At 41.2% G+C, this 133,862-nt stretch overlaps 2 protein-coding genes across 4 annotated transcripts; both read right to left on the reverse strand.

Moving 5' to 3' along the window:
* Positions 1 to 38,872: 38,872 nt before the first annotated feature.
* On the reverse strand, positions 38,873 to 47,581 carry LOC308107077 (uncharacterized protein). Of its 3 annotated transcripts, none has more exons than XM_080459195.1 (9): positions 47,332 to 47,581; positions 46,658 to 46,898; positions 46,484 to 46,548; positions 44,721 to 44,856; positions 44,320 to 44,438; positions 44,060 to 44,240; positions 42,817 to 42,900; positions 42,644 to 42,739; positions 38,873 to 41,356 (listed from the first exon to the last, which is right to left on the reverse strand). In XM_080459195.1, exons 1-9 carry the CDS (start codon positions 47,436 to 47,438, stop codon positions 41,054 to 41,056), a joined length of 1,332 nt encoding a protein of 443 aa, XP_080315321.1. In that variant the 5' UTR covers positions 47,439 to 47,581; the 3' UTR covers positions 38,873 to 41,053. The 3 variants fall into 3 exon arrangements, with proteins under 3 accessions (XP_080315321.1, XP_080315320.1, XP_080315322.1); XM_080459194.1 differs by having other exon boundaries at positions 38,873 to 41,413; XM_080459196.1 differs by lacking the exon at positions 42,644 to 42,739 and having other exon boundaries at positions 38,873 to 41,413.
* Positions 47,582 to 63,736: 16,155 nt separating this feature from the next.
* plch1 (phospholipase C, eta 1) lies at positions 63,737 to 120,704 on the reverse strand. The gene is made up of 22 exons (XM_080458996.1): positions 120,098 to 120,704; positions 112,752 to 112,898; positions 108,837 to 109,080; positions 107,842 to 107,971; positions 100,708 to 100,878; positions 100,047 to 100,140; positions 97,209 to 97,412; positions 96,009 to 96,129; positions 91,895 to 92,066; positions 88,347 to 88,454; positions 84,049 to 84,204; positions 83,215 to 83,277; positions 78,019 to 78,113; positions 76,413 to 76,510; positions 76,137 to 76,316; positions 74,837 to 74,944; positions 71,929 to 72,053; positions 71,664 to 71,748; positions 70,699 to 70,845; positions 70,186 to 70,265; positions 69,072 to 69,486; positions 63,737 to 67,645 (listed from the first exon to the last, which is right to left on the reverse strand). Exons 1-22 carry the CDS (start codon positions 120,282 to 120,284, stop codon positions 64,956 to 64,958), a joined length of 5,820 nt encoding a protein of 1,939 aa, XP_080315122.1. The 5' UTR covers positions 120,285 to 120,704; the 3' UTR covers positions 63,737 to 64,955.
* Between the last annotated feature and the right edge of the window lie 13,158 nt (positions 120,705 to 133,862).

Genomic DNA, 133,862 nt, shown 5'->3' on the forward strand with positions numbered 1-133,862 from the left:
AAATACAGCTTTGTATTCTCCATTGAATTAACAACAAAACAATAAACCTTCACTTTTCATATATTTTTTTTGTGGAGGGGGGGGGGTTGGATGACACACAGCAAAAACAAAGCTGTGCTGGTATTTCTGGTACATGAACACTAAACAGAGAAAAAGTTGACTTTTATGTGTACCAAATGTGGTTAGTGTTTTGTTTGGTGCAGTAAGGATCCAATCTTCTGGCTTTGTGTGTGTTCTGGTCTTGTCGTATTATGTCTGTGATGTTGGCGGTTATGGTTGCAATTTAAAGTTTCTGGATCCCAGAATGAATAAAGCTGCAGCTAATGGGCATCTTAACAAACTATAAACTATGATTTGCAATTCCAAAATAGACAAGAACTGGAGGCTTGAGCTTTAAAATTCCCACTTGACCTGCATCAGAAAACGTAAAAAACAACCCCGGTCTCCTCTAACCACACCGTCCAGATCCCGGTTTAACTTCTGATGAACATGAGGCCCAAATAAGGGCTCCAACCGGTATTCCTCTTCAGTTCTTTTTCTTGTTTGCCTGTGTCAGTCCATCGTCACCAAGATGAGGAATTTCAACCTGCGATTTGACCATATATGTATGACTTGTTCCTCCCTTGACAACCTCCACCTCCACGCCCCCTCCTCCCCTCGTCACTCTTCATTAGAGGAGCCACGGCACATTTTCTCAGTCCCCAAAGCTTTTGGCGGCACGACACACTCTTTCCCTGTCCGATTAAGCACGCTAACAAGCTTAGCCAGTCTGTGAAAGCCAGATTTACCGCTATTCCTCTATGCTGGCAATTATTGGCAGAGTGCACTGTAACAATTCTGGTTATAAAAGCACTTACAGCTCTGTCACGGTCTACCTCTCCACTGACCTTCATCCTTTTCCCTTCACACCCTCTCCCTCTGTTCCTCTCTTCTTTTGGCCTCCTCACCTGATCTGCTTCTCCCTCGCTTCCAGTTTGACTCCGGTTCCAGGATCCTCGGCGGAGCCAAAGAGCTAAGAAGGCCCTCTCTTCGTGGAGGTGGGGGTGGAGGTAAGCGCTGAGAACAAGTCAGAATAAGAAAGGAGGCCATTGTAGGGGGCTGGCCTGGGGACAAGTCACCCATTCAGATGCGGCCAGCCGTGTACAATGGCTAAACTAACATCATTGACATTTGGAGTTGCCCAAGCTTTAGACGGAGAGGAAAAGGGAAGAGTGGAGAAGTGGAGAAGGGGGGGGTTGGTAGCCATCAGGGGCGGGGAAGAGCGACATCGGAAGAGGACCTTCAGAGGCACCAGCCATTGATCAAAAATTCATGTCAGTGACTGAGATCAGAGCAGTATGCCCCCTGATAGCTTTCATGTGCTGGAGGAGCTTGGGTGGGGGTGGGGGTGGGTGTGAGATAGCTACCTTTTTAAAAACCCGCTCACTCCCCACAGACCTGGCTGTGCCTGCAACACAAGGCCACCCTGCAGGGCCGCACGGTGCCGGCAGGGTGACGGAGAGCAGGCAGATGCTTAATCAAAGCACTCAGATAACCATGCTTGTCGCACTCTATCGGGAACCATCCAGAGACACGGTGCTTTGATTAATGATAAGGTCAGCAGCCGAGTGGTCTGATATGGATGTGGTCCGTATCAATGGCAGTGCTGTGCCATGAAGAGCTTTTCTGTGTGGATTCCTGAGTAAAAGCTTTGGTCGTCACTCTTTTACAGTGATGCCAGTAACGCGTTATATATTTTGTGTTTACACTGGTTATTCAAACATCAAATCAAAACATGGAAACTGACAACATGGGAAAGGATTTGTATAAAGTATGAAAACTCTCTCATAAAAGCAGTGATGTCTGTGACGAAAAAAAACCAACAACTGTAAAGAATTGTGATGACTCAGCAGGTTGGTTTTGAATTTTTTACAGTTTTGTCTTGTTTTAGGGTTTATGTTTATGTTTATGTTTATGTTTATGTTTATGTTTATGTTTATGCTCTTTTTATCTCACATTTTCATCAGATTTGAAGGACTTTGAATTGCTTGGTGTCTGAATAGCAACAATAAGTTGAGTCCATCACAAAGTGTAGCTGAGCATTAACGCACACCAAATCTTAGCAAATTCCTGCCACACAATTCAATTCATTTTGAAGGAAAAACAGTCGTTAATGTGTTCTTTTATTGATGAGGATACAAGAGTGGAATTAATCACACAGTTTCACAGATAATTACCTTAAGCAGAATACATGGAATAAAACGAGATCTCGGGCTCAAGCGCCAGTCTGTCCGGGAGAAGCAGGCTTCAAATGGTCAAGAGCGCAGAGTACAGGAAAACGTTGGTTTATAAGCATTTCTTTCACCCCTCCCTGCACATATGGTGTGGATATCACATGTCTTTATCGAAACTGACTATATCTCGTGTTCTGTCCCGAGAAGTTTTAGATATCACAATCGTACTTTCTTCAGACAATCTGGTTGTCAGCTCGACAAATGTTACAAACTGGTGTGTTTGTAGTTGCATCCTCCCATATATGGTCATGTTATTAACAGTTCTGAGCAGAAGTGAGACAAGCTGATTATACTGGTATGCAAGCTAGTGCGTTGATAACTCATAACACCTATTTCTTCCTTTAATTTCAATTTAATTTAACTTTATTTATATAGCACCAAATACAACACAGTCATTTCTAGGTGCTTTTAACAGAGAAAAACCCAAAGAATCCACACGAGCAAGCAGATTTATTTGCGACTGTGGAAAGGAAAGACTGCCTCTAACAGGAAGAAACCTGCAGAAGGGGGGGGGGGGGGGGGGGTTTGCATTGTTTTGAAACAGCCCTAACTGTAAGCTTTAGTAAATAAAAAAGTCTTGAGTCTGGCCTTAAAAGTAAAGACTGTTTCAGCCTCCCTAACTGAAACTGGATCTGGTTCCATATAAGAGGAGCCTGAAAGCTGAAAGCTCTGCCTCCATTCTACTTTTAGAAAACCTAGGAACCTCCAGTAAGCCAGCACTCTGAGAACCAAGTGTTCTTCTGGGTGATATGGGACTAAAGGCCCCTGCATACTCCCTTTTTGAACCCATAAGAACAAGAAGAAAATTTGGCAGTGACGTCAGCCAGCAGGACTGTTCATTAATCTTTTCAACTGCAGTTTATTTCTGGCCTCCAGTGGTTTCAGAAATACATTTCGCTGAACTGTTTCAGTGCTAAAAAAGAGAGTTTTTGTCGGAGCGCGATGTTGGTCCAGTTTTAACTACAGGAGCTGACAGCTTTTTGTGATGCGTTCAGGTGCATCACGTAAGCCTGTACTCCGATATTTTAACGAGCTGCGGGGTTCACACAGTCATGATGTTACAAGCTAAATCTGATTAAAATATGACTGATAGTTATTAGCGAGCTGGAACACGCATGAGCAGCACACAGCAGTGCAGAATTTTCGGCAGTGTGACACCTTCACAGTTCGGCCAGGATGGTTGGCACAGCCGAAACAAATTTCTTCAGCCAGAGGGAGCTGGACGAAGGAAATGATGTCATTTTGTTCTGCAGGACCCCACACTGCTGAACTTTCTTCTTCTTCTTAAGGAGTATGAGTTGACCTTAACATTTCTTTAAGATATGATGGAGCCTGGTTGTTAAGAGCTTTATAAGTTAGAAGATAAATTCTATTTTAGATTTAACAGGACGCCAATGAAGAGAGGTTAGTATTGGACTGATGCTGGTTCTTGTCAGGACTCTCGCTGCAGAATTCTGAATCAATTGAAGACTTTTTAATCTGTTATTTGGACACCCTGATGATAGGGAGTTACAAACAAACTATCTCTCCAGGCTGTTTGAAATACTTCTACCTGAGTTAAGTGGCATTTCTTCTCTAATTTTGTTAAGTGGCATTTCTTCTCTAATTTTCATGCTGATTTCTTCAAAGTTCACAAATTATCATTATAACATCATTATAACTCCTCTGATTTGTTGCTTCAAAACATCGTTGAATCCACTGGAAAGGTTTTGTCTCTCGGATAGTCTGGGAGGAGCTTAGGGACGTTTCAGAGGACATGATGGTTTTTATTTTTTATTCTTTCAACTCTTTATAGCCAGTGCATCAAATGTTTTTAAGAAATGGGAAGTAAATTCTTCTGTGCCTTCAGTATGAATAACTGTTACCATATGCTGCTTTCATCCTTGATTCAACTTTCAACTTTGATTTCCAAGGCTTCAAAACTGATTTCATGTGTCTGTTCCATCAGGTGTGCAGTGGGGGTCGCCTGTAACCAAGCAGGAAACAGTGTCTGAAGTGATCATAGACAGAGTTACTTGTACTGTACGGTGAAAGAAAGCTGAATCGTTGGCTGTGGGGTTCGATTTCAATTTCAAGACCCAAAAGGTTCCAGGCTGCCAACATGTCCGAATTTTGATACATTTCCACACTTTTTTGGCCCACAGTTATCTGGTCAAACGACGGCGAGTCGGGGTGCTGAGTTCAGCAGCTGGCAGCGTCTCCCCGTCTCCTTCTCGGCAGCGCACACCAGGGTGCTCCAGGGAGAGGCCACATCAACACTCGGCCATCTGATGACGTCCACGGGAATAGCGAAGGCACCCACTTTGTTTAAACAAGTTTGTGCATGCAGTTGAAGGGGTAAACAAGGCTGGACCACCTAGCCTGCACCGCTCGCCTGGCAGCCTGGAAACAGCCTGGAAAGGAACTGGTGTTACTGTATCCTCGACGTGGGCCAGACTGTAGTACGGTAGCGTCACTGTGACTGCTCTGCCTGCACGCTCGGGCGCATGAGGGCAAACACCCCCCCCCCCCCCCCCCCCACGTCTCCTCTGCTCATGCCTAAGATTCAACAGGAGCAGTTCAGAGCTCTGAATGCAATAACAGCTGCTAAAGGCAACAAACTGAGAACCTGATATATACTCAGAAGGACTGACCCCCAGCTCATGAATCAGACCCCAGACAGGAGGTACTTGAGTGTGGGTTATGAATAGAGTTCCCTGCTTTGCCCTATAGATCTTCTTGTCTAACCACCAGGCTATTTTTTGTCATCCTCCACGCATCAGAAGCCTCCAAACATTTCAGTGACACGAGAATGTTTCTGGGTTGATTTAAGGTGGACTATGTTTCGTGATTTGTTTGTCTTTTGTGTGTGTGTCAGTGTGTTTGTTTGTTTTTGGTACTGAAATGATATTGTTGTCTCACATTGTTGTATATATTTGAATCCACCACACATCACAGCCACGTCTGGCAGGAATGATGCGCCACCTTAGATGTTGGTGTGTTTGAAAAAGAAATGGGGCGTCCACTCTGTTTTTCTACCCGGGTGAAGATGAATAGATGTTTGCATGCTGTGTGCGAGCAGAGATTACCTCGAGGATCTGCACTTCCTTCGTCTTGTATTTCGAGGGTGCATCGCTTTCTGACAGCTGCCAGGGCCTGTTAACACCCCGATCAGCGACATCAGTATGACTCTCTTAAGATACCGAACCACACACAGCTCCCGTTGGACAAAGATGGGCCCTGTATCCACCGCCCTGGAGATTCTGACCCACTCCCAGCTGGAACAGACGTCACATTTACCCAGGCCGATGTCCAGCTCACCGTCTCAGTCTTGGGAGGCGCACTGGGAGCGGTGATCCCTTTGGCCAACACAGGAAGGGGTGTTACAATTGATACGCACACAGTCATAACATATCACCCCTTCAAATGAGGGCCACCCAACAAAATGTACATGTAAATACACAGATTTGTTTTTGTATCCAATTCTTCAATCTTTGTCCTTGCATTTTCAATATGTATTTTCAATCTGAAATCAGTGAGTCCACAGGGGTGACAGGAAATGACTAAAACATCCTCGTCCTTCAAGAAAGAGGAGTGTTCTGCCAACACCTCGCTTCATCTGGCATAGGCATCTCTGCAGCAGTGATTAAAATATGATTTAATGGGAAAAATGGATGATGTGGCCACAGAGCCTGAAGGAAGCTTCGTAATGAGCATCGCTTGTGGTTTTCGTCCCCACAAACATGACAGTCTAATCTTTAACAAATGGCAGAAAATGTGCAGTCCTTTCTTTAACTACCACGTTATGTTTCGCTGTGCTGAAGGAGAAGCGACGCTGACAACACGATGTCAGCGAGGAGGAGGAAGCAGAGCATCCGGGAAGCTATTAAACTTCTGGGCTTGTGACCCGTTGTGTTTGGAGATTCTGACCTTACTTACGACTACTACTACTACTTACTTGCTTTATTATAGCAACAGCAACTGTGTATATGTTGGAAAATGAAACAACATGTGACCTAAATGCATCATAATAGGAATCTTGTGTGCACTGAGAGACTTCAACAGATTGAAAAAAAACCAAAAACCTCCTCACTCACAGCTCCAGTTGCTCATGTACTGAAAAAGATTTCATTAGCACTGTTTACATGACATTGTTTTCAAATGAAAACAGGAAACTCTTTTGGTGTTTTCTTGTTTGTGGACAAAACAATGATGTTTTGAGTCCCTGAAAATGGTCTAATTTGAAAACAGATTCCAGGTTTTCAGCTCTTATCTCCACGGAGAAATCACAAGCTTTCTGAAATGTGTTGCACATTTGCACCACAGTTGCTGTCAGGTCTTTTTCGCAACTTGATCGAAAACAATAAGAACTTCTGGATTTAAACAGTACTGCTTGTGATGCTCACTCTGTTGAATGTAACAGCGAGTGTAAAGCTACTCCCTGTTACTCCCAACACTATTGAACATATAAATAGCCATCGTTATCTGAATGTTTCAGTCTGCAGATGTTGGGTTTCCCAAAATGAAAATGGGAAAACAATATTGCTTCCTGTAGACTGTTCTTGTGTAAACAGGGAATGACGCATTAGCCTTTTAATCCAAATTCCATTTGGATTTAATATGACTTCTGACAGTTCCCACCACAGTACTATAGGGAAACAACACATAAAGTGCACCAGGTATCGCTATCTCATTCTAAAATCAAATTTCAAAAAGTCTAAAATGTTTTGAAGTGCATATATTTTCCACAGTGGTTCATTTTGTGTGGCTCACATTGAGGCTACTTGGACCTAATTATTATAAAAGTTCTCAAAAAAACTTTTGGATGATGGTGTTGGAGGAGAAATGTTGCAGGGTTGTATGTCAGTGAGCAACCTGGACACCTCTCTGCACAACACAGCTTTCAAGAGGAATCCATGGACACTTTGCACACAAAAGTAAAGAAACCTCTGCAAAAGTTTGAAAGGGGTCATATTATGCAAAATTCACTTTTTAATGGTTTTCCAACAGTAATAATCATCCCCATACCTGGAATGACGCCCCAGAAGTGAAGAAAGTCTGTCCTCTCTCTCCCTGGCTTGTTTAATTTTTTAGAAAGTGTGTTGCTCCAACCAGCCAATCAGAAATCAAACCCTATATAGTGTCATCAGGGGTTTAGCCAATCCCAATTAAAGTAGGCCCTCCCTTTGACGCCTCCCACAAATAGGCAGCTCTGATGGCACCATGAGAGGAAGTACTTCCTCCTCCTTCCAAGATGGGAATGTGTGGGCGAAGCCAGTCCAGCTCACACAGACACAGCAGATTCTGAATGCAGCTCCTATGATCCAATATTCAAATGGAGGAAAATCAAGGAAAAGATGGATTTGGGGCGATAAACTTTGAATACAACGTTTTTTGACCAACATGACCATGTCAAAGTGATGAAAAGCTGGATAATATGGACCCCTTAAAAAATAAAAAGACACCAAAAAAATACACTTTAAATGAGGGTTGTCAAACACATTTTTGTTCAGTGTACAGCTCAGTTTCATCATGACTTGGCCGAACTGGTAGAATAGTTCCATAATAATTTTCAAATTTTAACTGAAATTTTTTTTCTTTGTTGTGGTGCAGAGTTAATATGATCAAAATGTCTATATTTCCACAAATGGAAACATTTATGACCGAAAATGACTGCATTCTCATCAAAAAGCCAGTTTTATTGAAACCTTCTGTTGCAAAATACAGTGAAATGTCCCACAAACGTCTCCAATAGCTGTAGCATTATGCATGTTGTTACAAACAGCATGGCTTAGAAGATAGTTTGATAGCAATGAGGTAGCCATCTTTCACGGCAGCATCACCTGTAGCTCAGCTCAGCTCAGGTCTCAGTGTTGTGTTGTCTGTTACTTTTATCAAATTTGATGAAAAAAAATTATGTTTTCCTTTGAATTTTTACAATTTGCTCGGTTTCTTCCTGGGCCCGGTTGGAGCCTTTTGCAGGCTGGTTTTTGACCCATGGGCCTTATGTTTGACACCTCTGCTTTAAACGACATTATTCACAACACAATACCAATACAATCTGAAACTACACAGTGTTCAGTTTTTCTACATCTCCATCATTAAGTATATTGCACATGAGCAATATACCTAATAAAAATACAAAAAATAAATATATGTGTTATCTAAAATACATTTTAAATAAGTACCCTTACCAGTACAGGGTTCAGTAATTTTTTAACCAAATATTTATCCACAGAAATGTGCATGAAATGGCATTTTATTCAAAAGTGTAATATGCACATCTAGTAATTTGTAATTGATGAATTGTTTATTCAAAGGGTTGGCATTTTAAAGATGACTACATACAATATACACTTGTGATGAAAAAACGCTCAGACCTCAGCATCGACCTTGAGCTTTGCCTTGACATTTGATGGAATATCAGCAGCTGTAACCACAAAAATTACTCCCGTCTCTGTTTTTCATCAAGACAAATAACCTGATCAGAGGAGTCTCAGTTCATCATCCATCTTAAGCCATTTTGGCCCGGTCTGTGCAGCATAATTCAATTGTCTTTTTATCCATAGGCGATGAATAACCTCTCAATAGTAAATCAGTGTTGTGGCGTCTCATCTCTGGACTGGAGTGCAGTTCTAATGGGTCCACAGGGGCTCGGGTGGAGGGGGACCGAGCAGGCTCCATTCCATCCCCTGCTGGTGCAAATCAAAGTGAAAACCCTTCTGAAAGACTCAGCATGTGCTGAAGTCATCTGAGGCCCCCGAGAGTAACCCCCGAGAAAATATATCCCGGAGTTTCATCCACATATTGACAGGCAGACAAACCACAAGTGTTTTCCTATCTCCAAAATGGCTTCTCGATCTATCTGTGTGTATATATATATATATATATATAAAAGTTATTGATGGGTGGATTGACTGATATATATATATATGCAAGCTGTGCATTTCAGACCTAGATCTTCACTAGTGCTGGTCTGAGTCAATCCACCCCTCAATAACTTTTTTATGGCTACAAAAACCATGTTATCATGCAGAAATGCAGTATAAAAAGCCTTTGCATCACAGACAGATATTCGTGTAGCCAGAATAAATACTTTTATGACCAGTGGCAAACCTGGCTGGTTATCCGACCCCGGGCGAAGGCTGGTTATGACGAAGACTGTTTATGACGAAGGCTGTTTATGACGAAGACTGTTTATGACAAAGACTGTTTATGATGAAGGCTGTTTATGACGAAGACTGTTTATGACGAAGACTGTTTATGACGAAGGCTGTTTATGACCAGTGTTGTTTTTGGCAGCCATCTTAGTTTTAGTCTAAGTCTTATGGATGAAAATGCTTATTAGTTTTAGTCATATTTTAGTCATTTCAAAATGTGATAGTTTTAGTCAAGTTTTAGTCGACAAAAACTCAAAACGGTTTTAGTCTAACTTCAGTCAGGTGTTTTTTTTAGCGTATTAGTCTTTTAACATTAATTTAGTTGAATAAATGTTCGAAATTGGAGTCAAGGTTTACAGGTTGCATCAGGTGTTGCAATTCATAAAACCAACAGTGAACCATAAAGCTTTCACATAACCAGATTCCTTTCTTTGGCAATTGTGGCTTTAATACTGAGAATTTTCAAAATTGCAATGAACATACACACTAGTGTTGTCACGCTACCAACATTTTGGTATCGATACTGATACCATGTATTTCGATACTTTTCCCAAAAAAAAGAGAACACAGTTGCGGCCTCTCTCTCTCTCTCTCTCTCTCTCTCTCTCTCTCTCTCTCTCTCTCTCTCTCTCTCTCTCTCTCTCTCTCTCTCTCTCTCTCTCTCTCTCTCTCTCTCTCCTCTCTTTCGCCAGACTCTTGCTCTTTGCTGCTCCATTAGTGCTGCACTCCATTTTTTAATACAGAGTTTCCACGGGTTGTTTGAGTCAGTTACGCATGCTCACTCTCACATGGATGCAAATGCCATGTCATTTACGCATGCGCATCCTGTATCCTTTTCAAAGTACAAGCTCGGTTGAGAGAAGATTGTTTTGAAAATATTTTGTTTTGACTTTTATTTTGAAGTTGTGTCCAGGAACGTTGTTGGTAAATAAGGTTGAGTATGAAGCGCAGTTGCGGATCTCGGGTCGGATCGCGGGAGCTCGCGCACCCCGTCTCGGTCGTTTTTTTCACACCTCAATATAAAAAAAAATTTAATAAAAATAATAATAATAATAAAAGAAACTGGAGCGCTGTTTCCCGCACTTTCGATTATCCAAAACAACCGGTGCAAATTACGACACAGTCACGCTCCGCAGCGACGTTTAAAAAAAATTAAAAATACCGGTACCAGCCGGGCCCAGTTTAGTATCGTTTTGAAGGTGTCAGTACTACGATACCAATACAGTACCGGTATACTGAACAACCCTAATACACACAAGCCCAAAATATCAACAATGGATGAGTAACTCGACCTGCCAATGCAATTAAGAGTGTATTATGTATGCTTTATAAAGAGGGCTAGTTGTAACTTACTTTCGAAAAAATATCAGCGTGGAAAGCCTTCAGGTGCTACTTCAGATTGGTGGTGTTCTTTCCACCAAGTTTGTAGCCACATTTACCACCGTCTCCCTCTACAATGCACTCGCTCTTTCTTTCCGATGGATGGTAATGGAAGTGTATCCAAAGTGTATCCTCCCACCACCAGGCCCCTTCGATGAGGCTGCGGCCATAGTCCATTGACAGGTTATCGCTAATCAACTCAATTCCCGCTCAGTGGTGTCGTGAAAATGTGAGCTGCCTTGCCCGGTGGGGTGCGTGACCCAACAAGGAAGTAGCCACCGGCTTTTAACAGACAGTTTTCACACACAATAGGAGGAAATGTCATGCATTTTGAACGTCTGACAGGCCACGCACTAAGGTTTTAGTCCTGTCTCGTCGTTTCAACGAAAACTCACACATGTATAACGTTATGTTTTAGTCATAAGACAGACGTGTTTAGCTTGTCATCGTCTCGTTATCGTCATGAAAAAAAGGAGCGTCAATGAAATAATTTTGTCATCGTCATCGTTGACGAAAACAACACTGTTTATGACGGTGAAAAAAATTCAGAGTTCACGTCTCTCCTTCTGCTGCAGCTGCATAAAAAAGCGTCTGCTATGACTGAAACTTCTGGGGGTTGAGGATGGTGACAAACGTCGGCTTTTCGTGGTCTTGAAAATTATATAACGGCAAAAAACATAATCCTGAACCATGCCATGGAAGTTGTAGTGAGTGCAAGTAAATTGCACCGGCCCTTCGTGGGCTTGGAGTGCTGCGGTGTGTTCAAAGACCTCTTGGAAAAGTCTTTCTTGAAAATGGTTTTTTGACAATAAATCTGCAACCAAATCTCTTTATCTTCTCCTTTAGCTATTGTAGGTTGACAAAACCGCTCTTAAATCAACACAACTATATTTTTGTCCCTGCAGCTCACTACAGATGCAGTCAGCTAGCGCTGGAGAGTGAACTCTCTGACGATCCAATCAGAGGGCTTGAATATGCTGACGTTACCCAAGGCCTTCTAGAAGGCGCTGGATACATCCGGAAAGTCCCTCCTATCTCCTTATCTATCGACTTTTCCTTAACCCCGGACGTGTTTGGCGGCATGATAAAGACTCTCTGAATTCTCAATGAGCAAAGGAAAGGAGGCTCGTTGCTTCCTTAGAGCCTCCTTTAGCTTAAGAACAACTGATGCATCCTTTAGCAAAGGAGGTGAGCTCATGCTGCCCCACAATTCCTTGCGGTGACAACATTTAAAGGGACCCGCTCATCCGAGCGTTCAGGGAAACTCACGATGTCGGAAAAAGGGAGCAGATCGTGTAAGTTACCAAAGCAATAATCTGCCTTGAACAACTTTAAATCATATAAAACCCAAATGCGCTTTTTGTAGTCAATTTTTGGAAACTTGTAGTTCTTTACCCACCATGGTGGACGTCATTAACTTGCACCGCTGTCGCATTAATATGATGTCATTAAGTGAAAGTGCGGTCCGACTGCCACACTAACATGATCGCCTTTCACTTATTCCTTCAGGAAGCCTCCTAAAACCTTTCCTTAACCCCGTGACGTCATCCACAGGGTTAAGGTAAAGTCCATAGATAAGAAGATAGGAGGGACTTTTCGGACCTGAGTCGCCAATATCAAAATCTGATTGGGTGAAGCGGCAGCGGCAGCGTCACCGACACTAATTTTACCCTGCAGAAGCCTGCAGAATTTAATCTGAAGGCCTCAGGCAGATTTCTTTACCCTGGCAACAGGTGATGGCTGAAAAGTCATTGGTTAAAAGCTTTTATATGGAAGTACGCGTCTGGAAGCAACGCAGACAGGGGAGACGCTATGAGAGGAAGCGGACAGACAGTTTGGGATTATTTAAGCAGCATTCATGCACAAAATATAATCAACATCAGTCTGTGATTCTGATATTTTTCTTGGTCCTGCAGAGAAGGCCTTGCAGGCCATTATTATTATTATTATAAATAATAATAATAATAATAATAATATTATTATTATTATTATTATTATTATTGTTGTTGTTGTTGTTGTTAGTACACCCAGTTTTTCTCAATCTCCACTGTCGCTGGAGTTTTCAGGAATTATCATTTGTAGTTGCTCGTTGCTGCGTTTATGTGAAAATGCACGGCCCGAACACAGAGAATTATCACAGTTTTTTTTAAAATACCAGGATACGTGTAAAGATGGTCTAAACATGAACTATGACAACAACAAAAATGTCAGAACTCTACACAACATCCAAAAACATGAGTCTTTCAATCCTCAAACAATACACAGTTCAGTTGCTTAATAGCTGCATTGATAGATTCTTTACTGTCATTGTGTCATACATTGAATTTGTTGTTATTTTGCTCATGATTCATAATTCAATTCAATAAGTGAATGTTGGGATGTTAAATCACAACCAAGTTGTAGAGTGAATGCTGCCTCTGAATCGGCTCGCCCTGTTCCTACTGGCATCACTCATGAACAAGATCTCTCTTTACCTGAGGAAGGTGTTGACTCCTGGTATATCTGTGTGCCTGTCTGGACCTCCTTCCTTGGAAAAACATATCTGTCCAAAGCAATATAATATATGTTGACCTCCTTAAAATAACCACGGTTGTGTGTGCATGAAAAACTGCAGAGCATATGAAGTAGAATTCAACATGGATGTTTTTAATTATATGTCATGGATCTCTCCTGATCACCACACAGAATTTAAGTTTATGTGCCAACAACATCGACCTTCTATATGTAAATGACTGTTTGCATGTGTGCGTAACGAACGGGGGAGTCTCCCAGCTGCAGATGTTGGTGTTTTGTCAGAATAATTTGGTGGAAATTTTCATGAGCTGCACGCGGCCACAGCTGGGTTACAGGTGGGGAGAAGCTGGGGGGGTTGTGAGAAGAGCAACCGCAAAGCCCTCAAGGACAAAATCTTGTTCAGCACTGATAACTACCTCGTTCAGACACTCAGGGACAGAAAGGTGTGGGTAAGTATTATGCTGCTCAGATATAATCTACATTGTGTTTAACTAATGATAATCCAGCTTCTACTCTGTGTTCACTGACCTTCTGTCTTTGCTATATTTTCAATTTCGAGCATGGATGCACCCGCCGTCGCATTAACGCATTTTTTTGTGCTCTGCTTCACTCTGTGTTAAAATGTATAAACCAGCAAAAAAAGAAAAGAAAATGTAAAAATAAAAGCAAGACATGCAGAGTGGCAATTACCTCAACTCTTGGCAGGGACTCTAATTAAAACCAAACTTGTTTCCTTCAGTGAACAAACATGACAGGCACTGAGCAGAGGAGCTTTTTTTTTCCACTCCTGCCAAAATATTAAGTGAGTGCAGGTGCTTCAGGAATGTCTAGAAGGGTGGGGGCAAGGCAGAGCTGACCTCTCTCTCTCTCTCTCTCTCTCTGTGTGCAAGTCTCCATATGAGTATGTCTATTTATGTATCTGGGCATGTGTTTTTTTGTTTTTTTCCCCAAACCCTGACTGTTTTCATGCATGCTTTGGTAGCACAGCAGAGAAGCACACCCAGCAGTTTGCCTTAGCACCCTTCTGGAGCTTTATTGTGGTAGAAAACTGGAGAAATGCAAATGATTATCAGGCTTTTTTTTTTTTGAGAGTGACTGAGAGAGAGAGAGAGAGAGAGAGAGAGAGAGAGAGAGAGAGAGAGAGCTGCCCTAAGCAGGACCAGATGCAAGGGGTCCTGGCAGCTCCTGGACCTGATTGAAGGAGGCGCAGTAGCCCTGTTGGAGCCTCTGACGGGATCCACAGGGACTTGGCAGACGGGACAATTTCCTTTCTACACCCCTCACTACACAGTGCAGTCAGTATTCTGCACCTGACCATTGTCTCACGAAATGGCTGTCTGGGATACTTTTTTTTTTTAAACATTTGAGAAACTTGATAATTCTCAGCAATGTTCTGGAATGAGCATGTTTTCTACATCACAGCCCCAAATCGTCCACACAATGCCACTCCATGGGGTTGTGCTGTCAAACAGGATTGAATTCAGAGCTTTCTGCGGGAGAGAATGGACCTCTAATCACTGCGACACCCCATTGCCCTAATAATTGTTCAGAATTCGTTATAAATGTCCATCCATGGCAATAACTCACGCTCATTAGCAAAGTTACACGTTGAAGCAGTTCCGTTCCTGGAAGTTTGCAAAGTGCTTATAGTGAAGTCTTTCAGCCGTCAGCAACTGAGGGGTTAGAGGTTGGAGGAATTGCAGGCCTCCGTTGCAGGTGGGGTGGGATATATTGACAACTTCCTGTAGGTCAGACATACCTCACCAGAGGGCTGATGGGTAAGAAAAGGACACCTGGTCTGGATCGACACCTTGGGGCCCGCCAGCCAGGTGAATCGCCTGAGGACAGCAGCCTAAAATATAGCAGCAGCAGGGAAAAAAAGAGTGAAGTGACTGAGCCGTTTCGTTGAGTAGACGAGGATAAAGTTTACCTGAAACCACAGGACCACACACACAAAACACAGTGCAAAAGTAAATACAACAAACCAGACATAACATGGTCATGGAACATTCACTACATCACCACCCATGAAGGTCAGACTGCATTAACACTTGTAGGGTGACTCTTTCGTCGAGACTCAATCCTTAAGTATTATATGTAAAAAAAAATTGTACGCAAAAATGCAAAAATCCTTATTATTGTCTTTCCAGTTTAAAACATTATGATTAAAAAAGGCAAAGAATTTGAAATATTGAATGAATTTCATACAGAGGCGTCTAACAGCTATTAAGCCACTGTTTAGTTCAATTATTTCAAATGTTGCCTGATGAGTCTTTCCCAAGGACATACTGAAACAGACTGATGGGATCGAGCTGCCAACCTTTGGTTTGAAAGACCACCTGCCCTCCAAACTGACCCACATCTACCCTGTGACGTTGTTTGAGATTTCCAAGACCAAGATTTCTGTAACCTGAGACCAAACCTTGAGATGTTCGGGGGTTCCTTGTCCATTAGTTTGGTTTGCAGTAGTAAAACGAACCAACTTAGTCACTCATAACCGGCTCAGTTGGTAGAGCTTCTCAATTGGTGCCATCCCAGATCTCATGTGTTGAAGTATCCTTATGCATGTGTGTGTGTCCAACAAAGAAAATCGCTATTGGGGCTGCTAAAGCGCCATATATGTCAAATCCATTCACCATCTACAGTTACTGCTTTCACGGTTGTGGAATTAGTAAAAATGAAAAAACTTGTTTTTATAAAGGGAAAGGCAGCTCTATTGGTATTGTGAAATCTGTCTCTGATGTGTCAGCATTGTGTGGTGAGCTGTGTACATGTTAGTGTTGCTATTACACATTAGCTGAGCTGCCAGCACTGAGTGGGTCCAACTAATGACTGATTCATTCATGACATTCATCCAGTCCATGAGCTGGATGAAGAAAACCCAGGTCTTGAAGAGCATAGATTCATGAATTAATTATATCAAGAAGCAACAACTCAACAGCTGACATTGATGTCCAACATCAAGGCAGCGGCGGCGGCGGCGGCAGGCAGCTTTCAGAATGGTAAGATCGTATTTATGGAATACTGCTAATGCGTCACAGGCATGGAGGTTACAGTCTCGTGTTACTTACAGTTGGGAATCTAATACATGGGACTTTAGTGAAATAGTTCAATCCCATTGGTCAGTTCAAATGCAAGAGTGAACAGTCAGTCTGAGAGCAGGACAAAAGCAACAGGTTTATGGAAAACTAAAGTACCAAGCTCAATCGAAATCATTTTTACTGCAAAAAAACTGTGGATTTACAGAATAGCCGAAATAGAGAAATAGAGAACATGATGTGCTGATCATCCATGTAGGACTACTAGACTGCGCTAATCCACTCTCAGTGCCATAAATGTTAAACTTTTGCTAGTTTCTCCTCGCGATCATTTTTATTAATTGACGGATGTCTTTATGGTATGTAATGGTGTGTTAAGTGCCAGAGCCGTGGGGTGACGTAGCAGTCATGTGATCAAAACGTGACAGACTCTCTTCCTAAATTATTCTATTTTATTAATTTTACTGGGCGGTTGCTTGATTTCAAATGATCACTTTTGATTGTGGGGAAAAAGAGAAACACAGGGAGACCATGCAAATGGCCCAGCCAAATTGGCAGCATTTTGTTTTTGTCCAAACAGTATTTTAAAAGTTAAAAGTTCGTCAATTTTGTCAGAAATAAACCCCTTTCATTTGTGATTTTAAGAAGAGCAAAGGCCCCATCGTAAGAAGCCAAGTGTCAATAAGCACCTATAAATGACTGTGTTGTATTTTGTCCTATCTAAATAAAGTTGAATTGAATTGAATTGAATTGAATTGAATTGAATTGAATTGAATTGAATTGAATTGAATTGAATTGAGCGCAACAACAGATAGATTACCAAAATGTTTGTTTAAATCGAAGCAAACCTGCCAAGAGTGAATGCACAAAAAAAGGCAAGATGTGAGAAATGTCTCTAATCTACAGAGTTTGTTTGGCTGATTCTGTTTTCAGACAAGAGAAATACACAAAGACTTGAATGGACAAGTTGTCTTCCCATCGGACCAACTGTGACTTAAAGTTCTTTCTGGCTGTAAAGCTCAATCCCAAATTTTTAGTCAGCCTTCAGTGGAGGATTGAAGGTATTTATACAGATTCTAGTCATTTTTATTTCACTGACCTCAATTTTGGTGAACTTTGCCTATTTACTCTGCATTTTGTCAGCCTTGACCTGTTTGCCAGTCTGGTGGCTGCAATGACAGCCAGTTTGTTTGGTGAGTAAAAATTAAATGAGTTCATCTTTCAGTTCATAAATAGTTATAAGTTTCTGTCATTGACATAAACCACCTGGAGCAAGTTGTGTTGTTGTTACTTGTACTGGGATTTTTCTTAAACGAGGCAGATGGGCGTCACAAAAGAAAACAACATTGTCGCTGTTTTGTCTTTGTAAAATTGGTAAATATGAGCTGACCACGTCAGGCCACACCCCCTCCAGCCTGTCCTGCCTCGGCTAAACGCTGGCACTCGCACCGCGGTCATGTCTGCCTCTCACATTCCTCTCGAGTCCCGGCTCATAGGGCCAGGCGTCTTGGCACGGCGCTGACAGGGAATTTTCCACAGGTCGTCAGTGGAAGAGGCACACAGGCCTACCTTTGTCTGCGGCGGTGTTCTGCCTCCTCCGCTGCAAACCTCGCTCCCTCACAAGCACATACACACTCATTGTATCTGCCATCATACGCCAGGAGAGACTCACAAATGCACTCGCACATAGAGCAAACAGTGACAATAAGCCCCGTCCAGATGGTTGCATTTTAGGTCTGCGCCATATTTTCTCATGCTGCTCTCAACCGTGGGACCTCGGGCTATACCTTTGAGTGTTTTACTGGTTCCACAAAAATAATGCATAAAGTGAAATGCATGAAATCAGTTATGTTTACAGCTGTGCTCGTACGGCTGTGACATCACGGTTGGCTGTGGAAATGAGAATCTTCTTTTATTTTCTGTGAAGTCTGTCGATCATTGGCAGGTGCAACAGGTCTGGTATTGACATTACAGGGCGGCCCTGAAAAAAAAAAAAGCTGCCCAGGAAAAAGAACAAGATGTACGTCTCTCGCTCTTTCATAGAGAGCACGGCCTTGATCTCAACACTCCAGTTGACAGAAAAGTTTTTTGTTTACTCTGCAACATTTTGAAATGGCGGGAAACACTGAAAACAATGGTTTCATGTTGGGCCACTAGTGGGTGCTGTTTCTTGTTTTTGTAATGAAACCACACACACAGGCATTAATATGGACAGACGACCAAGTTACAGTGACTCTCATCTGTAAAACTACAATGTTCAATGAGAATATAGACTGGGAGTCATGACACTCTGAAGGCAAACATTGTTGTTATTGTCCATCTACTGAGCAGGTGCAGAAGAACTATTTACTAAGGTCATAGTGAATATGAGCATTAGCAGTGATGGAGTCTGAGCATTCCTAGAGAGATGCGTTTTCCCTGTTTCCATGGAGACGGAGCATTTTCTAAAAGTGATTGAAAAAGTTATTTTCAGTGGCTCCGGGCACCGTTGTCATGTCAACTGAACCCCAAAATGCAACGAAAACATTTGTCGTGTAAATGGGGTCTAACAATGGGTAAAAGGTTGAGTACACTAAACAGGTCACCAGAGGACTTATAAAAGAAAAACACAATAAACCTACAAGCCTTTTGATTGTGGGGAAAAAGGGAAACACAGGGAGAACATGCAAATGCTATGGAAAAAACCTCTGAGTGGTTGAATGTGACAAAACTCCTGAGGTGGTCAGATCTTTTATTCTTCTTGAAAAAAGTTTGTAAACTAATAACAACATGCCCAACGGATTTTTGAACTTTTATTATGGCAAACTGTGTTCCTTTAAGTAAAATCACAAACAGGCTGAGATATTCCCGACAATAAAACACACCAGTCAAGGTTAAACATGGATGTCGTTGCTCAGTGCGAGCTGACCTGACCAGAGTAGCTCGTGGATTATTCCCATGTAAAGACAGCCCGTTTTCCCGCACTCCCCTGTTGTTACCCGCCAGGCCGCTCTGAGGCCCCCTGGTGGCAGGGTAATTAAAGTACCATAGACCAGCCAAGCTGCAGTAACACTCCCAAATCCACAGAGAATGACCGGAGCCATGGGTGCTCCTAATCCTGTTTGCGGCCATTGGGAACTACTCCAGTCCCAGCCGGAAGACGGCGAGGTCGGAGATCACGAACAATAAGCCAGAAGTGGGCGAGGGGAAGAAGGGAGGGTGGGAAGCACTGAGAGGGGTAGCAATCTGAATTCACCCTCACTCCATGTCTCCTTCTGTTTTACTGCCTTTTGAGGACGAAAAACAATCCGTGGTACCTCTTTCTTCTTATCACATTTGTCAGGGCACGGTAACAAGGTCAGCCGCCAGCTAGTTTTTTTTTTTCATTCAGTCCTTAACAGGAAGAGTTGTTGCTGTGGGTACATTATACCTGAAGAGATACAGGTGTTTCATATGAGGTTTTTTGGCCTAAAATTCAAATTTTAGAAATCTGCCATCAACCGAGCTTGTACCTGTGAGAACAGCTTTGCACAAGTTCATGGACACAGTAAATGTAGTTTGAATGGCGCTAGTTGATCTACACAAGATTATCCCTCTCACATTCGCCTTCAAAGCAGAGTGTGTATTGCCTCACACGGCCTGCCCTTTATCTTAACAGGCTGAGCTCACGGAACGCACTCGCCACAGCCTTTCTGCTCGTACAGACAATAATCCTCGACCTTGGGAAGAACAGAGCAGGAAAGAAAAGGGTGCAGTGGTAATCCAGCCCCCAGGTTTGCCTCACCTCAGGGGTTCAGACGGGCCCCACCCTCTCACCATCAACCCCCCCAAAAATCCAGTTAGGCTCCTTCATTAACAAACCCAGCAGGAGAGCTACAAATAGGGCCGCATGCTCCAACTAACACACACGAGGTGCGATCTGCACCTGTGCTTTCTCCCACACCACAGGGTGTCGACGGGATGGAGGACGCAAAAAAAATAAAATCCTATAAGAATTTTTTTTGGACTCATTTCCGACAAGCCCGCTGAAAACTTTCTGCAGCGTCCAGCTTTGCACAGGCTGAGCTCTGTTTCGGGTTTTTGCCATGATGCAATGTCCCCAGCGGACGGCCACAACACTGTGTCTCACTGTGACACCCCATTACAACAAGTGCACTACCTCAGAGCTCAGGAAGCCGCTGCTCAGACTCACCACCCTCTGAAAACACTGGACAGAGAGTAACCAGCAGAGGAGACCAAGCAGAGCTCAGACCGTCGTCAAAATCCTTCCATCCTAATTGTCTTCAGACTTCAACTAGGTCCATTGCTCAGTTGCCTGAGTTGTATTTTGAATACAATATTAAGTTGAAACTGAAAAACCCACATTCATAGTCTGTGCTTGGAGAACGAATGACAAATCAAATGGTGCATTATTTGGCATGTAGGAAAGCTTCCACCACCTAGGACCCGTTACATTTTACATGACAATGGTGGTTGGAGCGGCAGAAAATGTTTCCAAAATACTCAGACTCTGTCTCCATGGATATAGGGGGGATTTTGAAAACGCTGCTACTGCGCATGCGTGCCACAGCTATGGTAAATAGTTCTTCTGCACATGCTCAGTAGATAGACAGTAACAACAATGTTTGCCTTCAGAGTGTCATGACTCCCAGTTCATATTCTCCTGGGACTTGGTGGTTTTATTTTGATAGTCACTGTATCAACACTCCATCTTGGTTGTCTTTCCATGTGAATGCCCTACAACTATTACATTGTTTTCAGTCTTCCTGCCATTAAGCTGTGTAAACGGACATCGTTTTAAAAATGTTGCCGTGTAAACTTGAAATGTTCCTTAAACAAAAACACTAAAACGATGTGTTTTCTCTCGAAACATTGTTGTGTAAGCTAGACCTTAGTGGGAATATTGCATCTGAGCATCGCACTGGGAAAGGCTGAAGTTTTAAACAAACCTCCAAATTGCGTGTATGACGTTATTAACCATGGCAATGGTTTGGATTTCCTTGAAGAAATATATTTTGTTATTTTTGTGTATTTTAGTACAAGTGCGTGTCATCATTGCTGTGAAATAGACTTGTAGTTTGACTAAAAAGCTTGATTCATAACTCCAATTGGTTTTTGGATGTGCAAGTTTGATTGTCTTTTTCCTGCACACTAGTTTCATGTTGTTTTGGGGCATTTGTGGGTTTTGTCATGTTTCTTCGCACAATCCAAAAGCATGAGAATTGTGCAAACAGTGCATGTGTGTGTGATCTGTGTCCATGCATTAATCCTTTCATAGCAGACCTGTCGACAATAAATCCTGCTTTTCACCCAATGATAGCTGGGACCTGCTCCTTTATCTTAGTTGGATGAAGTGGGTTTATAAACTGCATGGATTATGTTTACTTCTCACAATGTAGCTGCCATGCCTCAGTGGATCAAATAAAAATGTTTTTTTGCCCACACAAGGGTTAAAAAAAATCTAAAATAAAGAATAAGTCATGGCTCTGTGTTTGAAATTGGGCTGATATAAAGAAAAAATTAAAGAATAATCAGTGTGAACAATGATCTTAAACAGATATGAGTACTATTCATGCTTGAGTTTAACATAACATTTCACAAAACCACATGAGAAAGTTGAAAGATTGTTGTCTAGTTTAACACAGTAGAAGAGCTTATGTACGTTGGGGACATGTTTCAAAAAGACTGCTGCTGTTTTTCTTGTTCAATGTCACTTTTTATTCCAACCATTCCACCAGCCCCCTGTTTTCTTGCTGGCCCAGTTGTTCGTCCACACCTGGAAAAGAGTTGCAGAAAAAAAAGCAGAGACAAGGAAAATCATGTTGGTACATTCAACCAAATTACTCTCACCCTTCACTTTCAATTCCTGCCTGGACGCTCTGCTTCTCCCGGTCAAGAAAAATAATTACAAGCGTCATTTATTCCAACACTGCAGTGGCAGCGTAATTAGCAATAAACGCTAAGAGTCTTGATTACTTTCGCTGAACCAGAATGAACTGCATCTCTCATTTTGGATTGTTTATTATGTTATGTGCTCTTGTCAAACCGAAAACCAATAATTGCTCATTTCGAGGGCTGTGATGCTTGTTTTCTAATGACAAGGACTCCACTGAGCACGCATCTCAGCTGTGTTCTCCAATGAGCCTTTGCAGAGTACAGTAACGTCCAACCTTGGCTGAGTAGTGTGTGTGTGTGTGTGTGTGCGTGTGTGTGTGTGTGTGTGTGTGTGTGTGTGTGTGGGGGGGGGTGGTGGGGGGGCTGCTGGCCAGAGCAAACTGCGGCTGGCAGCCCATGACCGTACAAAAATGCTGCTCTGGCTTGGTGTCACACATTTCACTGACTCTGCCATCAGATGTGGAAACATGCGCTGACATGAGGAGTCTGAAGTATGGACCGGACTCTGTTGTACCCATAGTGAGCGAAATACAACACTATCCAATAAGACACCTTTTTATTTAACATAAGGTTGCAGGATGCTGCCCTCACGCTCATTATTGCAAAAGAATGATATATGCATCACTCCTCCAAGCAATCTAATTACTAATTAACCTAAAAATCCTGTTTTGGGGGCAAAAGCTGGAGTACCTGGAGCATATTAACATATCTAAATATAAATTAAACACAGGATGTTCTCACCATGAGATAAAAATGCCATTGCACCAATGATGAATGATTTGAAAATGTAAAATGTGTGATTTTTATTATGGACAATATTGCAAAGCAATAACAGATAAAGACATCCATCTTCTATGCTGCATTATCCTGTGCAGGGTAGGAGGCAGTTTGATAAAATAATAATGAAGATTTTTTTTTGTCTTTAAACTAAAAGTGCTTTGTCCAACAAAACAATTAGTGGTATGCATGAAAAAATGGAAACAATGCAATGTTTAAGATCAGTGTTCAATGTTTAAGTTCACTAACAAAACTAATGAAACTCAAAAGTCCTGTACTGCACGAGGAAACATGACCCTCGTTATTTCTTTTCACCTCTCCTGTGACGTGTGCCCACAGAGTGAGGAAAGCTCCCTGCTTATATATCCTCACTGCCAGGCTGATTGCCACCACAGGAGGAACCAATAACCCCTGAAGAGCCGCTCTGAGTGAAACCAAAACCATTAACGTGAAAACATTCAGGTGCATATCGAACATTCTGACTCTCACTAGAGTGGTAAGAATTTAGTCAGTTTTCTTTCTTTCTTCATAAGTTACGAATGAAAGAGTTTCTAGTTTCCTTCTTTTTAAAATTTAATTCATGATAATTATGGTTTAGAAGCAAATCTGATCTTCTGAAAAAATTTTAATATTGTGACATACGGCATTTTGGAATTTTAATGACTTTATGGGGTTAAAATTACATATATACATTTTTTTCTAAAGAGGGTTTCTTTTCTATTTATTTATTTATTTATTTATTTATTTATTTATTTATTTATTTATTTATTTATTTATTTAATTTGTATTTATTTTTAATTCATCTTTACTCCACAATAGTTTTTTTTCGAGGTGAAAGAAGTTAGTTCTGTTCATGTTTTATCTTTCATGAGAAACTCAAAGTTCTTGGAGATGGAGAAACGAGTGAACAGGAGTGGCACGGTGATTAATGGTTCTCTGCAATAATATAATAATCACGTGAGAAAATGTTATCATTTATTGTACTGGTGTGTTTTTGATTTTTATAGTACAGTATATCAATGACAGGTGACAGGCAAGAGGGAGAGTGTAGTTGAATAAAAACAAAGGAAAATAACCAAACAATAAAAATATAGTTAAGTAAGTCAATAACTGACAAATGGCATTACTATAGACCCAGATATTTGTGTACAAATTCATCAACTTATTTTTTTTCCAGTGGTACATTTAAAAAGTTCACTTCAACTTCAGAAGTTGGACAAGATCTCAAAAGTAAGTGGACTAATTGGTTGAAGGTCACTGGTATCATTGAGATGAATCTGAGTGAAAGAAAGTGTAAAAATAAGTATTAACTGTGAAATGTTAATAAAGACATTAAGGAAGATATGAAACTGTGACTCTTTCCACTTTTCACGTGTTGTTGCTTAAATATTCAGTTTGTCATTTCTGTGCATCAGAGCGCAGTGAACATCAGTCTGCTGTCTAAGGACCCCCCCCCCCCACACACACACACACACACTCCAAACCCCCACATTCCTGGAGAAATCGCAGAATCAACAGGCATGAAATTCATTTCTCACATGGCCGCATCTGAGCCTCCTAATCATAACCTGGACTGACAATTCAATCCAGCGCTCCTCGGCCTACTTCCTCCTCCCACTCTGGCTTTCCCTCCGCCTCCCCCTCACCTTCCGCAGCCTCCTCCGGCTTCCCTAATTGCAATGCAGCCGTGCCCCCCCCCCCCCCCCCCCCTTCCCCCGCAACCCCACTGTCCCTCATTAGGACCAGCAAAAAACAATTAACAACGCCAAGAATCATTACAGTAATGGCCGTAAGGGAGTTAGTGGCCTGGTTCCATCCCGGTAGTCTTCCCACCTTTTGGCCTGCGAGACGAGGAGCGAGGTGGAGGTCGGCGAAGGAACCGGATGTGGTGTCAGGGTCCGTCTGAACCGACTGACTAATGGCTGGTCAGAGCTGGTGATTAAGACTGTAAAAGGCTGAAGGGGGAGTCCAGGTTGCTCCCCTGGTGAGACGTGTTTTCTGGAATTGTTGTACTTGGGGGCCCCGAACACTCAAATTCATCATCTGCCTGCCCACAATTATCCGAAAGTGATGGATGTGTAAAGTCAGCTAAATGACTGAATTAGAGTAATGGCTGATTACAGCAATTTACCTGTGGCTGTGCCAGAAATATACATTCCAGGCTGCAGCACACGATGCCGGCTAATCCCAGAGTCCCTCGGCCTGCCTGCGAGCCTGCATGCAAGGGCGGAGGAGGAGGGACGAGGCAGAGCGGCCCAGGCTCTGGTCAATGTGAGCCCTTCACAGGAGAGTGCACAGTCAACCTGAAAAGCCCCGGCCTGCTGAAAAATAGACCTGTGGGAATAGAAAAAGATGAGCCATGAAAGGGAACTGGTTAGGCCAAACTGTGAAACGCAGGGGGGTTTAGTGAACGATCAAGGAAATATGTAACATACGCATTTGAATCTGGAGCACATCTGCACAAGAAATGTCTGCAGCGATCTCTCACTGCACACGGCAAACTGTCACAGGCGGAAATACCCTCTCGGTGTGGGGGGGACAAATAACAGAACGCTTTCAGAAGAGCAATTTAAGTATTGGAGGGACATTTATCTATTGATGGGATTTATTCATCTCAATGCCTCAAACCACATTAAACCACAGTCATGATTAGTACTGGGCTGATGTTTTTTTTATATGCCTGCAACGTGAACAGCTCATGAATCAACATGGGCCCGTTCAACAGTGGATGGTTTCGTCCACTGCAGAAGTGCATTCATGTAGGTTTTTCAGGTATCTGCACTTACTTAAGTATGTCTTTTTCTAATATAAGAGTTATCTATACTGAAGATGCAGAAAACGATAGGTTATTTACGTCAGAGTCAATAATCATTCAATACCGAGTACTTCTAATTAAAACATTTTACATCTAATCAAATCTAATCCTTTCGATCATAGTAATTTAGATATTTAAATATATGTTCATCCAGGTCACTAACTGCTTTCTTCTAATGTTTCTCACTCAAAGCTATGACAGAGATTAAGTGATGATCATGCTACTATAAAGCTGGTATATATACACTAACAAAACCAAAGGTGGGTGTGTGTCTGTGTGTTCACCATGCTTCGTTGTGTATAAAACAAAGTTAAAGAGGAAATTTGACATTTAACTTTTGTATTTGAGAATATTTAGAACTAGCATGTTGTACTGCATAAACTATTGTGTGTTTGTTTCTGTTACACAAAATATGTTACATTTTTTGAACCGATCAAACCAATTCAACAAATCATGCATGGAGACAAGGGATTCAAATCACCGATGAGGGACCGATACACATTAGAACAAGGCCAGCTTAAACAGGAGACTTGACCATTGCTGTGGGGAAAATGATGATCAGACGAACACTGGAGGCAGAGGAGGAGTCTTTATAAAGAGCTTGATAGAATTGATTGACAGCAGGTGTGATGAGGAGGGAACCTAGGCAGGGAAGGTGGGGGGGAATGGCCACATCCTGCAGTAAAGAGGAAAACAAATACAGACAGACAAGAGACACAAAGGGCAGAGGAAAACACCAGAAACAAGAGGAAAGAGGGAGGAGATTTGCTGATACCCAAAAAACTATCCATCCATAATGGGAAAATTACAGTCATCAACTAACCTCACATGTATGTTTTTTTGGACCAGAGGAGGAATCCACAACAACCATATATGCACTGGGAAAACATGCAATCTCCATGTCTGACCCCTTTCGACCCTACAATATTCTCACTAAGAAGTCACACTGAAACATTAATCCACTAGAAGAATATGGGTCTCAATGCAAATGGATATCAACTGATGTCATTTTGACAGGGGAACAAATTATTTGTTTAACATCAAACTGAAGTGTTTATCACTCATTTCACAGTGGCAGACGAACCATTGTCTGTGTGGTGAACAGAGCAACTAACAATATTTGAAATGAATTTAAAGTGACATGAGAAAGATTTTAGACTTGTAGCTGCTCATATCTGACGTCAAGTAGCTTCTTGACTTATTGAAAAGATTAAAGGTTTTGCAGCACACTGGGTTTTGTTTTGTTTTTGGGGGGTTTTGCCATCACTTTTCCCATTTTCTAGATTTCACGCAATTTAAAAAAGTGATATATTACTGCAACCGCCACAGGCTGCCTTCCAAATGAACAAGATATTTGTTGTTGTTGTTGTTGTTTAAAGCTGCACAGAGAAACAGAGAGGAAAAGTTTTAGCCGCAACGTGTTGGATTTATTGCACACGTTATAACAGTGTGTAGCACACACACGGAAGTCATGCAGACTTCAGTTCCATTTTTTTTTATGTGATGCCAAATCAAAACACATCAGTCTCAAAGCACTTTGAAGTAAGACTTGACTGATTAAAAAAAATAGAGACCATAAAGAGCAGCTGGATCAAATCACTGGCTCTTTTACCAAAAAAGAACCCAACGTTTATCAAGCTGAACTGATAAATTGTAACTGTACATAAAGAAAAGGCTGTCAGAAAATAAGATATGATGGTCTTGGCTTCCTTTCTAGGCCAAGTTGTATGGAGCTTGCATGTTTTCCCTGAGCTCATGTGGGTTTTCTCCAAACATTCTTGATTCCTATCATTGCCCAAATACATGCATTTTAGGTTAAATCACGAGTTTTAGTGTGTACCAGACTTGTGACCGGTGCATGCACCTGTGCAGGTAACCCCTAGTACATGTAACTGCTTTCCTGAAAGAAAACATGCTGGAAGCAGGTCGATACACGTGTGCAGATTTTTCCATTCCAATAGCCTTGTTGGTTGTTTCAGTAGTCCGCAGCCTAATTTTGGTTTCATTGACGTTTTAAAATGAGCCATACAGAATGATGTTGTGGTCCTGGCCCTGGAATAAGCTGTGTATTCCAAGCCTGCACATGGAGCCAGAATATTCAGATTTAGAAGAGCGAGACAAATAAACAGCTTCTTTTTAATCCTCATTACCATCAAGTTTGACCACGTTTGGAAATTCAACAGATGTTTGTGATGGAGTGCTGCGTGTTTGTGAGTTTCTACTGCTGAGTCAAAGTCTGCTGCGATATATCATTTAAAATACGACTGATCAAAGGCTACATGAGTGTATTATGTGTGTCTTTGTATGTGAGTACAGTGTGAGTACAGTGTGTGTAGAGTGGGTGTAGTGTAGCATGCGTCACTACAGGGTGCTCTGGCAGTCTGGCAGCGCTGCGCTCCAGGCCCCTCGCTCCAGGCCCCTCGCTCCCTGGATTAATGCCGATTGTTTTGGAATGACTTGGAGCACCGGGCCACACAAGGAGAGCGGGTGGGGGTTGCGGGTTGGGGGGGTGGGATGCCGACCTGCATGGGGCTGCCAGGGGGGGGGGTCCGCTCAGGGTTTTTTAGTAAGTAGCTTCGTTTAATTTCTCAGTTTCCTCTCGTTCTCTATCTGTCTCCACCACAGCGTGCATGCACACATCGCCTCCTCGTTCATTCACCCCTTTTAAAACCAATGAGCTGCACTCATGCCTCTGCTTTCCAGGGGTCACAATGAATCAATGTTTCTCTACCTGAGAGTGTGTGTGTGTGTGCAGGTGTGTGTTCTGTGGGAGGTCTGAAGCAAAGCATGGTGGGACGCTCAGGGACGAACACGAAGAGGACAACAAAACACATAAAAAATAAAAAAAAAAACACAAACCTGGCTGTAATTAGCTGAACTCTCGCGATATGCCTACTTGGTTTTTAGGCATGAGTCAGCCAGTATTTGGCCTACCTGGTAAACACAGAGCAGCTTCTCAATTATCTTTCTACAGCACTAATCAGTTCCGTCAGCATTCGAGTGCCACTCTCCCACATCCTCAACGGAGGAGGGTGCTGACTGGAAAGCTGTCTGCCTGCTCAGCCCTAAAGCTCAAATTATGTGAAAGAGGAGAGAGTAAAACACGGGAGCTGGCAATGACAGGAGACACGAGACTGACAGCTGTGTTTATGAAGCAGGGTATGGGAGGCTGGAGCCCCGCCGACTCACCCATCCAGAAAATGGCTCCCATGACCAGCCCGCATGCTCACTGTGACTCGATAGTATTCATGTGGGAGCGCCTTATAAATCAAGCAGGAGTTTGATATCAAACACGTTTTATTCACTGTCTGGAAGACTTGAACTCACAGTCTGGGATGGTCGGTTTCGGGTTCCCAAAGGACGGTTCAAATACTGTGTGTGTGGGAGTGTGTGTGTCTGAGACCCGATACCGCCGGGAGGATGAAACCCGTGTTTTCACAGCTGAGCTCACATTAAGATTTTTGTCTGTAATACATTTACATGAGGCAGAGACCTTCCCTTTGCTATTTTGAGAGCGTAAATGGTTTGACACTGTGAAGGAAGCCAGCATTTGATACGGTCTGAGAACCCGGACATTTGGATGGATGGATGGACGGAAGAATGGAGGGACGGATGGATGGATGGATGGATGGATGGATGGATGGATGGATGGATGGATGGATGGATGGATGGATGGATGGATGGATGGATGGATGGATGGATGGATGGATGGATGGATCCATAATAGTAATCAGTTACTGCCAAAAGTAGAGTCCTTGTTGCCTTGTCATGTCTTATTTCTAACATATCAGCATTGATTTCAGCACAGAAATGCTTTGTTCATGTTTGGCTGACTGAGACGCTGCACTCACTTACTCTCTGTGATTGGACGAGGAAGCAGGAGGAGAACAGGCTCTCTTCACAACCACAGGAAAATTGTGGCAGGGCTGCAACACGCTTTCCCTCGGCTGCCGTTGTGATTTCGATCCCACAGCAGCCCAACAACAAACATCATCCCCCCCCTGTACGCGGCTCTCTCCGTCCACCAAAACTCACAGGCTCTCTCTCTCTCTCTCTCTCTCTCTCTCTCCACTGCAGCTGCCAAGAATAAGACAGGCTGATGTGGGGGCCCCATGGGGGAGGCCCTGCGCTGGTGAAATAGTGCTTCTCCAGCCTGAGCTCTCACTGCGCTGAATTCAGCCACTTGGCTCTGTTTATTTAATATTCAGTCAGCTGTGGGGAGTGGGGTTAGCCACAGCTTATAAAACTCAGTCAGCATGACCAAGATATAACCCCCCCACCATTCTTCGACAACCATACACACACATATACACTCACCCCCCCCCCAACACATTCAGTGCACACTTCTTCATACACACTGTTTTCCTCCATAAGTTTTACGACATGAAGTATGCGACATGCCACAACACTGTCTTGCGTTATATCATTTTCATGCAATAGTGAAAGCAATAATACTACTTAAATTTATAGTTCTATTAAAAATTAACGTGTTAGATGTACTTTCAGGCAAGTCTTTGAAACAGACATATTTCTCTATGTATTTTCAACGTTTTTAAGTGAAAATGCTAAACTTTCGTCACGTTTTTGGGGTACTGTCAGATTATTTTAACTTGAATTCTTCTATGGAGTCTGCCATTTTAGCTTCACTGTTACAGAGACAAAAGCTTTGCATTCGACCATGTATTTATCCCTCACATTACCATGTGATTTCACTGATACTCAGACAATAGCCTGTTGATGTGTAAACAAGGAAGCAACTGCAAACTGGAGCCCGCCTCAGAGAACAGAGTCCATTGTGATTGGCGGAGAGTGTAACACAGGAAGTAGTCACAGGAGGCGGTTCACAGAGACGGAAGGAGAACCGCCTCTCAGATTCAAAAGTCAATGTTGGTATAGAATCTCTCTGTTTCCCATCCTTAAACTGGGGGGAGCACGGCCGTGACCTGTGCAGCTGACCATGTGGTGAGAATGTCTTTGTTTAATAAATAATTCTGTTAATTCTTAACTCTCTCAGATCTGTTGCTTCCATAAGCCAGCCACAGTTTTAGGAACATGCAGAATCATGAGATTATAGATCAAATTAATCTAACAGTACGTAAGATTGCTTGCAGTCACTGAAAATGGCTTACAAGGGGAAACTTTATGAAAACAATCATGCACATTGTGCACTATGGCCTAGTAACTAGTTCTTCTGCACAGGCTCAAGTAGACAGACAATAACAACAATGGCGGCCTCCAAAGTATCACAACTCCCAGTCCATATTCTCCTGAGTTTTGGGAGTTTTATAGTTGACAGTGACTATATTTTTGATGTCTGTTTATACAAATGTCCATATGCTCACCATTGTTACTGTTACTGCGCTTATGTGAGTGTGTTGTCTTTGCAAACGATGACACCACTTTCGTGAAAAAGGACATCATCTTCAAAACGTTTCCGTATAAACGTAAAACTTTTCAGAAACGAAAACACAAAAACAATGCGTTTTCACTTGAAGCGTTATGTAACTATGTCTGAATCAACTATTCCTGCAGAATGAGAGTAAACTAAATCAATCACATCAATTGAGCACACAACGTGATAAATATTGAAAACGAACATCTTCCATGGTCAACTTGAATAGAAACAAGCACAGGCACAAAAAAGTACAGTAATTTAATTTCTTATGTAAACTCTAGCAGTTTTTTCCTCTTTGTACATCAAAGGTGAAATCAAGGATGTAATGAGCTTAACGGTTTGACTGGAATTAGTACGACTGAAACAAAGCTGGAGAGAGAGAGAGAGAGAGAGAGAGATCTTGCAGTGGATGATTAGGGATCCGTTTATGAAAAATGCAGGGTGAGTGAGTGAAGAGGGCGTGTTGGGGGAGAACCTTAATAATTCTCACAGCAGCCCATATTCACCCGGCCCCTGCCGGGAGCAATCCCAGCATGCTTCATCCATGCCACGACTGGAAGGCTCCATGGAAACCTCTGGGGTCAGAGGTCGGGGAGAAAGGTTGCTTTTATCTGCTAATGAGGTCAGTACCTGGGGCTCCGTGTCTCTCAGCCTCTGTCTTTCTGCGTCTCCCCCCATGTCGTGAAAGGCGGGGGGCTCAGCGGCGATGAATGCCCACCAAGTGACACCAATGCCATCTTCACTCATCTCTGCCCCGGCGTCTGAGTGGCACAGTTTGAGGTGACGGGAGGGGAGGGACCGCTCGTAATAGGCACCGCCCTGTGGGGAAGATAACCAAGTCTGGCTCCGCATTGTCAAAAAAGTGTTCACATGCAAATTGACAAAATGCAGCACAATGGCAGTGGATGGTGCGGCCCGTAGCTCCATCCGTGGTGTTTTGATTGATTGCCTCTGCAGCAACATGGGTTGTGTGGCGAGGTTCTAACTGTTAAAGTGGCCCCGGATTGATGCTGTGTTGTTTTTTTTCTTGCACACAAATCAGGTGCTTCAGAAGACTCGTGATGGAGCCGTCAAACAAGCCGTATGATAAACATCCGTCTCTCTCCGAAACAGTCCAGTGAAGTGAGTGTACTGCGTGAGTTATGGACCGCTTGAAACAAATAAGTGGTGAATGAGACACGGGGCTTTGCATTGGGGAAGCTGTTAATGCCCCTGGAAAACACACTTCCCCCGGCTCTCACTATATCACACAAGGCTCATTGGCCCATGGGGCAATGGGGCAAACAGGCACCCTCACCAGCCCCTGTCTCTGTTTCACACCCCCTTACTCTGGCTCACACGCCCCCTGTCATGTTCACAGGACTGAGAAAGGAGTCCATTAACTCTGATTTAGTGGCAGTGTCATGCGGTCCCCTTTGTGAGGTGGTGACATTCAGTGAATGGGAATCAAAATCCTCCCTGCCCGCCCATCACCCCCCCTCCCATCTTTCCTCCATGCTCAGGGTACAAGGCTGCAGTGTGAGGGCTTCAGAGTCGTGGCTGGTGGGGGGGTGGGAGTGGGTGGGGGGGTCGGTGAGGGTTGGAGGAACGTGGTTGGATTGGGAAGAGTTTAGCTGCCGCATGTCTCAGAGTGGCGGAGTCTTTGTGCCTGGGCCAGCCTGTTTGTTTAGCCTTTCCTCAGAGAGCTGCCTCACACATCGGCGCTTCGTCGACAAGAAGAGAGGAGAAGAGACAAGCTGGAGCGTTGAGACGACAGAAGAAGAAAGCCAATAAAGAGAGGCCGGGGTGGGATTATGCTGGACCTGTGTTCAATTCCAGCTTAGATTTCACGATTGGCACTGCCTCTGATTGTTTGAACCACCACTTTTTTTCAAACCACTGAGCTATTTTTGTCTGAAGGCTAGAATTTATTCGCACAGCGAATGTGTCTGTCAACACTGAATGAATCTCTTTTCTTCCAAGAGAATTGTTTTTGTCTTCTGTTTAATCAGTCAATCACTTGCTGTGAAAGGCGTTAATCTCTAAAGCATCTTTTAATAGTTTCACATCATCAAGTGTCACATTTGTCATAACACACTGTGAAATAAAAGACTGTCTGCTCTGGAACCTTTATTTACCTTTTAATTAGTTTGATGGGATGACAATAGGGGCACAACAAACATGCCTCATCACTCATTCATGTTACAAGCGGGGATGACTTTCTTGTTGTTCACTCTGCAGTGATGTATTATCATGTGAACGTCAACTGACAGGAAACCCAAAACTTTACACTCCAGATTTAAGAAAGAATGCAGCGTGGAAGAAATCAGAAGATAGAGTGTCAAACAGAAAACTCTCATGGGCTCTGCTGTGATCATAAGGTTTTAAGAGATTGTAACCACACTTGGTATTTCTATGTTTACCTACAGAGGCTGTTTCTTTAGATGAGATTGTATTATAGTAAAATCAGACTCAGTTGCAAAGCATGAGAGTCATTTTTGTCTAATATTTCCTGCAAAAAAAATTACCAAACTGAGGTGACAGAGGATTAGGTGACTATAATGTAAGCAGACAATGTAATTATTGTCATTTTAGCAGGAAGTACCACTAAGATTGACCAGGTAATCATCATTACCATCATAGGATCAAATGATGCATGTGTCCACAGTTAAAGACCTCCACATGTTTCTGGTGACATTAGATTCATCAATGGATGCTTGTATTTCTGGTTTAAGAGCTTTTGCAGATGATGATGATGATCTGGGAGCCCATCACGAAAAAGGCAGTTTTTCTCTCATAGAAAATAAAAAAAGTAATAGTTTGGTTTGCAACTCTGGTATGATTTCTGAGTTCACAACCCTGACATGTGACCAGATAGCAGACAAAAGTAACATAATTACAGTGATGTGCTCCTCTGTAATGTGTTACACCCAACACGAACTAAGAGGCACAAAAAGAAAAATACTTTTTTACTTTGTTGTTTATTCGTTGGAAAGTTGCCACTTTTTTGTGACAATCAGCAGGTCAATGTGAGAGGTTATAGCTGAAAACTACTGAATAATAGAGTTATCCTCCGACCAGAGAAACTGATTTATGTAACAACGGAAAGCAGAAGGATCCAGAGTTCAAAGCCACATCATCATCCGGTCTGTGCTTTGGAAACATTTCCACCTAAAAAAGTTTCATTTTGAGGGAGGAATGCTGAGAAATCAAACTGTCAGTGACTTTGGCAACGCAGATAAAGCATATAAGACAGGTGATGTAATGCCTGCTGAAATTACAACAGTATCGTCCCAAAAAGGCAAAGATTGATCATGTCATTTCTTTAAAGCTACATCTGGAGGCAGACCTATGAATTTATAAGAATCTAACTCCACAAATACATAACTCATACAGTCTGAAAAGTAATATAAGTTAGGCTATTATTATTTTAGATCTATTGTGCAGCCCTAACAAAATTATGTAAAATATGGAATTATTTATCAATCAAGGATGTTCCCCTGATGGTGCTGCAGTATAACATTTTAAAAGGTGTTTAAAATTGAACAAACCTGGGGAATACTGTTTCAGATTGATGTCATGATATCATTATACATACTATAATGTAATTTATTTGTAAATTTGACACTGTCAATGTTTGCAAGTAAAAAGGAAATAAGAAGCAGGAAATCTGTTATTTATGTCATTAAACATAAATATCATAGATCCATATTAACAACAAGTTCAAAGTATGGCAGAAACTACAAAACCATAATGGGTGTGACTGTGACAGGCTACATATCAAGACTCAACAAGTCTGTTCATACTGGAGCCTCTAGGACAGGATGCAGGACAAACATCTCTAAACACAATCCAGTGAAGACAAATTTCATGAAGACATCCATTCCAACAAAACTACAAATCGAGGAGCCTTGAAAGTGAAAGTAATGGCAAGTTTCCCCAAGTCCTCTTTCCACTCGCGAAAGCATTTTATTACAGGTTTCCATAACAAGCACTGGAACCATTTGTCTCTGGGCCACCCATTTTAATGGGAAAGTAAAAGTTCATCATTTAGCATGATACGAAGCACCCACAGTGTGGGAGTTTAGCCGTTTAGACGACAATGTCGTCAAGTGAAAACACAAAACTTTTGTTGGGTTTCGGGTATCGGTTTACACGACAGCAGTGCTTGGAGCCCAAAATCCAAACTTTCGAAAACACCCCAGCTCTGTTGCCGTGGAAACAGGAGAGAATGAAACCTTTTAAAAATGCTCAGACTCCGTCTCCATGTGAACGACGGAAACGCAGCTCCTGCGTATGCACACCATCTCTGCATTTAATGCTTCTTCCACACATGTGTAAGTAGATGGACAATATCAACAATGTTTTCCTCCAGAGTGTCATGACTCCCAACCCTTATTCTCCAGGGACTAGGTAGTTTTATGGTTAACAGTCACCGTAATAGCAACCTAACATGGTCATCTGTCCAGACGAATGTCTATGTACTCGCCATTGTTAATGTTTATTGCATATTGTTCTGTTTTCAGGCCAACTCTTGGCCTGGAATGCTAACTACATTGTTACTGCCATTTTCATGTAAACGCAAAACTTTCCTGAAACAAAAACACAAAAATGATCCCTTTCCACTTAAAACGTTGTAAAAGCTATTAAAAAAAGAAAATAGCTAGAGATAGACCATAAATGGTGCATTCTAATGCATTCTGGTTTACGATCAACATTGTGACATGTAGATTTTGCTTCCTAACCGTAATATATTTCCTTTTCTCAACATTTTTCCTGATGCATCCGATATACTTTCTTGTTTTGTTAAAAAAATTTCTTTTTTCTTTTAAGATAATAGCATATTTTTATTGGTGATGGATTTCACTTGTACCTGTACCTGTACCTGTACCTGTACCTGTACCTGTACCTGTACCTGACTCACCTCAGTCCAAACTTAAATACATGTACTTTTTTATTCTCCCGGTAGTTGACACATTGCTTCCATCTGCACCCCTAAACTGAGCACCTGTAGACTCGGAACTCTGAAATAGTTTCTATTCTCCTCTTAATAGTTTTTAATTCAATATTATTAGATGCTTATTTGTTATCAGCAAGCCTCCTATAGCTCAATCCCAAGGCCTTAGAATGTCACAGTCACACATAAACTGGTGATGGAACAAGCATGATTGTCAATACTTATATCAAAATCAGCATTTTCACCAGCACAGAATATTCTTTTTTTCAATGAAAAGCATGAACGATGTGCAGTTAACCAAATATTTTGGAAATAAAAAATTTGATCTATCATATGTCCATAGAATTAGTCCCACCTGTGTGGATTCTGCAAATATAATTCCTCAACATCTTGGAAAGAAAATTCTTCCAAATTCCTCCCCTCTGCTTCACCATTGGAACGCATTAGAATGAGTCAGAGAATTACGAACCAATCAGAGGCCGCGTTTCAAAACATATATACCACATGGTGTCAATTCACCAGTCACGGTGCTCGTTACTGGGCATAATACAAACTGAAAGTTAGTTGCGAGTTGTGTACTACAGTCGATAATTCGCTACATTTTGGCAAGAAAAGATTAATTCAAGCAACATTAGATGGTGACAAGTAGTGATGGCCATTATACACATATTTTGGAATGTTTTGAGAAATGCTATTTTTTTCGCCCTTCTTTTCCGTAAATTGACTGTCCAAATGACGGCTGGACGGCTCGATGCCTAAAACCATGGTCCAGCCTCAGGCCAGCACGTTTTCTCACTCAGCAGTGTCAACACAGAAAATGGGCCACGGTCAAATGATAAGAAAACAAGAGGGCGGAGAGGTCAGGGTTCATTATTCTATCCTGATCGCTTGGAAAACAAAATAAGAAAATATTTACATCAACAGGAAGCGGGGTGGCATTTCCTCCTGATTGGAAACACATTGAGCCTGGAGTTTTCTCTTCTCCCTGGATTTGTTCTGTCACTCAATATGCATACACATACAGACCTGTTCATACCTGCACCAAATGGGATCATATTAGATATTGGAGCAGGAAGAAGTGCTGTTGAAACTATGGGAATGGTTTCAGGAGCAGCTAAGCCTTCTTCCACTTCAAACTCTGAGCTGGTGGAACGCGTCAGCCCCGAACCCAAAGCTCATTAATGTTGAGTTGAGGCTTGCCTCCAGCCATCTTAGATCAACCATAATAAGTTGCGAGTTTATGGACATTTTGCTCCCCAAATGTCTACCATGTTGCTAATTGCATACATCTGTGGCGGGTGTTTTGATGTTTCGTCTCAATGTGCAGCTGTCCGTTCTGTTTCCAACAGCCTCCGGTGAAAAGCGGTCCTCCGTTATCTGTGTCCAGTCCTTTAATCGCAGCCATGCATGTGCTTGGCTTGGCTTTTTTTTTTTTTTTTTTTTTCACAGTCACATCTTGACAACCAAAAAGAAAAAAAAAGTGTGAATGACTTGATACAGACAACAATATCTAGCACAGAGATTTTCCTGGAGTATTGCTTGCTCAGAGTTGGCACGGAAAACAATGTCTCATTTAAAATACCTCGTAAACTTGATGATTCAGCTTATTACTTTTTACTGATATTGCAATACCACAGAATCAGTGGAAGAGAACACATCAGCCAATATTAGCATTATTTTTCTTTGTTTGGATTGCAGCAAACTTGGTCTTGAGATATTATTTGTTGTATTTTTTTCTGCCTTAAAGACTAATCGTGATTGTTGCTTTATCGGAGTTGTACACAGTTTGAGCGAATCCCAGCAGATCATCACATGATGACAACAAAAGACACCAACACTCAAATCCAGAAACACACAAAAAGCACAGAAAATCCCTGATAACAGAATTGAACTGTGAGACAAGAGTACAAACCACTAACACAATTCAAAGAAACTAACCTGCTCAGTGTGAACACTAACCAAAATTAGACATAGCATCACCCAAATTATCCCCCGGCTCGCTCAGTTGGTAGAGAATGAGACTTGCAATCTGTAGGTAGAGGGTTCGTGTCCCACGCCCGGCGCCACCTTCCTGTGGGCGCACCACCTTCAGGAAAGGTTTAATGTGATCTGGGTGACAGTGCTCAGACTGCCACCCCCGCAATACGGAAACAAATAAGTGTAACATTGTTGTGCAAACAGACTTTCAAAGCCCAATCAGAATTTTGCATTGTTATTCCTTCATTTCACTTTGCTTTAGTGACACATGCAAGAGTTAAACGTAACAGACATTGCATTAAGTTTTTCAACAAATTTATTGCAACAGATGTATACATTCGCCAGCACTCGCTGCTATGGCAGCATCACACAAACTATTCCAACAGTCAGCAGTCATAAAAAAGAACTAATCTCAGCTGTTTCCAGGATTTGTTTTGTATGAAAATGACTTCAGAGTGACTTCTTAGCAACTAAAGCTGCTGTGATGTATTGTGTGTGTGTGTGTGTGTGTGTGTGTGTGTGTGTGTGTGTGTGTGTGTGTGTGTGTGTGTGTGTGTGTGTGTGTGTGTGTGTGTGTGTGTGTGTGTGTGTGTGTGTGTGTGTGTGTGTGTGTGTGTGTGTGTGTGTGTGTGTTGGGGGGTATCACTGCTGCTCTCCTCAGATGAAGTCATACAACCTCGACCTCGGTTGTCACTGCCATCAATTTTAAAAGGTTAACAGGACCCCAGTTGTCCACACACATACCGTCACGATCATTCATCATAGTTAAAGTGTGCTCAGTGTTTTATTTTCATTTTTTTTTTGCCTTTATTTAGTGGCACTGCAGGATTTGTCTGAACACTGCAACAATTTAAGCAGAAACAGTTTTTGGGTGTATTTTTTTAATGTTAATGATGGGGGGGTTAAAGTTGATTTCAAAAAGTTTTTTTAACGGCTCTCTCAAGAAACTTTTCCATGAACGTTTCCAGTTTGTTTATATCAGATAGCTGTCGCTTATACTTGTGGCGTGGTGTCTCCCGGTGCCATCAGAGGAGGGATCAGGCTAAATGTGTGCTATGTGTATGTGCACTGAAACCTGATCTTGAGTAATTGTCAGGATAAAGCAAGGGATTGACCTCTGCCATGAACTATATTTTCTGAAACAACACACACTTGAGCTGGCTTTGAAATAGCCTCTCCTCCAGGACCGGAGTGGCCCGCGAGGAAGCTGCTCATCAACTTCTCAGTGTAACTAAACAAAGCCTGTGGTAATTTCATGTGCTCATTCTTGCGCTCTGCGAGAGCGGACGGCGTCCGCCGTCCCTCTGCTGGCTGTGACATCACAAACCAGCGACGAGTTCATCCAGACAGCACTGGGATGCCCCCGTTATGCTCACGAGCTCGGGGTTTGTTCTGATTCTCATTCACATTAAAAAAAAGATTGACCTCTTCTTCCTTTTATTCATTGATTAAAGCTCTTAATAGATGAAGTCACAAACCGCCCAGACTGTCTGATGACAGTTGGTCCCTCAAAGCAAATGTGGTCATTGTTTTTCTGAGGAAAACATCCAGGACGTTTCGGTTCTGTGTTTCCATGACTGATCCGTGGAAAATGTTACATATTCATGCTGCCTGTCATAACAATTTTTCTTTTTTGCCCCCCCAAGGCCTTGTCACTAACTTTCAAATAACCAAACACACATTTCTTCTTCCACAGTCTTCATGTGCCTCAACAACAATGTGCAGACACGGTGTGTTGGTGTCTTTGGTGTTGTGACAGCTCAGATCCTGCAGCGTTCAGCTTGCATTCCATTCCCCCCCAACCCGCCAACCCAAAGGTCGGCCCCACCTCTCCCAATCACTACCCCTAGCACGAGGGAATCGGACAGATGCACGATCTGGAAGGCAAGGCCACGGTCACACGATAACTGGTGCAGCCACATCAGGAATCTTGTAACGCTGAGAAAGTGTGGAATCTTGTTGGGAAAACTATGTCGAGGGCTTTGGCTTCAGCGCGGTGCTTGTGGGGTAATTGAATTTGGATCAAAGACATTCATGTCTCTCAGAAAGGTCTAGAGGGCCGCTCAGTTTTTAGTAATAACAGAAACGCTTCCGGCGTTGACCTCCACTGCCCCCTTCCACCTTCCCCTCTCCCCCACCCAGCCCTCGGCCTCAGATCCCGGCTTTGAAGCGCTCGGGCTGCTCAAGTCACTTAGTCTGACACAGAGACTGAGAAAGAGGCAACCCAAAACATTTGGGAAGAAAACAACTCAATATCGATTCTTCACCTCCAGTGTTTACAACCTAAATCTAATTGGCTGTAAGTAAAGTCTCTGTATTGTGAAACTGATTTTGAAAATCATTTTGATGATTGTTCAGTGATAGTTTACAACACTTTAAGTAGACAGTTTGTCATTATTTCAAGCCTGAAGGCAAGTTTTTAGAGTGTAATTATCCTCTTCGGTACTCATAATCAATGTTTAAGGTTTTCTTTTTACTATAACTGCTTTTCTAAAATTACAATCAAATAAATACTCAACCACGTTATTTGCACTGATGCAACAAACTGCATTATAATCACTGTGTCATATCGTATCAGCAGCCTGATGAAAATGCCCAAGAAGAGCTGTGACTGACAGTTTACACGTGTTCCTTGTAAGGATGACTGATTCAAACTTTGTTCTTGTGATAACTGGTGAAAGTGCTCCTCCTTGTGTTTCAAATATTCTTTACAATTAAACTCAGTTGTGAATGAAGAGTCAAAGTCTCGCTTTCTTTTTCAAGTTTTCTAAGTGGAAGCTGAACAGCAGCACACAAACAAATTGTGGTGAGATGATCACAAAAAGCAATAAATAAACTCCTCAATCACCAGCAAATGATCAACATTTGAAAACGTTCCCAATTTAACTCCCCACGATTTGCCAACAGGTTTGATGCCTGTGAGAGAAAAACAAAATCACTTCTTTCTTCCAGATCTGCGCAGGCAGTCAAGGGTGGAGGAAATCTGCAGCGCTGACCTCTTATAGAGCGAGGGTGGAGACTCTGAGCCCGTTTTTGTGTCTTCGCTTGCGTCTGTAAAAGTAGCGGACCTGGAGGAGGAGGTTGAGCTGCGACGCTCCAGTGAATCTGCATTGGCCAGTCGGTTGTGGCGAGGCGGCGGCGTCTGATGAGGGACGGAGGTGGAGCGGGTCAGTTTGGTGTGAGCGGGAAGCTCCACGTGTGCCTTCTGGTTTGCTCTTCCAAGTCCCTCCAGGTGGGCCTGGAAAGTGGAGATCTGTTGCTCCACAGCTAGGAAACACTCCTGAACTCTGTCAAACTGCCAAGAAACACACACACACACACACACACACACACACACACACACACACACACACACACACACATTTAGGCCTCGTTTACACGACGTTTCACGTGATAACATCTAATCTGTTAAAAAAGAAATGGTGCGTTTACAGCGAACGCACTGAAAATGATGTAGCTAGTTTGCCGCTCCACTGGGGCGCGCTGTTGCTTGTATTTGTAATGAAACCACACAGACAAGTGTGCAGAGAACAATACACTATAAACGTGAACAAGTGAAACCTGACATTCGTATGGTCTGATAACGAATTGGATGCTATCAGGGAAGAGTCTCAACTATTAAACTACCAGTATGGCCGATAAAACTAGAATACGGACCACGAGTCGAAAGAGTATGAGTCCGCCATGAACGTTTACAGGCGCATGAGCAGAAGGAACTATTTTCAATGGGGTGGGAGGGGGAGATATACGCATGTGCAGTAACAGTGCTCCATTGCCTCAGGCAGTCTCTGCAGGGGCGACCTTGAAAGAATCTTTCCACCTCGGGAGCCGGTGTGATTCCCTGCCAAAAACTGATTTCCATCCACAGGAGCTCACGCTGCCGCTGGAACCATTCGTTCTGTTCCAGCTGGTTTTAATCAGGATTTACAGGCATAAAGTACAAATATACTAAACTCTATGAAGTATCACGTATGTATAATAACAATATAAGTGATATCAAAATCTATAATTTCTTTATTTTACATGTAACCCATTGGTAAAGCATCTCAATTGCAGTTTGCTTTACAGGTGCAAATAAAGATAACAGACAACTCAAACACATAAACACAGTAAACATTAATTATTGACACGTATATGACATTCAAGGCGATGCTATGTGCTGCAAATCCTTTCTTGTTAAATTGTCTTTTTCTTCTTTTTTTTTTGCATTCAGGAAACATGATTTTACCAGAGATACATCTTAGTTATTACTGTGTTCATACAGTTTAGAATATTTGTATGTTATGGCTGTAAATCCTGATAAAAGCATTGGAACGAACGGACGGCTCAAGCAACAGCCAGGCAGAGTGGAGTCAATTATTAGCAGGGAATGTCTTTATGGCACAACACCAGTATAAAACCTTCATGGTTGCAGCGGATCCGCTGTGTAAACAGACCCCCCAAAAGTCAATCAAGTTTTGCTGATCGTATCCACTCGTATGGAGATGTTTTTTTAACCATCTTCCTGCTTCAAGGCTTCAAGTACCTGTTCTATGTTGGACTGAAGCAGAACCTCGGGCCAGACGGACTCACTGCCGCCGCTCACTTTGTTGCTGACGTGAGCGTGACTCCACGTTAACTCCTGCAGGACGGGAGGACAGGACGTCTCTCAGTGAACGACCACAGAGCATACGGTACGAGTGTTGATTTGACTCTTACCTGCAGTAGCTGTGTGCTGTCTTTCAGATGAGCTTGACATGATTGAAGTTTGGTCCTGTAGCGTCCCAACACGGCAAATAAAGTCTTTGACAAACATACAGAGTATCCAGGTCATAGGCGACATTAGAAGGATGATTTTAGGATATTTCAAAAGTTTTCGTCCAAACTTTTATGACAAAAATGAACATTATATGATACATAGATTTGAAAATTAAAGCTATGTGTCAAATCAACAAAATCATTAAATGTCACAATTTATCACTTTAAAATGTGTTTAAATGGGACGATTTCATTATGTGATTTCTGATTATTAAAAAAAACACCTGTGTTAGATCCTATACGCTATTGATTCCTATTATCTGACAATGCAATTACTTATTTGCAACAGGTATTCTAATATTGACAAATTAAATACATCAAACCTGCAATCAGCCATATTTTGGGGAATAAAATATTTTCAATTAAATGACATCACTCAGGTGCACTAGACATTGTATTTCACATCCCATTACACTATAGAATAATAATGCCCTACAATATTACATGGTATTTGCAAAAATGCAACCTAAACATGATATATATGTGTATTTTTTTTGTTGTTCTTTAACTGTCATAGGATATGCATTGATTACATGCACCATTGCTCTGACTGGGAGATGCTGAGCCAAAGCAAAGTGACTGAACAATAATGTGTGTATGGCAACATGTCATAATCTTCACACATTTCTTTTCTAGAAATCCCACAGAAGTAGCAGTATCTTAATGCATGGCACAAATACTTTTCATGCATAATGTGTTTAGAGATGTAAAGAAATTATAAAATAGTCTAAACTTCAAAGTTAAGAAGATAACTGTTGGAACAATACTGGTTATTAAATATAAGGTTAGGTTATATATGTATATATTGAATATGTTAGAAGATGTTCAAAACCGTCCTGTGGACAAAGCATTTAATTTCAGATCAGTTTGTTGATTAAAATAAATTAAATTTGCTGTTAATCCAAGTTGATGTGGGTTTTGTGTAAACTGAAATATTGCTCATTGACGTTGGTATGAGGTTCAGCATTGACCAGACTGTAAGATCCTGGTCCATAGAACTGGAGCCAGTGAGGCTACGCTAAGTGTTTCATATATGTTTTATTTTTGAATAACGTTGTCTGGAAGACAGACAGATGGACCATTCTGAGAAAATGTTTTGACAATGTGACCTATACCAATCCGGCATATTGAGGCCTTAACTGACCTCTGCGTCTGTCTGGGCCGAGGTCACGGCCACCCGGCCTTGACTCCCCTCTTTGGTGAGCGTGACCCCGGTGTGCAGCTCCTCCAGCTGAGCCCAGAGGCTGTCCATGCCCTGCAGCATGTCCGTCACACTGGCCTCGAAATCCCCCTGCGCCTGGACCAAAGCGTGCAGGGACACAGTCCTGTGAGGGACGAGCGCGTGTGACATTAGTCCAGCTGAACTGACGAGGGCTACCCGTTACGCCGGATGTGGAACGTCACCTCTGCTGGAGGAAGGTGCAGATGAGCTTCAGCCTGTCGGTCAATTCAGAGCCTCGGTCCACCTCGTCCAGCGTCATGCCCGCTGCAGTGCCGGCCCTCTCAAGTGTGTCACCCACCGACTACATCGAAGAGCGAGAAGGAGACAGAGCATTTACATTTCTCCATCACTGTCACTCTAGATAATTCACATTTCAGATGACAGCAGCTCACTGGTGGCATGCTTTGCCTGCGGCGAGAATATCTCTGTATTCCTGAGCGCAGGGTCTGATCCCTGGAATATTACAAAGACTTTATGCTGATCTACATGCAAAGAGCGATGGAAAACACAGACGATGACAAATATGGCTGGAGGCGGCTGTGTGTTGAATTTAGAGAGGGTATTTAGTTACTTGGTGGTTTACCTTCAGTCTGGAGATGAGAGCCTTGATGTGGGGCACACGAGGGTCTGGCAGCGGCTCCTGAAGCACACACAGCAGCAGGCTGTCAGCCAAGGCCACGGCTAAAGGGAGGTGGACACCCGGACTCGACTGAGACTCCCTGAAAAATTCAGGCCACCATGACTGTACGCACTTCATTTTATTGTTGTAACATATAAATATGTTGAAGTTCGATTAGGTTCTATAATGAAGGAACTAACTGCAATCCTCTCTCAAACATAAAGATACTTTTGAAAACGAATGACATAACTCTGTGAAACAATTTTCGAAGGAATAGTTACATAAACATCATTGGTCAAAAGTGTTTTTTCCAGTTATCTATTGCAGTTCAAGCCTTTCTAGGTCAATGAATAGCTTCAAACAATAGAAAGAGAATTGGTGAACTGCCAGAGAAAAGAAAAAAAAGGATTCTAAATGAGGCCTTTTTTCAGGGAACAAGAAATGAGTTGAGCCTTGAAAGTTACTCATACTGATCTAATTTTTGGGGAGGATTACTCCTGTGAAGCTGCTAAGAAAGTCAAGGTGTCAGTGAGTACAGTTTCCTTCACCATCAGTAGACTCTAAAACTGAAACTCTGAGAGGTTTGTCGTATTAAAACCACAATACAATCAGAAGAGAGGTTTCTGAGAGTTAACAGCTTGTGTGACACTCGACTCACAGGACAAGAGCTAAATAGTGATCGTAGTAAGAAAGTCTCAGCTCTGAAAAGACTGGGAGCAGCAGGTTGGACAGGACGAGTTCCAGCAAGGACAATCATCGCTAAGACGTCAGAATGAGACAGAGAGGCTCGTCTGGGCCATCAAACACTGGACAGCTGAAGACTGGAAGAAGTTATCGTGGACAGATAAATCAACATATGAAAGCTCTCCAGAGAGCCCCTCTGGAGACCTTCAGTTCGCCACTCAGCATCTTTGTGTCCCATCGATTCCACAGTGTGTGACAACAACTGTCCAACACGGAGGAGGAAGTGTGAAGGTCTGAGACTGTTATGCTGGTTGGTGACTTGGTGTACATAATGAACCAAAACAATAACTCCGCAGCGACAAGCAATACGGGCTGGAATAACCTTCTGAAGAACATTTGATTCCCTTTGTAGAAAAAAAGCCACAAGCATGTTTATCTGTTATATCGGTCAAAAGTGGCTCTTTTGATGGGTCAAATTGTTTATATGTTCTATGCTTTTATTTCAGAGTGCAATGAGACATCAAACATTAAATTGAAATGTACAATAATTAAAGGGGTCATATTATGCAAGATTCACATTCTAATGGTTTTCCAACAGTAATGGTTTCTCATACCTGGAATGACGCCCCAGAAGTGAAGAAAGTCTGTCCTCTCTCTCCCTGGCTTGTTTCATTTTTTTAAAATGTGTGTGTTTCAACCACCTTTGACCCTCCCACAATTAGGCAGCTCTGACACATGGCACCACGAGAAGAAGTACTTCCTCCTCTTCCCAAGATGGACATGTGTGGGCGGAGCCAGTCCAGCTCACACAGACACAGCAGATTCTGAATGCAGCTCCTATGATCCAATATTCAAATGGAGGAAAATCAAAGAAAAGCTGGATTTGGGGCAAAAAACTTTGAATACAACATTTTGGACCAATGAGACCGATGTGAAATATAATATGACCCCTTTAAAGCAGTTTTTAAAACAAATACACAAAAGCTTCTTACGACTCTGCTTCCTCTCCAATGGCGAAAAACAAAGCTTCACCTCTGTCTCACCATAAATGCTCTTTATTCCTGCTTCCAGCCACAACCTCCTGATGAGTCCACCCCAGAGGCTCCTCCTTGGATTGAAGCAAAGTCATTGAATAAACATTAAGACAAATTTAAAATGCAAGACAAAAAAAAGAAAAACAAGGTGAAGTGAGATGAATTTGATGCAGCTGTGCTCACCTGGCTGTGTCCTGGCTGCAGGCGGCACTTCAGGGTGTAGATGCAACATCCCAGAATGATCCATAGCAGACCCACCAGAAACAACCTGCAGCACACATCCAGCAGGGACAGCGAGGGGTGCAGCAGCGCCTCCAGCTGGCACACTGACCACACTACACCCACTGGTGCCAAACTGTACCAAGGTGGCAAAGCCCTCAGGGTCTCGGAACAAGCAGTGTTTGGGGGCTGACCATCAGCTGCGCTGTTGTCACACATTTCAAAAGAAAGAAAGGAGGTATAATGTTGTTTTTAAGCAACGCCACAAGATAAAGATACAGGAAGTCTGTCCTGCATTTACACAGGATTGTAGGTCAGGCTATGTAAGTCACACTTATCTGATTATTTAAATTAAATATCAGCAAGTCTAAAAATGAAAGTAATGGAATGTTTTGACAGCATCACGTGAGCAGAGATAAAAGGTTATTAGTGAGTCAAAGAGTTCAATCCAGCACTATATAATTCATCAATTCAACATTAAATCTCATGTGTTTAACAGGAACAGTACAATCTAACATGCTGTTAGATTTCTGCCTCAAGGACCAAAAGACATTAGTTCCAGACTTTTCCTCCTGAAGATAACCGAAAACCTGCCACTCAAAACTTCCTTCAAATGAAAGACACGAAGGTTAACCTACCTCCTCTCAGCAGACTGTACCACCCAGTCCTCCTGTCCCTCCGCCATACATTCCCCGGGTCCCGTCGCCCCCTGGCTTCTGAGAAAGCTGCCTGTCAGCCGTGGCATGAGGGCAACACACACTCAGACATGTTTGGTCAAAAGTGCGGCAGAGCCATTCGGTGAACAAGGTACACTTGTTCAATATGGGATTTATGTCTTTACACGACCAGCTTGTCAAACTGGATCTGCAGGTAGATTTGTTGCATCTCAGGCAGAGTCGTTTTTTTTTTTCTTTCTTTTTCTTTATCCCACATTCCAACCACACAGGAATGTGTCAAACACATAGTTAACAATTGTTTCAAGGACAAGCCCTGCTCCACCCTCTCTCACAAGGAGCCAAACCAAACCTCATCAAACTGCTTTCTCCATGAATCACAAACTCTCCACTATTAATAGAGCAAAATCTGAAGCAGTCTGTACTATGTATTTAATGTTAAAGTGTTGCTTTAGAGGGGCTGTTTAAAAATCATTAACAGCCGGTCATGATACAAATACTAACAATGTCTGACTCAAGTTTCAAAATGTAGCAGATAAAACGTATTTTTGCTTTCTGGCGGTTTGCTGCCATCTAGTGCTTGGAAAAAGAATAACATCCAGATATCAGAAGGCATTTTAACGGGGGGAGGAATTATTTTTAAAGGGGCCACAAACAAAATACAACTGTTGCTGAAGGTAAAGCCACAAAAAAATATCCTCAATATGAAAAGAAGAATACTAATAATACCTGCCATGCTACCACAGGCCTTTCATATCTTCTATAGTAAAAATGGTCCAACATGATCTGACCCTCCTTGTTTATCCATCGTGAATACTGTGCATATGTTTTCCATATTGAAGAGTCTGCAGTTTGTTCATTATTTATTATGCTTTTAATTGTGGCATATGTCTTTTATTGCAAATTCTAATAATACATTTTTCTACTACATTTTTTTTTTTATGTTTTAATATCCCTACTGTCTTATATTAGTGCTGTTGTGATGACTGGATTTCCTGATGAATCAAGTTTTATCTTTCTGAGTAGAATGTCATAACCATTTGAAGAAATCATTTCCATTATTTCCATTCAGGAAGCGCCGACTCTCCACTCTCTGTGACTACTTATGAATCACACAGCACACACTTTGTGATACCCCTGATGCAACTCATTCAATGCAATCACAACATCTTGGGCAAATTCTGTTTTTGAAGGTGTCGCCTGTGTGACTTCAGCTTTAATCGTTAGCCCTCTTTGTACATAAATAGAACTGAAGTTAGGCTCCACTAGGCACATTCAAAACAAACAGGTATTTAGAGATTGAATCAGACTTTCGAAACAAACTCCTAAACTATAACAAATTTACTAAAATCAGCTGTGTAATGATTTTCCTGATGAAAAAATGTAGGCAAGCAAAAACCACTGTGCACTGTTCAGTTTACAGCTCTCATGAATATGATGTTAATATTGACACATATTGCCTGCTGTATTCTTATCTAGTTTCTAATGAGCTCATTTTCTACCCAGAAACAAGGAAGGGAACTGAAAAATCAATAGTAGTCAATGAAATGATTGATAGAGAGGAAAGCAACTTTTATCTGTGAACAGTGACCCTCAGATACTGTGTGTGAGAGACTAAAACTGACATGAAGTAATACCATTCTTTCACATTTTATCTGCTGGAACTCACTGTTGACCTGCAGAATTGACATCTGGGGCAATGTTTCTCTTCAAGATTTAGTTTAGTGATGGGATTTGCTCCAGCGCCAGTACATGGCGGACGGATGTAATTAAATGTCTGAAAAATCCTTCTAATATTAATAATGTTCTGCAGCAACTGAACACGTCAGCAAGTTGTTGAAGTTATACAGAAGCATATCATCTCCTGTTTAGACTGGGCTTAAAACTTTCCTATTTGATGGAAGTTACAGGTACGGTCACCTTGGACCAGCTTTTAGAGTTGAGCTGCTATAGGTTAGACTGCTGGAAGACCTTTTCTTAATGCACAGAACTTATCTCCTTTTCTCAGCTTCCATGTCACCACTGCATGCCACTGGCATCACGTCTGTGCTCTCCCCCCTCTGTGCCTTCCTGCAGGATTTCTGGCGGTGGAATTGGAAAGTTACTGATCTGTTCCTGCCGCCTGCAAAAAAGCTGCTGATTAGTTTGTTATGGAACATCAAATTGTTTGTTTGTCTCCGTCTATTGCTTTGCTCATGTGGGATTATTGGCTTTTTCTCTGTCAAGTTCAGTGTCTAAATATAAACAAAACTGAAGTGAATTATCCATTTGAGAGAGAGATCACCACCTCGAGTTGCCAGCTTTTGATTATTACATTCGCCAACGAAGGTTGGGCGAACAACGAATTTGGCCGAGTGTGTGTGTGTGTGTGTGTATGTATGTGTTGGGATATATTGTTGGTTATTAGCATTAAATTACTGTAAGTAATAGATTACTAAAAGTAATAAATCACTGGAAGTAATTTATGAAAATTTTTAATTATTAATGGAAGTAAACTGTGATGTCGAAGCACGGAACCCAAAAGCAGAGACGGATAATCGAAGGTAAAAGGAACAGTTTATTTCTCCGTAAAACACAAAACGAGCCGGAGTGCGGCTGAAAAGAGGGCTCGTGGAGACAGGCTTTAGTAGTGATACATGAAATGTAGGGTGTACATTGAGAGAGGAAGGGATCTTTAGTCTTATAGCACAAGGGTTTATAATCTTCTCAATTACGTAGGGCCCTATGAACCTTGGGGCGAGTTTTCGTGACTCGACCTGAAGGGGAAGATCCTTGGTGGAAAGCCACACCCTTTGACCCGGTTGGTAATTTGGTGCGTTGGATCTGTGTCTGTCCGCCAACCTTTGATTTCGGGCTGAGGACCGAAGAAGCGCTGCACGAGCTTCCCGCCAAACTCTGCGAGCACGACCCAAGTGATCTTGGACAGAGGGGACAGCGCTTTGTAAATCTTGCTCGGGGAAGAGGGAAGGTTGGAAACCATGATCCACCATAAAAGGGGACATACTTGTGGATGAGCAAACTAAAGAGTTGTGGGCATATTCAACCCAGGGCAGATTCGAGGACCAGGAGGCAGGATGCTGAGCGGTGACACAGAGGAGGGTTGATTCCAAGTCCTGATTTGTACGCTCCGTCTGGCCATTAGTTTGTGGATGGTAACTTCAGGACAAACTAGCAGAGACACCCAGAGTCAGACAGAACGCCTTCCAGACACGGGAGGAAAACTGGGGACCACGATCCGAAACTATATCCTGTGGGATTCCATGGAGGCGAAAAACATGGTGAGTCAGGAGAGAAGCAGTTTCCAGAGCCGAGGGTAGCTTAGGCAAGGGGACAAAGTGTGCGGACTTGGAGAATCTGTCCACAATCATGAGGATCACTGTGTTACCGTCTGACGGAGGGAGGTCGGTCACAAAATCAACTGCGATGTGGGACCAAGGGCGATGCGGGACCGGTAGGGGTCGGAGGTGACCTGCTGGAGCCTTGTGGCTGGCCTTACTTTGGGCGCAAACCGAGCAGGCAGCAACGTAGGCTCTGGTATCAGCGGAGATGGAGGGCCACCAGAATCGCTGACGCAGGAGGGCCAGGGTACGGTGGAACCCAGGATGGCAGGCCAGCTTGGAATCATGCCCCCACTATGGAACTTGTGTCCTAAGAGCCAGGGAGACAAATAGGCATTCCTCTGGACAACCTTCAGGGGTACCTGTGGTGGGCTGAGCCCCCTGGACCAGCTGCTCAATCTCCAACTGGGCAACAGCCACGACACAGGAAGGGGGAAGAATGGCCTGGGGGATAGACTCCTCCTCCGAAGGGGCAAACTGTCGGGAAAGTGCATCCGCCTTAATATTCCTGGAGTCTGGGCGATAGGTGATGTTGAACCGAAATCTTCCCAGGAAGAGTGCCCAGCGGGCCTGACGGGAGTTGAGCCTGCGGGCAGAGTGAAAGTAAGCAAGGTTCTTATGGTCAGTCCAAACTACGAATGGGTGTGTGGAGCCCTCCAACCAGTGCCTCCACTCCTGAAGTGCCAAAACCACCGCCAACAGCTCTCGGTTGCCCACATCATAGTTCCTCTCTGCCGGTGATAGTCGCCGGGAGAAAAAGGCACATGGGTGGAGCTTCTCATCTGGAGCAGTGTGTTGGGAGAGCACCGCCCCCACCCCAGTGTCTGAAGCGTCCACCTCCAGGACGAACGGACGGTCTGGCTCCGGATGCGATAGTACTGGGGCAGTGGAAAAGAGAGTCTTTAATCTGTCAAAGGCACCTTGTGCATCCACAGTCCATGAAAAGGCTACCTTCACCAATGTCAGCCTTAGTAACGGGCTGGCGACCTTGCTGTAGTCCCAAATAAACCTCCGGTAAAAGTTGGCAAAACCCAAAAACTGTTTTAACTGTCTTCTTGTAGAGGGGACAGGCCAGTCCGCCACAGCCTGAATCTTGGCCGGGTGCATGCAGTTGCCCCCTCTCAATCACAAAGCCCAGGAACGGCACTGAGGAGATATGGAACTGGCACTTCTCTGCCTTCACGAATAATCGGTTCTTTAATAGTCTCTGGAGGACGAGCTTCACATGCTGCACATGTTCCTGGAGAGTCTGAGAAAAAATTAAAATATCATCCAGATCAACAAAAACAAATTGATTTAACATGTCTCTGAGTACATTCATTAGAGCTTGAAAAACCGCTGGGGCATTCATGAGTCCAAACGGCATCACCAAATACTCGAAGTGTCCTGTGGGGGTGTTGAACGCAGTCTTCCACTCATCATTCTCTTTGATACGCACCAGGTGATATGCATTGCGTAGGTCCAGCTTGGAGAAGATAGTTGCCTTGTGGAGAGGGCCAAAAGCAGAGTCAATGAGAGGCAAGGGGTAACTATTTCGAACAGTTATCTCATTTAGACCCCGATAGTCTATGCACGGCCGCAGGGACTTGTGTTTCAGTCCTTACTAAAAACCTCCGCCAACCCATGATACTCAGGAGGGACGGCGGAGAGATCAACAGGCTCAGGGGTAGGAGGACTCGAAGTGGCACAGGGGTTCGCAGAGTGAAGACAGTGAGTGTGACAGAAAAGACTCCAGTTTCCTCCACAAACCCTTGAAAGTATCAAGGACATGGGGTTCGTGCGATGGCTTGCGTGGGCTAGTAGTCTGCCATCCAGAGCAGAAATCCTCTTGGGAACAGGAAGAGGCTCAACGGGAATCTTGTTACGGTTCACAAAATCTGAGTCAATAAAACTTTCATCAGCACCAGAGTCTACTAACGCCAGGACAGGGTGAGAGGCTCCGAAGTGGTTCATAGTACCTTTTAGGGTGAGACGCTCACAGGGGGGGTCCGATACGGATGTCTGGCTCATCAGCGCCCCCCTGTGGGCTGATTAGCCCGCTCTTTTGGCACTTCTGAACAGTTGGTGACAAAGTAGCCAGCCTGGCCACAATAAACACACAGACGTTGGTCAATTCGGCGACGACGTTCAGCTGGGTCAAGCCGTGCTCTTCCCAGTTGCATGGGTTCCTCAGGAGGAAGAGAAGAAACGGGTCCGCGTGGAGGGTCAGTAGGACCCACTGAGGAAAACGCCTGCTGAGACGGGACTGGAGGAGGAGATGGTCGGGACCAAGGTGCTGCGTGGGGGGGAGCTCTCCTGGCTAACCTCTCCCTGCGTCTCTCCCTAAGCCTGTTGTCTAATCTGATGGCGAGAGAAATTAACTCCTCCAGACTAGCTGTTTCATCGTGGGCTGCAAGTTCGTCCTTAAGGTCCTCATTTAGCCCCTGCATGAAAACTGTTTGTAGGGCTTGGGGACCCCAATTGCACTCTGCTGCAAAAATGCGGAAATCAATAGCAAATTCAGAGACTGAGGAGGCGCCCTGCTGCAGAGAGAGGAGTCACTTACCAGCTTCTCTGCCACGAACGCGATGATCAAAAACTCTCCTCATCTCAGAAACAAAAGAGTCCAGTGTATTTCACACAGTGGAACCGGAGTTAACCAGGGCTGCTGCCCAAGCCGAAGCTTTACCCTTCAATAAGCTCATCAAAAAGGCTAACCTGGATCCATCCGAAAAATAAGTGAGCGGCTGCTGCTGAAAAACTAAGTAACACTGGTGAATAAACTGGCTGCATGCCCCTAGATCACCTGAGTACCTGGCGGGAGTAGGAATGAATGGCTCGCGGAACTGACGGGCCTGCGCAGCAGGTGGTGCCACTCCAGCGGCGCTGTTGGCAGCAGCGGGAGGTGCAGCGGCAGGTGCGGCGGTGACATCATCAGAGCCAACGGCGTAGGTGTCCAGACGCTGGGGACAGACTTGTTCCACCCGCGTCGTGAGCCGGTCGACCATTCCTTTTTTTCTTTTCTTTGGCCGGATTATTCTGTGATGTCGAAGCACGGAACCCAAAAGCAGAGACGGATAATCGGAGGTAAAAGGAACAGTTTATTTCTCCGCAAAACACAAAGCGAGCCGGAGTGCGGCTGAAAAAACTAAAACAGGAGCGGAAGCAGCAAACGTCGGAGACGAAACGGGAGGCGACACCGGGACCACTCAGGACGATCGACAATAATCCGGCAGCACCCTTCGATCAGCTGCCGGCTTAAGTAACACGCTGATCATGATCAGCCTCAGGTGTGTGCTTGTCCCTGGAGAGTGCAGCACTAAGAGAAGGGGAGAGAGAGAGTAGAGGTGCACCAAACAGGAAAAACAGAACATCACATAAACGGTCATTTACTCATGAAACACCTCCTAAAGTAATTGGGTAATTACTTTCAAAAAAAGAATAAATTATCAAAAATTATTTATTAATAAAAAATATATATATTAATTTGCATAAATGTGTTATTTATGTATTAATGATAAATTGAGGCACCACCAGATAAACTGGAAATAGCTCATTCCAAAATATCAGTCTCGTTTGTAAAAAGTTTATTTAAGTTAGTTAATATTTCTGCATAAATTAAAACAATCTTAAATAAAATGGAAGGTGTGAGATCCGAGCACAGACTGTTACAAACCAGTGAATGGTCAACAATAAATACACAATAATCACCAAGAAGCGTTCAATTCAGCTAACAGGCGTTTATTAATAAAACGTATTAATTCAGAAATAATTCTGAAATCATCTCATAAATCAACACATTCAAATAGCAAACAACATCTAACACGGAGATCTAATCTATTAAACAGCAAACACTGTGTACAAAGAGTGTGTGTGTGTGTGTGTGTGTGTGTGTGTGTGTGTGTGTGTGTGTGTGTGCGCGTGTGTGTGTGTGTGTGTGTGTGTGTGTGTGTGTGTGTGTGTGTGTGTGTGTGTGTGTGTGTGTGTGTGTGTGTGTGTGTGTGTGTGTGTGTGTGTGTGTGTGTGGGTGTGAGCGAGCCACACCTTCACTAAGGTGAAGCTCTTCATTATTATTCTATTTCAGCCAATGTTAACACAAATTAAATACAGGGCGTTTATAAACCACATTACAACAATCTTGTCTTTTTTAGATTGAGAGAGGCCCCCAAGTGAAGAAACATTATAGTTATTTTAAACAGCTAGTGAACATACTTGGAAACAAATACAAGCAGAAGCTGAATTAGTCCCTTTTAGAAAATGAATGTGTTTTGGGGCTGATTTACTGGAAATGACAGTTAGTCTGACTTTAGCGAAAACAAAAGGTATATCAGTTATAATTTTAAACACCACATCAATCCATCTTTCAAAGCATTTTAGAACGCTTTGAAAGAAACCTGAAAAAGAAAAACTGAAATGATAAAATAAACTGTGTGCTTTTTTTTAAGCCCTTCAGTCATTAATAAGTATAAACAGATCTAAACATTTATAAACATTAACAAACCTGGACACATTTGCAAAATTCCGAACACATTTCTGTTTGTGTGCATTTAAAAATAACTAATGAAGAAATTTGAACCCGACCTGCAGCTTTTCAGCCAAATTTCGCCTTTCAAACTGTAAATTAGAAGAGATGTGACAGAGTTAATAATCAGAGACTAACTGCTTGTCTTCATCTCAACATCTCATCGAAACACAAACCAGAGCTGACTTTAAGCCAGGGGCGATTTAAAAAGCGCCCCAAGAAATGATGGTGGTAATCAGTAATTGGTCAGATTGCTACTAAGCCCCGCTTTCACATCGCCCCAGGCTGCACACACACACGCACGCACGCACGCACGCACGCACGCACGCACGCACGCACCCACACGCACACGCACACACGCATAAACATTTAAAAATTTTATTTTCTTTACAAAGTGGACACGTCCATCCATCCACATGCCAGGTCATGTGACTGCTTCTAAAAAATGCATTGCAGGCGGTTTAATGAAGTGGTGGAATGATGCTTCAGAACAGAATTTAATTCATAAACGCAGTGCAGTTATCATCAGTATTAGGACTCTGAAGAGACAGTGCAGCTTGCAGCTCTTCGAAGGACAAAGGCACGGATCCGGGGTGCTAATAAAATGTATTATAATCAAACAATGAAATCTTGTGTAAAATCAGATGTTCATAAGCAGTAAACAGCCCTATATAGTCACTATAAAGTAATTTAATGCGATTTTTCGGCATTCACGGGCAAATGAGGAGGGATGGACAGATGTCTCAACTTTTTATTACTATTTCTTTCTCCGTGAAAAAGAAAATCTCGACTTTGATTTCTGAAGCACATGGGATTCTTGTTTTATTTTTTTTTTGTTTAAACCTCCTAAAAAAAACTTTCAGTCGCCCTAATACATTCAACGAAGATGAGAGAACTTTTTGTGTTATTCAGATACATTTCTTTTGTTTGTTTGTCTACTACCATTCCCTTGACACATATACCCAATACTAAACATAACTACCATTTTTATCTTTAAAAGTTTGAACCACGTGATTTTCATTAACATATATAAACTTGATAAAATTAGGACAAAAATGAAACATTGAAATCTGGGCTGACCTGGAGTAAAAGTACTCCGGTCTTCTTTCCCTGCAGGCTTTCCTCTCGCTCCTCTGGTGGGAGCAGGCTCTACGAAAACGTCTCCCACTGTCAGCACCAAGTGATTATCATGGCTACATTTGTTGTGCTGCAGGTGTCTGTACTTGTTGTCATGGAGACCAATGGGCCTGCAGGGAGGTGATGCTGTGCCACTCAGGCTGCAGAGGGTAAAGTCGGATGGAGCCTGAGTGAATTCTTGCAGAGCAAAAGCTGCTTGTTGGGGCTGTGAAAACACATGAATGCAACTCAAAGTCAAGGAGGGAAATTTTTATCTAACATGTTACACAGGTACTATTGTATTTCTGTATGTGAACGAGGGAAGATAAACAATAAATATGGAACATAAAGGAAACCATCAACCATAAACAGAGTAAATGTCGATATTAGATTTTATATAATACTTCTGCTCTTTGACTGAATGTAACAGCATGAATGGGGTCGATCCTGATAGCCTCTAAATGGATTTATTTATTAGGATAGATTTCATTAAAAATCACAAATGTTTTTGTTACAATTCTATGAATTCTCGTCCAGAGGGCAGGAGCTCGAATTCGCCTCGTAAAGGATGGGAGTGTCTGTTCAGGATTGCTGAGGCCATCCTCTGTATCTGTTCAGTGAACAGGGAGGCAGGAAAAGACTGTGGCTCACCAATAAGTCGACTGGACCATTTTACTATTTGGTTCAGTGATTTTCTCTCTTTCAAAGAGGTCCGACCAAACCTGTCCTTCTCTTGTTGATCCTTCATCAACTGACGTCTTGCAATTTTATGATTTCTCTGAAATACAAATACAGAATTGTTGTTGTAATTTTACAATCACTTCAGTGTGACCTTGGTGTCCAGGGGTCAAAGGTCAGCATGAAGTATGCTATACAATCTGTGGAGAGTCTCTCGTTGGTCCTTAGTTATATTGGCCTGCACCTGACTGTACTTACTTTTTCTTGCTTTGTAACTTCAATGAGGGCTAAAATGCTGATTTTCTGTCACCAGGCCTTTCTGTGTGGAGTTTGCATTTTCTCTCTGCTCATACATTCAGGTATTTTAGTTTCCTCCGTCCATCTAAAAACATGAGTGATACAAAAAATACTATATTAATTTAACTGCTTGTATTAAACATTTTTTAAGTGCTTTACATTGTTAGTCACATTCATCCATTTCAAACAAACTCATACACAACAATGGTGATAGATGAATTGGGATTCAGTGTTTGGCTCAAGGACATATGTTCAGTGAAAGATGGGATTTCAATTCTGCAAATTTACAATTGAAAAACATCCTTCTCTAATAACTGAGCCAGTTACAAAATAAAAATTATTAGTAACTAATAGTAATACTTACACAGCTATAGAACAGCCTATTATTAACATCATATGGTTAAAATAATGTGTAGAGATACTTTTGTGGCTATCTTTTATAACCAAAAGAAGAATACAAGTAATTACAAGCTGTGTCAGTCCAATAGGTTTACATTCAAGCCAGTGAAATAGAGGCTAGTAAACAATAACCAGGGGCAAGGGTTACAAAAAAAACAACAAAAACAAAATACTTCCCATTAGAACATACATATGGAAATACAGAGCAATGGAAAGGCCACTCAACAACAGAGCAAACAATCAGAATGTTAAACAAACAACAAAAACACGGCAAGTCACCTTCAGGTTTACTAATAATGCTCACTTACTTAACTGATAAGACGGGTCTCACTTAAATATCTGGTATAACAACTTTTCCGCTGGGTTTTTAGTCTTCTTGGTATAAATAAATGTAATCTAGATTGTTTAAACTACTAATAGCTACGTAGTCCTTTTATGGTGATGGTTTTATTGAGCAATATGTGTCACATCTGTATAAATAGTTAAAATGTTCATTCTGTGTGCCATGCTTCATCAAAAAGTTAAAACCAGTTTTAAGTTGGTCAGTGGTAATGTAACCTGTCAGTGGCTTAAATTTAATGACATACTGCAGTAATAAAACACTTCAAATTGCAAATGTGCATAAAAACCCTTAATGTTTGGGAAAAAGAAGCATGATATAATAATGTAACACTCCCATCTGCTGGACATTATTTTGTACAAGCGTCCATCCTTCTACAGCCGTTTTTTTATTTTCAAGGTAAGTGTTTATCTTTCCAGATTGGCATAAAAAGGTCTGGCTCATCCTACACAGGCCAGTCTGTGAGATTGATGACGACGGTAATTAACAATTTAATTAGTGATATGTGTCTGATATGATATACTATGTTAATATTTATTACATGGTTAGGTTTCAAAATTTAGGCTCGTCTGGATTCAGGTTGCACTTAAAATCTTTAAAGGGCTTTATGCAGACTAAACATGGTACCAATGTTGAGTTTATAAGATCTGTCTCGATGGGCTTTCTCAAAAAACATTTTAATCCAGATACACTTTAAGATAACTTGTAAGTGGGAAATCGATGTTCATAGTAAGACTGCCTGAAGACCTAACCACAGTATGATACATCCCAATGCAGTGCTTATGACCATAGTTGTGATGATGAGTCACTGCACATGAAAGAACATTAATAATCTCTTACAACTGAATCCATATTTGTTGTGTGTAATAAAAACAATATCAAACCGTTAGAAAGCTTCAAAAGCTTCCCTTCAGCAACACAATGCATGTGATTACCATTTTGATTACCACTGAGGATTGAATTGATGCTATATGAATAAGCTGATGAACAAAAAGCAAAAACAACAACTTACTACACTAATACAGACAACTTTGTTGATGTGGCCCAAAATCTTTCTCTTTCTTTTTTTAAACAATTTTATTCTGTATAAGTATTGAAACTCAAACACAAGCAAAAATATTCATTATTCTTGGGTCACTCATAAATGGAAACTACGGTCCCACAAGAAGCATAACTGAAATAAAAAAAAAGTGAGCCAACACATAGATATTAACAAGTGCATGAGTCTTGTCAATGTCTGGGATTAACAACCCTGTCACCCGCCGCTGTTCAACGGCGGGGATGGGTAAGAGTCAAACTTTGAAATTCAATAACAAGAATTTCCTTACCTTCAGGTATTTCTTGGTGTTTTACTGAGGCCTCAGAAGATTTATAAAACAGTATGAGGAAAGAATTCATAGAAATAAACTGAGCTGACACTCTTGCACTATAAAGAGCACAGAAAATCATCACACATTTTAGGCCTCATTGAAGTTACCAAGCAAGAAAGGTCAAGTACAGTCAGATGCAGGCCTGTCTAACTCATGCTGACCTTTGACCCCTGGACACCCAGGTCACACTAAGGGGATTGGAGGTCTGAGGTACAGCTGACATTTACCTGGATAAAAGCAAACAGACTTCACAGATTACTTGGCAACACTATAATCATTTAACATTTCTCATTTAAATGAAAAAATATTAAGTACCACTTCAATGTCATCATGCCGTATGAAACAGTTACCAAGTTAAAATACTGGTAATAAAATCAGTTTACTCCATTGTGTCCCACAAGGACCAAATAAAAAATTGCTTCCTGGTACACCCACAAGAGATTTCCTTTATTCAATGGGTCAAACTAGACACATGCCAAGAAAAAGATCCCAAATGTAAAACAGTCCCAACCGTTATAGATTTCACAGGAGGCAGGAAACAGCAGATAAAGAACAAACGTTATTTCACACACAAGCAGACTGATGGATGACTGATGAACACCAGGAGACACAGGAAGCAGATCTTGACTGACAGGACATGAACAGGAGGCTCAACTCTGAGATGTTGACTTGTACCTTGAGGTGGAGAAATAATAACATTGCAAGACACAAATTGCACATCACAAAACCTATAGCATGTTGCCTGTTATGTGTCCTACAGCGTAGGTGTATGACGGTAGTAAAGAATACTGAACAAACCCAGCTGCATCACAGTGGCACCAGACACAGCTGGAGTTGTCGGAGTAAAGCCGAAGGTTTTCATTAAAGAAAAAGTAGACCAGCTGCCAATGGATGCAGGCCTTTCTTTCATTATTGGACCAGAAGTCAGACGGACACTGAGCAGAAAAGTGAGGGGCAAATACACAGAGGAGGAACAGAGTGCACAGATGAGAACAGAACAGTCACAAGTCGGGATAATCAGTAGAACAACACTCACACTTTCTCACCAGTTTAAATTCTAAATTTTACCAATGAGCCTATGGGATATAGTCAAAGCAGCAGACTTTTATTTTGCTATTAGCAATCGAGGCATCACAACCATCACCTGAACAACAATGTATATGCCCTGAAATATTTGACTTTTGTATGCCGAGTTTTTTTGTTTTCATCTGGGTGTTCGAGTTCCCTCCTACAGTCCAGAAACATGCTGTGGCAGGCCACCCTGCTACTGATGGGGGACACAGATTGCCACTTGAGCAGTTTTATTCAGCATGCACAAACACTTTCACACTCACACTCCCGCTCTTTCCTCCGCCTGTCACACGGCGCCTCACCGGTGATCAGCCTCTAACGAGCCACACCTGAGGCTCGCCATGCACCTCTCTCCCACACATGCGTTTCAGGCCAACCGGTGACATGAATATAACTGAATATGAATACGTGTGGACCGGCAGCCTGTTCAGGATGAACTCAGCTCTCACGATAGACCAAAGAATACTTACAGATCCTTACAAATACGTACAATTCTCTTTTTAGTGTATATGAGGATGTTTTCCAAGTGGCGCTTTCAAAACTTAACTCGAGCTTAATTCTTGTTTATAAGTGATAATTGTGTTTACCTCTGTTTGGCGAGTTTTTTGAAGGACTGTCTCTGTGTGGGCAGGAGAGGAGGCTGTGGCAAGTGAGAGCTGCAGAATATACTACAAGGTGAACATTATATACCACTCTTACCTCGGTGGTGTCAGTAAAAGGTTGCTGCACTGCCTCAGTCGACTCTGTTCCCCCTGCTGTGTTGCGGAGATGAGGCAGAGACGTTTGTCAGATGTGTTTTGTTTGGGGGGTTTTGAGCCTTCAGAACATGTATTCAGACACTAATCTATACTTATGAGAGCAGCCCTAGATCATTTGAGATTTTGTTGAAACATAAATGGTCACATGACACACTTGACACAACCTCTATAATGAAGAACCATATAATCAGTCTGTGATTGATTGCTGAATCTTCATAAAGGATCTTAATCCAGAATCACATTCTTGCAGGCTCAAATAGTGAGTCTCAGTCTGGACAGTCACTATTAACTCCTTTTAGAGACCTCCAGAATCACCTGAAAAAATGTGCCATAAGTAAAATGAAAGAAGGAGCAATGATTAAAAGTGCAGTCCGATCATAAAATCAAACCTGCTTCAAATTAAAGAGGGAGGAATCAATTTACAGTTCTGCATGTCTTTGACCAGTTACAGGGAATATTGCAGACGCCAAACTTATAAGAAACAGCTATCACATACATGAAAATGAAGCTTCAGCAGAGAAATTTTACCATCTGACATTAGGATGCCAGATTTGCCCCCATTGGTTAAACAAGGAGACCCAATGAGCGCTCTTTAGCCATTCCTAAATGCTTTTCTTCAGCAGAATATTCAAAATAACTGCCAAAAATTCTGCCTTTCTCATGTTATTCAAGTTACCTCAGGGAGAGACCTGACTGTAATGGCAAACTAGAGGACCCAAAAGCAGAGACAAAAAAATCAGAGGAGAAGTGAACGGTTTATTGCAGAGGGGACAGGTCACTCCACCACAGCCTGAATCTTGGCCGGGTCAGCACACAGTTGGCCCCTCTCAATCACAAAGCCAAGGAACGTCACTGAGGGGGTATGGAACTCACACTTTTCTGCTTTCACAAATAACCGGTTCTCTAATAATCTCTGGAGAACAAGCTTCACATGCTGTACATGATCCTGGAGAGTCTGAGAAAAGAGTAAAATATCCAGATAAACAAACAAATTGATTTAACATGTCTTTTAGCACATCATTAATTAGATCTTGAAAAACCGCTCGGGCATTCATGAGTCCAAATCGCATCACCAAATACTCAAAGTGGGGGTGTTGAATGCAGTTTTATACTAATACTAATTCTCCTTGACACATACCAGGTGATATGCATTGCGTAGGTCCAGTTTGGAGAAGATAGTTGCCTTGTGGAGAGGACCAAAGGCCGAGTCAATGACGGACAAGGGGTAACTATTTCAAACAGTTTTCATTTAGGCCCTGATAGTCTATGCACAGACGCAGGGACTTGTCCTTGTCCACAAAGAAAAACCCGGCCCCCACTGGGGAGGATGAGGGGCAAATAATACCAGTTGCCAGGGACTCGGAGAGGTAGGATTCTATGGCCTCCCTCTCAGGCTTGGAGAACCCAAAAGCAGAGACAAAAAATCTGAGAAAAAGTGAACAGTTTATTGCTCAGAAAATTACACAAAGCGAGACAGAATTCGGCTGGAAAACAAAAACTGGAGAGCATGCAGCAAGCATCGGAAACTAACGGGAAGCGACTCCGGGACAACTCTGGAAAAAAAGAACAAAATGACGAGGATCAAGCAGAGCACATGGAAAAACTAACTTGAGGACGTACGTTGGTGGTGAGAGCACAGGACTGAATACAATGACAATAATCTAGCACCGCCTTGTGCTCAGATGCCGGTTTAAGAATCATGCTGATTGATCAGCCTCAGGTGTGTGTAGTTGTCCAGGGAGAGGGCGTCACTAGAAGGGGAGAGAGGGAGGAGAAATGCAATAAACAGGAAACACAGAACATCACACTGACATGGGAAAGCAGGGAGTAATTCCCAGCATGTATAGTCATTTTTAACAGAATTACATATAATACTTTGTAATGGCTCATTTGTCTTTAATGTGAAACAAATGGAAGGTTAGTATCCATACCTGCTTTTTGTCAAGAGAAAGGACGTAGTGTTTGTAGCCCTGCTCACACCTGAAGCCAAACATAAAGAGGCTTTTATGGGAACACAAACACTCAATATTCTGAATTGCTTCACTCTACTCAGCCGCGTCATCATTTCAATGAAAGCCAAGCACTTTTACTGTGCTTGTTGTTTTGATGTGTCGTTTCATAAAATGACAAGGAAAAATTATGATTTTGGCAACATACTGCTCAAGAAAAAAAATAAAACATACAATCACCAAGCTCTTTTAAATTTACAGGAATGTTTGTACAGTTACTGAGCCATTACATTTTAACAAAGTGTGGCAGTCTAGATTGGAACCAGATTGGGGAATTGTATGCCCAGAGCAACAGGTGGGCCATTTATCACCTCTATTACACAATCATTTCATGAGCAATTACATCCCATTACATTTAAGGTGGCATAAGGGAAAAGATGAGGATGATGAAGATGAAGATGCTTGTGACTTACAATTAATTAATTTCAAGGCTCAACTTCATGTTTGAGTGATTATGTTGAGGAAAAAAAGGAAATAAACACCATTAGTGTAAATCAGATATTTCAGCATTTTATTGCATTGGTAGGAAAATGCTCACAGTTCATCAATGAGCAACAATACAAAGAAAAAAAAGGATGTTGTAACACTGAAATCATTAAAAAAAAAAAAAAGAATACCTGCAGCTCAGCTTCCTCTCCTCCTCAGCCTGACCTGTGAAACTATCACTGGATTAAGTTATACAAAGTAATAGAACCAGAACCAACAAGAGATTATTTTTGCAGTCTGTATCAAAGTAATTACAAAAATAAAAACCTTTTAATTCAATATTTTTTTCTTCTTCTTCAAATTTGTTTGCACATTGTCAAATTCTACAAGTCAGAAAGCGCAACAAGTACAAGCACAAAGGTTTATGTACTCTATTGCACTCAAACAAGCCAATGTCCTTTTGTTGTATCTGATACAACTATCTGTTTTGTGCAAATGTATTTGGGCAATGCAATATCTACCATAAAAACTGATGCATAGTCATGCTTGACATGTTCACATGTAACATGCACAAACAAAATGTATACGTACACTCAGAATTAGTTCCAAATTTAAAACCATCTCTGATGTGAAAGCATGTCTGAAATATTTACACACAACACAAAAAATATAAAGAAATACCACTGAATAGAGGAGGAAGACTTACATTTGATATTTGACATGGTGAATCCCATCGAATAAAAGTAAATAGCTATTTGATTACACTACACATTCAAATGATACAAAGAGAAAGACATTCCCAATCTGATTAAAAGTCAATAAATTTTTTGTTTAGTTTTCGTTCTTCTTTTTTTTTGTTTGCTTTTTGGTCAGTGAGAATTGTTTGGACATTACATCACAGGGACAAAGATAACAAGAGTCTATACAATCAGTCTAGGAAGCCATTCAAAGAGACTCAAAGCTCCCAGGTACGTTTACACATCGAGCAGAATATAGACAACACACAGCTGACTAGACCATTCACCATTGAATAGTGGACGTTTCATACAGAAATTCATGCTGTCTGATCTGACCAGGGATAATATGTGATGCTTTACTTCATTTGTAAAGAATGAACCTTTTTTTTGTTTTGACAAAATAGCAGGGAATAACGTAGATTTAACTGTTATAAAGCAAGACCTTTTTGTTGAAGGACATGTGAACAGAAATGGTTGCGCTTCAACCTCTAAAATCCTTCAGAGATATTCATCCCATCAAACAATCACTGCTTTGCCATGTTTCATGTTTATAGTCTGAGCAGGAAGTAGACTTCAGGTTCTGACACCGAGTTGTTTGGAGTTTGCAGCGAGTCGTCAGCGTAGTAGCGGTCGCCATACTGGTCCCCATTTCCATACAGCAGTGAGGTGCAGGCTCCTTCAGGAAGTCCCCTGTCCTCCAGCTGACCAAAGTAGCCCGCTATGTAGGAACCAGTGGAGTGTCTGTTAGCTGGCGGGTTCTGTGAGGCTGGTTTATTCCTCAGCACAACCCCACCGATACTGGCAGTGCTGTTGATGACCACCCCTGGTCGGGGCTTCAGAGCTTCTTGTTGCCTTTCACGGGCGCGGTTATTGATGTGACGCACTCGGCTTTGGCTCCGTGAAGATAGGCGACGGGTGAGCGGGGGAGGAGAGTCGTCTACGTCCCTGGGAACAACAGGGGCTACACTCGATGGATGTGACTGCGGGTGTTTTGCTTCCTGAAGTAACTGAGGAGGCTGTGGCCGGTCTCGGTCTCGGTCTCTGTCTCTGTCTCTGTCACTGTCATCCCCTTCCAGACTGACCAGCTTACGTAGCTGTTCTGTGAGTGGATCACAGGACTGTAAAGTTTCTCCCCCCACGGTGCCCATCCTCTTTTGTTTTCTCATGTGCGGGGTGATGAAGCTGCGACTGATAATGTGGTATTTGCTCTGAAAGTTGCAGGAGATGTCTTCAGACGTCAGGTCGCCTAGAGACTTCGACTTGCATGGGCTGCGGTTTGTGGAGTCTGCCGTAGCAGATTGAGGATGTTTTGATGAAGGTCCTGAATGTGACTGGATTGAAACCTTGCTCTCAGCCTGTGTCTGGTGCCTTGTATTGACGTGGGATACCTTTTGGTGCCACGTCTGTTTTGGGGCACATGATTGTGTTTGACTGTGTGATTGGCTGTTTTGAGGGACTGGGGAGGCCGGTGAGGACTTAACGGAATCATAGTCCGGGTGACTATACACTGCATCTGAGTCTGAAGTAGGAGAATATAAGTATCTGTCTCTGTATGTGTCTTTAGACCCAGCAGTCTGACTTTCAGAAGAGGTGAAACCATTGTGGAAGTACCCCGCTTGATCTGGTTCTATTTGCTTACACCCCATCTTTTCTTGGAGAGGTTTATTGAAGATCTGGTTGCCACTGAAGCTCCTCTGTTGTTTGTAGGAACCGCTGAAGTCTCTGGAGTTGCTAAGAGCTTGAGAGTTACACTGGGGGATGGGGTAGCTGTTCTGACGCAGGGGACTCTGGTTAGATGGTCTTGAGTTGATAAGTCTATGGTGGAGAAGAGGCTGATTTTGATGGTGATTGGAAAGGTAATTGGAAGGTTGATTCACTGGTGAATGAAGGTCTGAAAATGCTAAATGAGCTGAATGTGAAGTGTATTCTTGTCGAGGTTTGCGATACAATGAAGCTTGCTTCTGTTGGGGGTAGCTTGAGGTGTAGTTGTGGTTTTGGTAAATAGCATGGCGTTTGGTTGGACTTGTAAGCCCCTCCCACTGACTGCCATGTGTTGGCGAAGCCAACATCCGCTCCAATGGATCCTCATCTACATTCAGCTCCACTTCTGTAAAAACATTTCTCGCTGAATCAGGGTAAAACTGGTAACAGCCATTCGCAGAAGAGCTCATGTAACTTTTAGGAGTACCCTTTGCTGTTTGAGGTACTGTTAGCAGAAGGTCATTCACCTCTTCATACACCCTCTCCTCTGGCTCCTCAGTTTCTTTGGATTCATCTCGTTTTCTGTCCACGTCATCCCAGCCCAGACTGTGTGTGTTCCCTACGCCCTGAACCACTTTTGTTGGGGAAGATCTGTAACTACTGGAAGGCCTACTTTCTGTTGTGTCTGCGTGAACATGGACTGTCTGTTTCTTCAGGTTGTACACGGATACGGGCAACAGCACCTCTTCATCCAGAATGGTGTAGACTTCCTCCAGCTCTGCAGTTTCCGGGCTTGACACGAGAGGTGGGATAGGTGCATCTGTCTGGGAAGTTGTGCAGGGCGAACACAATCTATGATTCACACGCTTTGATATCTGTGCTACCTTTTGAGGACTTAACAGCTGTTTAAAAGGAGATTCAGCGGCGTTCTTTTCGAGAGACCTCGACTCCTCCACTTTAGGGGTTGTGGGTCTGTAACTTGAGTGACGGGAAGGAGTGCTTTCGTGTAATAATGGGAAATTGTTTTGGTCGACGGTGTTTTCAAACTGACTAATTAGAGCGGAGATTGAGCCACATGTGTCTTGCTCGTTGTCGAGGGACACGGCGTCAATGAGTCTGGAGATGGTGCTGTCATGCACCGAGCCGGGACTCTTCAGATCACTGTCCGTTCTGACAGAAGAAAGAGGCGCCACAGAGGAGAGTGCAGAGGAGGAAGAGGAGGACACTGACGGTGCGACGGTGAATGTTGGGCTCACTGATGACGTTTCCGGTTTATCGAATCGCATTTGCCTGTTGACTGTGGGTGAGACAGTCTCTGGAGACACGGTCTTGTTGACTTCGGCCTGATAATTGGCGTACTCCACTTCCCTTCCGACTTCTCCACCACCAATGACCAAATAAGAAGCCTCCTCTGATTGGTCGAATTCTTTATTTCTATATGTCTCTGAAGAGGGAGAGACACTTGATTGGCTGGGGAATGATGATTCAATGACAACGTCCACAGAGGAAGCCCGAGGCCTGTTGAAGGGACAGCTTCCTGTGAACATAAACAATTGAACAAAGAGGTCAATAAAGATAGACATATATGTTATATTAGTTATTGAACACCAAGCCAACAAACAATTAAATGCCAACAATTAACAATCCAGCCAATACAGGCAATAGCAATACACAGACGAATGGATCACCAAGTACAACCGTGAAGGGGAAGCTGGAGAATGGGGCTGTGGAGGTCAAAAAAAAGGAAATATCCATGTTTTCAAAGATCAGATTAGGAAGGAGATGATCAGATGGGATTGGTTTGGTCAAATGGGCACAAATGAAACAGCAATATATTCCTCAGACCATGTTGGAACAAAATACAAAGGGTGGACGCAATACTGGTATGTTTTTTGAACGATGCAACCTTCAGACAATAGGTGTTTTAGATTACCTGCAGGGACATCCTAGTCAGTTTTCTACTATAGAGAGACACAACAAATGAAGATGGGACAGAAAAGGCACGTTAAGGTATTATGGAGAATAGACCGTTGTTTGTCAGTTCACACGGTTACTGAGCATGAGTTTTAGATAGTAGTAGCACAAAGCGAGGGAAAGCAATCAGAAAATGCCTTACATTAACTTGTGTGCAAAGCAATTAGGACATAAACACTAAATCATCAAAAATATACAAATATAGGTTTATAACCTGATTGCTGTGGTTCAGGTTGTGTTAGTATTTTAGTGGATGTAAAAGGTCTACACACCCCTGTGAAAATGCTAAGGTGCTGTGAGGTAATGCAGAGGCAAACCAAGATCCAACCAAGACCAAGATATATATATATAGAGAGAGAGAGTATATAATTCACCTTTAATGTGACTTCCTTCCAGTACAAATCATACAAAAACCAGATAAAAAAGAACAGTGAGATTAAAAACAAGCAACTACCTGGTTGCATAATGGTGTAAACACTCTTGGCATCAATAAAATAAATCAATAAAATAAATCCTGATTATCAGTAGTTCTCCGCATTTTACTGATATTTACAGAGTCTTAATGTAAAAAAAAAAAAAAGGTTCATAAAAACCTTTAAAACATCTCTCTGAAACATGAGGTGATCAGAGAGGATGTAAAACAGCGTACTGTAAAATTAAGTAGTAGTGGTGGTATATCAACAATCTTTTTTCTCACACAAGATAAAGATTAAATATCAGCATGATAACAGACTCCAACTAAGAGTGTGCACCATATTTTGCTCCTATAACTGGTTGTTTGTGACTTCAAATGTACAAGAGAAAAGTAACATTAAAGGTGAAAAGAGTTTGAAATATTTTTCAGGAAGGATGCGTAAGCTATATTTTATAAATTTACTTAGCAAAGAAGTCTACAACAATAAAGAACATGTTTAAGCAAGAATGGAAGCATAATCATTAACTGCATCTAATCTTTATTTCTAATACAAAAAATAAAAGATGATACCCACCAATGACAGTGTCAGCACCCAGGTCCTGTTGCTCCTTGTCTGGGGAGCAGAGGGACAGCTGCCCCTGCAGAAGCCTGTCTAAAGGCATGGAGATGGGTCTGTGGATTAGTGGGGCTCTGGGCTGGAGACGCCTGTCCACTGCTGCTTCCCTCCCTGATGAGCCCTCTGCTCCCGCTCCCGCTGCCGCTGCCGCTGCCGCTGCTCCTGCACCTGTGCAGTTCTTTTGCTCGGATATTGAAGCCACAGACTCTGACAGGGCCATCTTGGTCTTCTTCCGTCCCTTCGCCGGGGCGCTGGCTGTGCGCCGCAGGAGGTGGTCACTGATGGAGCGTTTCCTGAGCCCACTAGTGTTTGTGTCCACAGAGGACTTGGAAGAGCGGTTAAAAAAGCCACGGATGCCTCGCAGTTGATGACCCTGAAGTTCAAAAGGAACAAAACAGGAAGGCGACAAGATGGAGAGGAAAATTAGCAAAAAAACAAAAAACAAATGCAAATCAACAGCTATAGTGACACTGCAGTTCGAGTTAATTGAAAAGAATAAAAAGTATGACATGTATTGTTCTTGGTTAAAAGCGAATGTAACACCTGCATGCTTTTTCACACATTACCAATAGATGGCAGCCTTACACTTTGAGTTACCACAGCAGACAAAATGCAAAAAGGCTGTTAGGTTTTTGCACACATGTTTACATCAATAATTATTTCATCATTATTGACGACGACACAAAAAACCCCAAAAAAGTCTGCATGAAAACAAACCTTGAAAGGAAACAGTATGACTTGTGTGGATTAATGTCACATACAAACAAGTCCTAGAATATATGGCAGAACACAAAATTGCACATGCATTGTTTTTACATGCAGCACCACATGGAGCCCGGGCCACCAGTATACCTTGTTAGATCCTAGAAAGTGCATTATGGTAAAGCTGGGGTTCAGGACTAGAGGACTCCACTAGAAAGACAAAGGATTGAAGGAGCATAGCTTCAATGGATTGATGTGTTGAAAGAAACACTTTTCTTTTTTTTCTGTTGACCTCCAATAAAAAATATTACTTTGAAAAAGTAAATGCTGGGGGGAAATGCTCCAGCAAACAGAAGAATGGAGTGCTTACCTTTCCATAGACATCGTGCATTGACACATGCACAAAGATGGAAGCCTCTGTCAGCCCCTCCAAGTAAACATGCCTGTAACCTGTTGTTTGAAAAGGAAGAGAGCGGACGTGTGAGCTTAAGAGTCGAAGAAAGATGACAGCTGTCATCAAACTGGTGATTGTGTAGTAGCTGCCTGAGGAGAGGGCATCAGGAGTTCAGGGACAACTCTTAATGGACGTAGATAACAAAAATAACCTGCCATGCCACAGGTCTTCTACTATACAAATCCATCACATCATGGCTCACTAAACACAAGATAATGTGCCCCACAGAAATAGTCCTGTGAAAGCCAGGAGCGAAGTTCAGCATTTAACCATGAGGGAGTCTATCCATTTATTTGTGTTAAAGTAGCAGTACTATAGTGATTCTAAGTGGTAGTAACCCCCCCCCCTTTCTTAAATTTATGTCTTTCATATATAAAATGCTTCTTCTTCTTTGTAGAAAACATGAAAACACAGGAAGTATCCACACACCCGGCATCAGGCTGCTGAAGGCAACAGTCCGTTGACCAATGAAGTCCCGTCCAATGGGGTCGTGGTCCCAGACAAGGAAACGCACCAGAGCCACTTCAGCCATGTGAAGAGTAAAAGAGAGCGTCTCCTCCCACACGGGGTTAAAACCTGAAAAATATATTCCTATTATAATTTCTATTTATGACCCTCAGCAGCCAATTCAAGCACAAACCTACAATAGACTCTGCTTCTTATCATCTATTCTACACCCTGAAAGCCCCCCACCCCAAAAAAGAAAAGAAATCAGGATGATGCCGTTGGTAGTAGTGATGTGTCAAATAATGTATTTCAGGGATCAATGATCTGCACAGTTATCTTATCATACTGCGAGGCTCCCGGGGCTTAATAACCTTTCCCAGAGGAGGCTGTTTCCTCCCCGGGATGCCTGGACGTCTTTATCTGTGGAGACACGTCAGGGGCGACACCAGCAGATCACTGCACCCTGCTTCCTTTGTGCCTCTAATTAATTAACTCGACTTTTGATCCCAGCCCTGAGTCGAGCTGTGACTGTGGCAATGTTACATCTCTGCTCTGTCTTTTTTTTAGGCTTCATGTCAATAACCATTAAAGTGTCACGGAGGTGAGAAAAGCCTCTAATTGTATTTTCTTCTGTTGTGCGCAACAGTTTCTATCACTGGTCGTAACTTATTCACCGAGCATTCCAAAATTGAAGCTAAGCATTTATGAACTGTTACAAATAAATGTGGAATTGTACTGAAAATGAGCCTGAACACAAATTACTTTGCAGAGTCGGTGACTGAACATCGTTGGGATGTCGTGATGTTGTCGGAGCTGATTTGTGTGTGTGTGTGTGTGTGTGTGTGTGTGTGTGTGTGTGTGTGTGTGTGTGTGTGTGTGTGTGTGTGTGTGTGTGTGTGTGTGTGTGTGTGTGTGTGTGTGTGCGCGTGTGTATGTGTGTGTCTAACCATTGTCATCAACAACGCGTGTCTGTTCCTTGCAGCAGTCGACTGGCAAACCGATGATCTCCACTTCAACAAATGGATCAATAATCTAATTGAGGAGAAAAGGCAATAAAAGGAATCACATTTTATTTTATAGCGCCAACTATGTTTATGCTGTGAGCAAGTTAGGCAAGTCTGAGTAGTCGAGTATGACAGCGTGTGCGTGTGTGTGTGTGTAAAACAAATGGATTATCTGACAGTGTGGTTGCTGGTTTCGGTGTGTTTCTACCTCTCCGCGGTCCCCCAACATGGAGTCTGGGGGCTTGGGTAACTGCTGTCCACTAATGATCTTGAGGATGAGCTGCTTCTTGGGGTAAGCTGGAAGTGGGTCATCACTGAATGGATTGAAGCTGCCTGAGGGAATAACAAGACAGCAGAGCGACAGCTTTGATTGATGTCGTCAGTCGATTCTAAAATCCACGGCCTGTATCGCCGGTATTCCCACGTTTAGCATGTCGCTCATGAGCATCATAAAATGCACGTCACATTAAAAAACAGAGCTGAAAAACACTAAACTGCACATCTACAAAAAAAAAAAAAACACTGCAATAAGTTTTGTCATGAGCCAATGCTGTCAAGGTGTGATTTGCTGGGGGGTATTTTTTTTATGCCGCAAGGCATAAAATACATTCTCACCTCGTAGTGGTCAAAGCTACTTCACATATAAAGCGGACAAAACCCATCAGTGTATTTAAAAAATTAAGTAAAAGTCAGTGCGATCACTTCGGGGAAAGAAGACCACAAATTGCACCCTGGATCATCAAAATTGGCACAAAATATCATGAGAGGATCTCTAATAGGAGAAATGCCACTGAATTGTGGGAATGATAAAGTAGAATGGTACAACACTTATTTAAATTTTACATACTTATCTACCAGCAAAACATATTTTGTAATTTGATGCTTTTTTGTGTGTTTTTTTTTTTTTTTTTTTTACTAAAGTCACGACTGTGTTTAGTCAATCCCCTTATTCATTTTAATGTGTCACTGCTACCCAGGGCCATAGCTCATTTCACACATGCAAACACGAATATGGTACATCCATTATGTAACCAATTTAACGACAATAAAGTGAATTACAGTGTAATAACACGTTGGACTCGTATCAGAAAACCCAGATTCTTTAGGAGCTATATGAATGAGCAACGAGTCAGACAAAGAAATAACTTTTGAGTTGTCACTCTTATACTGTTACTATGAACCAGGATAATTGACAACTGAGAACAAAAATATGCACAATTTACCCAGAGTATCAAAATAAAAGAGAAAGAAAAATGTGTGCACACAAAATAAAAATAGTATTGTCAATTGGGCCGGTAGAAATGAAAATCGTTGCAGGTGCACCTGTTTTTAAAGGTTCTTGTATGTGCGTGTGAGTGTGTACTTGGGCTGAATGATTTTGGAAAATAATCTAATTGCGATTTTTTCCTCAATATTGCGATTGTGATTTAATATGCGATTATTTTTTCAAGGTCCTCTTCTCATATATTTTTCAACAAACACAACAATAAATCAATGTGTATTATAATAAACAATATCAGATTTATTCTACATAAATTGTTATTTCTTATAGGCTCGGCTTATGTTAAGATAAAGTCAAATGAAGCACGTATTAATATGAAAGACAGTTTATTTATCTTCTACTTCAATTACACTTGTACACTTACTAAATACTGTGACTTGCAGTCTTGTAAGCGTTCACTACAACAAGCATTATTTAGCAACGCAGCACAAACAGCAGTGTTTCCAGCTCAAACACAAATGATTGGGACTATTTCCAGGGAGTTTAGCGCGGAGTAGGACGCAGCTTCACGGAGGTGTGAATCGACTGCTCCAGCGGAGGAGCGAGTTGTTCATTGTTTTGATGTCGCGGTCAGTGCTGCTCTCCTCAGGGAGCTGGAGTTTTAAAACGGTGACGTCTGTTGACAAAGCGACAGCCGCGCTGTAACAACTGCTCTGCTAACATCCACGTTGCTGCGTTGCTTTGCTAACATCCACGTTGCTGTGTTGCTTTGTGGTGTTTTGAGTGTAAAATCCGTCCAAACAGCAACATGTTGTCATGAAAAGATGTATAGCACAGTGCTACTTCCCTCGCCTGCTCGCTGGCTGCAAACTGTAGAGTGGATCTCCTGGCTCATTCCTCCTCGTCTCATTGAGACCCGCCTCCCTTCAGGAAATCCAGTCCACAGTTTGCAGCCAGCGAGCAGAGCAGCAGCAGGGAAACACTGAGGAGTCATTTCAGCAACAGTGAAGCAGACGAGGCTTCATGGATCAGAAATCTCCACAGGTTGGATCGGAAATTTCCAATCCGTGAAGTACGTTGATATCGGAACCCGATCCCGGATCAGATCCATCCCTAAAAACCACTAGCCCGTTCAGGTAAGGTGGGCAGATGACACACGCAGGACGAGCAAGTCGTCATGTGACCACATCACGTGAGCAGTCATACAGCCCTTGCGATTAGAAAATCCCGTTTTATCATATCGCGATATTATCGCAAATGCAATTAATCGTTCAGCCCTAGTGTGGAAGCGTATTTCTTCTTGTTGATGTCCTTGTCTTCCTTTCTTCAAGGGTCCTAGCTCGCCATCAGTCTCAACCGGGATCTCGTCTTGTTTCTTGGACTTTCCTGTCCGTTCAAAAAAACAGTTAATCTAGCGCTCTAAACTGAGCAGGTTGTCGGGACCCACAATGGCTTTTGGCAGCAAGGAAAGTGCGGAGTTTAGCCGACGTTTCCCGTCTCTACCGTCTGGTCTTGGCTCTAGACTTCCAGTAGGTAAGTGTGTTGACACTATCCTTCTCCTCTCACCGTTTCACTTGGTAATTTTCTCCTCTTTCTGTCTTTTCTTTTAGCTGCGTCGCTGTCTTCCCCCTCTCGTCTCAGTTCAGTCAGGCAGAGAGAACAACACGCATGCGCTTTACCTCTGAGCCCACTGGCTGTGGTGACTTGCTTAGCCCTTGATTGGCTGTGAACTGAGTGCTGCATTCAAGTGCAGTGGGACATTCAAACTTCGCTGATGTATATAAATGGAACCAAATAAAAATAAATACTCTCTCTCCTTTTATTGATCTTAACTTAATGGTGTGTTTATTGCGTGTTTTTCTAAATGGGCTACAATTATATATGTGTTCTTTACCTTTACACATGGGAGGAGGTTTGAGGACATAACCAACACCTCCATTCACCATAAACTTGGCTCTGTTGAGCTGCATCATCCTCCCCTCCGTCTGGTAGTTGAGGGCCACTGTGAAGTGAGAAGAAAAAACTATGTTGAGTTGGTTTTTGGTTTTGTTTTTTAATGCTCATCTCTTATTTTTGATCATGCTAATTTAACCCTTTGTAGTTGACTGGCACAAATATGTCTTCTGGACGATGAGAGCTCGTTCCTGAGCGTCCAGACTGTACAGCGGCGAATGATGAGGCGCAGACTGGGACACATGAGCAACTTTTTGAAGCAACTTTTCCAACAATATCTTTTTAATCTTTCTTACATCAAGATTTTCATGGACTCTCTAGCTTTGAACAAACTTAATAAATCCTAAAGGTGAACATTTCTCAGTGGAGCACAACAGTTTTGTTAAAAAAAAACTAACCATTAGATTTCAAACATTCTGAAAGAAAGTCTCCTGTGACTGTACTCTACTGTAATTTCGTCTTCCTACTCCTTTTCCAGCATGCTTCTCAATTTGATTGCATTCATTGTACTCCTTATTTAGTTTTGTTTATTATGTAATAATGAAATAAAACGAAAGAATAAACAAATGAAATATGGTAAATTTTTGGTGTTTTCTTTAAACCTAACTAGTAAAAGTTGATGACAGTTCCAATTCACATCACCGTCGGTGTTAAAACATTGGTACCATGTGGTGTACAGGATGAGACGACCGGATTGTGTGAGCTTTTTAAAGACATCCTGTGAGCATTTTTATGAATTGTGAAATACTATGTGAATTATGCCCTTTTCAAACCTTCTCACAGATTTTATTCGACATTAAAAAAAAAACAACACATGATGCCGATCTATACAGACTCTAAATTTTACAAAGTTATTATAATAGAATTGAAAAAGCCTTAAACTACAGTCAATAGCCAAAACACTCAACTTAACATTATTTCATTGAGAGATGTAAAGGATTCACTGGCTAACATGACTAACAGCATCTGACAGGCAAATCTGAATTTATTCGCTTAATTAAACTTCCTGATTCTGTTCATCTCTCATAACATAGTTTAAAATGTATTTGCATATAACAAAATGAATCAAACATTTAATATTTTTTGCCAACACAGTGTAATACAGCCCACTGAAGTTTGTACAAAAAGTAGTCAGTGTGCATGGTTCAGGTGACTAATGTTATTCACTGTAATGGCAAGTTTTTGACAATGTTGTTAACAAGGTTTGACCTCCATAGCAGAGTAACCGGCTGATATCTCACCCAACTGACAGCCCACATTCCAGTAGAACTGGGGATTGAAGTTGGACGAGTCGATGCGATAGGCCGAGGGATAAATCCGCGAGAGCTGCCTCTGGTTAAAAGTCAGGAACTGTTCGGTTCTGTGATTGACCAAAGATTGTGCTCTGGTCTCGCTGAACGACAGAACATCTCCCGGAGTGCCTGCAGAAAGAAACGTGGGTCAGGGCGTGGGAAGATCTTTGAGATTGCAAGTTGCTTTTTTGCTTGTGTGTCAGGTGTCAAGATTTGGTGTTTCACCTTCATTCAGACACTCCTGAGAGGCGACGGAGTTGGTGAACACCACCATGTTTGACAGATCCCTGCTTAGTTTCATCGTCTTCCTCTTCCTTCCGCCCCTAAAACAATTGCCAGAGAAGACAATTGTGGAATAGGAGATAGGATAGGAAGTGAGATCACTTAGGTACATTAATTAGGCAGGTGGAGTAAAGAGAGAATGGAGGCTGACATGCACACGCTCGTTTATCCATCACGGCATTTCTGGTGGAAAAAAACCAGCAGGATGGAGAGGATTGTCCATCAAGCGGCAGCCTGCAAACCACAGGAAGGAGCATCAAAGGCAGAAAAGCTTAATAGGGAGCGGAGCACATGCAGCACTACAAGACGTACACACTTTTAAGGACAGGCCATTGTCCATGCTGTCGCGCTAAAATTTAGGCAGTTACACAGGCATGCAGGAGGGATCTGTATTGTGACAGTTCCTGAGGACATGCATACATGAATATGCAACCAGGTACAGCAAACGGAGGAGCAAAGACAAAGGCCTTATTTGCAGACAGCAACTGTGGGAGGGAGGAAAACAAAGCTGAATTTCCATACTTCTCGCTCAGTGCTCACTCACACAGAAAAACAAGAGCACAGTGGACAAAACAATGTGCAAAGGAGAGATGTGCTCACTTCCAACTGCAGAAAAATAATTTTTTTTTTTAACCGGTGAAAACACACGTTTTTCTGACATACTATATTTTACTTGAGGCCACTCTCATATGCAATTTTAAATTTAACATGCATCAGGGAGAATATAACATTTATTCCCATTATGTTTATGTCAATCTCATTTAAAATGGCTCATGGCTCCATGATGGTGTGTGAGAAAGTACATGAGACTGCAGGTAGAAATGTTCAGTGGTGCAACAATGAAGAGAAACGTTTATTCTAAGATACTGTTTTACTCTGATACAGTACAGCCGTAGTTCTACATTATGTATTGGTTAGAGAAAATATAAACTAAATAACATTATCACACATGGTGTGTGAAACCTAAAGCCTTTATGTTTAAAACTGTGGTTCCGGTGGCCATGATAATTGTAATATTAACTTGGGTATAAGAATATATAAAATGCTAAACACATGTACCACTTATTAGCAAAAGTCAAATGTATATTTTTGAAAGCATTCTTATTTATACAGGGCTATCACAGCGGGGTGTTTTTGCTACATAACGTGACATCTATCTCTATTTAAAGCTTTAAGGCAGTAAAAACCAAAGAAAGAAAACACAAAGACCCTTCACTCTCATTGAACAAACCCAGCTTTATGGGACTGTGACTGTAGACACAGTCTCATTTCTCTCTCTTTTACACCAGTAAAAGTCAATATTTTGTGTAAAATCGAAGCTCTGATTTGAGATTTGCAAAGCATGCCGTAAAGTGAAAAGAAAGAAGATTTATTTGCATATTTTGCATCATGTCTTAATGCTTTGGGATTCTCCCCCATTTAGTCAAATAATGTCTGGAGGAGCTTCACTCTGTGAGTGGGGGCACCAGTGACCTGGATTGTTTTAGGCTCCCAGCGATCCCCTATCAAACCTCTTGTCAGTGTGCAGCTGAAGCAGTTCAAAGGTCACCTGTTAATCTGTCCTCCAGCTTCCCTCCCAGACTTCTCCTGACCATCGTCCTCCTTGTCCATGCTTTGGCAGGTCAGCCTGGACTTGGAGTGCCTCTGGACAACGGACACACACAGAGAAAGACATAAACACAAATTACAACCAATTGAGAAGCAGCAAGAGGATCACCTATACAAATTGCTTGTACTTCTGTAAAATGTAAATCATACATGAAATCACCTACACAATTGCACAGCAAGGGTCCTTCAGTGGTCAGGGGTTGTTGCCAGCGTATCTTTAGTAAATTGTATAAGCTTCCTACTATACAATTTGTAGTGTTGTTATTGTAGCAGCGGTTAGAACGAGTGCATGCCGGGGGATGTTTTAGGTACGCCATATGTAATTATAGCAGGAGTGTATTTTTTGAAGTGTGTGTGTGTGTGTGTGTGTGTGTGTGTGTGTGTATGTATATGCGTGTGTGTTTTTTCTTAAGAGAAGCAGCATCCCTATTAGACCTAAAGTGGAGTTGAGAAGAGGATGAGGGCTGCAATAATTACAGGGTTTAGGCTGCGTGCCAACAGATTACACGCACGCACGCACACACGTATACGTGGGAGGGTGAATAATACACACAGGCATAGAAGGATGAAAGGGTGGTGTGAGTGGGGAAACTGAGGTGGGTAAGCAAAGGTAAAAACGAGCACGGGGAAGGAGTGAAAAACGAGTAAATGTATGTGGAAACAACCACGCTACAGCCTGTAGAACTGAACGTTATGAAAGCATCTCTCTATGTTACAGTAGGCCAAGCGAAGCAAAGACAGAATCTAAACGTGGATTCCCTGCACTGATCTGCTGAGTGGAACCAGAACATACGTACTCCGGATTTAATTATAATCCTGTTACCTACCACGGGGGGGAAGATATCTCCAAACAAAACATGCTTTGCATTAGCATTTCTGACTTAATGAACCTTTTTTTTTTTTTCTGACAGTTATACCAATGAGTTAAGAAGGCACAACAAATGCAAATGACTGCCAACAAGAATACAATGGGCTATCACAATAGTTCCTAAAGAGGACATATTCTGGTATGTTTTATAGATATACAGTATAATTATAGCCTTCACCAGTTCTGTTCATGTAGGCTGCACCATTATTTATTGATTGCGGTCGTTTTTTCTCACAGTAACATGCTGCTTGGTGGGATGGTGAAGCTTTCCTTGCCTCAGTATACCCAGTGAATGAGGAGCGCGTGGCTAGCAGTAGACGTGCACTGAAACAAAATTCCAGACTTAAAATGATGCTGCTGAGATTTATTATTTTGTGTTTGGTCCAAAGAATGATTCTAACATTTCACAAGGATACATATCTGTTGAGATCCAGGTCCTACGTAATGAATCACTTTCAAAGAAGTTCACAATCTAGGATGTAAGCATTGTCGGGAGTAAAGTAATGCATTACTCTTAGGGTTTAATTTAATTTATATTAAAAGAAAATAAAAATTCAGAGGTCCCTGGCTAGCTCAGTTGGTAGAGCATGAGACTTCCAATCTCAAGGTAGAGGGTTCATGTCCCATGCCGGGCACCACCTTCCCGTGGGCTCACCACCCGCAGGAAAGGTTCTTAACCGGTGCAAAGTGATCTGGGTGACGGTGCTCAGACTGCCACCCCCGCGACCCGGAAATGGATAAGCAGGAGAAAATGGATGGAAAAACATTTCAGCCAATATGTCACAACAGTACAACTACACAGAAATTAGAAGTAGCTAAAAAGGAAATAACTTTTTTTTTTTTTAAATAATAGTAACTCATCCAGTGATGCTATTACTTTTCAAAGAACTGAGTAGTAACTGTAAACAAGTAGACTTCAAATTTTGGGTGATATGCTGATCATTTGATGTAATGGTGTGTTCATGCAGCTGGGAGTTTAGAAAATTACTGTTTGGGAAAGTCCCTTTGTCCCAGCTGTCCCAGTGTTCACATGACAAAAGAAAAATAAATCACTAACATCCCCATGGAAACCTACAGACAAACTACTAACAACACCATCGTAACCCATACAAGTCGACACGTGAATGAACTGATGCTTACGTAGTAACTGCTACTTATAGATCTTTAAATATGTTAAACACTTGCTTTGTTGTAGATGGCTACCTACATGAGTCAAAATGATGAGATTTCACCATAAATGCAATAAAATGTGTTAATAATTAGGAAATGATTATTCTCATGTTGATACAAAAATGCTGCTATGCTGTGTCATATCAGGTAAACAATACTCAACTGGGAAGAGGACAAAAGACTGAATGCACCATAAGGTTTGGATTTAACTGAAATACTGTTTTGTAGATTTAAACTTATAGTCGATTACAAGACTGATGGATATGCATTGAAATTATTGCATTATTTTGTTTAGGGGTCTATCTTCCTCCAAATAGAAGTAAATCAAATATGTATTAAAGGTTTGCATTTGCCCAATATCACCAGTTTGGTTCCAGGCATTAGCACTTTTCTATGTGGAGTTTGCATGTGTTACAGCCCACAAGCTGTATGGCTCCACATGCTGTTAAAGGGTCGTAACAGCACGTCATAGTTCTAGGCAGAAATCTGTGTTTTGGATGTCGATCCTAAAAATCTGGGTGACGACCAGTGTGTGTGTGTGTGTGTGTGTGTGTGTGTGTGTGTGTGTGTGTGTGTGTGTGTGTGTGTGTGTGTGTGTGTGTGTGTGTGTGTGTGTGTGTGTGTGTGTGTGTGTGTGTGTGTGTGTGTGTGTGTGTGTGTGTGTGTGTGTGTGTGTTTAAAAAAATATAGAAAGAGATAAACCATCAATGGTGCATTCTAACGCATTCTGGACTACTAAATACTACATAGTGACATGTAGATTTTGCTTCTTAACAGTAATATATTTCCTTTTCTCCTTGACATTTTTGCTGATGCATACAATACACTTTCTTGCTTTGTTAGAAAGTTATCTTTTTTCTTTTAAGGTAATAGCTTCTTTTCATTGGTGATGGTTTTCACTTCTACCTGTACCTATACCGTTACCTGTAATTTTACCTGTACACACCTCAGTCCAAACTTAAATACATGTCCTTGTTTATTCTCCCTGTAGTTGACAAATTGCTTATATCTGCACCCTAAACTGAGCACCTGTAGACTCTGAACGCTGAAATAGTTTATATTATCCACCTATAGCTCAGTATGTCACAGTCACACATAAACTGGTGATGGAACAAGCATGATTGTCAATACTTATATCAAAATCAGCATTTTCACCAGCACAGAATATTTTTATATATTTATATTTTTATCTATCATATGTCCATAGAATTAGTCCCACCTGTGTGGATTCTGCAGATATAATTCCTCAACATTTTGGAAAGAAAATTCATCCAAATTCCTCCCCTCTGCCTCAGCATTTGAACGTATCAGAATGAGTCAGAGAATTACGAACCAATCAGAGGCTGCTTTTCAAAACGTATATACCACATGGTGTCAATTCACCAGTCACGGTGCTCGTTACTGGGCATAATAAACCGGAAGTCAGCTGCGAGTAGGGATGGGAATTGATACAATTTTTCAGATTCCGATTCCATTTTCGATTCTGTTTAACGATTCAATTCTTTATCGATTCTCTTATCCAATTTTTAAAAAAAATTGAAAGGAGAATAAACAGCTAAATTAGTAGGGGTGGGAATTGATAAGATTTTATCAATTCTCCTAACAATTCCTGAGTCTTTTTTTTGAGGGGAAAAAAAGTAGTTTTACAGTCTTCTGCACCAAAAGGAACAATTATATTATTTCCCAACATGAAACTTGAATTATAATTTTTCCCTTAAAAAAGAACAGTCAAATGTGTATTTGCCTTCATTGGATGCCCCCTGGAATTTACACTTTTTCGAATTTTGCGTTGTTGACAAGCTAACCCTCTCTGGGAGGTCGAAGACTGTAGAGGAATGTGGAAGTGATGTACGAGGTGCAACCGTTCTCTCGGTCTGCAGGGAATGCTGTTTTCGTATTGTGTTGGTGCTTTTTTGAGGGGATTTTCAAAACAGAATGATCTAATACATCCAGTAGTTACCCTCTACCAGATTGTGTATGTCTACACAGTAGACATACTCTAGTAGATCCTTTACTACTGTATATGAGGAGAAAACTAGAGGCTCACACGTATCATAAAACCTACTAGCATATGTCTACGCTGTCGGCTCGTTGGAGCAGATGTTCACTACACGGGGGCGAGAGGCTGTGGACTCTGTGGATTCAGGATGTAGTGAGTGGAACATGTATTACCGTATCGTATTATTTAGTCGTTTATCATGTCCCACTTTAGACCTTCTTCCTCTCCATGTTTTCTCGTGGTGGAAGGAGCTCTGCATCGCAGAGTGTGTGACGTAATGCAACGTGGCCGCAACGTGACTTGACGTCATGCTGTTAAATGAATCGTGAAGAAGAATCGAACACATATAAGGTGTACGATTCCGATGGAACTGATCAATTGGAACTGGTTCTAAGTCAGAACCGGTTTTCGATTCCCATCCCTAGTTGCGAATTGTGTACTACAGTCGATAATTTGCTATATTTTAGAGAAACAAAATGAATTTAAGCAAAATTAGACAGTGACAATTAGTGATGGCCATTATACACATATTTTAGAGGCTTTGAGCAACAAATTATTTTATTGTTGCTCAAAGCTATTTTATTGGCCGTCTTTTTCTCCTATTGACCGTACAAATGACGGCCGGACGGCTTGCTGCTTAAAACAATGTTGCATGTTCTCCCCCTGTGCATGATGGGTTCTCTCTTTTTCCATGTACTACAGTTTCCTCCAACAGTTCAAGGAAATGCATATTAGGTTGATTAATTGGTGTTTTCTAAATTGACTTCAGGAGTGAATGTGTTGTATCTCTGATGAGCTGGGACGGTGACGAGGATGTACCCGGAATTTCACCCTGATTAACTCCTCTCAACCCTAGATCAGATAAAGCAGTTCAGAAAAAAAAAAGATGGAGATTTATTTTAGTAATTCAAACTCAGTTTCATGTGTCAGAGTCTAAATATTTTGAAAACTCAAAAAAGTTACCAAACATTGTGATCTGAAGATATTTTATAAATATTTAACCTTACCTGGATTTGCTATTTTGGATCCCAAACAAGTAGATCATAAGACTTTCTTTATTTTCTAAAAAGCAGAGAAACCTCCTTTCACAGAACTCTCACCTTCTGTTTGAGCGTCGTGATGAAGGATCTGCTTTGGGATTTCTTCAGAACCCCTTTGGAGCTCTAGGAAAAAGAGGGAAGACGTTCAGAAGCTGGTGTCTGCTTGTTTACATTCATGCGAGGGGGAATCATTGGTGTGAATCTAATAACAACCACATTAGCACCCAGTGAGTCACTTAAACCCGAAAGCATCGAGAGCTGGAGGGGACGCGAGAGACGTGAGCCAAGAGAGCACAGCTGAGGCGGAGAGCGGCTGCGTCACGACAAAAACAAAAGGGAGGAACTGAAAAAAATAAGCTAAATTACAGTCTCTGGAGCACACAGAGGAGGAAAAGCTCCAGAGGCTTAAATGAGGTGAAGGGGGTCACCAACAAAGAGTCAAATATAGAGAATAGGAATCCCCCATGCCAACACCCACTACGTTTTAAATGGCTGTCGGGAAACGGTGCACTCTAAAAATAGCACAAGAGCCAAGCAGGGCCATTAAATATTAAGCAACACTGCAGACATGCTTAGGATGATGCGGGTGAAAACCTGTGGGCCTTCAGAGGCACCTGAACCACTGCAGTTTGTCTCTCGGTCTTCATCTGTCCGGCAGATTTCTCTGACCTGACACTGGTGCAATAACTCGTCTTTATTTTCTACACACACAAAACACACTATCCTCTCTGACTGATACTGTGGCCTAGCTTTTTCCCCCCTTTTTCACTTTCGTCTCTTCATCTGTTGACTCCCCCCCCCCCCCCCCCCCGCTTTGAACGCCATACTGCACATCGTGTGTGTGTGTGTGTGTGTGTGTGTGTGTGTAGAAAGAAAAGGTGGGGGGGGCTGTACCTGCCGCAGGTTCTTCTGAAGGCCCTGGTGTGTCGCTCGGAGCAGCGCTCTGATGCTGAAGCTGTCAGAATCTTCTTTATCTCCGATCCGAGACTCCTTCAAAAGAGAGTCCAGTTTCTTTCGGATGTCAGACTCTACCTGGTGATGGCCATTGCCCTGGGTGACAGAGGGAGAGAACAGCGTTTAGAGAAGAACTGTTTTGATGCAAGAACACATCACCATAGCTGCACAGCCCCCAAAAAGAGGCCAAGGATGTTTCAGCTATCTCCAGTGCAGCTTACTTGTCAGAACTATGTGTATTCGAAGAATGAGTGCACATAAGAAACCTATTTTAAAGAAATACAATTTTTACTGACTTTCATTAAATTATAATTATTGTTTTGGTGTGCACAGGTCAGTATTTTGAAAGGAGTCATATCATCCAACTTTTCAACAATTTCACATGGTCCAGTTGGTCTAAAATCATTGTATTCAAAGTTTATTGTCCCAAATCTAACTTTTCTTTGATTTCCGTCCATTTGAATATTGGATCATAGAAGCTACATTCAGAATCTGCTGTGTCTGTGTGAGCTGGACTGGCTCCGGCCACACATGCCCTTCTTGGGAAGAGGAGGAAGTACTTCCTCTGGTGGTGCCATGTGCCCCAACAGAGCTGCCGAATTGTGGGAGGGTCAAAGGGAGGGCCTACCTTGGTTGGGATTGGCTAAACCCCCGATGACACTATATAGGTTTAAGTTCTGATTGGCGGTTGGAGCAACACACTTTTTTTTTTTTTTTTTTTCATTTTTTTTTTTAATGAAACCAGGCAGGGAGAGAGATGACAGACTTTCTTGACTTCTGGGGCGTCTTCCCAGGTACAGGTATGCATATTACTGTTGTAAAGTCATTAAAAAGTGAATTTTGCATCATATGACCCCTTTAAACTGTATTCTCCTAACCTGCAAAACGAAACCCAGTGTTCACTTTCAATATAGATTCCACTTGGACAGATATTGTGTACAGGACCATGTCATTGGCTGATATTTTCATACAATGGCAAGTGTGAAGGCAGAAAAGATCACGTCAACATCTAACAGTGGCTCAGATTACTCTGGACTTTTTCTTAGTTAAGCTGCTTTAGGTTTATACAACTGGGAGACTTTTTCAATACACTTTTTGTTCCTCGTTTACTGTGTTAGTAATGTCATGTGTGTGAACGCTGTGAAGGTGTCTGTGTGTGGGAGTGAGGCTCTTTTTGAATCGTGGAAAGCACTTGAATATCATTAACTTTGCATGTCTCTCCAGTAATCTTGTTTCTCCACTCTGTACCTTCCTGCAGGTATCACAATCTGTGATTCCTACCGCCACATGTTTGTCATTTGTGTAAACAAGAAAACAACAAAGTCAACTCCTCTGAATGTGCATCTGCTAGAGATTTCTTCCTGTTTTTGTTTTTTGCTTTCACAAATGCTCATTCATGTGTAGTTCATGGGTTTTCTCAGTATTGTATCTGAATATCATTTGCATTGAGATGACTGTGTTGACATTGACGCTATATAAAGAAAACTGAATTTAACTGAGTCTGCTGGTTGAAATTACCATTGCTTTGTTTTCTGTTTCCTCCAGACATTCGAGGCAGGGATGTGAATGAACGGTTTCTCTCTCCTGGTAAATCTGCTGCCCGCATACAGTTGCCAGTGAGTTATATCAGGACCTTTATGAGAACACATGTCTTTTGTTTCTTTGCTTTAGCCAAAAAGCGAATAAAGAGACCTTCATGAGTGAAAACTCTCCAAATTAATAAGATTAAGTAAAAAAAAACAACCTCCCATCAGTAGAAAACTACGACCACCATCTCTTTCAAAATGGCAACGATCATTTGAAGTGGCATCTGTGGCCTCGAGCCTCCAGCTAAATGTGGAAGGATGATGCCATATTGAATTAAACTAATAAATCATCTTGAAATTAACACAACTGTTTTCCTTCTGTGAATGTGATCAGGACAAACTCCGTGTCACAAAATAGAACACAAATCAAGCAGATTAACATGTATGACAGTACCTGTTGTTTTACTGCTCGACTTAAAGTTTGGAGCAGCATCATTAAGCATTAGTTATCCCAAAACGTTGCTGGAATAAAGCTTGTTAAAACTTTACAAGCAGAAACATTGCTACTCAATTGCTGCAGTCATTACATCGAGCGTAACAATGTCATTAAGATCCCATTAACTGACTTCTGTTTACGGTGTGTGTGTGTGTGTGTGTGTGTGTGTGTGTGTGTGTGTGTGTGTGTGTGTGTGTGTGTGTGTGTGTGTGTGTGTGTGTGTGTGTGTGTGTGTGTGTGTGTGTGTGTGTGTGTGTGTGTGTATGTTGGGGGTTGGAGGCAGGCTAAACTAGGAGGAGTCCTTCTGTTTTTTATTAATCTTCAGGAGAGACACTTCTTGTCATTTTTGTTGGATGAATTACTTAAATGAGCTACTTTAAAGAGCTGACAATAAGCCAACAAGTGTTGCAACAAAAACCCTAATATGTTTCAGGTAGATGAGATGATTGATGTCGTCATCTTTTATAGCTAGATAGACAGATTTTGTTACCAGCAACATGGTTTTAGGCTGTGAGCCGTCCATCCGTCATCTGGATGGTCAATTTTCGGAAAAAGCAGCCAACAAAATTGCGGACGTGTTTCTCAAAGCCTCTAAAATATGTGTATAATGGCCATCACTACTTGTCACCGTCTAATTTGGCCTAAATTCATCTTTTTTCTGGCAAAATTTCACGAATTATCGGCTCAAGTACACAACTCGCAACTGACTTCTGCTTTAGTATTACGCCCAGTAACGAGCAACGTGATTGGTCAATTGATACCATGTGGTATATACGTTTTGAAAGGCGGCCTCTGATTGGTTCGTAATTCTCTGACTCATCCTGATGCGTTCAAATGCTAAAGTACAGAGGAGGAATTTGGACAAATTTGTTTTCCAAAATGCTGAGGAGTTATATCTGCAGAATCCACACAGATGGGACAGTTTAGGGTGCAGATAGAAGCAATGTGTCAGCCACAGGGGGCATAAACAAGTACATGTAGTGAAGTTTGGACTGAGGTGAGTCAGGTACAAATACGGGTACAGTTACAGGTAACTGGCAAGTGAAAACCATCACCAACGGAAAAAAGCTATTACCTTAAATCAAAGTCAGAAATCTCTGGTTGCTCTTGTTCCATTTGCCACCATTGCATGTCATTAACCTTGTGTGTTCCTCTCCTCTGTCCTTTCTCTCTGTACCGTCTTGCAGAAGTGTGGAATTTGAAGTTTGTGATCTGTGAATTCCATCCTCGTCAAGCCTCCAGATATGATCCTTCATTTTCTCTCTGATTATCTCCTAACTCCAACCAGTGCAGGCATAAAGCCACTACCAATGAATCTGGACCTGCCAGTGGAGAGATGTGCAATAGATGTACTGTTGATCATTGTGAGAATATATTTAATTCAATACCCCAAAAGACCATATTGTGGATAAGAAATTTCACTCCAACATTATATGGGATTTTTTTGAAGATAAATATGCTCCATTTAATAAATCAACAGCATTTGTTTTATCTTAAAAAACAATATTAGTGGCCTGTAGTAATCCCAGATGATCTCTAAACGTGGTTATCATGATCCAAATTTGCAAAGTTGACAGACTCAATAATAGGTCTGCACGTGGCCAACAGACCTCCAGTTGCTTGTGTTTGTTCATTTGGAACTATTATTGGGCCTCTATGTGTATTTCTTTATGATGTAAAAGTGCCCAAAGATAGCTATGTTGTACTGTAAATAGTCCTATATGAATAAAGCTAAATTAAAAACTTGATCGGATTTGTTGTCAACCTTAGATAAACAATGATTAAAATCAAAGTCAAACTCAAAAGTTTGTTTATCCAATTCAAATATGAAGTCAAATAGTCAGAATTGCACAAATGCTAAACAATTTTGCAGTCGATCCTTCACTTAGCATTTTCAACATCCGGAATTTGCATTTTTGTTTTCTTGAATGGTGGCAGATGATTAAATGGGATTTTTAAAATGCTAAACTAATTTAAATGGTGCTAAAATCCTAATAAAATTACAGTATTAGTTAAAATAAGTGTTATTCTTCACAACATTTTCTGCTTGACTGCAGAGTATTTACGTTCATTCAAATCATATGACTGCCTGCTGTTTTGATACCACGGCTGCAAAACAAGTGTGACAAACACGTTATAGCTGAGTGAAATGGAAAAGGGTTTTTTCTGAATGCTTCCAGGATGCAACACTTAATCGTAAGCAACCTCCATCTTACATTACTGCTCTTGAGCTTGAAGTCATCCTCAATTTCATCAGCGCTGTCGTCGTCAGACACCTCGCCTTCCTCGGCGTCCGCTGACAGATATGCAGGCAGGCGCTTCCCCTGGATGGGCGGAAAACACACAAAGACATGGGAGGAATGTGAAGAGCATACATTTGACCCATGCATGTTTTCTATACAGTACTACTGTGACGTACACAATTCAGTACATTGGACTCCAATCTATGCACTTCTAAAAGATCAGACAGATGTGGCGCGACCTCGACCATATGTCGCTCCTCCTACCACAATTTAAAGGCAGAGCTTATGTCATGGTATAAAAGCATGCAAAAGGCCAAAACACACACACACATATCCACACACAAACCAACACATAGTGTGCAAACAGCTGCAAATCCTTTGAGAAGCTCCCCGTGTAGCTCTTTCAGCACAGTGGAAGCCCATTAGTGATCTATTCTGAAAGTCTGAGTGGGAGTCGAGATTTTTCTGAGCTCCAACACCAAGAGCAGAACATCGTGTATCTCACCGGCTGACATCACCGCGCTCACTTCAACCACTGACACGCGCAGTCTATCACCCCTTCCTTCTATCTGTGACTGTCAAACTTTATGGCATTTCTCTTTATTGTCCTGTGACTCTCCGGTCTCCAGCGCCGCCGGGGTATGGAGCGAGGTTAAAGGCTCTCAAGCGAGGGCAGCGGTGGGGGGGAGGGGAGGAAGAGAAGTGAGAGTAAAGAGTCTTTTATAGAAAATCAATAATGCTCTTTCACTTTTAAGACATCAGATGAAGGAGGGACAGAGCCGGGGATTCTGTCCGAGAAAACGCACCTGACTTTCTTCGCATTAAAGATAAAGTCGATTTTTATCTGGTTTTCTTTCTTAAGAAATCGAATAAGCGCTGAAACCTTTTGCCCATCCAGAAGCTCTGTCTGTCTTCTTCTTTGTGTAACTCCTACAGTGCCTCTGGATAAGGATCTTGTCATTCTTTGTCTTTGTATTGTATGTGTGGGTTTATTTCCTCCTGACAAAGATCATATGAACAGTGTCTCTCAGGTTAACTCGCCCTGCAGGAACAATCAGTGCTATAATAGATAAACTGAAGCTGGACGTGGTAAACCAGCCAGATGTGTGTGATGTGTCCGATACTTTGTGTAGAAGACTTTTCAAACGGTCAAATAAAAAACAAAAGCAATTGTTCCTTTTCCTGTTTTTTCAAGGTTTCACACGGATGATGTTCAGCTTATTTCATCCTTGAATAACAGCGTAATATATTTTCCGTGACATTTATGAAACTAACATTTGAATATGTTGATAGAAATGCATCATAAAGGACAATTACTGTTAAATTGTTTGTATGTAGCTACAAGTAAAAGTACAACTGTTGGAAACTAAATAAAGTAGAAGTACACACTACTTCTCTCAGAGTATTAGTTACTTTTATAGATAGTTAGATGTTGGGATTGGAAAAGAGCAGGCATTCAAAACCATTTATACACCAATAAAATATCTTTGTTTGAAGCACATTTTTTAGCTGAACATTAAAGGACATACATTTAACAAATGTGAATTTGCTTTGTGAACAAACACAGCTATAAAGCTGAAAAGTTATCATTTTAAAGCCTTTTGGCTATAAATGAGATCTGAATACTGATTAAAAGAGGGATTGTACTCAGCAGCAACACAGCTCACTTATATAATACTTGAGAATGAGCACTGAACTTAAAAAGAAGACCCATTTAATGCTATTAGTGTCATTTAAAAACTGATTTAGAAAGTCTAAAAGTGTTTGCTGCGTTTAAGATTACATGTTTTTAACATGTTTGAAAAGATACTGTAATGGTAAGAGGCATTTCCGCTGGCCAACCGCAATTTTTATTTTGGAACTTTAATATCAGATATTTTCTGTGTTGTACTCCTTCTTTGGTCTTGGGTTTCTTTCTCAATCACTTCTGTTGTTCATGTTTTTTTCCCATATTCCTAATTTAATTTGCTGTCGTTGAAACGTGATACGATGGAGTTGGATGTGTTCCAACATTTTTGATAACTACCTCCACCTACACATCCAACACCACCGCATCGCATTAAATCTTGTGCTTTTGGGGACTCAGTGCTCCATCTAAGCACTGCTTGATGAATGCAAACAGGCAAAAATCCTCCTTTGAATACTTCTCTTTGCACAATGTTATTCAAAACATGTAAACAAAAGGGGCAATCTGTTTGCAGGAGTATAAACTTTAGCCACCCGAGGCCAACCGAGGCCAAATCACTACTGTAGCAATTTCAGAAGAAAAAAAATGTAGATAAACATCAAACAAATTTCAGAATCCACAAGTTGAGCAAAGTCTGGAAAGATATTGGGACCAGATCAAATACCTCAATGATAAAATTTGACTTCCACTTTTTATGTATTTGAAATCTCAATACAATGGATGATTAGCAACTTAAAAATGCTTTAATCATCTAGCTTCCAGATTCAGGCAATATCTCTCTGGACTAGAAGTGTATAAGCCACAGCCTTTGAATATGCCTTTAAATATTTAATACCTCTGCAGCTAATAGAACTGTTGCCCACTTGTGGCGATTAAAACAATGACTAACTTGACATGTGAGTTACATCGCAGGTTGTGCTTTCACGTGTGCTTGTACTGTGAGTGTTGCTAAAAATCAAAACCAGCAATCTGTTACCTACTCATCATATGCCAGCATGCCGTCCTTCTCTTCTTTCACTGCTATAATTAATACAATGACATGACCTAGTTTGGGCCTTCCTTCCTCTCTTCCTCTTTCTTCCTCTGTTCGTGGGGGAAAATTAGCAGCATTGCTGTGCCTGTCTCATCCTGAGTTGCAATGCAGATAAAATATGGAAGGAGAATCAGCAAAGCTTCATGTCGGAAGGTGATACAGACAGTCATATTTAAATTCCAGGTCAGTCTTCATCCCCACTCTCACCTGACACCATGGACTTTTGAGTCAAAACCGAAAGAATGAGATACAGGCGGCCAAAATGAGTTTTCTCTGCAGGGTGGCGGGCGTCACTCTGCAGCATAGAATGAGAAGCTCAGCCATCAGGAGAGACTCAAAGTCGAGCTGTGACTCCTCCACATTGAGATGAACCACCCACTGAGCAAAGAGTCGTCCAAATCACATCTTTAAGACGTCATCTCCATACCTCCAGAAGACGTCTACAGGGAAGCCAGAATTAAAGCTTTTTGCACATCTTTCCTGGACATTGCATGGACGTTCTGTCTGGAACGTCCAAACAAGACCTCTGGATGACGTGACGCAATGAAAAATTTAATTGTGACGAATCCTGGAATCGAACCCAAACCTCTTTAATAACAGACAAGTCTCCTATCCAAGAGACCAACACCACACTCCTGATCATATTGATTCTGACAATTATTTTGTAAGCATGTCACTTATATATGACAAGTTTAAAAAAGTCATTTGACTAGACCAACAGTGTGCCACAGATAAAATCGATCCATACAATACTTTTTAAGCTTGTATGGATGGATAACCTATCTGCTGCTTTATTCTTACTTTGATGAGTATTTTGCCTTGCAGACTCGTCGGACTGGGTAACGTTTTGGAGTCTCTGTGCATCACGTCTCCGACGTCCAGCTTGTCTCCAAAGATGTCTCGCAGGTACTGCGCAATCTTCTTCTGCTGCTGGATGTTACAGTGGTTCTCTATGGAGAGAATCACCGGGTATCTAAAGAAGAAACAAGAAACATCATCAGGTTTCTTTATATTACATAAACCGTGGGGGTAAAAAACAAAACCAAAAAATCTCTGAGGTTGTAAGTCTTGAGCCAGTTGACTTGTAGAGAGAGGAAGTAAATGATAAAATAAAAACAGCGGTGAGCACCTTCTCACCTCAGTGACCTGGTGAATGTGAGTAGGTGTGGTGTGCGTGTGTGTGTGTGTGTGTGTGTGTGTATGTGTGTGTGTGTGTGTGTGTGTGTGTGTGTGTGTGTGTGTGTGTGTGTGTGTGTGTGTGTGTGTGTGTGTGTGTGTGTGTGTGTGTTTGTGTGTGTGTTTTCATTTAGAAAAGGTGAAATGACTTGTGGCCACACCGCAGCACAGCTCAAATGTCAGGTTTGTCAGACTGACGGCTCTCCCTCAGGGGACACAGCACCGCTTTCACTTCAACCCCTGATCTCCAAAACACACACACACACACACACACACACACACACACACACACACACACACACACACACACACACACACACACACACACACACACACACACACACACACACACACACACACACACACACACACACACACACACACACACACACACACACAGTCCTCTGCAAAAGACAAGAGGCAACAGCAGAGAGAAAAAACATTGAGAGTCCTTTCATTTCCTGCAGGTGAAACAGTGAAGCGGCTCAATGAGCTGTGTGCGTGTGTGTGTGTGTGTGTGTGTGTGTGTGTGTGTGTGTGTGTGTGTGTGTGTGTGTGTGTGTGTGTGTGTGTGTGTGTGTGTGTGTGTGTGTGTGTGTGTGTGAGAGAGAGAGAGAGAGAAAGAGAGAAAGAGAGAAAGAGAGAAAGAGAGAGATAGAGCTGTTGCTTGGTTCATCTCAATACAAGCCAGGGGCCATTAATCACATTACCAGGTGGCACTGATGATAAAATATTAGCTGAATGTAAAAGCTGAGGATAGTGTTTCCTACACTCACTCACTGTTTGCAGTATTACATTCCTTTCATTAACGAGGAGAGAACAAATGTTTACTAATCAGCTTGTGAGTCTTTTTAAGGCTTTTGTTCAGTTCATTTCATGTTTGTGATAAATATGAGCTTGAGCGCCATCCTGATATTGTCCTCAATCATAAACCACAATGTTCACTCCTTTGTAAATAATTTTGGTCCGTTTCCATCACATGTGCAACCAGAATAATGAATTAATTTATTACTGCTATATAACAAAGCTGAAGTCAACTGCTATTAGTGTCAATAAAAGCATTTGCAACACACACATTTCTCATTCAGTCTGATTCTTCCACTCAAACGAAGAGTATGAGAATGCTGTTTGTCTGGGAAAATGAACACAAATGATTTGAAATTTGAGAGACAAGTGTGGCTGCAACTCGCAGTGAACCTTATTCTTATTTTCCATTACTGTGTGGCTGGTGTGTGACTGTGTACATGACTATATGCTCTTCTCTGAATGTTCAAGTGTAACTGGCTGTAAAAATTGCATTGAACCTGCAGAAGCCATGAATTTGCACTTTAGACAACGTTGGTCTGAATATGTGAATAAGCTCACTTTAACAAAGCTCATATTTGGAGGAAGCTTTTGCAGAGCAACTGTTGTTTTTATGAAGACATGAATTCCACTTTGACAAGAAAAAATCAAGAAAATAACTGTTGTTACTAATGTTAAATGCCTGAAATGGGACAAGGGAACATTGGTGTGCAGACGCTTATGCAATTTTGACAGATTTCTCAGATATTTCTCAGATCTGGCATGTTCTCTTGTTTCTGAGGCACCTGTGCTGTTGTTAACACAGATCTTCCCATAACACGGGAGATGAATAGTTATTAGTCTTTACAACATATTTCCATGAACAAAACAGCCTGTATTATATTTAGCACAACATAGTAGGTGAAGTTATTTTAGAATTACTTAAAAAAAACAAAAAAACCAATACATTTAGCTCCAAAACATCCAAATGAAATATAAAAAAAAAGAGACAAATTTTCTTTGCAAAGTTTTGTGAACGTTACAAACTGCTTACATTTATGAAATATGACAGCAGCTATAATTACTGAACCACATTGAAACAGTTGTAGAGCTGCTGTCTCGCTCAATGTCCTGCATTGTGAGGTGATAGATAGCATTAGTTCAATCTGCAGCTGTTTGTTACTATTTCACTAAACTCCTGTTAACTGGCAGACAAAATGAAACAGCAAAATGAAAGATGTCTGACTAAGTGATATTATAATTAACATTAGTATCTGTTATATAATAGTAGCTTCTAACGAACATAGCTTAACTTTCTAAGAGTTGTCTGCTACTTTGAATATGGATATTTTTCTATAACTATAACTGTTTATTTTTCCATCTTCTCATTGTCAGTACTTGATGCATCGGATTGTTTTTACTAGCTCTGCTAATGTAACACAGTAACACTATATTAATACATGCACATTATGGAGATACTAATAACTGAGTGGAAGAAGTGTTAAAGTTGCAGCCTATTCTTTGCACTTCCTCTGTATAACTTGTGACTTCACTTAAAATCATATGCATATATCTCACAATTATTATTGTTTACATTTTTTTTATCTGCTTTCAATATGCATATGTCAAACGTCCCAACAATATCAACTGTGTTCCCTTTACATTGTCATCTTCCCAGGCTACATGTCTTATGTTTTACTTTTTATTTGATATTTTGGTTATTTTCTTTTGATTTGGCTGTCTATTGATATTTTTGGGTTTTATATTCCTGTCCTACAATTATCATGGGTCTGTCCATGTATGTATACATGGACACGTGAACATTATGCATAATGGAACTGATTAACTGCCCAATACTGAAGTGAAGCGTTGCACCACTGGACCATTTTGTTTTGATTTAGCTTTTTTTGATTTATGTTCTTGAAAAAAAAGTCCCAGCAAACTTAGCCACATATAAACACTAAAAACAAGCTCATGGGCATTTTGCTTGAATCCAAACAAACAATTGAAAATATTACATTGCATTTGTTTCCCCAAAGAAAAAAAACACAACTTAGTGTATAACAGAGGATATACAGACTGCTACACCTCACCATCTTAAAGACAGGTTAAAGTGGGATGTTGTCACAAGTCAACGTATTTCAGAAAACTTCTCCTTTAAACCAAAAACGGCAAAATATTTCAAGCAGCATTATGGTTGGAACTAAAGAAAGTTGGTAACTCAAAAATAGATTTGATACACAACCAGAAACTAATTTTGGTTAAAAAAATATATAAACAAACATGCCAAATGTAATCCCACTTCTTGTTTACCGGCATAAACAGATTCTAAAGCAGCACTCTCTGGTTTGTAATCAAATAGATGGTTTCATAACATGAACGCTTGCCATAATAAGTAGCTGCAATAGATGTTGAAGTGAGCCAACGCGGCAGCAGGAAGCTGCACCACTGAACACTTTGTTTTGGTCACCATTAAACCCGCCAGAGACAAACAGAGGCTCCTCTAGGAGCCAGGGGAAACTCTGCTCAGCAGATGGCTCGGTAATAGGTGCTAATTACTGCCAGGAATCACAGTGTTGTCTGAAAACACAAACCTGGTGGTTGTGGAATCTTTGCAACTTTGTCGTGAACTCTATGGGGATGAAATTCTGCCAAAGTCATCAATATTTCATTGCTAAAGCATGGAAATCATGGCGCACCATAAGTGTTTTTTGGGAGGAATATGCTGCAGCCTTGTCTTTTATACGGATAAAACATTGTACGAGTTGCTTTGTTTTGACTTGAGCAAATAGCAGAAAATAATATCCACTTAATAATAGGATTCAGTTTCAGAGAGAGTTCCAAAGAGCAGAAACCAATAAAAGCTAGATTCCCGTTTAGAATGTCGTGTTTTCCCCCAGATTCACGTCCTGTTGGACAATGAAAGTCTCCAGTTTTTTAAGTAGGTTGGACTCACTGATTATTTATGAAGGCATATTTATTGATGGCCTCGATGACAGACTTGAACGGGATCTTGGAGGTCAGAGTGTAGCCGTGTTGGACCATCGGCTCTCCGTCAGGACCATCCCAACAGTCAACTGCAGGAAGAATTTAAAAAAAAGAAAATAAATTATTTATTAATGAATACGGAAAATATTTATGTTTTCTCACCAGTGAAAGTACAGCATGTTGACAGATTTCTGTTTCTTCTTACTTTTCTCTCTTCATCTTTGAAAACAGGACCGATATCCTCTTCATCTATCTATCTATCTATCTATCTATCTATCTATCTATCTATCTATCTATCTATCTATCTATCTATCTATCTATCTATCTATCTATCTATCTATCTATCTATCTATCTATCTATCTATCTATCCATCTATCCATCTATCTATCCATCTATCTAGTTATTTCATTCAGTGATCATGGTCCATTTTCACAGCTCATGGCAAGAAGCGGCGTTTTAACAAATATACTCAAGTATTGCACAAGTACTCTTCTCAAAAAGTACTTTTTACTGCATTTAATTGCAACAACATTCAAGTTAAGGATTTAAAATATATCTTCAAAGCACATTCCTCGAACAAACAACATATCAAGCAGGAATTTGTAAAAGATAAAAAATATTGTGGAACTGCTCAGTTCAATTACCCAAGAAAGTCAAAACAGTATGAATAACAGTACGAGAGACAGTACATATAAAACCAGGGCCCAGAACCATTGTTGACTTCAGTCTTAAACGTTTCATTCATGTGCTATACAACCATATTGTGGGGCACAGGATGGATGAAGGCAGGATGGATGAAAGCAGGACGGATGAAGGCAGGATAGATGAAAGCAGGGTGAATGAAGGCAGGGTGAATAAAAGCAGGATGGATGAAGGCAGGACGGATGAAGGCAGGATAAATGAAGGCAGGATGGATGAAGGTGGATTAATGAAGGCAGGGTGAATGAAGGCAGGATGGATGAAAGCAGGATGGATGAAGGCAGGATGGATGAAGGTAGGATGGACAGGTCGTCAGTCCATCACAGGGAAAGTACAGAGAGGAAGACAACCACACACACTCACATTCACACCGATTAGCCTCAAACTCATGTAACGTACCCAAAGTAAAGCTCAAGCTCCACACAAAGCTCCTCGTTACAAAGCTGGACTCATGTCTGCAGACTTTACCTTCCACGCAGCGGCAGCCGGACTGCAGCACCCAGGCGTACATGTCAGTCTTGGAGTGGGACAGGAGCTGGTCTCCGGTCAGGTAGGTGTTGTGCGAGGAGGCGATGAAGTAGTTGCACAGCGGTTGATCCATGTCTTGGTTGACCTCGTGGTGCAGAGGGTTGAAAACGTCACACGTTGGGCTGCGCATCAAACTTGTGAAACCTGCGAATGTCAATATAGACATAAAGACGTCTGTCACTCCCTCATGACACATTCTTATAACGTTGTTGATCCTCCGATGTTTGTTATCAGTTGAGTTTATGTCAAGGGACTCGATATATTCAGTGGATTATCTACAAAATGGGATGAATTATGAGGCTGAATATATTCATCGTCCAACGCCAACAGCAGGTCCAAAAACTACCAGATCATTACGCTGAAATGATGATGTCCTCATGGCATCTGCCTCAGCTGTATGTCGTGTTTAGAGCATCTGGATGGTATGATTCTAATTAGCAATTATTTTCACACCAAAAAAACACATATATGCTTAAATGTATTGTATCCACTTAATACACACAGTGAGACTGCTACCGTAAATGCTTCATAGTATGCAAAGATTTACAGGGACATTCTAAATTACACAGTTGTCTTTTTCTTGTTTTGTCCATCTAAATATTTGTCTTATGACTTTGGTTGTCTGGATTTATATTATACTATAAAAATGTGCAATGAAAGAGGTTTTTTTCTGAGGAGAAACACTTTGTGTTTACAGACACACATCTGGTTGGCTGGTGTCGCTTCAGCTTTCAGCTTCAAGCTTTCATTTGCCAGTTTTTCACCACAAAAGATGGATTCAGGTCTAATTTTGTCCATTTCTTCCATGAAATTATATGTTACTCTATCTGCATCATTCCCTTTCTTTCTTTTTGATGTATTCATCTTTTTCAGCCATTTCTTCTCCCTGTTTACTGCAGACAGGATGTTCATGTTCAAAATGCTTACAGCCTTGCAATATTGTAAAACTTGTAATTACCAAAACTTGAAAGTTGTAATTTTTTTGGTGTGTTTCTTATTTTTTCAATAAATAAGCCACTTGTAAATTAAAACCCCAGCTGGGAATCATTGTCTTACATCATAATGATCTACACTGTGCATGTGACAAATGTATGGCACACTGTTGAATCTGGTCAGTGTTTGGGTCATACTGCAGTTACATTTGTGCAAAGCTCTAATTTTCTTTGTTTCTGTAGTTTTTTTACGAGAAGCACACATGCCAAATCCAGCATTGACAGAATTGAAATAAAAGCGTTCAATCATGCCCAAATAATACCACTGCTCTCTACATCTTTTCATCAGCAGGTGGATCTCCAGGAAAATTAAAAAAAATGCACACTGTATGAGCACTTTCAAACCACAGTGCAGTGGTTTCAAACCAGCATGGTGAGGTTTGAAACCACTTCGTTGGCGTGTGCACTTCAAAAGGCCTAACTTTTTTTTAAGTGATGCAGCATGAGGAGGAGTGAGAGGGAAGAAAGCAGCCTTTCATCCAGAGAGCAGGGAAAGAAATGAAACCACCAGCAGTGGAAATTGAAAATGAGGGAGAAAGCAGATGAGGGAAAAGAAGCCGAAAATTTGGGAGAGAAATGGAAAACATTGGGGGATGTGATGTGAATACAGGAAAGATTTTGGGGGTATTTTTTGCTTTTGGGAAGCCACTGATGGCCCTGAATGAGGAACCTCAGCAAGGTTCATTGCAGCTCGGCTCAGATTTCTACTGAGCACTGATACTATGCTATATGCAGGCATGCAGACCTTCACTGTAAGTTTTTTTCTCCTCGTGGTGAGAGAAGATATTCATTCATTCACCTTCACATCTATTCACAGTCTAGGTTCAAACACACATTTCAGAGGGAACTGGAGTCTGCTCAGTCAGACACACAATGTTAGCCTTCATGCTGCAGACGACAAGATTAGTTCCTCCCCCTCCACCTTCTCCCCCCTCTCATCTGCTCTCTTCTCATTTCTGTCACACTCTCACTTTCTCTTTCCCTCCGCCCTCATTCCGATTTCCCAATTTTCACACCACGGCTTCCCTCCTCCTTCCTCGCTGCTCCTGATTTAAGGTCAGCCCTCACTTACATGTGGTATTACTTATAATGGCAGTCAATAATGAGACGCAAAAACAGCAAGATTGTTCCTTTGGTTTATCAGCCATTTATAATGAGCAGAGGATCTCACAGGAAATCATAAAGTTGTTTTGCATATAGATGAAACCTGCCATTTTTTTGTTCTTATATAAGTGAATGTTACAGACAATAATCTTGAGTTTGTGGTGTTTTCCACAGTCATGAGAAGGGTTTTCATAACACATGCTTCATTAACAATGCAAAAGAGCATATTATTTTTCCACACAATTTCATTCAAACTTTGAAAAATCCCCATACTTTGCATCTATTACATATAAACTGAAAGATTTTCATCCTTTTTATCATGGTGTTATTTATAATTCAAGCTTTAAAGTTATAAAGATACTAAATACAATGTCTCAAAATACTATGTTTTAAGAAATGGTTGAAATGATATCCAAACTGTTTGAAAGGCACCCTGACACGTTGATTAAAGCTTTAATTATTGAAACGTCATGTAATGCATTCAGTATTCAGCATTTTCAGCGGTGAGAGGATTTTTTTATTTTTGCAGTGGAGTGTCATTAAGTGTTTGACTTTGCTTGTGCTAGATGACGCTAAAAAGCTTTCACATGAATTAAAGAGGAATGTCATGAAATGACCAGAAAGTGTGGCATGACAGAACATTTATAAATGAATACATTTTGCAAAGAAAAGTGAGAATTACCTTCAATTCCCATAACGCCTCTTTGCTTGTTCTCATCTGACACCTCAAATTTTTCAATGATTTCTGCAACATGCTCAGAAGTCACACTGGCCATCTATGGAGAGAAAAGCAATGAGAAAACACACGCAAATTGCATGTTCGGACATTTTGGGCAGTAAATCACATTGATTTAATGCAGTTGTGGATAATAGATGAAGCTAGAAGGATTGTTGACGTTTGCCATTATTTCATGATGGAACTAAACAAGCGGCTCAATCAGAGAAAAGTGTTTATCTGAAGTATTGTGGGCTGGTGACGGTGTGACAAAAATTACATCATTACAGTGTAAGAGAGGGAGACATATTGACAGAAATGTCAAATATCTCAACACAAAATCATGCAAAGAAGATCTAGATTAAACAAGGCTAGGACTCCCGTGACACAAACCAAATTTAGGTGTGATAAATTGGCTTAGCAGAGCCGATTCCTCCAGGCAGACAGCCGACACGGAGCGGCTCAAATGTTAAACTGAAGACAAGGCGAGAGAAACACAATCCATCTCTGTTCTGTGGCTGGACCTCAAATCAAAGAGGCCGATTGCAGAGGAGCCAGTTCGGCACCTCATCATAGAAATGTGTCAGCGAGAAGATTTGATTGGCTCCAACCCGATGCCAGCGCTCACCTTCTGCTCGTTACGCAGGAAGTTGGCCAGCTCGTCCACTGTCAGGTGGTCCTTCCTGTCGCTGTACGCCATCATCAGCAGGAACAGATCCCGCCTCATGGACATCATCTTGTAGAAGACGGAGAATTCCTCGTACGTCAGCGTGCCCTGCTGGTCGTCCGTGTCGGCTTCCTGTGAGAAAGTTTCACGTTCAGCTTCAGTCTGCGAACCGTTCTGATCCCAAAAAGGTTTTAACAAACACTCATCTGCAGCTGAAACTCACAGGGCGGTTTCAGAAGGGCAATCAAATGAATAATATATGTAAAGAAATATGACGATTAATCAAGTCAATTATCATTTAGTTGAATGGATGCAGAAAGAAAAGTGTTCAGGAGTTACTGGGAAGTGGGAAGTTCCCATGTAGCAACCCTACTGTGTTGCAGTTAACTGAGCCAGATTGAATTAAGTTGGTCGTTTGCCAGCTACAAAAGGCAGCGACAAACCCAAATGTGTAAAAGTGCACAAATAACATCAACCAGATAAACATACTTCCATCCTTATGTCAGATGTACAGGAGAATCAGCATCATTCATGTTTCATTTTTGTTCAGACTTGTGGGAAATTTTGCCCAAACTTTGAACTGGTAATTTCATAGTTTGTAACTTTCCAAGTTTCCAGCTGTAGAAAGGCACCATGAGAGGCGGTGGTTTGCCACATCTTAGGCACATTGCTCTGTGTGCATTATACCAGCACACATTACTGGCAGATTGACTCATGTTTGGTTTTAAATTACTTAATTTACCCAAGACTTAAAAAAATTATTGTTTTAAGTTCTTTATAAATAAGGATGGATTCGATTGGATTAGATATCTTGGAGCAAATTTACAATGTTTTCAGGCTATTTAATTAAATATAAAAAATGTAATTTATTGTCATTATATGTGAACACATTGCAATGAGATTAGTGTACCTGATCTCATAGTGTACCTACTGTATGTACTTCCTATAAAAGGTGTAGATAATTTAACCCCCACATGCATTGGTATTTCATGGTAATGATGATGAAATTCTCCCAGTTATGAAGGAAAGAGTAAAACTAGAATGGCGTACAAAAACTCACTCATTTGAAGAGCATTGAACAGCTTTATAAAGAAAGTCCTCAAAGTATTTGACAAAAAGCCAGTCATCACATCATTGTGCAATTTCAAAGAAATATCAGCTCCTCAGCTTTGAGAATTTTAAATTGCCTGATAAACAAATCCGTGCATGAGATGGCCCCACCACCTCTGGAGGATTTTTTCAAAAAGAAAAACGAAAAAGCCTCAGTAATAACACGTCAACCACCAGGGTTGATTGTGAATTTATAATTACAAAGTCTTCTTTTGCCCAGAATGCCTTATCTGCTCAAATTTGCACAAACTGGAATACTATATCTCCAGTTAGCCGAGAAAACTCCATCTTTGTCACTTTTAAACATAAGTACAAGATATGGCTGATGAACAACTAAACTTGTGATCATAAGGATAATCATGCACTTTAGAATATATATTAAAAAAAGAAAAGAGGCTCTTTACCGATGTCATACTAATGAGTAAGCACTTTAATATTTGCACTTCATGGTAGGGTTTTAGGAAGAATGATTTTATCAACCTTGTCTTTGTTTTACCATATTGTTTATTGTTTATATGTTTTTATTGTTTTTATTTCATTGTCTGTAACTTTGTATGGTTTTATGTAGGACAATGGATGGAAATTAGCATTGTGCTAATCCTGCCATATTTACGGTAACGTCGTGAAGAGATGGCTTCTTCATTAATATGGACCATCCCATCCGAATAAACAAATAAATGAAATTAAATGGAATGAAATAAATGAAGAAATCCATCCCTTCCATCCCTTGTGAGAGAGAAAGTGACCAGTGCATGCAGTGTAAGAACATCAAGTCTGTATATATGTGTTCAAATGGAGGCAGAAAAAATAGGAAGTCAAAAGCAAACTATTAAATAATGTAATGAAGCACATTAGGTATAGGATTTTGTTACAACTGATACATTAAATACATAAGCTGAGGTATTTTATTTTGCCTGCTCTTCACCTCCTTACAATTTCATTGTTATATTCATATATGTATGTTTTTACTGCTATATAATCCAATGTTTGTACTCTTTGACATTGTGATGAACCAGTCAAATAATTGAGAGATGTTGGTACCAGGATGAAAATATTCAAACCAACGTTTCACTAACCCAGCTGAGCACACGTGTGGCTGCAAACCGCCCATTTTTCTTCTCCATCATCCACCTCCCTCCTCTCTTAATCCACATGACACAAACACATTACCTCCACGAACTGTCTTCTCTTTCCTAACGTCATATCCCACCAAAAGATCGACCCAGCACGCCTTCCCACCCCGCTCCGTGTGCTCGCCGGGATCAGCGCCTCGTATTACCTGAACCTCACGGGGGGCCCTTCGACTCCACACCAAATCAATAATACCAGCTAATGCCTCCATCACACAGCCATAATGAGCTCGCCGGAGGCACCAGGGGCTCGATCGCAGGCAGAATCTACACACAACCAGCAGGATGAACCGCCGTGATGGATTTTAAATGGAGAGACAGAAAACAAACTTATTGGGGGTATTTTAACCAGGTGAACAAGTTGTTTGGATAGAAAATCTGCCACCAGCCAGTTTTAAATGGAAAAAAGGATAGATTGGAAGAAATAAGTTTGTTTTTGTCTCATCTAAACCAAAGGGATGAGCTGTAAAATGACAGCTAAGCTGATAATCAAGGAAAGAAATGTAGAAAAGTATTGTACCAACTGAGAATTAACAAGAAGATGATGGTTGTTTTAATCATGTCAGCAAAGTAAACCGTGTTCTGAAACACAAATTTACCATAAATATAAAATTTTAAAAAACCCGGCTCAGACCCCAACATCTTCAATAACCTCCATCCCATCTCTAACCTACCATTTCTTCCTAAGGTTCTGGAAAAAAACTTGCATACCAAATCCACTGTCATTTCTCCAACAACAACCTGTATGAACAGTTTCGGTCTGGCTTTCGTCTCCACCACAGCACTAAACAGCTCTCATTAAAATCACTAATGACCTTCTAGTAGCAGCTGACTCTGGTCTATTATCCATCCTCCTCCTCCTCCTCCTCCTCCTCCTCCTCCTCCTCCTCCTCCTCCTCCTCGATCTGAGTGCAGCGTTTGACACCATCTCCCATTCCATCCTGCTTCACAGATTGAAAACCACTGGATGATCACACACACCCCTTGACTGGTTCACATCATACCTCTCTGGCCGCACTCAGTTTGTTCAATTAAAATTCTACAAATCTCAGCTGTCCTCCGTCTCCTCCGGTGTCCCCCAGGGCTCCATCCTGAGCCCGATCCTCTTTATCATCTACCTCCTCCCCCTTTGCCATATTTTCCGGAGGTATTATATTCGATTTCACCGTTATGCGGATGACACCTAGCTCTACATTTCCACCAAACCCCCCTCTACCCTCCTATCAACCTCCCTCTGTCTACAGGAAATCTAATCCTGGTTCTCCCTCAACTTCCTCAAACTAAACAGTGACAAAACAGAAGTTCTCCTCATTGGCTCTAAGTCCACCTTCACTAAAGCTCACAGTCTTTCCATCTCCAACAGCAACTACTCTGTTTCTCCCTCACCTCAGGTTAAGAGTCTTGGTGTCGTCCTTGACAGCTCACTATCATTCAAGGCTCACATCAATAACATCACTCGGTCAGCCTACTTCCACCTACGTAATATAAACCGCCACGCTAGTCCAGTGCAACTCCCCTCTGTCTGGTCTCCCTCTCAAGTCCCTTCATAAACTCCAGCTGGTTCAAAACACTGCCGCCCGCCTCATTACCCAAACTCCTTCCTTTCATCACATAACCCCAGTTCTTCATAAACTCCACTGGCTTCCTATCCAACAGCCTATCAATTTCAAAATCTTAGTCCTGACATTCAAGGCCTTCCATAACCTCTCCTCTATACCTCACTGACCTCATCCACATCCACACACATGATCTGCCTCCTTTCTCAGTCTCACTGTCCCTCCGGCCCGCATGACCACCATGGGGTCAGAAGACTTCAGCCATTCAGCCCCCACCTATGGAACTCCCTCGTACCCAACATAAGAAACTTTCAATCCCTGGACTCTTTGAAAACTCACCTAAAAACGTATCATTTTAGACAAACCTATTCTTCATAAATCTAGTTTTCGTTTTGTACTTACCTATGTGTTTTTACTTGCTTTTAACTGAAATTTTAACATGGAATGTAAAGTGACTTTGGGTGTATGAAAGGCGCTAACAAATAAAATGTATTATTATCCATCCATCCATTTTCTTCTGCTTATCCGTTTCCGGGTCGCGGGGGTGGCAGTCTGAGCACTGTCACTCAGATCACATCGCACCGATTAAGAACCTTTCCTGCAGGTGGTAAGCCCACGGGAATAAAATGCATTATTATTATTATTATTATTATTATTATTATTATTATTATTATTATTATTATTATTAATAAATGGTTTTCTGCTTTTAACTGGTAAAAATACATCTCTAACTAGGGATTTGCTTTTATAAGGCAATTAACTAATTTGTGTATCTCTTTACGCTGTCCTCTGATGTAACATGTTTAATCTCAGTAAACACCAGAGCACAGCGATAAATGTTTATTCAGGCATTTTTAATGGTGAAATATTTCCTATAATCATAGGGTTTGTGTCAGAAAATTGTTTCCTGTTCTCAGTTTGTGTACCTCATTAATGAATTTAGTGTGAAGTACACATGAAATATGAACTGTGCTTGAACTGTACACAGAAACATAATGCAAGTGGTAGAATCTTCTTAAAACATACAGGAACAACCAATCAGGCTTGTAAGACGTTTCATTTAAAAAAGTAAAACTTTTTGATATTACTTATTACTTTTCATTGTTGAAATAAATGTGATTTTGTTCAATTTTAAGCCACTTTGCAACAAACATGAGCATAAATTTAACATGTAATGGTGCATCTTTAGAAGAGGTGTTGTTGGAGGTCTTATCCTCCAACAACACCTCGGGATTGAAATGTTCAATTCAGATTTTAATGTGACCAATACGGGCTCGATGATATCTTCTTTAATATATTGACCTTAGTTCATTTAAAGATGACATTAGCTTCGTCCTCAGCAGTATTTCCATCTTACGTTGACATTTATTTGTTGAATTTTTTAAGGCATTTCCCTGTTTTCTCCTCACGGCTGTAAAATGGGTCTTTCACTTCTGGAAACTTTCCTGGTAAGTTTCCAGACACACCAACACAACATAAGCTCTTTAAAATACATTTTTTTACAGATAGGTTTATTGGTGTACATGTGCTCAACAAGGGCAACAAACATGCACTGCTCAACATACTTACAGGAACTCTTTTTATTATGTTTTAAATTATACTACCTAATGTGTTTGGTATGGTCGGATGAGACAGGAGACGCAGGGCTTGTTCACAAAGACAAAAAAATTAAAAAATGTAACTATATAAAGAAGATTTATATTTTGCTTTGTTATCATTGAAGTCTTCCCAATTAAAAAATATCAGTCAATCATTCAAAATGTATTGATTAAGCCCTTTACAACACTCAAGGTGACCAAAGTGCTTTCCAGACAGTAAATGAGAAAGAAAGGAATTAAAACAGAACAAGAGTAAAATCACACACTATATCAACAATAGAGTAAAATCAAATCAAATTAAATTAAATACAATAAAATTTAAATAAAGTAAAATAAGATCAAATAAAAAAATCGAATTTAATTTATTTAATTAATAATTCTAAGTTCTGTAGAAACAAAATTATGATTATATGGGAGTATATCTTTTTACTGTTTACTCTTCTTTTCAGTAAGCCATTTCTCTCATCCAATTAAATGTTCTGCAGTCATTTAAAAAATGAGCTGCATTTGAAAGTGTAATGACTTTTCTTTCTTTCCTCTTTTTTATGTTGGCCAGTGCAACATTTTTTTAAATGACCGTGCCGATTTCCTCCTTTGTGATGACTCCAAAGTATTTATATAGTTATATATAATATATAGTGTATTGTTGAGTCCTTACTTTTACCAGGAGCACACGTGCTTCTTCAGATTTAAAAATCACTCATAATCGATGATCACACTGAGCAATTAAAACACAAATAAAACTATCAACATTTTTAATCAGCATAATTTTCCCATTAAGACAGCTGTGCACTGTCAATCACCATTAGTGGAGCAGACTAAATTTGGTGAACGATTGAAAAAGTTTAAGTGACATTTCTAACACATTATTGTTCCACGGCAGTCTCCCACGTTAGAAAAGCCGGCAGAAACAAGCGGTGACGGTCTGTGGATTTGTGACATTACTCAGTGTGACTGCTGTTTTAAAAAATTTAAGTCATCCTCGACTTTTATCCTTTTCATCTAAAAGTGTCTCTCTCTCTGTCACAAACGAACGTACAAAGTATTTCTTGCACATTCATTCGAGTCGCACACAAGCATCAGAATATAAAATGCAGAAGCTGACGTCAGTGATCTGAAGCAATGTGACGCCTTAAACAGAAAACTAAAATTACTTCCCCACAATAACATACTTTTTTGCCTTCGGAGCAAAATTTTACACAAATGTATATCCAGACGTGTTTGATAAGTTAAATGTAATGAAGAATGTTACAATAAAATTCCTTAAGCATGAACTTCAGTGGAAAGGAATGGATCACTTTAGTAATGAATAAATCATGTGTCAAGTGAATAATTTTCCATGAAAAACATCGTGTTTTTTCACATTGAGTTTAGTCTCTTGGAGAAGTGCAGTGAGAAGATAAGTTTAATAACCTTGCTTTACATTTGAGTCAAACGTGCCAGAAATCCAGGTATTTTTTTCAAAGATCTCTATGACCTTGAGTTTTTCCATCAGTGATTTCATTCACATATTCTTTGTCAAATTTGAAGGAATGGAATAAATTTAAGATCTAAGTGGCCTTGCCCTTAAACCTGAATGAAAGAGCAGGCACCCAATAATACCTTCCCGCTGGAGTCTGTGTAGTTTATGTTTTGATGTCTTCCATTAGCAAAGCACACTCTTCATCTGTCTGAAGTAAAAGTCAAAGTTCGTTTCCTGACCTGAAACATCTGCTTGACCTTCCTGCGAGGCAGATTGACGTTCAGCTTGTGAAGAAGCTGGTAGATCTCGTCGATGTTCAGAAGACCGTCTCCGTTCTTGTCGGCCTCCTCAAACGTCTGCTTCATCCACGTTACGCACACATTAAGGAAAGTTTAGAGCTCGAGGAGTCAAACTTGTAACTCTTTGGCCAAAACTGACCATCAGAGGGTCCAGAGGGATGTCAAGCACATTTCAGTTGAGGGGCCATATACAACTCAATTTCACCTTGAGTGGACCAGACCGGTAAAATAGTTCAATAATAACCTTTGAATTTAAAGTTTAAAGTTTTGCTTTGTTGTGTCAGAGTATATGAGATGAAAATGTCTACATCTTCACACACACACACACACACACGCACGCACGCACGCGCACGCACGCACGCACGCACGCACGCACGCACGCACGCACACACACACACGCACACACACAAAATAAAACTATTACCAATTAAATTTAAACCTCCTGGTGCGAAATACGGTGAAATGTCCCAAAAATATTAGACCTTTACCTGTTGCATTATGCATGTTTTTACAAACTCACCCTGACAGCATTGACCCAGTGACATTGCACTTTATTGTATTTATTCTATTCACCCATTTTTAGCTCTATTTATTATTGTGTGAATGTTCTTTTCCTGGTTTATGATTGTGACTGCTTTTTATCTATGTAAGGTTTTATTGTGTTTTATTGTGGTTTCTTTTTCTCTATTGTTGACCTTATCTTCATTATTTATTGGTGAATAGTTGACCATTGTCTTGTCTGTCTTGTTTCACTCGACCAATTATCTTCTTGTCTGGTTAATTGTGTGTCATTTGTTATGACGTGCCAAAAGCATCACAAAAATCTGTAAAACAAGTCCTAATAATAATAGTAAAATCATTTTTGTCCTTTCTGGGAAGTTTTTTTTAGTGTTTAAGTGTGTGATTTGTGTGTGGCTCTTTGTTTTAAAGGATATTGGTCATGCGTACGCTGCCGCTTGGCCAGCGAGTCCTCGTCGCTGATCCCGGCCATCAGGTAGCGCAGACCAGTTATCCAGGTTCGGGCTTCTTCTGCGTTGGATGTGACCAGGTCGAGGGACTCCATGTGGTTCCCGTGGTACACCGTGAAACAGCAGGCGGGGTTGAAGCTGCCGTCTGCGTGGCGGTGGAAGATGTCTGATTGACCGCCCTCCGTCACCTTGTACAGCGAATCAATGGTGACTGACAGAATGAGGACAGGGGATTGAAGGAAAAAGGGTGATAATTAATAAGAGAAAGTGTAAAAATAGACTTGGAGGAGTCATTTATAATTAATGTAGCAAGATAACACTGTCTCCCAATTACGATGACAATGTGATGTGCATTGGGATGACTAAAGCACCATGTACGTTGTTTTATTGAAAGGAAAGCCCTTCGAGATGTAACATCTCATTTCCATAGTAGGGCTTATATATATGAGACACTGGAATCAAACAACAATACACAAACATTAAATAATTGTCGCCATAGCTTGCTCAACCAATCACACGGCCGCCACGGCCTCCAACTCCACAAAACAGGAGATGAAATCAATAGCAGCTGACTACAGCCAAAGGCAGGATGCACCCTGGACAGGTCTCCAGTCCATCACAGGACAAACACACAGTGACAGACAATCACACACTCACATTCACACCTCGGGGCAATTGAGAGGTTTTTTGAGTAATCCTGGAGAAAGAGGAACGCAATCACAGGGAGAACATCTAAAAACCCAACAAAAAACTACTTCATAATCAGAAGGGGAGAAAAGGCAGACACTTGCTTTTAGAGAAAGAGATTAAAAACCTGCAGAAAAGAGATTAAATTTCAGATTGAATTTTTTTCCAAAAGCAGAAATAAGTAAACTATCTTTGACCTTCATTGATTTTTAAATGGGATACGTTCACTGTTTTGACAGTAAGTATATGATTGTATGAATATGTATAAATTGACTGACGAAAGCCTAATTTGTATAGCCTTTTGATTGGGTAATAAATACTCAAATGAGTATAGCTCTGCTCTTAAAAATGACTAATTAATAAAACCAGAGATGGATAACTTTAAAAACTTTGAGGAACAAATACATTTCATACACACTACTAAAAGCACAAATCATGATAGAGAGAGAGAGAAAGAGAGAGAGAGAGAGAGAGTGAGAGAGAGAGAGAGAGAGAGAGAGAGAGAGAGAGAGAGAGAGAGAGAGAGAGAGAGATTTTCTCCCTTCATTAAGGGTAAGCACGTCCCATAGGCTTCAGGGAGAATTGTGATCTAATGGGATTTGAGTATAAACTCAGCCGTCTTTGATTTCATGTCTTTGTTAGAGAAGAGCACGAGCCTGCTGAGCGCCGTGAGCTGTTATCAATCCACACATATGCTACGTCACTTCAACTCACTGTGAGATACTTGAAAATAATGTTCACCGCATCTTGTTTAATTAAAACAGTTAATTAATGAACCACCAATGCATCGTGTCTTTTGTTGCTCGCAATGGCGTTTCCTCTGTTTCGTACAAAAACAAAAAAAACAATGCGTTTAATTAATTGGTCCATTAAAGCATTCACAATGTGATTATTTCTATTGGCATTAAATGGCATATTAGGGATCCCGAAAATATTTGCTTGCAATCCATTCTTGCCCCATTACAGTCAGTCCTCACATCCCCTTACATAATCTGATCCCTGCAATACTGTCATGATTGAAACTAACAATATGGCAGCCTTGTTTTGATCCTGCCATGACAAACAGCGCGCACACACACACGCACGCACGCACGCACGCACGCACACACACACACACACACACACACACACACACACGCATGCACGCACGCACACACGCACGCACGCACACACAGATTCAGAGAAAGAGCTGGGCAGCTGTTGTGTGTTTCGCTCGCTCATGTCAATGAAGAGGATCTAAGAGGCTTATCTAATGCTCACAGTCCACACACACGCATAAAGAAACACACACACACACACACACACACACACACACACACACACACACACACACACACACACACACACACACACACACACACACACACACACACACACACACACACACACACACACACACACACACACACACACAAACACACACAAACACACACAGGCAAACACACCGTTTGTCATACACATGTAAAGACAGGTCCATAAAAAGACTGTATGCATCTGTGGGATGGTACTTAAAACTAGAAAATAACAACAGAGATTTGAGGGGGCATGAAAAATATAATGTTAATCCCTTCAGAGCCAGAGAACAACAGGATTGTTGACATGACTCAAAGAGAAAAATAGCAGAGTGTGTTCAATCATGATACATTCAATAAAAAACATAAGCAGTATTTTAAAATTACGTAAGGTAAAGTAATAAGTCGACTCTATGGTTATAAGGGTCCTGCTTATATACTCTCGGACAGTTAACCACTGAGCTGTGGAAAAAGAATCATCAGACACTTACTGGAGCGTTCCCACCCTAGACCAGATTATTAAATCATAGCAAGGCAAGTGAACTGGATTTAAGTTATGTTTGACTTCTTGGTTAATAACAGAGTCTTTCACATGAGATTTGAAACATCAAGTATTCATTTATTGCTGTAAGATACTTGGATACACACCAAACTAGATGACAGTAAACCTTTGCAACAACATTCTGAACCTGTTCAACCTGTGCTCGATTCTAATTTATACAATTTTCATATTTATACATTTACATTACCATTACTGTCAACCTTTCTCTCATTGGACCAAGATCAACACCTTAGAAGGAAAAGGTTTTTTTTTGTTTGTTATTGGTTTGTGTTCCTGGTATTGAATCAAACAACATCATTCAATTACATTCACAAGTTTGCCTTTTCAAAAATGACCGTCATTAGTTCAAGCAGCTTATATTGATCCATCGTTTCTCTGTTGCAGTGGCCTCTAATGGACAGACACATTTAAAAAGGACTTCAGGGTCAGCAAAACATTAACCCTAAAATGTATAATTCATGTTTGTTTTATATTCAAACTAAAATGATGCAATCTATTGCTCAGTGTTTTGAAACTATGACAACAATGTTAAAGCCGAATCCACTGAAGGTTTACAGGTATAACAAAGATACTCTATTTAAACTGCACGCTATAGAATAGAATAGAATAGAATAGAATAGAATAGAATAGAATAGAATAGTTATTCATCCCAGAGGGATAAATAACGAAAAAAAATTGTTTTTGTGTTGTTGGCTGCTGATGGTGTAAATTAGCTCAGCCTTGAGCACAGGTACAGAATATACAGAATTATCCCTTAAATGTGCATTAAATGTTGTTTTTATTAATGAAAAAATCATATAATCAGCAGATTGAGGGAAAACAGTTGTGTTGTATTCTTAAAAACGTATTTAATGACGGGAAAATCTACCAACTTGCACAAGATTACTTTACAAACAAGTTTGCACCATGAGATGATGTATTGAGTCACTAAAAGACACAGCAGAATAAATATTTGTGAAACATGGTTGCCTATGCCAGGCCAGCTGACAGCTTTGCTGGGAAACAGTACGAGATATCTTAGATTCTCTGGGCACTCTCTACCCTAGTCCCGGGACCACAGACCCATATGCCCCCTATCGGTGGGCGTGGTCTACTTATTAAGTATAATTTACCCATTTGAGCCAATCTAGAACACTGGAACCACCAACCAAGAAGAATTAAATGGATAAAAACTAAAAACATCCAAAGGAGAGATGGGAGCTAATATGACTCAGCACCGCCATCAAAACGGGCAAGACTGCGAGATATCCAGGGGCAAAATAAGGACGACGTGTGATTGAGTTATTTTTGACTCTGTGTATGTCCAGATGTTTGTGTTCGCTTGCAAGCATCCATACTCACTCTTGGCCTTCTCACTCTTGCGTGAGGGCTTCCAGCGGATGCAGGAGCGATGCTCATCCAGGTAGAAGAGCCTCACCAGCCCTTTGGATCCGGCCTTCAGCTTCACCATCTGTGTCCCGGACTGCATTACACTCATGCATCGCTCCACTGCGGATGAAAAAATACACGCACAAAAGCACTCGGGTCAGCGGAGCACAATGTCATAGCACAAGAGAAACAGGTGTACGGCTTCGTTTGTATCTTCTCAGGAAGAGGAAAGGTAAAGGGTTGCTCAGTTAGCAGCTCAGTCAGCAGAGGATGTGGGTCAGAGTCCAAACAGCAACAGAGATGTTACTGTGTGAACGGACAGGGCCGCCTTTCTGTTACCCACTGACCTGGTCCTTAGAGCAACTCAGAGAAGGAAGAAAAAAAGACATCCCATAGAGGGAGAGTCATCATCAGAGCCTGCAGGGTGTCTGCAAAAAAAAAATAGAAAAGAGTCCCAACATTGCACTGAAGCAGGTGGACGCTACTGCAGTATGTTTCTGCAGATAATTTAAGCTTTATGTGTCCAGTCCATCAATCTTCTAAAGTGATTTATCCAAACTGGAGTGACAAAGTGTTGGAGAGCCTTCCAGCTGGCTCTGGGCGAAGCCAGGGCACAAGCATACACATTGAAATTAGTAAAATGCCTCAATCAGAGGACATCATTTCACGTATTTTACAACTGGTATCATTAATGAAAGGGGCTTTTTGTTGAGATTACACTTATTATTATTTAAATTTTTCAACATGTTTGGGGTTTCAAGTTGTACATAATACACAAAAACAAAGGGAAAACTTTGGAGCTGTCAAAAATAATCTTGCATTGAAACTTTATGATGCTGTTATTTTATTGGTCAGTATCAAAATGAGCTGTTTCTGGTCCCTGGATTTGTTTGATACATCACAGGGAGAGAGACAACCACATGCACTCACATTCACACCTACAGTTGATTCAGAGCCAATAATTAAGCCCAAAAGCACATTTAGATGAAAAGTGTGGATGAAACTAGAGTACCTGGAAAAGAAATGCAGTAAAGAAGACAGACAAATGGATGAAAGGGCAGGTAAACATTCGGTACAAACTTCTATCCTTTTGTCTTGTGTTGTTTTACACTGGAATGGAGTGGAGTAAATTTGAGTGAAATTACCGCTTTGTAGAAGAAGTGTTGGGCTGCTGGCTGTTTTAAATACTGTGGCATTTAAAAATGTCTCTGCCAATCAGCCTCAAAAGAGCATACCCACAGACTGATTGCAAACCTGAGCTTTTGACTCAGAGCAACGGCTGATGGCAGTTAACCGCCTGCCCCTGCAGCACATTGTTGCACCACAGTATGTAAATGTATGTTTCACTTGCAGGGAGAAAAAAACCCTGAAATTCTGGCTGCTTTCTATAGGAAAAGCTTCAGTTAAAACACTTTGAATGAACAGAAGTAAAGGGGGAGGGAAAAATAATGATAGTGTTATGAACATGAGAAGAGAGGATCTGATTTGATGGAAGTGACTTCATCTGAAAAGGATGAAAGACAAAACTTGAGACTTTTTACTTTGCTTGACAACTGGTGGCAGAGATACAGACAGCAAAGAGCAGAGAGACGGGAGATTTCACTCCTCATTAGTGAAATGGATGCATGCATGTCTCTATCTCTACGAGTGCAAGGAAAAGTGTATGTGTGGCTTTTCTTTATGCATTGTAAGAGGTTTATATTAAAATAAGCCAGTAAAAGCATATGGCCTGTATATCACAGCAAATAAAGCAAAACAAATAATACACAGATAAACAAGTTAAGCACGCTAATAAGACTCTCTTTCCCCACAAGCATTATTCATCTTGTACGCCCATGATATTCAAGTGCTGGAGCTGATCCCAGCTGACAACAGGCAAAAGACAAGGTCCATCACAAGGAGCCCAAAGAAGCAAAAGAGCCACATGTGGCTCCAGGGCCGCAGGTTGCAGATATACTCTGGTTTGTCCAAAAGGACAATGAACTACAAAAAGAAATATGAATTGCTGGTTGTTGTATTTTTTATTATTTTATCTCAAGTTAAAACTGTAATGAGGAATATGTCATTTTCTATTATTCTTCTTGGTGGCTCCTCAAAATCCTGTTATTTCCATATAAAAAAAGACACCCCCCCCACAAGTGAAAACAGCAATTGTTTGCCATCATTTGGCTGATTACCCATTTGGTAAGCACAATGGAGAAAGATACACTACAGCAATTTCTGACACCGATATGATGTAAAAACTGAACCACACTGTCAGTTTAACAGCTTTCTCGCTTCAGCTCTAATGAGTTCCGATAGTTTCTGAAGGCCACTTCAGTCAGTATGAACGTCAACAAGGGAGCGGGATGTCAAGTCTTGAAGGCCGAAGGACAGCATAAAGAAAGTGAGAGGGAGTGTACACGTTTGTATGCAGACAATAAATAGAGGATCTTATGCAAGTAATCAATTGTCAAGAGTCAAATACATGCTTCCTAAAAGAAGATAAGCTTGTAATTTCATACGAGGGACACAAGTTGACGAATTCAAATTTATATTTGGATTTTAACCTTTTTAAAGTTTATCCTGTAAAATCTGCACACATCAAAGTGAGCTCTACTTTTGTGATAAAGCCAGACAAACCTGAAATATACAAATCGATTGAGGAGCCATTTAAGCATTATATTAGACACAAACACACAATTCAATTTTAGCACACTTGTGTCAGTTATGTGGGTTAACTACTTTTTGTTGCCCTCCTTGAGGAAAACGATTCCTCTTCCTTTAATCCATCCCATCATAGTTAACCCTAACAGCACCTATTGAAAGCGGCAGGCCAGTTACTCACCAGAACCCACACTGATAACCTGTCATTTCATTCTCCTTTATTATGCTGTTTTTAATCCATTTAATTAATGGCTTTGCTTTAATGCATTCCCTTATTTTATTTGTTTGTGAAGCACTGTGAATGGCCTTTTGTCTGAATGGTGCTCTATAAATAAATACATTTGCCTTGCCTTGCCTGTGAACCTATGAACCCAAGCCCACGTCTCCAACCTTTAGACCACTCTCCCCTTACACAACACATTCCCCTACCACTTACCCTGATACTGTCAACAAGCAAGACTCTCTGCATGTATGGTTGTGCATAATGTATAAAGTGTACTACATGAATGCAAACAAAAGGAGTGCATGGCTTATCATGTTTTTATTGTTGTTGCTCTCAAGTGTTTAAAGTATATTAGAGCAATATAAAAGGTAAAATAGAGTTTGTATATTACATTTCTGTATAGTTTATCTTATCTTTAGCCCTTAAACCTCACTTTCAAATTTTAAATCCCCACAAATCATTTAGTTCCTCAAACAGTAGGTCAACTCTGAGATGAGATCTGTTGGACCCTACAAGGTCAGTGAAACAAGTTGTTCCACACACACATCGATTATCCATGCCTTTCAGGGACGTCTGCAGTAATTTACACTCATTTTCAGCCAACTTAACTACAACTGTCATTTCACTAACATTTGATAACCTTAACCTAACCCTCACCTGAAACAAATTTTAAAACATGGATTCATCTAAAAATATGAGGACTTTTCTCATGAGGAGCCAATATTTATCTTCAAAAGTCTCCATGATGTATCTGGAAGGATTTATTTCCCCACAACATTAATAAATACATGTCCATACGCAATAATGTCTGAGCCAAACAGCAATTTAATTGTATTGTAATTGCATGTGGTGAACTCTTTATTAGGAATAATGCTTTATTTCAATTGCACACAACAGATCAAAGGTGCTTTAACAACATGAAACAAAGGATTTAATGTACAATGAGTGTTTATTTACAGTTTATTTAGGGGTAAAAAGTCCATATAATTGGATATTTTGATATTCACCTATTGTGGTGGCTAAATATTGAATGAAAAAAGTTGTGTCCATCATGAAGTCGCTGGATTATCGCAAAAGCATCGACACAGGATTTACAATATTCTGGTTTAATCAAGTGACAAGAGTCATGTCTAAACACCATAAGAAAAACCTTTACACTTTTTTTACTGTACTTCCTCTAGCCAAAATATATTGTTAAAATGGAAAATACAACTATGAAAATAATGTACATGTTGTTCTCTGTATGGATTAAAAAGCCTGTCTAAAATTTACAAATAATACTAGTCTGTTACCGCTCATTGAAAAAAAACAATCTAAAGCTGTTGGACCAGTGAAATGTTTCTTCACACACACACACACACACACACACACACACACACACACACACACACACACACACACACACACACACACACACACACACACACACACACACACAACCTCCCAACCTGTTGCAGTGTTGGACAAGTGAATGAAATTGGAGCTAAATGCTATTTTTAGTCATACCCAGCTTTTCATTGGTAATGGCGGGGAAAAAAGTCTATTTTCAAGTGGCGTATATCTGTCAAGATTAAGTTTCGTTCCAGATTAATGGACTGCAAAGGTCACCTCTTACAAAATGCCACAGTCTCATTGCTTGAATTCATACTAAGTACAGCAGATTATTGATGTGGACATCTGATATGACAGATCAGCGAATCAAAGTACATAAATCTAGTGTAAAACTAAAAACAGTTCTTGGTCTTACAAATTCAAAGCAGTGCTTGATAAAAAATACAACACATCAATACGGTTATGCTTTAGAGGATTAATAGAACTTTTTACCCCACAGTTGCATCTTTATGAATCCATTTAATATAAAATGTTTTGATTCCAACTGCCATTCACACAATATAATCAACTTCAGTGTCATGTCAATGTCCCAAGACAATGGTTTTATTGCACCCTCTCTAAGTCAGTGTGATGTAAATGTATTAAATTAATCATTTATATGTATTGAAATCTACTTCATATGTAGATTTTCCTTATATGAATCCATCGCACATATGAGATATTTGATCATTTATCACATTGTATGAATTGACATCAACTCTGCTCATAATGCAGGAGCCATCACTTTAAAGTGGTGGAAGAGCCCTTTTTGAACTGTGGAAAATAACAAGACACTGAAGACACCGACAATGTCGGGGAAAAGAATTAATCATGAAATAAAATAGGGCGTCTTGCATTATTTATGTCTGAAATCCAGCGCTTCATTAGCAGTGGCATGCAGGACACTGCCACATGTGGGTTTTCTGAAGCACTGATTGCATGCGCAACTTCTGCGCATGTGAATTGGCATTTTTCACCGTTTCAAGCTGTGAAATCAATGAGTCAGGCGAGGGAAACTTTCACAAACATCCCTCCAGCCTTTAGATATAGAACTTAATAAATCAGGCCCAAAGCGAATAAATGCTATTCACCATCACAGGAAAGTGTATGATCCATCGAGCTGCTATGCCCTCAGTGTATAAACATCTAAAAGTGTTTTTCAGCAAAAAAAAAAAAAACTGAGAAAAAAGGTTGGAAAAATAACCCAAAAGGGACTTTTTTTTTTTAATCAATACAACTCAGCTGTGCAGAAAGAGAGAACCGACATGTACTGATTTAAATTAATTACCAGTTTTTGTTGAAACAAAATCTAAAACGAACCTGTTTTCTTCCACATTTCTGACGCATTTTCACTACCTTCCCTTCCATCCCTGTTGTTTTTGACCTTTTCCCCTCTTCATCAGCATGATGAGCACCGTGAGGAGCCAAACTTTGAACCTTATTGGACTGGATACTGAAACGTGAGAAGTGGAGGAGCGAAAGAGTTAATATCTGCTCAGGAGCGAAGCGTCGGCTCATAACCACAAAATGACAAGTGATGTAAGAAACGCTCAACGGTCATCAACCTCAACACCTTGACATTTATCTCTTCCCTTCAAGCACTGAGCATGAGCACATAAAAATCTACCATCCAGTGCAAATTTGCAATTTGTGGATGTACCCAGCAGACATATCAGAGAAATGGAAGCCGGTGTCTTTTGAACCACAGCTGGCATTAATGTGCACGTTAGCCCAGATGGCAGCCTTTTTGGCTTTTGTGCCCGCAGCTTTGTGCGTCCTCACACTGACAAGAAGGGATTTAAAATGACAGCCAAACATGGCAGGTCCACCCCGTCATGAAAACTATGATTTGATAGTTAGATGTGTATCTTTTAACGTCCAACCCTACAAATTTCTCTTTGTGTTTATGTGCATGCATGGAAAATGAACTAATGTTAAAAAAATAAATGAATTAAAAAAACCAGCTCATCAGCTCTGTCGGTGCAGACAGAGATGCAGATCAAAGCTTTGTCTTGCCAAAGAGGCCATGGCAATTCAAACATATTTTAATGGGGTGGGTGATGAAGACGCCTTTTTGATTACCTGATGAACAAAGCCTTTTCCTCTGATCCACACGATGAGCCAAGCACAAAGCTCCCAGCATCTGACAAACTATTATCAACAACAGCAGGTTTCATTCGTCAAGTTTAATCCAAACTGTCATGTTTAATCTCAATATGCCGCCACACTCAGCCTTCCCTTCAGTCCAATATACATCCAGGCAAATATTTGATATTCTGAAGATTTGGTCTGAAGGTGGGATGGACAAGACGCCAACGATTTATCATAATTTATTCATAACTACAAAAATTCATATTCACCAGCATCTGCCTGGTTCTTCATGCACTATTCATGTGACACAAGGTGCCACAACCTGACATCCCAGCCATTTTGACCACTAATGAAACACAACACACAACAATTAAACCCCCAAAAAATCTTAAAGTCAGTTTAGAGGAGGATTGCATTATGGTTTGTTTTGTTTTTTTGCTTGTTTTTTGCCTTAGTGATCTGTTTTGCTTGTTAGCTCTGATGACCTGAAGGTTTATCTTGTGGATGCAAATCAGCTGTCGTTGACCGACCGTCCATGGGACAAACTGAATGACATTTGCACCGAATCAGAGACAAACTACACAAATAGCAACGCACACAAAGTGGTTAAATCTCGCCTTGTGCGAAATGAACAACTGCTCATTAAGACGAGCCTTCAACAGGTTCAAAGTTACGGCAGCAGAAAGTGAACCGTCCGATCGTCTTGGGGATATTCTGATACATAAACATAAGCCGCTGCTCCAGTCCTGTGCTATGAATAGCACCAGCGCAGAACATCTTATATATACGATGTGTTTGTCTACATGCGCAGATTAAAAAACAGCCTGTGAAGAAGCATAAACATGAAGACAAGATGCTTTTTCATTAAATGCACAGTAATTTTATGGAGGCAAGGTCAAAGACTCAGAAAAGAAAATGTTTACTCACATTTGTAAGACACACACATTGCGTTGCTTTTATTGACACACACTCAATAAACACAACTTACCATATTGCGATAGCCTGCATTTCTGTGGAACAGCCAATGTGCCACCAATGTGGTATATGTTGCGCGCCAGGAGGGTTGCTACGGTTAAGGCAGCAGACTTTTCGGCAGAACTATAAATAAAGCTTGAATGCAGTTTGTGAGGAGATAAAGAAGTGGGAGCAAAAAACGAGGAACAGATTCCATCCATTTCTTTGCCAGAAAATCAGACACCAGCAGGGAATCTACCTCTGATCCGTCCCAGTGTGCAAAGCACTCGACTGCACCTGTAGCTGAAACCCCCGCCAAAATAAAACGAAAGATAGAGAGAAGAGACCCTTGAGCTTTTCCTCACATCGGGCTTGACGGACACTCCAGTGCAACTCCTGACAGCGTGCCTCCAACACTACAAACAACGGGAAAGCGCATCAAAACTCCCGCTGCTCATCTTCCTCTGTGCTGTGCTCTGGTCTGTGCCAGCACCTTCATCTGACAGCCTCATCTTCTCTCTGGAAACACACACATGTCCACCTTTCTTTCGGTCACCCCCGCCCCCATACGCCCCATCCTCATCCAGCTCTCACTGATGTTCACCGGACATCTGCAGCTGGGTCAATACGGCAGCCAACTCACCATCCCCGACACGCAGATTTTAGACTCTATTGTATTGTAGTTTGTGCAGTGATTATGAAGAGCCGGGGAGGAGGATAGTGCAGCAGATGTGTGTCTCCGTCAGCTGGGTTCATTAAGGTCAACCAGTTGGAAGCAGGGATGAAAGCGATGACATAACATTCATGAAAATGCACCACAAAAAGTATGATTTAATGGACTGACATGCTGTGTGTGTGTGTGTGTGTGTGTGTGTGTGTGTGTGTGTGTGTGTGTGTGTGTGTGTGTGTGTGTGTGTGTGTGTGTGTGTGTGTGTGTGTGTGTGTGTGTGTGTGTGTGTGTGTGTGTTGCGTGCGTGCGTGCGTGCGTGCGTGCGTGCGTGCGTGCGTGCGTGCGTGCGTGCGTGCGTGCGTGCGTGTGTGTGTTGTAGGGAAAAGTCAGAGACAGCACATCTGTCCATCTTTCATTAAAATGCGCTTACTATTTCATACAAGCTTTCCCCTCCCGGGGGGAAAAGTCTTCTTTGCATAAGTTTCAAGTCCGGAATTTCTATTTCTTTTAACAAGGCAATCAGGAAAAACCCCACCTGTCAGAAAAACGAAGGATGTCCTTGGATGCTGTTTGCTTTTGCTTATCTGATGTTTGCATCATTATAATGAAGGAGCAGGACGATAATAAATAAAGGGCAAATTTAGCAAAGCTTGGATATGCCTATTTAGTGTTTCTTTGCTCTTTCGTCTAAAATGGAGCATTTATTCACCCCGAAATTGAGATGTTACACTGCAGCTCTTGACCCAGAACCCCTCTCAAGGCACAAGTACTTTCAGCTGTTCAAAATGGCTGCACTCACTGTCCCAAACAATTAGGTTTAGGACACTTGAGGAAATAACTGCACTCAAACGCCCCCAAAAAAGCCCACTTGGACGTGTTGCTGTTCAGAGATAAATGCTCATACCAGCCATTGACATCTTCAAAAATATATTAAACCTTGCTCAAACCTTGCTTACTTTGACCTTTCTGTTTTTATCGATAGCCGTTATTTTCTATATTGAAAAGAATTTGAACTATTCTATATCGGGGTAATGGAAATGCATTATAAACCATGCAAATGGTGGAGCAAACGGTAAATGGACTGTGCATATGACCACTTCCGCTGTCTCAACGCTGTGCGATCAATCACATTCACACACCACTAGAGAAGGCAGCCATTTAATCGCATGGACAAAAACCAACAACTCGCCACTGAGGCCCCGTCCACACGAGCCAAAACGATCTTCTTTCTCCCCGGTATTCTCAAAATAAATTCAGTCCACATGTCACTGTGAACACAGCACAGCACGAGGCTTAAGGGCACGTAGTACATACACCAGGCCTTTAGGGGTGCTGTGACTCACCAAATACACCACAAATGCAGAAAAGACACGGAGCACATAGAAATTTAAAAGTAGACTCCTGCTCATGGACTTCTGTATAACTCCAAGTTATATAGGTCTCTGCTCCTGTTCCTCCTCCTGCTAGTATCAGTAGCTTCTGACAGTCGACCTGCAGCGTTAGTCCGCCATTGTTGTAGTTATTAGATGACGGATGGCGGACCGCGGTGGGGGGAGGAGGCGGGGTCATTATGTCGTCGTTTTTCTACAGATGATCGTCTTTGCCGTCCACACCTCACAGCCGAGCCGGGGTTTTAGAATTTCCCCACTCTGGGACCTGTGTTTAAAAAAAATGTTTACGGGCTCCTAAAATTCTGCCCAGTGTAGATGATCGGCCAAAAACGGTGCGTTTACGCGAAGCGGCGTTCTCATGTGGACGGAACCTGAATGCCAAACTTGCTCTGCCACCGGAGCCACAGTGGCTCTAAGTCACCACTCAGCTCACAGTAAGGACTAAGGATGTCCGCTTTTCCTCACCTCACATGAAAGCAGTTCTGCAAGCAGCACTCCAATCATAAATATTGAATAATCCCACCACCTCAAGCTGTCAACAAAGAGCAGTGTGAATATTTCTCCAAAAGAATAGAAACTACTACAAGGTAGTGATGTAACATTCAAAATTGGGGATAAATTTCTCTTTGATGAGAAGGGATCTCAAGAGGGACGCGAGTCTCCTGCCGGTTGGTTTTCAATCTGTAGTAAAATGAGATGGGAGGTGCAGACAGTCGAGGTAAAACCCTGTGGAATTGGAAATTGTTTGTGAAAGCTTTGTGAACAAGAAATATGAAACTAAACTTTCATGGCCAGTAATTGATTTGGGGAGAGAAATAAATATTTTATCATTTAAATTATGTTAATATATCCAGCCCATACAAAATAGACACAATCAAAAAGCAATGTATGTGCACTTGAAAGGATCAAATTGACCAAAATACACATTTCACAGGATTAAATGGGATAAAATTCTGACTGAATATCAAAAAAAGTTACTTTAATTGGACACATGGAGTATAAATTCTAAATTGAGCATATGTAATTTCCATAGATTTATATGTACAGTGCATATAAACAAATATGGGGTCACTGTTATTATATATTTTAGTTCATATCAAGTTGAAAGCATCAATCACATGCACTGAATGTGATTATTAGATGCTTTACCAAAGCAAAGAGGACAAAACAGAACCGGAATCATCCTACAATCCTCCTCTGGCTCAGTTGGTACAGTTGTCCCCTCTCAATCAGGATATTGTGGGTTCAATTCCACATCTTTCCATGTCCAAGTGTCCTTCAGCGAGACAATGAGCCCAGATTTGCTCACAATAGCTGGTTTGAGCGCCTTGCATGGCAGCCGCAGCCAGTAGTTTCAAGAATTTACCTCTGGGATTAATAAAGTATTTCTGAGTGGATTTTGATCTTCTTAAATTCATGAATTTTAGGTTTACAAAAACAATAATTTTAGAGAGGTTTTTCTTGGAAATGTCATTGTGCAAACTGAGGTTAACATCTGTCTTTGACTTAATTAATGCCATCATTATTCTGTTGTTCATTTTCTGACAAATATCAAGGGACGAAAAAAAAAAAGAACAATCAAGCATTGGATCCACAATCCAATCAGCTTTCAGGTTAGATGATCTACCACTGAGATTTTTCATATTTTTCAACATTGCTGCAGTGGAGTAAATCAAATGATCAACGCTTGAACCATGTCTCATATACAGTAATCCCATTGCATCTTCTTTTTACATACAGTACATACATGCTTGAATTTGGGGGCTATGTCATCCAGTCCCCGTCCTTCTCCACTTTTCCTCTTGGGACGTTCAACAGTTTATGAAATTAAATTAGTCGGGTGCACAGCTCTGTGACAGATGACGACTTCTGGATAAATGTGTTGGGAAATCAGGCTGTACCATGGTGGGATGAACGCCACAAGCACATTTGTGACAGAACTGCACTAATGCCATGGTAAGATGGCCAACAAAGTGACTAATGTCGTATTTGTTCAAGCATTGTAATGATGCATTATGAACAAACAGTGGAATGACATTTCATTCATTGATGTATTCTGTCCAGATTCTTGTTTTTGTTCTGGGTGATGGAGGCCTGAAGCGTAGCCTTGCATATGTTAAGCAGAGATCAGGTATACAGCCCGGATGCGTTGTCAGTCAGGACTAAAGCAGATAGACAGACGCTCACGTTTGTACCTGTGGGACTGCTGGAGTCTATAATCCAGCTGACACGACACTGAAAGGAAACAGAGGAAACACACTTGCACCCAGCGATAACAAGCAGAGAGTATAGAGGCAGCAGCACAGAGCTGCCATGGAATAACATGCTTGTCTTGTTTTAACAAAAACAGAGCAGACAGATAATACATTCAAATAAATAGCCTACCCTGCCAAAAACAGAAAACATATCCTCGGACTGAAATGACAAAATGACTTTCACTTATTCCAAACAATCCTATAGACCGATATGTGATCAATCATTTTGTTGTACATTGAGTGATGCTGTTGAGTCAGTTTAGTCTCTCAAGAGTTTTGGCTCTTTGGCTCCGATAATTGCTCAGTAGTTGCATTAGTCCAGATTGTGTCCAATAGCTCATCTTGCATTTACCAGCTTATCAAGTACTATTCAGTAGATTACACCAGTGTGTAGTAGGCAGACGTTTCAGCCATTATTATGTTATCTATTCCTCTTGCCGCTCTTCTGACTGACTCAATACACCACCATGTGGTGCAAACTTGCATTGTAAGGCTAAACTGGCTGGGGGGTGTAAACCTATAATGTAAAATGATCAAATACATAAAAAAAATTATGTCGTAACTGCACATTTTAATTTGGTCACTTTACTTTTACTTGAGTATAATTTGAACTATTGAATCTGCCACGTTCAACATATAAACGTCTTTTGAGTGTGCCCTCTATTTGAATTAATTGTCAAACATTTCCTTGACTTTTGTAGCCAAGATGTTAATTCTTTTAACAGACACATTCTTGCCTGATAACTACATTTGATTATGAAAAAGCTGCAGCAGAAGACTTTATATTTTCTTGATTGTTCATCTTAAAGATGTGCAGGTAAAATGAAATGAATCCCATATGATAATGCAATCAAATGCCACTGGAAAATATTCTCGGAGGAGTACTTTGTTCTTTACTTATGCATGTTTTTAATAACACGACTTTCACTTTTGAAGAAATATTATCCAGGAATTTTAGCAGCAGTTGTAGTTCAAGGCAAATGTCCAGTACTCTTCTCACCTCTGACTGCCATGATATGTCCTCACATGGCTTGTTTCACTGGGATTTCATTAAAATCCTTTTAAGACTCACCGAAAGGAACAATAAGCGCCTGGGGAAGCTTGTTAGAAAAGCAGGCTCAGTGATGGGAAAGTGTAGGTTAACATAAGGGTGAGATTAAAAGCTATCGTGGACAGTGCTGACCATCGTCTGTATTGTCCTCTGGTGGGACAAAGAAGCAGCTCCAGTGAGAGTCATCTCAATGCACTGGAGGACGGACAGGCAACTGTTAGCTACCTCTGCTGCCTTGTTTATTTTCATATTTGAATAATTTATTTAACTTATTACTGAATCCCTTGTTTTCATTACATCTTAATGACTTATTCATCTTTGATGCTGCCATGATGTAACAGAATTTTAATTAGTACTATGATTATTATATTGTAAGCTGCTGGACATCCTGAATTTCTCCCCTGGGCTATGAATGAAGTATTTTCTACTCTGCTGTTCGATTTCTTGTAGGGATTTCTTACCTCATAAGAATCACTAGGTACCATTTATATAGTGAGTTTGGGCACGGGGCACCAATTATGTTGGGTTTTGATTATTAAATATCAAAGATAGTTATTAATTATGTTGTTGAAATTTTAATCTGATCGTATCAGATTCCTCGGGAGCAACACCTGTTTAACAGGAAATTATAGCTAATTCAGTTATATCCATCTCATAAGATATACTAAACAATTAATTACAAATTCGAATTAATAGTTAAATTAATTACAATGACCAGAATTAACAGTGAAGCTTGAAGGATTTTGGAGTTCTTGACACAGAAAGAGGTCGACATTTCATTCATCTTTGTGCACATTAATAAGACAGCAAGTATGATTCCGAAAACTATATTTATTTACAATGAAAACAAATAAAACACAGATTCACACAGAGAGGGGTGGAGGGAGTGTACGTGTGACATGTCATTGCCTTGTATGAATGGGTATGAATGGTGCATGACTGTTGGTGGTGGTCGGCTTGAAATGGCAGCCACGTCTCTGTCAGCACCCCCAGGCAGGGCAGCTGTGGCGACAACGTAGCTTACCACCACCGGTGTGACTGTTGTGAATGAATAATGGTCTCTGTATGCGCTTTGAGTCAGCTTGAAAAAAGCGCCATACAAATCCAAGCCATTATTATTATTATGTGATGGAACTACAAAACAAGATAGCGGTTCTCTATAAACTACATTCCAAATGGTGGTTATCAAAGAGGGCAGGAAGTCTGTCCTCAATCTCCACCATGTGTTGGAGTAAAATAGAACATAGAAGCAAGTCTTTAGCGTCTGCTTCCTGTGTGTCTCTGTTAAAGGAACATTTCTAGAATGAGTTGATGTGAATACGATTTGTCTTGTAAAATGTCTGGAGTCGTCAGATGGTGTTCAGTTATGTGTGTGATGTTGTCTTTAATGTGAAATGTGTAGGATTGCGAGTGAACAAGTTAGTAAAGAAAAACTTAGCATGTAGACCCTGTGTGTGTGTGTGTGTGTGTGTGTGTGTGTGTGTGTGTGTGTGTGTGTGTGTGTGTGTGTGTGTGTGTGTGTGTGTGTGTGTGTGTGTGTGTGTGTGGCAGAGCTAACGTTGGTTTACAGGTTGAAAACTACTCCTGATGTCATTATCAATAGAACTCAATCACTGTAATAGTATCAGCACATCCTCATAAAAGTTAAACAGTTCTATGCATAGCATCAGGTTTAACTAATCTCAGGCATTTGCCCAGTTGGTTGTTAGCAGATCCTTAATGTCTTTGAAGGAGTTTGGTTGTTGTCCAGGCTGGAGAGAAGCTGCTGCCTCCTGTAGCAGTTAGCACCTCATGCTAACTGTGGTTGGCTGTGTTCAGCAGGCTGAGGAGAAGAAGAAGTTGATGATTTAGGAGCCGTCTTTCTTTCCAAGTTGTTCCCGTGTCCAGACCGAAGGAGATGGTCACTCGGGTCTGTGGTGCTTTTCCTGCTTGTTGAGGGAAAAGCACAAAGAGGTTCTGTGAGGTGTCGTTTCCCAGGTCTCGTCCTGGAGAAACGGGTTGGTCTTCCCTGGTTGGTGAGAGATCAGACGCCGGGTGCTGGTCTCTGGATCCAGGGGAAGCTCTGACCCTCGTGGTCGGTCAGAAGAGGAGTTGAGGAGTTGAGGCCTTCGCTGCAGGCCTTTGGTGTTAGCAGGATCCTAACACTGGGCGAGCTGGTTCCAGCGACCCAACTCCTCCGTTGAAGAGCAGGAGCAAAGCTCGAAGAGAGAATCTCTCCAAAAGCTTTTGGTAAGGTGGGGGCATTCCAAGGTGTCGAATCCTGAGGGCCCTGACAAATCGGCGACTGGCTGAGCATGGGGGCAGTCAGTGTCACTGAAGAGGAAAGGGGGGAGGATTTGCATGGGACTGCAGTGTCTGCAGGACCCCCTGCTGGGTGAGAAGCTCAGGCAGATTCCTCAGTCAGACTTTACATGTCATGACTTTATATCAAGATCATCAGAAATGAACCAACTTTCTGTTGTCTTGTAAAATCCCAATATTCTCGTCAATGGCTGTGCCAAGCTGCTGGATGTTGGGAGAAATTGGAACACGCTGTCGTATACACCGATCCAGAACATCCCTAACAAGCTCAATGGGTGAACATGTCCGGTAAGTATGCTGGCCATGCAAGAACTGGGATGTTTTGAGCTTCCAGGAATTATGTACAAATCAGTAACATGATTTTCTAGATTAACCAGCCTGAGCAGCTCTATCTAGACAGTAAGATGAAGCAGGAACATGAATTAACAAAGAGGCAACAACAAAAGAGGAAGATGATTTTGAGAGTTTGAGCAAATGATGACAAAGAACAAGCAACTTCAGAAGCACCTTTCGTGAGGAGTGGAAGTGTGTGTGTGTGTGTGGGGGGGGGGGGGGGGGGGGGGGACTCCCCAGGCCAGGCCGCAGCCCCCCAGCATAGACGCTAGCACCCCCCCGAGCCTGCAGAGCCGCCAACCACCCAAGCCACGATGCCCCAACCACTTACGGCCTCCAGAGCCTCGGGGCGGAGCCACCGCCCCCCACAGGGCTACATGGTGTATTTATGTAATTATTAGGGACCATGTGGACTCAAATTGTGTCAAATGATTTTTCTTACAAGCAGACATTCTCTCCAATGTGATGTTGTCTTGAAGTCAATTTTTAAATAACTTTATATTCAGATTACTTTTGGATTTCCAGTTCATGAGGATCGCCTTTTTTGCAACGCTTAGGGAAACCAGGAGCATGCAGGACTCATTTTTTACTCTTTTAATTTCTGTGAGATCACCTAACAAGCAAAGTGAAGGTGACAGTGGAATAGGGTAGCCCAGGCATAACAATAAATCTTCACAAATCTTTTGCCAGAACGTTTGGACTGGTGTACAAAGCCAAAGTGCGTGTAAATAGGTATCGGGGAGATCACCTGTGCAGTTTGAACATATGTTAGTGGGAGTGAGACCCATCTTCAACATCCTTTGTCCTGTGTAATGAACTCTGTGAAAGACCTTGTATTGTATGAGCTGTACGTATATTGGTGTTTTTGCTCATTTTGAATGTATTAGTATAGATTTGTGACCAAAACGTTGGGTCTCTGTTGATGTTGAGATCTTCTTCCCATTTGCAGGTGGGAAGGGATATTGAGATATTTGAACCTGGCAGGATTGAGATAATTTTAGAAAGAGGTTTAGGTGCTGTGATCTTCAGGAGATTTGTCACTGTCTGAGGTAAATTCAGGTTAATCTGTTCTAGTTTGAACTTAGTTTGTATTATTGACTTAAGCTGAAGATATTCCAGATAGTTGTTTTGACTGATGCCATATGTTTCTATTAGGTCATTAAATGGAATAAAAGAGTTATTGGAGATAAGTTGTTCTAAGTGTCTTATTCCTTTATTTTGCCATCTTCGGAAGTTTATTGGTTTCTTTCTTTGCAGGATGATGGGATTGTTCCATAAAGGTGTGAGTTTGTCACACCCAGTTTGTGAGTTAGTTTCAATGTCGAGCCAGCCTTCATCTATTGTTTTCTGATTAATCCATTTTACAACATAAAGTAGTTTATTGGCCAGATAATAATTATAAAAGTTTGGGAGTTCTAAGCCACCATGGTCCTTGGTGTTCTGTAGTGTTTTTAAACTTATACGTGATGGTTTGTTTTTCCATAAGAATTTTGAGACATGAGAATCAAGAGTGTTAAACCAGGTTTTTGGTGGTTTTGTTGGTATCATTGAGAAGATGTAGTTAATTTTAGGCAGGACCATCATTTTGATTGTTGCTCCTCTCCCGATAAGTGAAATTGGGAGTGTCCTCCATCGAGTGAGGTCCTCCTCCAATCTTTTAATAAGGCGGGTGTAGTTTAAGTGCAGCAAGTCTGACAGTTTGGCTGAGACGTTAATGCCGAGGTATTTGATGTTCCCTGGTTTAAGTGGGGTGTTAGGTGTGTGCTGAAAAATAGAGTTGATAGGCAAGACGACTGATTTGTTCCAATTTATAGAATATTCTGAGATTGAGGAGAATCTGTCTTTTAACCCTATTGTTTCTGGAAGAGAGGTCTGTGCGTTTTGCAGGAAAAGTAGCACATCATCTGCATAAAGACATATTTTATGTGTTACATTTGCTGTTCGTATTCCTTTTATGTTAATGTTCTGTCGGATGGCTGCTGCTAGTGGTTCCATAAAAATTGCAAAGAGAGATGGTGAGAGTGGACACCCCTGTCTGGGGCCTCTCTCAAGATTGAACCTTGAGGACATTTGGTCATTGGTTTTAACACAGGCACTTGGTGAGGTGTACAGTATTTTTATCCAGAAGAGGTAATTTTCTCTAAATCCAAATTTCCGTAGTGCAGCGAGTAGAAATTTCCAATTTACCCAATCAAAGGCTTTTTCTGCATCTAAGGAGGAGATAATGGCCTTTTGTTTATTGTGGTGGCAGTGGTCTATAAGATTAATTAATCCACGTGTATTGTTAGTGGAGTGTCGTCCTTTAATGAACCCAGTTTGATCAGGGTGTATGATGTGGGGTGTGATTTTTTCCAGTCTGCTTGGTAATGTTTTACTAATTATTTTAAGATCTACATTGATTAGTGATATTGGGCGATAGCTAGATGGTAGTGTGGGATATTTATCCGGTTATCCACAGTTCATATGTTGGGGGAGAGTTGAAGATTCTTTAATTTCCTCAATTATTCTAAAAAATAATAGGTGAGAGTAAAGACCATAATTCTTTGCAAAATTCAGTGGGGTATCCATCAGGTCCTGGAGCTTTACCATCAGGCATGTGTTGGAGAGCTTCATGCAGTTCTTCTACTGAGATGGAAGCTTCTAGGCCTTGGATCTGTTCTTCTTTTAATTTTGGGAGGTCAACTGTGCTCAGAAAGACTATTTCAGATTGTGAAGGGTCAATTTGTGAAGAGTAAAGTTTTTTGTAAAATAAAAGTGATTTTACCATTTTGAGTTTGGACTGAGGGGATTGTACATTTTTCTTTATTTCGTTTTAACTGATTGGCTAAAAGTTTGCTGGATTTATTACCATGTTCAAAGTTCTCCCAGCATAGTCTCTGCAGTTGAAATTGTGTTTTATGTTAAATTATTTTATTCAAATCCATTTTTAATTTCCTTAGTTCCATCAATAGGCGGTCGTCTTTGCAGGCAGCATGAGCTGTCTCCATGGTTTTGATTTTATCTTCCAGTTCTTTCTCCTTTATTTTTTCCCTTTTGGTCTTGTATGAGGAGTAAGAAATGATTTTACCTCTCATGACAACTTTAGCCGTTTCCCAGAGGACACAGGGAGAGACACCAGGCAGGTCATTTGTTTCTAAAAAGATTGTCCATGGTTTTTTAAAGAATGTGAGGAAGTCTGGATCCTTGAGCAGTGATGTGTTAAATCTCCATTGTCTGATAGGAGGGGTGATTGTTCTATTAGTAACTGTCATAGTGACAGGTGCATGGTCACTGATAGTAATGGGGTGACTCTGTGTGTCCAAGGTGTCTTTAATCACTGATTTACTCACCAGAAAGTAATCTAACCATGAATAGGATTGGTGCACTGCTGAGTAGAAGGTGTACTCTTTAAGAGTTGGATGAAACGTCCGCCAAGCAACGCAAAGACCATAGGCACTCATGTACTGCTGGACTATGTCTTTGGATTCCCAGTGTCGGGTGTTTGCTGCTTTACTAACTCTGTCTACTTGTGGATTGAGGGCTATGTTGAGGTCTCCTCCTACTATCAGTGTTTTGTCAGAGTGTGTTGAGAGGGTGGTGAAGAAATTATGATAGAAGGAGGGGTCATCAACATTTGGGCCATAGAATAGTAATCAGTATTTGAGAGAAATAGGCCTTTTGTGTACATAGAAAAAATCTTAGATCTTTGAGTTCACCTCGTGAAAAATGGGAGCCTAAACAAAAGTGCTGCAATTGTTCAGTGTATTATATTTAGCAGAAAGAGCATTGAGCTCTCCTGTCAAAAATAAACTATTATCATGGCATTAAGTTACAAAAACTGAACTCCTGGTTCAATAATTACTTGTTGTTTTATTTTAAAGTAGATCTACCAACAAAGCACAGCTATGATCATATGTACATGCTAAATCTCACTAATAGTGTTTTTTACACAAAGCACCTGCTCAAACTGGCAAAGAGAAGTCCAGTTAAGGGCTGTTCTACTCCATGAATAATGCAAAGGGTCTGCACTCACACCGTAGTAATTGCCACAATGCTTTGCAATCAGGAGAGAATTATGGCCGAAGAAATGTCAACACTTGTGCCAAAGGAGTGAGGCATTAAACAATCAAACCTGCAATTAAGGGACGATCTGCACTACAGTAAACATTTGCAGGTGTTTGCACTGTCATTGCAGGGCCTAACAAACATGCATCAATCCATTCAAAACATTCACAACAATTTATTTTTCATAGTCTCATACAGACAGACAGGCAGTTGTCTCATGCCGGCTTCAAACCATTCTTCATTAAGATTCTGTGAGACAGAAAGTACAAAGAATGAGTCTCCTGCACCTCAGTCCAGTCTTCATCAGGTTGAGGTCTTTATATAGCAGATTAGCTTTATTGTGACCAAACATTTGCTAGAGTAGAAATCGACCCTGTACAGCTCACAGAATTGTTGTTTAATGATACTATATTCAACTTGTTGCTAATTTGCATGTTTCCTAATTGTTCTGTCTCCTGCTCATTGCTAGTTCTCACAGTCCAGTAACTTTATCTTTGTACTACTTTCAATGAAAGAAGCCTTCGTCTTTAGCAGGTTTTCTCAGCACAACTGTTTTTAAAATGGAACAGTTACCATCACGTTTGTAAAGATCTGGCTTAATTGTTTGGTTCTGGTGAATGATTTAAAGGGGTCATATTATGCAAAATTCACTGTCTAATGGTTTTCCAACGGTAATAATCGTCCCCATACTTGGAATGATGTCCCGGAAGTGAATAAAGTCTGTCCTCTCTCTCCCTGGCTTGTTTCAATTTTTAAAAAATGTGTTGCTCCAACGGGCCAATCAGGAATCAAACCCTATATAGTGTCATCGGGGGTTTAGCCAATCCCTATAAAGGTAGGCTCTCCATTTGACCCTCCCACAATTAGGCAGCTCTGTTGGGGCACACGGCACCACCAGAGGAAGTACTTCCTCCTCTTCCCAAGATGGGCATGTGTGGGTGGAGCCAGTCCAGCTCACACAGACACAGCAGATTCTGAATGCAGCTCCTATGATCCAATGTTTAAATGGCGTAAAATCAAGGAAAAGCTGGATTTGGGGCAATAAACTTTGAATACAATGTTTCTGGATGAACAAGACCATGTGAAAGTGTTAAAAATCTGGCTCGTATGACCTCTTTAAGAAAATTGTACCAAAAGGTATTAAGTCATTACAAGAGAAAAAAGAAAGAAACAGAAAAAGGTTTTGGTCTAAATAAAAACCAAAATATCTAAAAACTATTTTCGAAGCTAACCGACTATTCTGAATCACAATTGTCATGCAGAGTGCCATCACCAGCTCAGCTGGCTCTGGCCCTGAGCATATTAATGTCTGGGAACGCCATAGAAATATTATCATGATCTGATAAGTCAGTCGTAAATAATGGGCTGCCCAGCTATTATCCTTGTGTGTTGGTGCCTGCATTGACTCCTTTGTACCGAGTGGAAGAGGACCGATTTTGCAGCAAACTACTGAGCTGAGGAAAGTCTCAATCAGAGCTGAATATTGGAGCAGAATTAAAGGATAGTTGTTCAGTTCTCAACACTATGCTGAGAATACAAATCATAGGTAACACATAAAGATTTACTTGGCCCAGTTATGAATCCCTTCCACTCATGAATATGGCATTTGATCAACAGTTTTCAATTAAAATTCTTCTTTCTCCATGATACTTTTTGGGTTGAATGCAGAGCCTATTGTATTAAAAGAGAACTGAGGCGTGAATATATAAAAAACTCATTCACTCCTCAGTGATATGAGTATGATGGATGACTTC

Source organism: Lipophrys pholis, assembly GCF_963383615.2.
Source record: "Lipophrys pholis genome assembly, chromosome: 3".
NCBI lineage: Eukaryota > Metazoa > Chordata > Actinopteri > Blenniiformes > Blenniidae > Lipophrys > Lipophrys pholis.

Bases quoted from the DNA above. Each gene is read 5' to 3' on its own strand.
- LOC308107077 (XM_080459194.1), bottom strand. From the start codon at position 47,438: ATGCCACGGCTGACAGGCAGCTTTCTCAGAAGCCAGGGGGCGACGGGA. The intron at 42,901-44,059 runs GTCAGTTAAGGC...TGTTTGTCAAAG, and splicing joins CGGCCCAGACAGACGCAGAG to ACTTTATTTGCCGTGTTGGG. The intron at 41,414-42,643 runs GTACTTGAAGCC...GTTTCTTGGCAG, and splicing joins TTCAGTCCAACATAGAACAG to TTTGACAGAGTTCAGGAGTG.
- plch1 (XM_080458996.1), bottom strand. From the start codon at position 120,284: ATGGATGGAATCTGTTCCTCGTTTTTTGCTCCCACTTCTTTATCTCCT. The intron at 92,067-96,008 runs GTGAGTCCAACC...TTTCTTCTTTAG, and splicing joins TATGCCTTCATAAATAATCA to ATACCCGGTGATTCTCTCCA. The intron at 78,114-83,214 runs GTGAGAGTTCTG...TCCGTTGTCCAG, and splicing joins TCACGACGCTCAAACAGAAG to AGGCACTCCAAGTCCAGGCT.